At 27.3% G+C, this 144,179-nt stretch overlaps 14 protein-coding genes and 1 non-coding gene across 49 annotated transcripts; 7 read left to right on the top strand and 8 right to left on the bottom strand.

Annotated features, from left to right (window-relative positions):
- Positions 1-5,589: 5,589 nt before the first annotated feature.
- LOC114123236 (uncharacterized) lies at positions 5,590-21,143 on the bottom strand. 21 transcript variants are annotated; one of them, XM_050204499.1, is made up of 23 exons: positions 21,060-21,143; positions 20,048-20,125; positions 19,295-19,351; positions 17,893-17,949; positions 17,418-17,495; positions 16,760-16,828; positions 16,457-16,588; positions 15,350-15,382; positions 13,596-13,712; positions 13,064-13,180; positions 12,543-12,623; positions 11,825-11,851; positions 11,688-11,717; positions 11,498-11,530; positions 10,319-10,345; positions 9,247-9,267; positions 8,901-8,921; positions 8,556-8,576; positions 8,211-8,231; positions 7,869-7,889; positions 7,060-7,206; positions 6,699-6,795; positions 5,959-6,039 (listed from the first exon to the last, which is right to left on the bottom strand). In XM_050204499.1, the coding sequence occupies exons 3-22, from the start codon at positions 19,299-19,301 to the stop codon at positions 6,719-6,721; spliced, it is 1,137 nt and encodes a 378-aa protein (XP_050060456.1). In that variant the 5' UTR covers positions 19,302-19,351; positions 20,048-20,125; positions 21,060-21,143; the 3' UTR covers positions 5,959-6,039; positions 6,699-6,718. The 21 variants fall into 21 exon arrangements, with proteins under 21 accessions (XP_050060457.1, XP_050060456.1, XP_050060459.1 ...); XM_050204500.1 differs by lacking the exon at positions 6,699-6,795 and having other exon boundaries at positions 5,590-6,039; XM_050204502.1 differs by lacking the exon at positions 7,869-7,889.
- A 4,869-nt stretch (positions 21,144-26,012) lies between these two features.
- LOC114123425 (U4/U6.U5 tri-snRNP-associated protein 2-like) lies at positions 26,013-47,636 on the bottom strand. Of its 5 annotated transcripts, XR_003592354.2 has the most exons (12): positions 47,133-47,597; positions 46,811-46,937; positions 41,317-42,141; positions 33,656-33,805; positions 33,376-33,489; positions 30,967-31,368; positions 28,792-29,078; positions 28,545-28,673; positions 28,347-28,408; positions 27,567-27,789; positions 26,260-26,363; positions 26,013-26,154 (listed from the first exon to the last, which is right to left on the bottom strand). XR_003592354.2 is itself a non-coding variant. In XM_050202665.1 (11 exons), exons 2-11 carry the CDS (start codon positions 46,929-46,931, stop codon positions 26,337-26,339), a joined length of 2,340 nt encoding a protein of 779 aa, XP_050058622.1. In that variant the 5' UTR covers positions 46,932-46,937; positions 47,133-47,597; the 3' UTR covers positions 26,013-26,336. The 5 variants fall into 5 exon arrangements, 4 of the variants coding, with proteins under 4 accessions (XP_050058622.1, XP_027842196.2, XP_027842209.2 ...); XM_050202665.1 differs by having other exon boundaries at positions 26,013-26,363; XM_027986395.2 differs by lacking the exon at positions 26,013-26,154 and having other exon boundaries at positions 26,288-27,789; positions 47,133-47,599.
- Positions 47,637-48,660: 1,024 nt separating this feature from the next.
- Positions 48,661-51,937, top strand: LOC114123415 (zinc finger protein 585B-like). The gene is made up of 7 exons (XM_027986377.2): positions 48,661-49,075; positions 49,858-50,024; positions 50,114-50,202; positions 50,290-50,495; positions 50,610-50,776; positions 51,388-51,648; positions 51,716-51,937. Exons 1-7 carry the CDS (start codon positions 49,016-49,018, stop codon positions 51,732-51,734), a joined length of 969 nt encoding a protein of 322 aa, XP_027842178.1. The 5' UTR covers positions 48,661-49,015; the 3' UTR covers positions 51,735-51,937.
- A 908-nt stretch (positions 51,938-52,845) lies between these two features.
- On the bottom strand, positions 52,846-67,270 carry LOC114123276 (uncharacterized). 2 transcript variants are annotated; one of them, XM_027986187.2, is made up of 20 exons: positions 66,542-67,270; positions 65,841-65,992; positions 65,208-65,368; positions 65,065-65,147; positions 64,823-64,970; positions 64,634-64,757; positions 64,410-64,561; positions 63,937-64,345; positions 63,684-63,838; positions 60,381-62,794; positions 58,931-59,169; positions 58,489-58,797; positions 58,194-58,404; positions 56,286-56,637; positions 56,097-56,206; positions 55,019-55,777; positions 54,812-54,910; positions 54,523-54,696; positions 54,264-54,374; positions 52,846-53,494 (listed from the first exon to the last, which is right to left on the bottom strand). In XM_027986187.2, exons 2-20 carry the CDS (start codon positions 65,918-65,920, stop codon positions 53,417-53,419), a joined length of 6,168 nt encoding a protein of 2,055 aa, XP_027841988.2. In that variant the 5' UTR covers positions 65,921-65,992; positions 66,542-67,270; the 3' UTR covers positions 52,846-53,416. The 2 variants fall into 2 exon arrangements, with proteins under 2 accessions (XP_027841988.2, XP_027841996.2); XM_027986195.2 differs by having other exon boundaries at positions 65,841-65,967.
- A 6,567-nt stretch (positions 67,271-73,837) lies between these two features.
- Positions 73,838-76,102, top strand: LOC114123442 (zinc finger protein 253-like). Of its 7 annotated transcripts, none has more exons than XM_027986421.2 (4): positions 73,838-74,100; positions 74,942-75,109; positions 75,179-75,346; positions 75,404-76,102. In XM_027986421.2, the coding sequence occupies exons 2-4, from the start codon at positions 74,942-74,944 to the stop codon at positions 76,025-76,027; spliced, it is 960 nt and encodes a 319-aa protein (XP_027842222.2). In that variant the 5' UTR covers positions 73,838-74,100; the 3' UTR covers positions 76,028-76,102. The 7 variants fall into 7 exon arrangements, with proteins under 7 accessions (XP_027842222.2, XP_027842248.2, XP_027842240.2 ...); XM_027986447.2 differs by having other exon boundaries at positions 73,839-74,100; positions 75,179-75,325; XM_027986439.2 differs by lacking the exon at positions 73,838-74,100 and adding an exon at positions 74,118-74,176.
- A 2,230-nt stretch (positions 76,103-78,332) lies between these two features.
- On the top strand, positions 78,333-92,129 carry LOC114123357 (calcium-binding mitochondrial carrier protein SCaMC-2-like). Of its 2 annotated transcripts, XM_027986294.2 has the most exons (9): positions 78,333-78,767; positions 79,208-79,334; positions 86,591-86,678; positions 86,748-86,859; positions 88,590-88,748; positions 88,955-89,212; positions 89,271-89,438; positions 90,928-91,075; positions 91,134-92,129. In XM_027986294.2, exons 1-9 carry the CDS (start codon positions 78,567-78,569, stop codon positions 91,313-91,315), a joined length of 1,443 nt encoding a protein of 480 aa, XP_027842095.2. In that variant the 5' UTR covers positions 78,333-78,566; the 3' UTR covers positions 91,316-92,129. The 2 variants fall into 2 exon arrangements, with proteins under 2 accessions (XP_027842095.2, XP_027842102.2); XM_027986301.2 differs by lacking the exons at positions 78,333-78,767; positions 79,208-79,334; positions 86,591-86,678; positions 86,748-86,859 and adding an exon at positions 87,083-87,344.
- Positions 92,130-95,164: 3,035 nt separating this feature from the next.
- LOC114123394 (6-phosphogluconolactonase) lies at positions 95,165-96,484 on the bottom strand. Its single transcript, XM_027986345.2, has 4 exons — positions 96,148-96,484; positions 95,879-96,079; positions 95,520-95,803; positions 95,165-95,454 (listed from the first exon to the last, which is right to left on the bottom strand). The coding sequence occupies exons 1-4, from the start codon at positions 96,278-96,280 to the stop codon at positions 95,335-95,337; spliced, it is 738 nt and encodes a 245-aa protein (XP_027842146.1). The 5' UTR covers positions 96,281-96,484; the 3' UTR covers positions 95,165-95,334.
- A 703-nt stretch (positions 96,485-97,187) lies between these two features.
- LOC114123534 (small nucleolar RNA U3) lies at positions 97,188-97,394 on the top strand. The gene has a single exon (XR_003592361.1). It is a non-coding gene; the product is annotated as a small nucleolar RNA U3 (small nucleolar RNA).
- Positions 97,395-100,875: 3,481 nt separating this feature from the next.
- On the bottom strand, positions 100,876-112,808 carry LOC114123136 (nucleoporin NUP188-like). The gene is made up of 28 exons (XM_027986007.2): positions 112,079-112,808; positions 111,782-111,986; positions 111,500-111,706; positions 111,156-111,413; positions 109,761-109,894; positions 109,426-109,660; positions 109,027-109,314; positions 108,713-108,955; positions 108,488-108,642; positions 108,146-108,422; positions 107,796-108,075; positions 107,533-107,660; positions 107,335-107,472; positions 107,167-107,274; positions 106,937-107,101; positions 106,416-106,567; positions 105,143-105,278; positions 104,791-105,032; positions 103,778-103,959; positions 103,466-103,701; positions 103,266-103,403; positions 103,044-103,208; positions 102,820-102,963; positions 102,583-102,755; positions 102,269-102,485; positions 102,003-102,194; positions 101,125-101,276; positions 100,876-101,057 (listed from the first exon to the last, which is right to left on the bottom strand). The coding sequence occupies exons 1-28, from the start codon at positions 112,096-112,098 to the stop codon at positions 100,997-100,999; spliced, it is 5,031 nt and encodes a 1,676-aa protein (XP_027841808.2). The 5' UTR covers positions 112,099-112,808; the 3' UTR covers positions 100,876-100,996.
- A 5,309-nt stretch (positions 112,809-118,117) lies between these two features.
- LOC114123128 (protein lethal(2)essential for life) lies at positions 118,118-120,054 on the top strand. The gene is made up of 3 exons (XM_027985995.2): positions 118,118-118,273; positions 118,620-119,086; positions 119,813-120,054. The coding sequence occupies exons 2-3, from the start codon at positions 118,622-118,624 to the stop codon at positions 119,939-119,941; spliced, it is 594 nt and encodes a 197-aa protein (XP_027841796.2). The 5' UTR covers positions 118,118-118,273; positions 118,620-118,621; the 3' UTR covers positions 119,942-120,054.
- Positions 120,055-121,466: 1,412 nt separating this feature from the next.
- Positions 121,467-124,880, bottom strand: LOC114123470 (platelet-activating factor acetylhydrolase IB subunit alpha2-like). Of its 2 annotated transcripts, none has more exons than XM_027986477.2 (5): positions 124,683-124,880; positions 124,466-124,562; positions 124,191-124,397; positions 123,100-123,222; positions 121,467-122,321 (listed from the first exon to the last, which is right to left on the bottom strand). In XM_027986477.2, exons 2-5 carry the CDS (start codon positions 124,529-124,531, stop codon positions 122,037-122,039), a joined length of 681 nt encoding a protein of 226 aa, XP_027842278.1. In that variant the 5' UTR covers positions 124,532-124,562; positions 124,683-124,880; the 3' UTR covers positions 121,467-122,036. The 2 variants fall into 2 exon arrangements, with proteins under 2 accessions (XP_027842278.1, XP_050060540.1); XM_050204583.1 differs by having other exon boundaries at positions 124,710-124,880.
- A 135-nt stretch (positions 124,881-125,015) lies between these two features.
- Positions 125,016-127,228, top strand: LOC114123306 (alpha- and gamma-adaptin-binding protein p34-like). Its single transcript, XM_027986230.2, has 6 exons — positions 125,016-125,302; positions 126,117-126,304; positions 126,369-126,489; positions 126,554-126,688; positions 126,761-126,889; positions 126,953-127,228. Exons 1-6 carry the CDS (start codon positions 125,230-125,232, stop codon positions 127,114-127,116), a joined length of 810 nt encoding a protein of 269 aa, XP_027842031.1. The 5' UTR covers positions 125,016-125,229; the 3' UTR covers positions 127,117-127,228.
- LOC114123298 (phenylalanine--tRNA ligase alpha subunit) lies at positions 127,149-128,875 on the bottom strand. Its single transcript, XM_027986220.2, has 2 exons — positions 128,235-128,875; positions 127,149-128,170 (listed from the first exon to the last, which is right to left on the bottom strand). Exons 1-2 carry the CDS (start codon positions 128,731-128,733, stop codon positions 127,209-127,211), a joined length of 1,461 nt encoding a protein of 486 aa, XP_027842021.1. The 5' UTR covers positions 128,734-128,875; the 3' UTR covers positions 127,149-127,208.
- Positions 128,876-130,672: 1,797 nt separating this feature from the next.
- Positions 130,673-132,206, top strand: LOC114123347 (probable methyltransferase-like protein 15 homolog). The gene is made up of 2 exons (XM_027986283.2): positions 130,673-131,398; positions 131,637-132,206. Exons 1-2 carry the CDS (start codon positions 130,818-130,820, stop codon positions 132,109-132,111), a joined length of 1,056 nt encoding a protein of 351 aa, XP_027842084.2. The 5' UTR covers positions 130,673-130,817; the 3' UTR covers positions 132,112-132,206.
- Positions 132,207-133,879: 1,673 nt separating this feature from the next.
- Positions 133,880-139,806, bottom strand: LOC114123150 (C-1-tetrahydrofolate synthase, cytoplasmic). 2 transcript variants are annotated; one of them, XM_027986036.2, is made up of 17 exons: positions 139,543-139,806; positions 139,336-139,485; positions 139,074-139,272; positions 138,834-138,970; positions 138,258-138,350; positions 138,055-138,196; positions 137,714-137,825; positions 137,429-137,654; positions 137,181-137,354; positions 136,485-136,621; positions 136,068-136,400; positions 135,547-135,975; positions 135,306-135,451; positions 134,990-135,243; positions 134,781-134,907; positions 134,404-134,556; positions 133,880-134,332 (listed from the first exon to the last, which is right to left on the bottom strand). In XM_027986036.2, exons 2-17 carry the CDS (start codon positions 139,383-139,385, stop codon positions 134,243-134,245), a joined length of 2,802 nt encoding a protein of 933 aa, XP_027841837.1. In that variant the 5' UTR covers positions 139,386-139,485; positions 139,543-139,806; the 3' UTR covers positions 133,880-134,242. The 2 variants fall into 2 exon arrangements, with proteins under 2 accessions (XP_027841837.1, XP_027841846.1); XM_027986045.2 differs by having other exon boundaries at positions 139,546-139,806.
- Between the last annotated feature and the right edge of the window lie 4,373 nt (positions 139,807-144,179).

Genomic DNA, 144,179 nt, shown 5'->3' with positions numbered 1-144,179 from the left:
TAACAAAAATATAAAGACGCTAAAAATAAATTAATAATTACAACGAGACATTAGTTTTCATTATAAACAACATAAAGCTATGCTACACAAATATTTGAATTTGTATGATATTGTTTAAATAGGTTAAAATATTACATTATGTGTTTTTAATATGGTAGGAATATCATTTTTATTTTATTACACCGGTATACAATGATGTTGGTTTTTTTTTCATAATTAAAATACGAAATAATTATTATAATATCAATTTTTACGAAGTTTAGACTTACCTACCCGAAAAAATGAAACCCGTCTTATTCAACGATAGTATTATTATTACTATGACATTGTTAATTTTTGTCAATATGTAATTTTTTTTTTTTATAACCATTACCATTAAGTTGCATTTTAAGAAAAGTACCTGATCTTAATAAGTATTTGAATAAAACTTTGAAGAATACTTTTTAAATAAATTTAATCACGACTATTACGATCTAACAAATATTCATCTCCAAATAGTAGGTAAATGTAAAATGCAAACGTAAATCTATAAAAAATATGTAATATGTATACACAATCAAAATAAGGAATATTAAAGAAAATCACTCATAATGACCAAGGAGGATCAAAATTTATTGTTTTTGATACTAATAATCTGAGAAAAATATGCATAAAACTTCTAAAAGTGTTCTTCCTTCTAATTCTACTAATATTAATGAAGTGCATACAATTATTAACATGGAAAAAATAGTTACTATTATATTATCGGAAAGTCATTTTTATTAATTAATTATTTATATTGCTTCTATAGTATCGGAAACATACATTTCTTATTTTAACTAATAGTTTACTGATTTATTGTAGTAGTAATAATGACAGTGGCGTATTTTGGGTTTTTTTTTGGGAGGGGGGGTGTCCAAAATATGACCCAGTGAAGAAATATAATATATTTATTATATTTTGTTATTTTACGTTAAGACATATAGTTTTGACAACTTTTTTACTGTAAACGCTTACAAAAATAAAATTGGGTCTGTTATTTCAATATTTTTGAATTTCTTAAAGAACACGTATGTAAATGAGTATATTTAATAGATTTTTATTCTATGAAATTTGAAATATTTACACAAAATTATTTATAAAAATAAAGTATACAAATTTAATATGACACAATAGTTATTGTTGTATAGAAATATAGAACACGATGCATCATATAAACAAATATTATTTTATTAAAAACATTCAATAAACGTTTGATATATTATTTAAAGATTAGGTTACTAGGTTATTATAACAATTTATGTATACAAAATGAATCAGAGCACAATATTATTAATAGGTAAAAAAAGGTGTGAGAGAGTTAGACACTTCAGGTACCGCCATAAGTGCACGGGAAAACACGAGTTGCGTTTGGTAAAAAATGTATACACCAATTGCATCCCAAAACATCCAGGACGCAATTTGTGTATTTTAATCAGGGGTTCTTAAACAACAAACAAAAGTAAATAAATAAATGACAATTATAAATATAATAATTATTAGTCAAAATCAATATAGTCAATGATATAATACAATAAATAAACAAATAATAGTATTTTATATCTGATTAGTAAATCCAGAACATTGAAAAATTAAATGCTATATGCATTGAAATACAATAAAATGCGTGTTTTATCATTCATGATGACGATAAATGAATTTGTTTATTATTGCTAATCAATCAGGAATCAGTAAAAAAAATCCATCAACTATTGTCATTTATAATATTAAGCAAGTAATATAACATATCGAAACATAATATCAGAGCTCTGGTGTTCTTATAATTAATATACTACGGCGAACCCTTGAAAACAATTCAAAAATTCTAATACCCAACCAATATAGTGAGGCGGGGTGTAGCCTATTTTGCCCAAAAATGACTATCCCCATTTCGTCCGGGTACCCGTTTCGCCCAAATTTTGTTTTTATACGATTCCCGTTTCGCCCAGAATAATTTAGACCAATTTAAAATTAAGTTGGCAATAGTTCAGTCCAATATTATATTTTAGAGAATGTTAAAAACCTAAATACATCTGAAACTGTAACCTCAAAAAACGAACCAATTGTTTTAATAAATAATCCAGAAAAAAATGTTATTATTTTTTTTTTTGTAAGACTAATTTAACACTTTTAAGTACAGTGGACACAATTTATATAGATGGAACTTTTCTATATTGTGCGCGATTTTTTACACAAATGTTTACCATTAATGGTTTTCAAAATGGACATTATGTAGGTACCGTTAATTTTTTGTCTACTTCCCGATAAAAAGTATGAAACATACTTCTATACGCTTATTATTATACCTAACGCAATTATTGATAAATGTAAAGAAATTTGTTCACCTAAATATATAACTATTAACTTTGAACTGGCTATACACTCAACTGTTAATGAAATATGGCCTCCGTCAAAAAGGGTTGGATGTCGTTTTCATCTAACACAGGCGTGATATAGAAATATACACCTGCAGCATGGTTTAGCAACAGACTATAAAACAAATTCGGATATTAGCAAATGGACAAAATAGACTTTTGGTTTATTATATTTGGACCTCGATCTGATTGTTTCGTTGAAGATTTGATGCCAGAATGCCCAACTGATGAAAGAGCCACGAAATATTGTGATTATTTAGTAAAAAATTATATTTCTGAGGATAGTACATTTCTCTCCTTATTTATGAGCATGTAATTCAGCAAGTATTCTGATTACGACGAATGCGTGCGAGTCGTTTCATTCCCTCTTTAATGATCATTTTTATTCTAATTATCCATCTATATTAAGTTGGTTTAATGTTGTGAAAAATTTCGTCCAAACTGACACGTGTATAAAAATCAATAGTGTTTAAACATCAAAGACATCAAAAGATGCAAGTATAATTAAAAGGAAAGTACACAATCAAAAACAAATAACGAGGTACCGATCAAATGATATTACTCGTTATGAATGCATAAAAAGTATGTGTAATAATTTTAAAAATAAAGTGTAGGTATTCATAAATATATTTTGAACGATTAAAATCGATTTTATTATACGAGTATATGTAAATTTTTATTATGACGTAAATTTGATTTTTTTAATGATAAGTGTTTATAAATATTGTAGACTAAATTTTAAATTTGTTAAATTTACCTTTATTGTGAAAAAAAAATTTTTGGAAAACAAAGAGTATCGCCTCCTCGTGGTGTTTCTGGATAACGCTAAGTGATACTCAAATATTATAATCATTGCCAACTTAATTTTAAATTGGTCTTAACTACTCTGGGAGAAACGGGAATCATATAAAAATAAAATTTGAGCCAAACGGAGAGGGTCATTTTTGGGCAGTTCGTATAAATATCTTTTTTTACAGAACGTAACTAAGGTGCCCCGAAGCGCACTACCATCTATATCACTGGCTTTTATTAGCTTACCTTAACTCTAAAGTAAAATTTTAATAAATTTTAAAAACCTAACAAATAAAATATAATGTTTCAAAGCATTTTAAATGTACATCGTTATGCAATTATGTGTATAAAATAAATAAATGAATAAATAAAACAATAATAAAAAAAAGCGTGGTGAAGTGGGTAACGCTCTGCTGTACATGCAGTAGGTATCGAGTGGACATCAGACATAGAGTAGGTCATTTTAATGGGTGTGTTCAATTTGAATGCAATGATAAGTACCATTGTGAAATCAAATCTGAACGGAGATGATTAGTCAGCTTAGGATAAATATTTTCAACTTGGTAGTGAAAAAGTTAGTTTATGTTTAATGAATGACCTGAATACCCCAAAATTAAATCATGTAAAAAAATGGCAATTTAAAGAACAGGTGTATGTTTTAAGTTTCTACGACTTAGTAATTTTTAACTATAACAAAAATCTAAAATTATTTGATATACCTAGTAAATAGTTATTTTACTCATGATTTTTTGATTTCGTAAAAGTTAAAAATTTAGATAAATTTTATTTTATTGGCCAACATTCAACTTATTTTATAGGTAATTATTGTAAGCTATACTTATGGGAAATTTAGCAGTATTAGATTTTCAACTCTTATTTTAACTCTAACATTTTTTATAAATTTTATATAAAAAAGAATTTACAAATGGCTATAAATAGCCTAAAAAGCACCGAAATATTTTGAAAATTGAAATATATAAAGAAAATAGCAATCTAAACAACTGGTGGAAGTTTCAAGTATCTATAACTTATACTTTTTATTGAATAATAAAAAATATTTAAAATCCTTTGAGGATAAAACTTATAACATTTTTCTTATATAATGACGTTTGAGTCTTCTTTCTAGTTATTTGAAGGAAAACTTATGGAGAATTTTGTTTTGAAGTTAGGTATAAATAATAAAAATTTTATGAATTTTCGATACTTCGATTACATGAGAATAATTGCAATTTTGACTTTAAACAATTATAAAAAAAAATGTTTAAAGGTAATAAAAACAATTAATAAGAAATCTTATTCTAAATTTTTAAGTTTTTTTGGCCATTAAAATTTTTTTATCATTTCAAAAAAAAAAAATACTTAAAAAAAATCGAATATTTCAGTTGTCTATAAAAAACTTAAAAAAACCATATTTTTTTGAAAATTTAACCATGTATGGATATAAGATAATACTAATATAAAAATTTTGTGAACATTTCAAGTATTTACAGTGATTGATTCTTGAGTTTCAATAATATAAAAAAATCGGTTTTATCGAAATCTGCTTTTATATAAAAATTCCCATTTTTAAGTTAATTTTTTATGGTTTTACCCGATTTTTTGAAATTTTCTGGAAACTTCTTACGTTTGACCTCTATAATTCACCACGGATATTCAATTTGCCACCAAAAACCCCCCCGGAAGCTTTAAATTGAAGCATTATTTTCACAAGTTATGGTGTACACAGACACAAAAAAACACACATCATTGTAGAATCAATACATTCATTACTTCGTTCAGAATCAAAAATATGTATTATATACCTTAGATCATAGACGCGATGAACATTTAACAGCCTAAAATTTCTTCTACGAGTTTTCTAAAAAGTTTGTATATTTGCAAATGGTTTGTAAAAAATAAAATATATAATATTATATTAATATACATAATATTTATCTAATATGATTAACTAAGCATACAGAACCCCATTTTTTACTTTAATAATGTATTTATGTAATACTTTATTATTTAACTATATTTTCATTTATTTTGATTTATAATTACAAAACCATCGGGATAAATGATAATTTACAGTAATTAAGATTAGTGATTACTCATTAAAATAAAAAAGAATTTAGTATTGCCACCATGCATTTTTTATATAATACCTAATTAGTAAGACAAACCAGGTATTTGTTAAATTTGATAAACTGTCTTGCAGTATATTTGTCTTAAGCTGATTACCTATATACCTCATTGAAGAAAATTCTTTTAAGATCATTAAACAAAACATAATGAGTAGTATGATGAATGATGATTTATTTAATTGTTACTCAATTTAGTTAGATATTTAATCTAATAATCTAATAATTAATAGTTATAACAACACTTTTAAAGATTCTTACATTACATTTTTAACATAATAATATGATATATATTTTATTTTTATTCTATAATATATTAGACCGTAATGAAACAATCTATAATTAATAACCATACAAAATTCCGAAGACAATATTTTTTTAATAAATCTAAGTGCAGTGTACACAAATATGATATTATTTAATATAGGAAATATAAAGCTCATTATAACAGTGAGAAAACGTGGATGTGAGATCAGTAGGTATAGGTAACCTTACTGTCCTTACTTAACACAATATTACAATAGTTGAATGTACTATTTAGCATACAGAATAATGATATACTCCAGTAATCTGTTCGACTGGTAGTTTTACACTTTAATTACCTTTATTTAATTAAAATAACAATAATAATTATACAATAATATAAAATAGTCGAATGGTTATCATCATTTACAATTGTGGTAAAATATTTTTGAAGGTATTGCATCTAATAGGAGGTTTAACAATTTCATCTGAAAAAAAATATCAATAGATAATTAAGTTATATTAATGTTAAACAATATTTTAAAACACTTTTTTGTATCGATAAAGTAATCATTTAATAGTAGTTAGTAATAAGTACAAATTATCAAGACATGTAAAGATAACTTGTTTTTAAGATTTGATTATCACTTTCTACATTCATCCAAATTTAAACTTCAAATGTCTATTAAAATAAAAATCGCGCTTATTCTTTATCATTTTTAAATAACTAAAATAATCAACTTATTATATTGTGGCGAACCGATGCCACATGACCTCCCTCCGGCGTCGAGGTATCAGGGTAAGACGGTTGGTCATACTGCTTTCGCGGCGAGCGGCGGTCTCCACGTCGTGGAGGCGGCTGGTTTTTCCTCTCTACGTTTTTACCCGTCAACCGACGCGCACGCATTGTAATTTTGTAGCTAATTCTCCGACGACCGACGTCTTTCTTTCTTTTTTCTCACCGGTTTCGCACGCGAACGCGTATACCCCCCTTCGCACCCCAAAAAAGCCTCGTGACTGACCGTCCCCCTACGGATCGTCGATCAACCTTTTTTTTTTATTTCTGATATCTCGCCTTGTTCCCCCAAAATTGTAGCGCATCGCGCACCACATTATTTTGCTCAAACAATAAACTTACAATTCTTACCTATGTAAACGTCGTTTTTATTATTTCGTAGCGTAAGAATATCGGTTGGCCGCGACGAGTCTTAACACTCTTACTCCGCGCGCCACAATATTATAAGCTGCTTGATAATCAAAATATTTAACAATTAGGAGAGTAGATAGGTGCCTACATATTCAACATAATATAGACAATATATTACAAACATACTATAATGCCGGGTTGTATAAAACATTTATTAGTTTAATATTTTAATGGACATAGACTATCAGTCATCAAATCGTGTTTTAGTGATCATTAGCTTACTATTGATTCATTAAATGTTCATAATAATTTATGTAACCCAGCATAAATATTTACTGTTGCTATAAAAATGTATACATACTGTCTTCCATTTCAATAAAATTATTGAAAATCACGTTTATAACTAAACGCAAAACTTTAGCGTTCATTATATCCTTGAAATTTGGAAGTAGATCTTTCAAATCTGGATAAAATTTTTCGGGTAGTTTGACATATTCCTTACCAGAATCTAACAAACAATTTGAAAGGTTATCGTGAAAAATATTATTTATTAACCATGACTTAATATGATTTATTTAGATAACTGGGTCTTATAGTGATATTTAAAGATATCCATAATCAAAAATCGTAGATTTTTTTTATCGAAAGGAATAATAACATTTTTACAGTAATCTGATAATTTGTGTTTTGTTATTATTGGTTAATAGTTTGTAAAAGTTAAAAATACTTATGTTTATGGAAGTATTTATTTTTTATTTTTTAAAAATCAGCGTAAAATGAATACCTATTATATCACAAAAACAATACAATTCTGTAGCTTTGAATGTTAAAATATGACCGGTAAGATAAAATTTAATAAATTAATAAATAAAATATCTGATTTATTGAAAAGATATAGCAGTATAAGCTTAGACCCAGGCAATATTAATAACCAAATACAATACAGTTATAATCATTAATCATATTAGCCAAATTAACTACTATTGATACAATATGTTAGTATAGAAGAAATAATTTGCATATTGATTTTAAGTTTTAAGAATTTATAAATACAGACATTCAGGAGGTCTATAAATTAATATTATTTAAACTGTATACTTTTAAGTTTACTTGAATAATAAATTTCAATTAAATATCAAAATAAAAATTTTATAAGATCATTAAACATACCTGCAGAAGCATTATCTGTTGCTGTTATTAAATGAAATATCGTAAATGTATTAAATTATTGAAACATTAACATTAAATATAAGTTAGACCCAGGCAATATTAATAACCAAATACAATACAGTTATAATCATTAATCATATTAGCCAAATTAACTACTATTGATACAATATGTTAGTATAGAAGAAATAATTTGCATATTGATTTTAAGTTTTAAGAATTTATAAATACAGACATTCAGGAGGTCTATAAATTAATATTATTTAAACTTTATACTTCTAAGTTTACTTGAATAATAAATTTCAATTGAATATCAAAATAAAAATATAAGATCATTAAACATACCTGCAGAAGCATTATCTGTTGCTGTTATTAAATGAAATATCGTAAATGTATTAAATTATTGAAACATTAACATTAAATATAAGTTAGACCCAGGCAATATTAATAACCAAATACAATACAGTTATAATCATTAATCATATTAGCCAAATTAACTACTATTGATACAATATGTTAGTATAGAAGAAATAATTTGCATATTGATTTTAAGTTTTAAGAATTTATAAATACAGACATCCAGGAGGTCTATAAATTAATATTATTTAAACTGTATACTTCTAAGTTTACTTGAATAATAAATTTCTATTAAATATCAAAATAAAAATATTATAAGATCATTAAACATACCTGCAGAAACATTATCTGTTGCTGTTATTAAATGAAATATCGTAAATGTATTAAATTATTGAAACATTAACATTAAATATAAGTTAGACCCAGGCAATATTAATAACCAAATACAATACAGTTATAATCATTAATCATATTAGCCAAATTAACTACTATTGATACAATATGTTAGTATAGAAGAAATAATTTGCATATTGATTTTAAGTTTTAAGAATTTATAAATACAGACATTCAGGAGGTCTATAAATTAATATTATTTAAACTGTATACTTTTAAGTTTACTTGAATAATAAATTTCAATTAAATATCAAAATAAAAATTTTATAAGATCATTAAACATACCTGCAGAAACATTATCTGTTGCTGTTATTAAATGAAATATCGTAAATGTATTAAATTATTGAAACATTAACATTAAATATAAGTTAAACCCAGGCAATATTAATAACCAAATACAATACAGCTATAATCATTAATCATATTAGCCAAATTAACTACTATTGATACAATATGTTAGTATAAAAGAAATAATTTGCATATTGAATTTTAAGTTTTAAGAATTTATAAATATAGACATTCAGGAGGTCTATAAATTAATATTATTTAAACTTTATACTTCTAAGTTTACTTGAATAATAAATTTCAATTAAATATCAAAATAAAAATATTATAAGATCATTAAACATACCTGCAGAAGCATTATCTGTTGCTGTTATTAAATGAATTATTGTAAATGTATTAAATTATTGAAACATTAACATTAAATATAAGTATATATAATATAATATATAGAAAATATTTCATTACCAAGAAAATAGTCAGAAAACTCGGGACGATTCTCAAACTACTTGAGTACAGTATAAAGCCAAATATTGATTCATAAAAGTTAAGGGATTTTTTTATAGATTTATTTATTTTTAGTAATAAGTTTTAAAATTAAAATAGATAATTTTATCAAGTAACAAAGAACGTGAGTCTAAATTAGTTTCTATAACAATGTATCGAAATAAAACAACACTCTTAATAGCAAATTTGAACATAATAAAATTGATTTCGTGTTGTTAGGTTTAATATTAAAATGAATTTTCCAACTTTCAAATTAAATGAGACAACATTATTTATATGCGTAGCCGTTGGATTTTTTCAATAATTTGATTTTTATACGGGATATATGAGTATTATAAATATTATAAGTTTAAAATGCTCATATCTAGCTTAAAATTTAAAATATCGCAAAAAAGCCAACGGTTAAGCACAAATAATATTCTTATCCTTAACTTTTATTATAGAATAATTCACTCTAATATTTAAGCTAAAAACACAAAATTGGTTCTACTGAACGCAAATTCGTTATGTTGGTTATATGTTTATAAAACTGATTCCGACTGGCGACTGAGATATTACATGTAGGTATTGTAGTGTCCTATTAAGTATTAAGGGCTAAAATTAATTTTTTTTTTTATTCGCATACATACTAAATTATATAGAGAAAGTGTAATTTAAAAATGTTAAATATTAATAATTATTTACTAAAATTTATTTGGATAAAACAACGCCGTATATGCGATAAATTTATTAACATGCAATTCTGGTACTGAAAATTAAATCCATACTCTACCTAAGATTTTATGACGATTTAAATGTCTATAAATAGATATCCATATGTAAGTAAACTTTACTCTAAACTAATATATGTTGTTCTTAAAAATTAAAAGTTAAGGCGTAACTTGACGTAGTTAATATGTTTACGATAAACATACCTGCAGATGTTTTACTTTGATTATCACCTATAAAATAATACACCATTTAATATAGATATAGATAGATAGATAGATAGTATAGATCTATAAATAGATATTGAAAATAACAATAATAATAATTAATATGAATAAATAATTATAATATATAACAAAAATACAACATATTACCTACAGAATATTTAAAGTAATCCGGATGTTTTTTTTTTTTTTAATAATAATTTGAGATACTGCAGATGATACAGACATAGAGTACTGTTTGAATCGCGATACGTAATAGTGTAATATAAAGATCCGACAACCACGATAGACATTAGGAAGGGAATAGAATTGTTTTAAGTACCATAATTTACTGTTCAAATAAACATTAAAATAATAGAAATAGGATCGGCTATGGACTTATAGAGATTATCCGCTATTCTATATTAATTGTTTGTTAAAAACGAAAAAACACAGTTGTATTTTTTCATTATATAATATTATCTACTCGAGTTTTATCTAGTCCTTTTCCTTTTAAAAATAGATGTTTAATTTATGGATACAATTTTTCTGAAAATTTATTATTTAAGAATGAAATACAATCATTTAAAGTTATATAAGTTAAAAATACTATATGAACCCATGTTCTATGTTTTATAAAAACCGAAGAATTTAGCAAATATTAGACAAACTAATAGCTAGGTCTCGGATTTTAAAGCATATACTTCTTTTTTTATATATGAGATAGAGATCTAATTTTTATACATAAATTAGTTTCTCATCGTTATTCTGATTCCAAATAAACCAACTTTTTTTTCTTTTTTAAAATTATTCTAGCTATAGGATTGTTTATATGTTTATTACTTATACCATTTTAATAAAAACAAATGAATAAAGAAATGTTAAAATCCAGAATGAAAATTAAATAGTTATATTGGATTGTTATTGTTTTTGTTATTGGCTTGTTTATTAAATGTAGGTATAGATTATCGATTTACATATAGCCTGCAGTACATATACGGATAGTGTGCCTATAACATCGATATCGATCGTTTCAAACAATCATGAGCTTTTTTTGTTGCTTATTATTATGCTTTAAAATCCGAGCGCTACTATAATAACTATTAAGCTACAATCGCTATATATTTCCTACTTAATGAATAATTATTGATTAGCTGTTTATATTATTACAAAACAACATACTTTCATCAAACCCATATAATAAAAATTTTAAAGCTGAAAACGAATAATTTTACAATAAGATTAGAATATTATTGTGTTTTTTAAGTTAATATAGGAACTAAATCATTTAAAAAATTTACTGATTTAAATCAAATAATTATAATCCGTTCAAAAGCTACACATTATTTTGTTATTGTTCATAGGTACCTACCACCATGTCGATACAATTCAGGTAAGTCCTCTGAAAAATATAATACGATTTAATATTTTAAATAATTTATATTATAATTAATGCAAAATAGTAAACGATATTTTTCTAAATTCATACCTATTAAATGAAAAACTTACTTTCAATTTTTTCAGTTATGCCAATATCTGAAAAAAAAATTCTTAATTATTTAATATATATGATTCGTTGATCCATATGGATGGTAAAAAACAGGTTTGAATTTGAAATCATCATATATAGTGTTAATGTGTGAAATATAATATATTAACCTATTTTACTATAAATTTCTATTCAAAAAGAATACTACATTTTCCTCATGATGTATTACTTTCCATTTTAAATGGTAATAATATTATGTTTAGAAATCTGTAGCTAGCTAATAAATAGAAAATTCTTGTTTGAATACGATTCACTTCGTATTATATTTTTAATGTTAATCAAAAATTGTATTGGTTGTACAATAAAAAAATATGTTCTTTTTAATCAACACTTCTGAGGGTATTGGGTAGGTAGTAAAACGTTAAAAAGACACATGCAGCACTCCAAGATATTACGGTTGGTAATTATTAAACAATGCTAATAAGTGATTAGCATTTACTAAAGTAGTTTATTTTTAATTTCTTATTACTTTTCAAGAAAACAATAGGTAACAATAAAATGTCTTAAGACCTTTATATAACTGCCATTTGTATGAGATAAATAAAACCCTGCACCCACTTAGTAAAAATAGTATATAAATATTATTGACCTCTATAGAAATGAATAATAATATTTATTAATAGACGCATAGTTTTTTTTTTTTTGTAATACCTATGTTAATGTTATTATTTATATTACCTGATAAACATTTATTAAAATAATCTTTGAATTTTTTATTAAGTGCATTAAAATCTTTAGCAAAATTTGATACACTGTTCTCTGAAATCATTTCAAAATTGATTAATATTTATTTTAATCAAATTTATGGCGGGTCACAATATATTATATCCCAGTAGTTTTTAACAAGAATCATATTATGAATATATTCATAAATACAAATAACTGTTTTATTATGATACTGAGATGTTAGTGTTAAGAGTATTTTTCGAAATTCATGCATATGAAACTCTATAAAACATAAATTTATATGTTAAAAATGTTATAATTTCAAATAACCTAGTTTAAAACTTATGATTTTAATAATATAATGTTAAGAAAAAAACATTTTTATAATAAACTATTTCTTCTTAAAAGAATATAATATTCAGTGTTTTTTTTAAAAGTTTTTTAAACGATTTACTCAGTTGAGAATAATAATAATATTTTAACAGCTGTAGGTGTATAAAATTTTAAAAATAAAAAATAATTTAATTAATTACCTTCAAAAACGTTTTCATCAAATTGCTCAAACTTTGAGAGCAATAATAGTGTTTCTAAATACTCTTGAAATATTAATTTAATATATTCAATACGAGCATCTTCTTTGATATCTAAAACTAATTAAGAATATGAATTAGAATAGATGATTTATACTTCATTGATGTAACGATATACGTAATACATACAATATAGTTTAATATACCTACCTAATACCTATACATATTATTATTAAAAGTTTCTCGAGTATATTTCGATAATTTTATCGAAGTAGTATCAAAATAAAAGTATTGGACAAAAAATATATCAATCCTGTAGTTGGGTCTTTATTTTGGTTATAACTATAAATTAAGGTTAAAGTGATGATATTAATATTACCCTGATATGTTTTTTTTAGTCCATTTAATTAACCTCTTTATATACATAAATACTTAAATAATACAATATAATATATTATTAGGTAAATGGGTATTGCACAAAATAAAACAATTCATTGAGAAATAAAATTAGTTGGTTGTATTATACAACACTTACTAGATACTTTTTGAACTGCTGATATGAATTCTTTGTACGCCAACAATGTATTCTTAAAATATTCATTTACAAACGCATTGTTAATTTTGAGTTGATTTCCTTCACTATGAAAACTTTCTAAAAAAATTAATCGATAACTATTCTTAGTAATTGAATTCCAATAATAAAATTAATTAGCAAGATTAATTCTTAAATTTAAATTAAAAAATGTTTGTTTGCTTTATAGTAATCATTACTAATGTTTTAGGTAAAAAAAAAAAAAATAAAGGACAAAAACAAACACATACTGTCGACATATCACCTTAGTAGATTATTGTGATAATAAATTTAAACACAATTATGACTACCTACCTATCGGAATTCGAAAAACAATTGTTTTAAAACTCAACACTTGTTAGCATTTTTTCAATATGTTTTGACAGTTGTTATTTGTTGGTCATTTTTATTTATATAAAATTTATACGATTGGATATATTTAAGATGATACCTAGACTCCAGAAAATTTCTTAATTTTAAAAATGTACATGAAATTTTTTTATAATACTTTTGCCTAAAAAAGTGTCTTAAAAAGTCTTAAAATCTTCATTATCGGTCGTTACTATATCTACAGCGTCCACTTTTCCTACTAGTTATAGATTCATCACTCACAATTTCCACTGCTAAATATAGGATTGCTTTCATGGCCAAAAAAAAAAATAAATAATGATAAAATTTCATTCTATCTTAAGCATGTCACTAACTATGACATTTGACTCCTCTCCTCCAAATTTCACTTTGCGTTGTTTCTACCCTTGCAGAACTACAAATATGCTCTGTTTACCGATTATATTCTACCTAAAAGTCTCTATATAATCGTCTTTTAAATACTATACAATATATATTATACATAGAATTGGGTTATTCTATTGGTGTTTATTCTCATTCATAAATCGAACCGATCATATTATGCATATAATATCTACTTTATCCTTTTTCCTTCATTATTAAAGTTCAGCGATATAGTATACATAGGTAATAAGAATATATCTTATGTATAAATTCTAATCTATATTCTTATCCACTTTTAAGCATTTCCAACTCCTATGTCCTGTATTGAACCTTCATTGATGGTAGTTCTTTATTTTGTTCCTTATCACATGCGATGATTAACGCATTTTCTAAGTATTGGCTTAAGAATATTACAAACAAATTTGTTATTGTGGAATTTTCTATTATTAAGATGGTATTATCTATTTTTATCATTGTGGACCAAGGTTAGATAAAAAAGGTTAAAAAATATTCTTGTATTGTTATTTAATATTTATACTGCTATCAACAGTTAGTACCTACCCTTTTTTTTCATTATAAATCAATTTTATATGTCCAGATTATTATTTTTTTTCTTAAAATAAATTTAACAAAATTATTAATAATACTTTATCGGCAGTTAATTTTACTCTGTGTTATGTAATCCTAGAAACTATAAATATTAAAAATATAGTACTTTAAAGTTAAAACCTCTGAAAAAAGCGATGAAAACAAAATGTTGATGAGAAAAATATAATAAGAAGTATACACTGGCCTCGAAAGATACTATTCAGTTGATGGTAAATGTAATGAATATTCGTTCAATTTTCTATCCCTAGTTTTGTATTGGTAATTTATTGATGTATATATGTCTTTTTATTAGGTAGTAACTTGATTTTCCTACTAAGTGGTGCCATTACTTAACTTTTACAGTAACATTAAAAATATTATGAACTAAAAATACTTACTATAATCGGATATTGAAATAATTTCTGAACTGTCTATAAATGAAAAAAAAAGTATAACAATTTTTGAATACAAATAGTTATTTTAGTAAAATATATTATTACGAATATTCAACATTTCAAAATATATTTTATTTTTAACAATGTAATATAAATTATGGAATTTTTATATTATTTTTAAAATGTCATCTATTTCTAAATTACTTCAAATTATATTTATATTTCTTTTAAACATGTCAATGAATTTATTATTACATAATGCACATTAGTACACCATGCATAAGATTAAGTATGTAGTGTTAGTTTAAGCTTAAGTTTTCCTACTTTACCAATTATTTATTAAAATGCAATGCACCGATTTTTCTCATAAACAAAAATATTTTAGATAAAGTACCTCTCAGTGGCGGCTACAGTAAATTTACCCCTGTGTATCCAAATTTCTAAAATCTGTGTACACCCGCCCACCAACAATTATTATTAATTGTTATTTAATTATTATTTAATAATTTCCCCATAATCACCCAAAATCATGTGTATCCGTCGGATACACTTGATGTATAGGATAGCCGCCACTGGTACCTCTATATATAATATTGAAGTCTATTGATATTTATTGAAATTATGTTTTGTATTGGTATATTATTATTTATTGTATAATGTATACCAATATACCATACAGTAACGTAATTGTGAGGCGCGGGGGAAGATTTGAGCCCTGAAATTTTTGCGAAGAGACAAGCATATAAAATTTTGTCATCCCCTCACCATTAAGTATTAGATATACACCTAACTATTAGATACACATGGAAATAAAAAGATATTATCACCGGGGGGGGGGAGTCTATTTTTTACACAATTACGCCACTGGTGCCATACATATATAATAATAAAATAATTAAGTAGGTTTAAAATAAGGCAAACGTCAATTTAATTTTTTTAGCTATAACTATGTGTTCTTTAAATTAAACTTTATGACATAAAATGTTCTATATAATATTAGGTATAATTTATATTTTATATTTTTATTTTTTTATTTTATACTTCTAATTTAATATTTTTTTTTCCTACATACATTATGAATTATATAATAACTTTATTAACTATACTTACTAGAAGGTATAAATTTTGTAACCATTCTATACAAAACTACTAAACTTCTTATGTGAACAGTTAAATTTTCATCAAGTTCTATGTTTTCTAGTAATTGTATAAATTTTGATTGAAGTTCTTCATTTATAATCGCTAGTGTTAAAACAAACATCACATACATCAAATTACATAATTAAAGTGTTAAAAATTTAGATTTAAAAATATATTTATTTATTTTTATAGATGATTATCTAAAACAAATACATTGATACAACATTATGAAATATATAAATACATTGATATTTTTAGAAAATATATACTTACAATTTAGTAAAACATCACATTCTGAACTTAATTTATCCTTGTCTTCCCTTTTTTGAATCCGTTGAATTACTACACGTATAAAGCACAAAGAATTAATGTTTGTACTTGTTTTTATTTAAATCAATTAATTCTGATTACTTGGTTAACGTTGAAATTTGAATCATTTTATAAGGTAATTTATTGATTAAGACGATTGTAGTATGAAAATTAGTAATTTATATTGCAATAATTGCTATTATATTATATATTTATATAGATATCTGGTAATATAAATATTTTTTAAATTATATAACTTAAGTATCAACAATATTAATTGTTTTTATAGAAAGAAATGTAATAATTATTTTCAGGGATAAAAGCAATGATTTGCATAAATGCAACAACATATTGCTATTTTTGGAGTATTACTTGTAATTAGTTATAATTCATCATTTCATTGTGATCTACGTCCTAACTTTATCTCATTAAAATTCTGAAGGTCAACATCGTTCATTTTGAGTTAATCAATGAGTGAGAAAATGTATACTAAATACGCTTAGTATGAAATAAAAAGGTTAAGCTCTAAATATATACTTAAAAATACTTATCTTTAGCTAAGTTTTACATAAATCTAAATTACATATTTTATGATTAAATTTATCATAAGTATAGTTATTACTCATTTTTGAATTTGTGTGCGCTATTTCTTCATTGATTACTTCATTTATTCGAAATAGCGTTCCTTTTTCTTTGTATTCTTAAATTAAATAAAAATAAATATTCTATTACATGTCATCAATATTTTAGATGAGTACCTACTACCTATGGATTTTATAAATATATGAGTAACACCGGCTTATACATGTAATAATATAAAATATTTCAACTATGGTTCAGCATTATGTAACTAGTTACAGCTGGTGTATAGTTATACTTTATAGATGACTTATACGATGAAAAAAAAAGTACAAAATAGTAAATTGTTGTTTAATTTTTAAGTCAGGTCTATTTTAAATATGCATTTATCTCACATTATTACGTTAGGTATCTTGTAAAAAAATAAATGGTTGTTTATTTTTAAATAACATGTATACTAACTAATCCTTACTAATTTAATAAAAAGTTTTGTACTTAAAATTATAACAAAAAATTACCTTCTAATTCACCGTAAAAAAGTAACAATGAAGCATAATTCCTGTCAAAAAATTCAGCTGCAAATATAAATAATCTAATAAAATTTAAGTTATGAAAAAAAAATACAATACAACCATACACTTAATAATTGTTCCTATGATAATTAAATATTATATAATATTAGTTTCATATGTCTTAAAAATTAAAAACATAATTAAATAATATGTATAATAACAACAAAATATATATTTTTTAAAGTTGACAAATGGATACTACAATCTACTTTAAAGTAAGTTTCGAATGGATAACTATAATGGATATATGTTAAATTTGAATTCAATGTATCGTATATCATTTTTTACAGAAATGATTTTGAGCTTAGACGGTCTGTCAGCCTATATTACTATAACATTTTGTTGTACTAAGTACATTTTATATTTTAATAAATATTTAATAAATTATCAATTTTTAACTAAAAAATAATTTAGCAATTTAGCAATTTTAATAAAGTTTATCAAAATTTTAAGTTTAAACGCTAATAAAAATTATATGTGAATTTACACTTTTTATATTAATAGAAAATTATGAGAAACCTTGTACTAAATTTTCAAGATTTTTTATTGAAATTTATGTAGAATAAAAATGAAAAATCCAATTTTCCATGTAAGTTTACGTATAATACTACATATAGAAAATAATATATTAACACTTGGTGAAAATTTCAAATTTCTACGGTTATAACTTATAAGTTTCTCATTGAATTATAAAAAAATAAAGAAATCAATTTTTTTGAAAATTTTAATTTTAATAAAGATTTATTAAAAATAACAAGAAACTTTATTTTTCCCGATTATTAATAAAATATCTAATTTATACTTTTGATTCCCCAAAGTACCAACTAGATTAAATTTTGCAACCAGAAACCACCTAAATTTAAAATCAAAGATTTTTATACTCAGAAAATGTAAGTGATAACACAATCCGTGAGAAACAATATTTATAATCTACATATAATGTATTTTTCATTTATCTTAGTAACTTATGTAGAAGAAATATTTTACAATATTGTTTATTGATAAGGTTGTACCATTTACATATTAGTTCATTAATTAAAAGTAATTATTAGGTACACTCGTGAACTCAAGCTACTTCACCGACATTGTCCTATTCTTGTCTGATTTTCAGAAAAAAACTAAGAACGTGGACGAACAAATAATAAACCGAAATCCTTGTAGATATAATGCAGAAGTAGGATACAAAAGAAAACTTTAAAAACTTTTATATCGCCATGCTTTATATATTATGAAAGTTTTTGCCGTTTTTGGACCAGCTAAAATAATAAGAACATGGCATCCACCTAATAAATTAAGTTGATACATTTTTAAAAACAATTTTTATAATGGATTTTTAGTAGGTACTTACATCCCATAAACTGTAATGCAGTAGCTACGGTTTTTTTAAACTTTTGAATTTTTTCGTCTAAAATATAAAATATCAAAAAAATTTGTCTTGATAAACTATATTTAAAAATTATTGGACAATTAATTTTAAAATTTAATTTTTATTCATAATATACATTAAGTTCACCACGTAAGTTATCGTAACCTAACCTAACCTATAATATAATAATTTTCCATGAAACGCGTCTCATGTCAAAATAAATATTAAATATAATAAAATATAAATATCATTATATGTATTATTATATATTATACACGTATATTATATATATATATATATATATATATATATATCTGTACACATGCTTATTGTAAATGAAATATTATAAATCATTGGCGGAAGTATGGGGGGGTGGGGATTCAAACCCCCTCCAAAATGAATGAATGATTAATTTGAAATGCAGTTATTCTCACTTATGAATCTTTAAGAAATTCTAATTTTTTCAACCCCCCCCCCAAAGGTTTTCCTGCGTCCGCCCCTGTTACAAATTGTTTTAAAATAAAGTTCAAAAAAAAATTCATGTAAAAACCTATCAAACTTATGTAAGAAAATAGTATAAAGATGTGATAAATTAATATCTTTCCTTGCAACGACTTAAACCCTTTCTACAATTCCGAAATAAAAGTTTTATCATAGCGCTGTAGTAACCCATCTTAATGAAGTATAAAATAGTCAAGCGTGATAATTATAAGATACAATTAATATACAATATACCTGGTACTAGAGTTGAATTGATGATTTCGACTTGTGCGTTCAGTAGTTGTAGATAAATACAATATTCAATCGCACCACCTGTAAAATATTTTTATAACTGTTGCATACATATTATTCTAATGATTTAAACAAACTATAAATGTATACCTTTATAGATAATAAAAATGCATAAATTATTAACAATATTATAATAAATTATAGGTAATTAAAAAATAGTATATAATATATATACACGAAGTACAATTAAATATTAATGAACATATTATTAGATATACCTATGTTTAATAATAGTATTATACCTCACATTTTGGAATGTCAATTTTTCATTACCTATACACTTTATCATTATGATATAAGTAAGAATCGTCTAAATAAAAAGTACCCATTTAAAGCATATCTAACGACCTCGTTGGCTATTTGTCATAGCATTATAGATTAATCTTCCAAACAGAAAATCAAATATTGTAACAAATTATTTATTGATTTAATCATTACATCATGTCTAATTTGTTCTATAATGCAATCTATTATATTTCAAAATACGTCTGCTACAAGAAAATTAGCCTCGACAAAATGTCTCTAGAGGAGAGTGAAAATCACAGGATCTTTCCATCCTGTCTCCATTCTACTACAGTATAGTTCCGTAACCGTCGACGGGTATGGAATAAATTGCGTCCTTAGGTTGCGGATAGAGAAAAGTCTCACTTGTGAAATAGTTGAAAAATATTAAATATATACTTGCAAATAGATAGCATACAAGTAGATTTCGCATCTGGATTTGAAGGTCTTTTATCCAGGAGAAACGCCATCATCGTCTCGTCAAATGGTGGTTTTATGCGTTAAGGTCGGCAATGTGGACCACATACCGACCATCAAATGTCCACATTGTGTTCAATATAATATAGTGTAAAATATTTCCAACGACAGAGCAATACTTAATTTCCATAAAAATTATAAAATCTTAAACTAAATTATAGTTACCTATTATTACTTTGTAAAATAACTTTCTTACCGGCAAAATTTGGACCAGCAGATTTTGGTAATTTATTTAATAATTCATCTAACGTAACGCCACCTAATGTCAAGCATAATTAAATAATAAAGCATTAATATATGACCATAACGACACTATAGCCACGTTAGGAGGAAGAAGAAAACATAGACATTTCCTGTCTTTTATCTAGACGACTTAACACAATCGTAACCCACCCCAGTATTTCCCTTGTGACATCAATACAAATAATTAAATAAATTACTTTGTAAAACCTATAGTGATAAAACTATACTTTTATTAATAATAATACATATAAAAATAAATCGTAAGTTAAAATTTTTTTCTTGAAATATAAAATAAAATTAAAAACGCTCAAAATATTTTATTTTTTTTATAATACCATTTTTCCATTATAAATCTGTTTGCACCCCTTTTTATAACAATGAGTCTATTTACGGACCAGCGTGAGATTCTTGTATTAACAATAGCAGTGATTCATTTTTAAGAAATTAGTTAAGTAACGGTGTAAATATGTAGTTATATTATATGTCTAGGACCTAGGTATAAGTAACAAATAATTTTGCAATTTACATAAGTTATTCATATGTAAAGGGCTATGGATATGGAGTAGTGCAAACTATAAAGTGACTTGAAAAATATTGCATATAATACTATCACATGCTGTTCTACATATTGTTATTTCATTTGTGCAGTCAAAAAAATTTAGATCGATACAAAAAGTTGAAATAACGTCGAACAAAGTTTTATAACTGAGTTATAGTGATAAACTCAAAGTTATTTTCAAAAGGCCGATACAAAGTCTTGATGATCCGTTTTTATAGTGATTGTAATAGTCAATATACAATTGCTGTTGTAGTGATTTATTTTCTAAATTTGTATAAAATTAATAAATATGTAGTAAATACTAGTGACACTTATACAAGTATATGTATTGTACGGATAATTACACTTATTGGGTGGATCAAAATATTGCATTCCGTGAAACAATATTATTTTACGGTATAAAATACGTGAAAATTGCAAGTCGTGTCTACAAGACCAAAACACGTAAAATCCAGAACTTACCTTCAACATTATCTGAAAAAAAATATGATTAATATGATTCTATCATAATTTTAAGTCTTAATTCTAATTATAATGATATTATTGTTTAATATTGATACAGACTATAAATGATTTATGAATCATGTAAATAACAAAATATCACCAATCGGTTGACGAAATCTCTATCCTAACAGATGTTTGCAGAAAATGTAAATGTATCCATCATAAAAAAGTGTATAACTATGATGTTACTGGATGGGTGAAATGTAGTACCTAGTACTAAGTACATATTATGTACCTAAATAATATATCTTTAGGTATGTATATAATGTTTAATGTTTTAAAATATCCGTGATAGACTTTAATGCACTTGAGTGTATCTAAATATATGGATATAGTGCAAAACTAGTGATTTTTTTATAGAAAAGATAAAATTATTTAAAAAAAAAATTAAAACATATATGTATATCATATAATGTATAATCAATACATAGTATTTTATAAAATATTGTTCTATTTTCAATTCAAAAATATTTCAGATTTTTAAGTAACAATGAACTAATCAAGTTTTTTTTAATTTACTTAAATTTCAAAAAATTTCGCTAAAAAATCTCAAAAATTGAACTTTGAAAATTTATCAACTCCACTCAAAACAAATATCTTTTATGTTATACATTCTATAAGTAAAAATATTTACTTGAATAGCACACTAAGATAAGTAATATAAGACATAGACATTTGTTAATATTCATCTTTATTGAGTAAGATATTTATAAGTGTAAAACACTGACTTTCAAAAATAATAAGTATAATATTATATTCACTAATACAAGTTACATATGATTAATACTAGAACTTTTAAAAGTATATCTTCTGAATTGTTAGATGTGAAAAAGTTAAGTTTACACTCAATATTTATAGATAGTATTTAACCTATAATAGTAGGTATAGTAGGTACACATGTCATAGATACATAATTTATTGTAATAAGTACATCGTACATAATGTTTGAAATTTCAGTAAATATTAATTGACTATTGTATGAAAATGAGTCATTGAAAAATAATACAGGTAGGTGTCATAAGTAAAAATATATGCATTATACATAGACAACTATATAAATTATAGGTTTCATGGTTTAACAAATCTTTAACAGTATATTATTAATATTGATGTAAAATATGAATGTTTGTTGTATAACGATAAATATTATCGAACATGTGAAAAACATGTGAACTTTGAAAAGCAAAAACATTGAATCATATATAAGGACATATTTTATTCAACGACACTGTTTCTCTTAAACGAGCTTGAATTGGAGAAAAGCAAAAACTTTATTCATTATCATTGCATAGTTATTATTTAGTAATTAGTAGTTTGATGTTTAATTGTTATTATGTTCTAAGAATCTATTTAATATTTAAACCGCTGCCATATTAGTAACTCATATCTAATGTAATACATAATACATAACGGTCTAATAAGCTATAACTCGGATTTTAAAGCATAATAATTAATAAATACAAAAAAAAGCACACGATTGTTTAAAAAAAAAGCAAAAACCAAATTAACATAAACTAGTCATAAAACTGAATAAAAAAAATTGAAAAATTAATTTGAATATTAAAAAAGAATTAACTACCATGTATTTTCCTATATTTGCAGTAGTGAAACTGACTCTATTGTCCGACAGAAGCCTTAGACCTGAAGGCTGTCTGAAGGTCAATAATATACGTTTAATACATTTAATAATCAAGCCCATAACAAAAACAATAATAATCCAATACAACCATTCAGTCCGTATTTCGGAATTTTACATTTCTTATTAATTCAACTTTTTTATATATATATATATATATATATATATATATATATATATATATATATAGCATAATAAACAAAACAATTCTCCAGCTGGAATAACTGAAAAAAACATTTAAATAAAAAAAGCAAAACTATATTGGTTTATTTGAAATCAGAATGACGTGAAACGACTCTATGTATAAAAGTTAAATTTCTATCTCATATACAAAAAAAAAGAAGTAAATTCTTTAAAATCTGAGCCCTAAATAACAACTAACAAATCCACTAACAAAAATAATTTCCTTATGCATAGAATGTATTTTTCTTATTATCAAACTATATATGAATAAAGTATAAGTTTTTTTTTTTTTTTTGTGGGGGGATACTTATTAAAATACTATTAAGGCATTAAGCTATTGATAAAATAATACATTAGCCCTCCCCAACATCATTTCAAGATTTTAGAAATAGTTGCACTTCTACGGCTCTACCCATTTATAAACATGCAAAACCATTTTAATATTTAGTGTATTCAATCAATATCAAATATTATTTGTTCAACACAGGTAATACATGTTATTAATATGTTTTAAGTATAACTGATGTGATAATGTCAATAAATTTCAATTTATAGATGTTCTATATTTTGTTTTAGCATAATAAATTTAAAATGATATAAAAGCCCGACGGGGTAATAATTGGTATTTACTTGATCCAATTTTGCAACTATCATAAATCAAATGCATATTTACTGAAAATGAGAAACTATATGCAAAATATGTATAATATTAGTCTGTATCATAAATACCTATAATAAAGTGAAACTAAAAAAAGATTTGTAATATTGATATTTTATATTTATAAATAAAATCTCATAACGTCTAATTATAATATATTTAGTATTATTTAATAGTTAAGAGAATTCGATCCGGTATGTTATTGAATAATATAATGAAACGTAGAAGTATTGAACACTTTTTAAATACATTGGTATTGGCATAAATAAAAATATTAAAAGATATTTCAATTTTAAATGAAAATAATTTCTATTAAAATTAATTAAATGTTTTAAATGTTATTATAATAATACTTATTATATTAAAATCTACTGTTACTAACATATAGAATTAAACTTTCGTACATCTATAATTAATAATCCTTAAATGTTTTAAGTACATTTTTTATTACCGTAATGTTTATATTTAGATAATACCATGTACCCAGTATAACTGGAAATTTTTTCCGTGGTTATTCTTACATATACTCTACAGACAGTGAATACCAGCGTAGAGGAGGTTCCAGGAGATCGTTAATGGGCATTTAAGTGTTTACATCAAGTAATACATATTTTATTTATTAATAAGGCTTCAAGTAAAGTAAATTGTAGTTGCAATTATACCAATAATATTTGACAATTATTAATAGTTTCAATAGAAAATATATATTATAAGCCCTTCCACTTACTAGGGAACTATTGTAACTGATTCCATTCGATGCATGCAATTAATTTTTACACATATTTCATACTCTTCGGTATTTTTGCATTATTTTTTATCTCCATCGTACATCATTGACTAAGTCCTAAATACGCTACTGGAGCTATGTCCACTCGGCATACATAGATCGTAGTCCAACTGCAATTATTGTTGTATACGATTTTAAGAATTCATTCGTCGTACACTCGTACTCAATGTAATCAACATCTTTTATTAATTCAATTTACAGTAGTTATTTAAACCATTTGTATTTTCTTCTGTCCGCTTTACGTAGATACCTACAGGCTACAGTAGGCCCCTACACCATGCAAGTTGAATCTATTTCTTCGATGCTCGTCAGTTGTAGATCAACATTTAAACATACCGTATTATAATCAATATATATTATTAGTATTAAGAATCAGTAGATCATGGCAATTGGTAATTACTGTTTTAAAGTATAATGGGATAAAATATTATTTTTAAATTTTAATTTTTGTACATATTCATATTACACTATTACAGTATAATTCAGAATGTTCTTGTTATTAAAAATAGTAAAACAATTTAAGCAGAATATAAATCATAGGACTGTACGTATATAGATTTTAAGAATAAATCAAACAAATAATCGACTTAAAAAATTTTATTATTACAACTTCAATATTATACATAATATTCAGAACAAATACATTATGAGGCTAAGGTGTTGATGATTGATGAACTATTTGTTTTAATTATAATTTATTCTTCTATTACGATATAAAAAACTTTTGTTAGGTATGATTTCATGTTTAAACAAAACAAAAAAAAAAAAAAATGACAAAAATTAAAATTTGTATTACTTGTATACTAAAATCAAATATTTGACTTACCTATTTCTTAAACGATAAATAAAAACAATACAATTAAATTATTTTTATTAAAAATATCTTCAAGACAAATTGTACAGCTATCTATCAGTTCTGAGCTTGTAAATCTAAAAATATTAAACACAAGAATTAATAAATATTTTTTTTAAAACCTATTATTTAAAATATAAACGATTATAAACTAAAAATATTACTTAAAATATAAACTGTACCTTTTAATAACCATATATTATAGTAGGATTTTATAGTACACTTGAAATTTATTTTTACATGTAAAATAATTTTGATCTGTTTTTGTAAAAATATATAAATTGAGATACATTCGTATCTATATAATAACGGAAATATTCCTTCCAGGGATTCGCTTGAGTGCCATCCCTAATATTATATGAATGTTTATTGTTTTTATTATAATTATAATTTAATATTTCCAGATATTTAGGTTGAGATTTAATAATATGAATCATTGTCTAAATATAAATAAACAGTTGAAATTTAAAATAAATTTATAGTATTTGTATGAATTGTATGTGCATATTTTATCGATTTTATAACTTCCAAAAACTATAATTAATAATTATATATATATTTTATAGACATATAATATCATGTACGTATTGATTGTTCGCAATTTTCTACAATTGTTAAGAAAAAAATGCTTGAAGGTGCTTATAATCGTCGTTGTTGTTTATATATTCGGAATACCTATAGATTATAGTAGCACACTTATTATCTTTTACTGATCGACTCTTTAGTTCTAGGAAGAATTCTATTTAAAAAAATATAATTATTTTTCTAACATTGATGTCACGACGATTAATTTATAGTTTATTTATTTATTTACTTACTATATTAATCTATGTCATATTTTAATACAATTATGTCCATCAATGTATAGTAGTAGGTGAGGCGAGATTACCTAACGGTTCTATTTACATGTTCGTTTAACACATCGCCAAAATATTTTACTAACGATTTCTATTTTTAGAATGTTTTTAAGTATATAACACCGTTTAAATTTTTAAGTTATAGTGTCTTCATTTTAATTTATGATTTCTAAATAGCCATTTTGAAATAATAATCACTAAAAATACAATAATTGAATAGATTGAATTATTTAATTGGACTTTTTTTAGAACTTGATTTGTGGTCTTTTTTATAACATTTTTTTACCAGCATTGCTGTAGCGATAAAGCGAAATAAAAACAGTCATCGATGATTAGGTACACCGTTTCGTCAACATCATTATAAGTTATTACTATTATTACAAATCAGTTATCATTATTGTTATTCTTAATTATTATTGTTACCTGTATGTATGCTTCAGTCAGAGTAATCATCTGCGGGAGTATGTCGCTCACATGCAAATCTTGCATCTCGTACCACTTGCTGTTTCCTTGTTTCAACACATGTACGCGATACGTGCCTTTATTCGGTTCCCCGTCATGCACGATATTAGCAATCAAGTCGTAGGAAGTATTTTTGTGTGCTGCTTTCACCTCGGGAGTAAGTATGTCTCCAAAGTCCACGTTCCTTAAAAACGAAAAATTATATATACCTATTAGCAACGGTCATCATTAGATCTCGATATTCATAGAAGTTAATATTGAGAATGTGCGAATGAAAATTTAAAATATGCAAAACAATTTATTGAATATGCAAAAGTTATTCAAAATTCAAAACAAAAAATATTGAAATACCCATTATTAAGTAGTTATAAGCTAAACTACTAATTATTATACTAGTAGATACTAATAATTATATTATAAGAAAAAAAAATTATAATACTAATGATTGGAAAAAAATAATACCTAATGGCGTATGACAACGAAAACATGACATTATCAAAAAGTTTTGCTATAGTGGAAAAAAATTGTTTTGATATTTTTTACTAATTTTTAGCAAAAAAAAATGTCTATGTTAAATAGTCGACAATAAAATACTTATATTAATTAAAAACATTAAATATGTATATAGGTAAATAGAAAATACATAAAATCCAAGAAATGTGCACTTTTCAAATCAACTACTTGTATTAAATTTATCTGCGGTTTTGATGTATTTTATGTGTGTCTACTATATATACTCACTTTACAGGGAAGTTGACGATAGTGGGATTCTTTTCAACGAAAAATGTATTCTTCGTAAACCGCTAAAACAAGCGAACAAAATAGCCAGATTAGCATATTATGAAATAAATAATAATTAGTAATTACAAATAATTTATTTGACTGCGACGCGCGCCTGACCTACGGCAATCGCGTGCACACAATTTAAGTCGCACGAACCTTAATGTATAGAATCAAATACGGCGGAAGCTGAGTGATCTCGAAACGTTTCATGAAATTTTCCTTATAAGTCTTGTACTCTTTTTCCGATTCGTTGTTGAACTTGGTCAGCAGAGAATACAAACTCACCTATAAACACACAGTTCGATCGGTTACCACATGCATAGACCAACACATGCAAAATTCAATGTCGTCGACGCTTGGTCGCATATTATTATTATTATTATTATTATTTATTATTACATACTTGAGGTATAATGTTCTCCATGACTTCGTCTTTGAATAACGGCGGTGGTGGTAGATCGCAAGTCAAATAAAGAAACGGCGATTCAGACACGTGCTCAGCGTATTCATCCGTACACAGCAAGCTGTACCTTTGTTTTTCGTCCAACTCTACAGGTGGAATCTTGCGAGTCTTCACGCGCATACTGCCCATGAACGTTTTGTACACGATACTGGAATGGCGGCTCTTCTTCCCGTTCAGTGCTCTGTGCAAAGAGTTCAAGAACCACGACAAAAAGTCAATCGGATCGCCTATAAACACACGGTTCAACTGGTTATCACATGCACACAATAATATAGTATATATATTATATTAAAATTAATAGCGTGTTTAGAGAAGAAGAACGTGTCCAGACTCTGGGGAGGATACAGAATTTCTGCAGAACCAAAAACAAGAAAAGTTTACCACAGATACTGCAATATAAGCCGTGATATTTTGTAGATAAATTTATAGAAAAAACAGTACCCATTAGAAACAAATATAAACTAATATTAGTGTATTATACTGTATTATACTATTTATACTTATACTAGATATAAATATAATATAAAATATAGTTAGACAATATTACACTAAACAGTAAAACAATTTTGTATCTCATCCCTCTTCAAGAAAAATAATGAAAATACATAGTGCCAAGTGGTATATGCAATAGCCATCGATCGCACGTACCTATTACAATGCAGTCTAATTTATTGTAAGATATGATAAAATCGCTATGATAAGGGTACTTATAGCATCGAGAGTTCTAGAGCTCGCCCTGCGAATCTCATCGCTCCGATATCAGTAAACATTTCATACAAAATTGCCCCAAATAAAATAATGTTTTTATATTATTTTAATGTTCTAATACGTTAGAAAATATTAAAATATTTTTTATATATTTAAAGACCTATACTATAAATATTTATATTTTATAATATAAGATCTGTTTACAATTTATAGAAATAAACATACTGTAAAATCTGGGTTACATGAATTTAAAAAATTTAAGTCATCGCAAAAAAATTTTAATGCAAATTTATAAAAGTTATTTTCATCTACATTTGTTTTACCAATTTCATCTGTTTAATGTAAAAAAACTTCACTGTTACGCTACGCATAAAAACGTGGACTCGTGCCACAATGTGTCTAAGTACAAGACTATAAAATTTATCGATAATCCGTAATGAAAGAAATATTTTAGTTAACAACAAAATTATTTAAAACAAAATATACACTAATAATAAGCATACATTATTATCTTTACATTTAAAACGGAAAAATATCCGAAATATTATCATATTAAATAATTTTATATTTATAATTAAAAATAAACTTTGTTGCAAAATGTTACAAGCATGATTTGTAAAAATGCAGTTAGTTTATTTTGATTTATAGTCAAATATACACCAAACTTAATGAGGGTAATGATGATTTGACGAGTGTAAGGGACAAGGGTTCGGTTTCCACTACAATACATCGATCCTTCAGCACCCTTAAAACTTTTGGGCGATTACAACTGCCCCAGTTCCCCAATGATTATATATAGCTATAACGAGAAACAATAATTTCAAGCTCTTATTTTTAATATTTAAGTTTCACAAATGATTTTATGAAAAATGTTCATTAAAAATTGTAACCAATAAAAACGTGATAAAATATCAACATTGTGATCAATCAACAAAATATCACGATGGTGTTGTTACATGTAAATATGTTCCACTTCACTATACATAATTCAAAATGAAGAAATAATATTTTTTTTGCTGAACGTTATAAACTTATAACTATTAGTCATATAAAATTATTATTCACTCCTGGTATTAAGACATGATTATGTATAAAGTACAAAAATTACGAGAATAATGATTTTTGATAATTGCAGTTAATAACGATGAAGTGTAGGTATTTGTATTGAGTTGTACCTATAAGTAAAATATTATTTTCGAGGAAAAAGAAGAAAGCTTAAAATAAAACCAACAATTTCACATAGGGTGTACCCTCACTTTCTACCCACCAGCTAATAAATCTTAGCAATTATTCAAACATTACGATAACGATTATATATTATTATTATTATTATTTTTATTATTATTATACTGCAATACGATTGTGCAATGTAAAAAAACAAAATCCATGGCTGCGATTCTCACTTACCCTGCTCGGTGAACTGAAATTTCTTGCCACTCCACAAGACGACCGCCTGTAACATTTCGTGTGGCGACACGTGAGCCTTAAAGTTTCGCGGATTCCATAGCTTTCGCATGAGCTCGCCGAACCGCTGGACTAGAAGGAATACACTATCACCTGGTGGCCGTTTCACCTTTGCGTAATTCCTCTCGTCCAGAAAGTAGTCACGGAGCGGCGTGACATTGGACAGAGCCTGCAGGATAACGTTACAATAGTCGTTGGCCTTGATGTTGTTAAGGCCCACGATGCCAGGCAGGTACAGCGTGCCATCGATTGCCCGTGATCGTTTGTCGCACGTGTCTAACAGGCTGATGTGCTTAGGCGAAAAAGTCGGATTCAGCACGTACTTGATGTCATCCAGTGAAGAATCTAAGTGTGTTGTGTACAAGTTAACATTATATTAAATATAAATATTTCAACAGGATGACTTTGCATTTTATTAAATTTTTTTACTGCATAAAAGATTTCATATATTGCTAAGCAAAACAAATTTTTTTTTAAATTATATTCCTCCTTTTTTTTGAGTTCATATATAGGGTACAATATTTTTTCAATTCGTATTTATCATTTTTTTTTATTATTACTCTCATTAAATTTATGTTTGCATTGTATTATAGGTATTACAGTTTCATTTGAATCGTATATCCTTTAACTTTCTTTAATCAATAAATTTTCAAAATAAAAATTAACTTTATACCTACTTTACCTAGTTTATTAAAAAAAAAACTAATATAGTGTCAAATAAAAAATAAAAAAACAATGATTAAATTCAAAAAAATTTGTTTCAAAAATTTGCATAAAAATTTTTTTTAACATTTCAATTTTTCAAAAATAAATATATTTTTTTAATATTTTAAGAAATAAACACCAAATCAACTAGATAATCCCATTTAAACATATACATGGGTGATTCTTTTATCAAATAACACTCATTATTTTAAAATCTATTAACGTTTTTGGAAAAAAAATTTTATAACAACAACATACATTTTAAATTTCATATTATGAAGCAGTATATTTTTCGGAATATTTCGATTTTTATGTATCTTAATACTTTGAAAAATAACTTGCTTCGCAATAAGAAATTTAAAATGTATGTTATTATCCAAAAAAGTAAAAACTTAAAAAAATATAATGATAATAAATATAATTATTAAAAAATAATAACTTATAGATTTTAAAATATTGAGCGTTGTCCAATAAAAAATCGCCTTGTATAGGTATATTATCTAACGTTATTTATTTCAAGTGGTAAACTGCACATAAAGGTATTTGGTACATAGGAACGAGGTAGCAAAAAAAGTAATAATATTAACGTCATTAACTTTATAGTTATAGGTGATTGCATGCCGAATTCGGACTTGGAGTTACGATACACCAGGACAATAAATAGACAATCTCAAATGTTGCAGTATATTATATTATAATATAAACATAGTAACTGCAGTGGCAAATTTTATTAAAGAAGGGTCGGTTTTTGGAGGTTACATTCACCTCCTCCATTTCTACTAGTAAATTGTAATACAACATTTACTTTTGTAATAAAAATCAGCATACTGCCAAATGTACACACAGTATACCTACTGGTCAAATAGTGTCAAACATGTAGTAAATAATAAATATATAATAATATGAAATCCAACTTTATGTCCATCACTTTCGAATTTGGATATCTCAGAAAAAGATCGATTAAGAACGGCAAGATTAAAAGTGCAAACCAACGCAAACTATTAGAGTAAATTAAATTTATAAATTTCAAAGCGAGTAAAGAGGCGATATGTGTATCTGGATAATATTTGTCGACCATCTTTTCAAATTTAGAAATAGGTAAAGAAAGAGTCGATAACAATATCTCTATTTTATAGTGTCTGGTATTTTTAAGTCACCATTTTAGGTACACGTTTTTGTTATACATTTTTTTTACACATCAAAAAATACGTGTTCAAACGCATTTTTATCAGTGTATGCTGTATATTATAATACATTAAGAACTGTATAACGGCCAAACGTGTGTGAGGTAGTACTCCGCCAACACGAGATAGCCACAGCTGTTGGCGGAATCTATGAAAACCAATAGTATAATCTGTCATAATATTACCGCATTTTTTTTTTTTTTTTTGTCACATTCCAATAGACTGTAATGTTTATACTGAGTAAGAAAAAAAACATTTTTTTTTTTATTAAATGTGTGTTTGAAATTCACGCGCACTCAGCGTGAACATTACCCAAAACGTCAGGTTTCAATTGGCCGGCAGCGTTCGGAGGCGGAGTCACCAACCGCACATTCGTTTGGCTCCAACTCTAATAATATAATATAAATGCATAAACCCGACCCTGAAAAAATGCTGACGCTTTTTAATATAATAATATACTAACCGACTATTTCGTAGTTATCGGGCAGACAGTAAAACTTCAGGGTTTGCAGGTTCAAAAAGACGTGATGGCTCTCGGCGACGCTGTGAGTGTAGGCGTGGGTGTTGGTGCCGCGACCTGCAATGACGATCGAACGTAAACACAAAGACGACGATAATAAACAACCGCGGTAGATCGTCGTCGATTGGAACGAGTCCACGAAAAATACAGACACACATCGGTGTGTATACGGCCACGTTATTCGTCCCGTACGCAAAATAATAATATTATATCAATACTTTACCTTGGAAATATTTACCGCAGACCAAACAAGCGTAGACGTTGATCCGTGACAGCGATACGGAACACAATTTCTCGAAATCGAAGTCCAGCACCTGTCGGTTGATCGTGTCTAAATACGGACACAGGCGATGCACTTTTTTCATCCATTTGTCTACAACAGAAACGACGCTGCTGTATTTCGTTCGGGATTCTTTTCTAAACGAATCGTCAAGTGCATACAATAACGTAGTTATACGATTTAAAAATTATTGACAAGGTACCCTCCGTGTTCGATGCTGGCACAGATCAGAATAGCAGTGCCGTAGCTAAATGTTTTTTATGAGCCCCATAAAATGGCATTAACGCATGTATATATTTGGTAAAATCAAAAAGGCTTAAACGACAAAGGTCAAAAACCTAATATACATTAACTCAATAACTAAAAATAAAAATTAGTGCATATATATATACGTAGGCATTATAACATGTTTGGAAGGATTTTCAATTTTATGGTTTAAATTTATAGAACGGAAAAATATGCACACCCCTGCAGTGTTCTCTGCGTTCGGTGAAATAAAGGAAGGTTATTAACGATTTTGTGAGCATAATATTCGGGGACAGTTGATCACAATAAGCTCTATAGTCTATTGTGTTTCATCGCAAGTATCACGCACTGCGGTACTATATATAATAGTTCTTTGCTAATGAGGCAGGAATGGTTAGACAATAGTGACCTGTTAAATTATAATAATTATTTTGATACTATTATACGATGTTAAGTTTTTGTGGTACTAATCTATAGATATTAACAGCAACATTTATATTTTAGATTCTGAGATAATTGATGAATGCGTCGGTTTTACAATGTGTATTTTTTTCTGTTTCATCACCATTTATTGGAGCGGTATATAATTATTATATTCTTCAATTTTGAGGGCGGTTTCTTGTAACGAATTGAACCCATAGTTAGTGTTTTGAGTACGATTAAATGACACTTGGGTAGTTGGGTTAAATGAGTGAATAATACTCACGAATTTAATACAAATCCGTTAAATAATCACTACATTCAAAAATAGGTATAGGTATTTCTGATAAACGATTTATTCGAAATAACAGAAAACTATGATTTTATGACGAATAATAACTATAAGTTTTTTTTCATAAATCATTATATTTTATACTCGGTTATTATTTTCGATATTTTATCAACAACTTGATATTATTACAAAATATAGTACACAAGACAATTTTTTTTACAATTTATTAGGTATTTATACTGATAAAATATATATATTTTAAGTATAAACAGTAACTAGATAAAGTTACTAGTCAATAATTTTATTATAAAAGGAATTTAGAAAGTAACATACCTATTACATATTATGTACAGTTAGTATAAATTTATTTAAGTTTGGGTAACTTATCGTAAGCCAAGTGATTACAATTTTATAAATTGCTAAACTTTAGTTACTGTAGTGCTCATTAATTATATATTATTTATTTTATAAAACTTCACGACAATATAGTAAGTCAAAACACTACTAAAATATATTGTAATTCAAAAGTAAACAAAACATATATTTTATTACTTTAAACTTTGGTTACTTATTTTTTCTTTCTATTTTCAAGTTATTAAACATCGATTTTAAAAATTAAATAAGATAAAAAAAATATTTATAAAATAAACATTTTTTAATATTATAAAGCTGAAGAATATATACGTTTTTTTAAACAGGCTAATATCTTAATTATAGACCGACTTCAGTACAAGTTAATGGATTTTTGAGACTCGGATGGTGTTTTAAGATTATTCTTTCGACCCCTAAAGGTTAATATAAGTGGTTTACACATGAATATCGTATTAATTCATGAAAATCGAATAATTTTTAGTTTATGGTAAAGAGTTGCAACTGGTTACAGAAGTAAAATAAAAATAAAATAGAATATATAGACTAGCCGACCATACGTTACTTTAATTTAATAAATGAAAATAATATTATATTTAATGTTTGTCATTCAAATGTAGGTAAAATAAAATACAATGCCTTCACATAGGTGTAGCCAGGGGGTCCCAGGGTATGCCACTGTATAGGTACCCTGAAACTATAGATTAAATACACAATGTAGTTTTGGTAAATGGCAGTGTATTTTGTAATAATTGTAATTACTAATAACCCCGTGTTGAATTTTGTGAGTTAATGTTAATTTTGAGTTAGTGAGTCAGTAATATTATTGTATATTAGGCGAAGCCCCTCGCGGCTTACTGAGGTACACAGATTTCTTGCATGCCCTGAAAAAAAGGTCTGGCTACGAATATGTGTCCTCTTATTTGTGACGAAAGCGCTTCAAAGATTGTTCTTAGAGGTATCAGGGAAATTTAGAGATTTAAGTTGAACCAAATTCGAAAATATATCAAGCACAAAATCGAATACAGGTAGATTACCCAACTCGGTCGATTACGCCGATGCCTATTATACCGTCCCGCGGTGAAATGAGATATATACTAAAACCGAGATACATCGATATACAACCGTGCATTTTGTATTCGTTTATTTTTTTCCGAGCGAGTAAGAGATACACAGCTGGTCTAAATATAAAACTATAATTTAATAAAAATCAAATCACGATCAAAGCAAATTTGTTGTTATTTTACTATTTGTTATTATAGAAACGTATTTAAATACATAATACGCATTTATCGCCCAGGGCACAAACATATGGCATGGGATATGAAGTTATTTATATAAAAAAATTAATTATATTTATCATCTCACTAGTAATCTGGACAGATATATAAGTTAACATATTTTGTTAACTTTCAAGTATTTTAAAATGGATATTATTCCTTAAATAAAATATTAAAGAGGACTAAAAACAGGAGTATTATTTTAATCAAAAAACTAGACGAGATTGACTGTTATTAATTAGCAAAACGAACGGGTCGGTTTAATGATACTATTTAATAATATATTATACTTAGGACTTGAGTTTTCATTAACGATGTGAAACTAATTGTCGCATAGAAACGCAAAATAAACCAATTTAAACCATTATGTGTCATGATATATATTAACATATATTTTAAACAATATAAGTCTAATACCAAAAAATAACGTTAAACAGAATTAATTATACATGAATTAATGATGACAGAGAATAAATTGTTCCGTTATTACATTTTTTTTTTTTTTTTTGAAGTATTCGTAAACATCATGGCCCGGGTTAAGAAGCAACGTTTTATCAAAAAAAAAAAAAAAAATGCTTAGGAATACATAGCATTTACCCACCTTTTTATTAATCTCTTGTTACAAGTTTTTATAAACCATAAAATATTTGTTCGAGAAATAATATTTCATAATGATAACACAAGGACCATTTAATTTCATAAAAATAATCGTTCTATATCTTATAGGCATCGAATGAATCATAACTTTTATGTGTCATTTTAACAACTCAAAATGTATTACCAAAATAAACAGAAAAATCATAATTTTTATTTACGATAACTATTTATTAATAAATACTATCAAATTATCACCAATTTTTTTTTAAATCTTATCAATTTTACATATTATGTAAATTAAAAATATAGCTTTCGTTAATTTTAAATAAATACTCAATTAAAAAATAAGAAACATTGAACGATTAATAATGCCAATTAGTTTATACTACAGTTCTCAATATAATAAAAAATATAAATAAAAAATAATGCCTAATTTTTCTTTTACCTTAATATAGTTATACTTTTTTAATGAAGAAAACGTGATTACGCACTAACTAAAACATGGAGCAACCTCCCAAATCTCCATTTCTCAGCTCTGGTTAAATATGTGAAGCAACCACATCCCCTCGATGAACGAAGTATAATATGTCTAAATAGTTTAATCATAGGAAAGTTATTGAACTCTTCCTTTCAATTACAAAATAATTACTTTCCATTGCATTAAGTATTGAATTCATATAAATGTTTAACAATACTAATTTTAAAATAGATTTGACCTATGCATATAACTACGAAAATTTTACATTTTGCTTGTAAATACATATATCTAATTTTTATTATCATTAATTTAAAGATAATTAATACGTATAAAAAGATGAACATTTCAGTTTGACATTTTAGTTTATAAGAACTGTTTTAAGATTGAAAAGAAATTAATAAAGAACCAATTTATCAGCATTTAAATAACAGAGAGTATAAACATAAAAAGTGAAATAATATTTCCTAATACTAAATTAAAAAGGACAGTTTGAAGCAATATTGTCCTACGGCCTTACCAATATGCCTGATAGCATTTTATGATAATTTATTCTTAATATAACATATTAGTTTTTTTTTTTTTTTTAAGGATAAATTTATATTTGAATAATAACTGCTACTATAAGATCGGAGAGCTTTGCCAGTATTTAAGAAGTTTTATAACAACCAGACAAAAACAATAAAAATAGTAATAATTTAGTAAATAAATTAAATATGTATTTTTGGTCCACAAAAATATTCAACAACATAAAATATTCACAAATTCAGGTACTTACATTAATTAACATTATATTAACTTAGACTTTAAAATTGTAAACATCAAAATCACAAATATAATATAGTCTATTCTTCACTACAGTAGTTCTTAAGCACATTTTATTGAAACTATGATATTTTTCAAAGGAAATATCAAACCTGCTTAATTTTTTTAACAAAGCATTTCAATTTTACACTTCTTATTAAAATAAGTTTTTATCTTTTAAAAATCTTAAGAAAATGTTTATTAATTAATTAACACTTTAATTTAATGATAAAACTAACACATAATATATTACTATTGAATGAAAAAATGGAAATAACATTTACTCATGGTAATTATAATTAAAACCTTAATATATTAGTTTATTTAATAAGGCTTCAATATAAAAAAAAAAAAAAATTGAAAACCGTTGATGCATTATAATATTATTATAGGTATATAAATATTGATTTATAAATTATTTAATATTACCTACTGTAATACATTCATCGTTTTTCAAACACTTAATTTATAAAGTAAAATTTAGTTAAAAATGATAAATACTATAAAATAGAGTTTAGTTAATACTTTGTTCAAGCATTAAGAATATTAAATTCTAATAACTTAGGTATATATTATCATAAATTAATAGATTTAATAGTTCCAACTAAATAAATCATACAAATATTGGCATGAATAGTATTAATAATCAAATAAATTAAATGGACAGCACATTATGGCCAAATTTCTGGTGAACTTGGCTCTTGGTTATTAATGACCTTATCAAAAAAAGTTATAACTTGATTTAAGGACAATGAGTTGTGTAGTGTTTCTAAAGGTCTGATTGGTGGAACTCCATCGCAACCAATTATTGAACCAGCATAGCTAGAAGGACCGGTCATTAAATCATGTAAATCTGAAGTGCTAGAAGAGCCACTAATTACAGCAGTACTAAATAAACTACTAGTTGGTGGAGACGCAGAAAATAAATGTGAAAAAAAACAATGTCTCTTGGCTGTGGCATTTTGAGGCTGACAAAATTTAAACTTTGGTGGTCCATCACAAGTATCATCTTCGGAAAATATAGGCAGTTCAGATGATTCTTTTTTATCATCTTCAGTAATTGAAAAACGACTATGATCTTCTTCTTCTTCAATTTGCGGTTCTGTCACAGAAAATCGACTATGTCCTTCATCTTCATCTAATGAATCATCCTCTTCATAATCTTTCTGTTTTGTTTTAAAATTACTACCTGTTTGTGGTCGAAAACCAGGACCTGGTGGTAAATTTTTTCTAACACAACAATTAACACCAGGACTGAAATGTAGTTCTACATGGAATCTTTCGTCGGATTTTACATCTTTAGTGGGATCTTCATACAACATAATGACTATTTGTGTCATATAGTTGAGTTCTGAAACAATACTGACATATTCCATAGCTCGGCCCCATTGTTCGTCATTATTCACATCTAATAAGCCACCAAATCTCAAAATAGATAAAAGTGAATGGATATGGCTTTCACTAGTAAAATATAAACGAGATCTTACATGTCTTCTAGGACTTAATACACCGTATGAATATGTAGGATTTAAACGATTTACAGTTTCGTCTGCTTCTTCACATGGCTCTTCAACATTTCGTTGTAAGTCGGATTTAAGTTTTCTTAATAAAGGTGTGCAAATCCCTTGACTTATAGTGACTTTTTCATCTACATCTAACCCATACTCTTGTGGAATAACAATATCAGCCAAATATTTAGCATACGTATATAGTTCTTCAGCTTCTTCAAACTGCAAAGTGCGTTGATTGTGCTGTAAATCGTATTTAATGCAATCATATATATCAGGAATCTTGGATATATCAAACTTTTTATTTTTAGTATAAAAATCTTTTTCAATTTTTGACCACCGTTGACCCATAAGTTCCCACGTCTCTCCATGATATAATACAGTATCTGCTTTTTTAGGATCATCTTTTTTAGATTCTACAACAGCAACCAATTTCTGTATTAATTCTTGTACTATTTCACAACATTGAACAGGATTTTTTACATAATCTAATGCTTCATCTATACTAATAGCTCTACACGGATTTATCATTGCTCGATCTTCAGGAGTAAATATATGGTCATTCTGCATTAATTTGTGTAACTGTTCTTTTGTCATATTTTGTTGTTCACTGGAATCACGATCATTATCTAACAAACCATTTGTATTAGCACTTTTAACCATTTGTACAAGAATTGGCGTTAATTCTCCTTCGAGAGCCAATAATCCTTTTGCAAATGCAGCAGCCGTCATTTGTACTCTACCTTCATCACTAGCATAAATCTTTAAATCATGGCGAAATGTGGAGTGTAATCTAAGAAGCCCCAGTCCTTGAGTATCTGAATTTCTACCCTGGCCACCAGGATACATACATCTAAAAATTTGTCCTAATTTTTCAGCTTGAACTCTCCCTGCAGGAGTTAATTCACCTCCCCATTTTAGTATTAGAACAAGTGATGGGTCTTGTTTAAAATTTATACTTTGTTCTTTTCTTGGTCTTCCATGAGGTTGGTATTTCATTTGAACTTTACGATTTATTCCTGAAAAATGACCATACATTTCTAAAACACTTTTTAATTGTTCAAGTTTTCTTTTCTTCTCTTCAAGCTCTTGGTCAGCTTCATGGTGTTCAATTTCATCTAATAATGCTCTGGCAATATCTAAAACTTCTTGAAGTTGCTTAGGATGTTTCAACTTAACTTCTCCTTTCATTTTACCCCCATACCTTTCAAACACATCAAAAAATTTGGAATGTCTAACTTCAACTTTCATTTTTTGTTTAGGAGTACGATCTCCGTGTCTTATAACGGCCACAACACACCGTAATTCCATCATTTTCCCAACAGTTGTAGGAACAATTGGAGGGTCATCTAATTGAAAAGGAACTGACCAAGGTATATGAAGTGTAGGTGCTAATTCTCTAAGTATCATGTTTCCTAATATTTTGGCACAATCATCATAATATTTATTTGAATTTTTAACAAAACTAAATCCATTCACATCACAAACAAAAGATTTACCATTTGCTCGTAGTAGGTCAAAGCCACAAACAGTTTGCTTAAATGCTAAACATACCTTACGAGAAATCATTTTCTCAGAATTACTGAGGATAATAGGATATCGTATCTCCTTACCTTCAGAATCACGTTCAACTTTTCCATCAAGTGCAGGTGACTTACGAGCTTCCGCATGAGCATAATCTGGGCCAACAGTATATACTTTAACATCAGTTCCATCCGTAGGCATAAAATCTTCATAAATAAAAGAACCAGTTTTCCTAACTCTAGATTCTGGAGAATAAACACTACTCCGACTACCAATTTTACGAAACAGTCTTTGACTTCCACCTCCTGCTGAAGTAGGATAATAAATATAAATATTATGATCTTCAGCAGAAACTGGTTTTTCAACAAATGGTTTATTAAATACAACACCATTAATTTCCACATGGTCTTCAGACTCTACAAGCTCATGTAAATTTGGATCCTGAGACTCTCTATCTAAAACTGCATACCTTGGAATTAAAATTCCTTCAGATTCCAAAATTGAATATACCTGCCTCCTATCTTGAAGAGCAAACTGAGTTGGCAAATGATTAATAACCAGTGGATTCCTAAGCTCAGCATATCTAATAGCTTTTTCAAGAGGAAATCCTTTAGAATGAAAAGATATCAAACAATCACAAATGGGCCATTCTTCGATAGGTTTTAATAATAATTCTTCTTCGAAAACTATCATTTTTAAATATTCAAACTCAGCTAGCCTGTTAAGAATTTCTTTCATTGGTTTAGAAAAACTTTTTTTTTTCATGGCACATATGCCAACAATAACTTGTTTACGGTCTGTAGTTAAAGATGCTTCCATTAACTCTTCTTCTTCAAGTGGCTTCATCGGCTCGAAATCTTCAACAAGAATGGTTGGTTGAGTTTTGCAGAGTTCCTGGTAACCTTGCTCCATCTCTGTATGGAACCACCAAAACTTTTGTTAATGGCCAAGTAAAATATAATTACTAAGCCTAAGTAATAATAAATAATGGAATAAAAAAAAAAGCTTTACATTTTTAATTTGCATAACTGTGAAAATTATTTAATGAATGTTGAATTTGATAAGGTTTTAACATTTTATAAATGTTTAAAATTTAAAAAAAAAATAGTATAAAAATGTAAAACCAATTATTTTAGTATATTTATTTTTAAAACCATCATTCTAGTTATACCTAATATTTAAGTAAATTAAAACTAACATATTTTCTTATATTTTATTATAAATTTAGGTCTAAATCAGTTATCGCCCTATTACATGGCACCATGTATCATTACAATATAAAAATATAGAAATACTACATCCCTAGTGAAATTTGGATAAATCCTTATTGTTTAGATTAAAATATAAACTATATGAATTATTTAATAATTTTAATTAATCGACATATTATATCATATAGTACTATTGTATAATGTGTTACAATGTAAGTCTGCAGTTAGTGAATGTCAAAAAATACATCCTAAATTGGTAAAAGTTGAAAAATTAAAAAATGTGAACACTTACATGATGATTTTTGTCAATGTTATTATACACAATACAGTTTTGTTAATATATATAATATAGACCACAGATTATACATAAAATACAACAAATTTAATTTAATCAATTAGTTATTATTCCATAATAATAATAATAATAGTATATATATATATAATTAATTAAAATTATGTTTATTTTATTTTACCAAGTGTGTATAAGCTTGGCACATCAGCAATTAATATTAAATTTTATTCATGAACTGAAATCTGATGTCTAGTGTACAGTAAAAATGTTTAGTTATTATGCAAATCAATAGTACATAATGAATAACTGCGATAAATGACATCATAGCAAGCCCAAGCAAGGCAATTATCAAAATATAATATTATTAAGTTGTTGAGTAAGTTAATGAAATATTTTATCAAAATTATCAACTTGTATAATATCTAATATTGCCTACTTTATAATATTATTATTGTATATTATTTGAATAATTTCCCCTTATTATCCTCAGATTACATTTTAATAAAACAAAATTAACATTACCAACACTCGCCAATATGCCTATGTAAATTTTGACACTTACTAGTGAATATTTTACAAACAGTACAAGTTGTCAACTATCACCAATTTCAGACATTTACAGTAACATACATATTATAAATAAATATATCATAACTACATATTATAATAATAATAGCCAGAGGTAGGGTGATAACAGATCAATGCCTACAATTTTTAAATACCTATATCACATTTCTCAATATCAGAATTACTTAAAAAAAAGTAAAATTAATTAGGTATTTTAAACTTTATGTGCTTTAATTTTATCATTGTCCAATATTTTTAAATCAAATCAAACATAGGACAAAAAAATAATCAATAGTTAAATTATTTACTGTTTATTTTTAATAAACGCTAAAAACGCTTTTATTTATTTATTGTAATTGTTAAATTTTTATGGACATATACTTAATTAATTGTAATAATATTTAAAATAAATGTACAGTGTCTAATGATATTTTTTTTCTAGTATTCCAATATTAACTACTAAATGATTAATGAACTACAACTATTTAATTAAAAACTCACTTTTAAAACCATATTGCAAAAATATCAATAAAAACTCTCAGTTTTGAAACAACATAACTGATAAAAATATTGAAATCAAAATATATTATTTATTTCTACATTCCTAATTAATACAGTTCAATTTATAAGTGCAGATAGAGTATAAAAATAAATATTGATTTAGCGTAGATATGCAATTAATTTTACAGAACTGAAAAATGTATTGGCTAGGTAATGAAATGATTGAAAAAATAATAGAGCCATAGTAATATAAATTATTTTTTTTAACCAATTAGCAAACAATTAAACAAGTATAACTCAAGCATGCAATCATTAAAGAAAATGTATTATTAAGAAAAAAATTAAGATTGCATAATATACCAAAAATAAATGAGAAACCACTATACAGTGATATAAAGGAATAGTGACATTAGAATCTAAAATTACTTTTTACACGAATCTAATTATTCATATATATAAAAATAAACAAAATAAAATTTAAATTGCTGTTATATAACAAACAATATGATATGCATTAAACCATAAACTTAATTCAAATTTTAATTAATAAATTAAAATTTATAAATATTTCATCAAATTTAAAATGTTGTCTTCAACATATAATGTGTACGTCAATTACTAGAAAGCTTTTTTATTTTATGCAATCTAATTCATAAAACTCATTTTTTATACCATAATTTATTAATTATTGTTGATAACTTAGATAATTGAAAGAAAATTTTAATTTAAAATTTTGAAAAATAAATTAATTTTAAATAATTGAATTAAATTGAAATGTTTTATTTATATCTGTATTTTGATCAAATAAAGTATTTACCTTTTTAAAATTTATATTTATTAATAATTATTAATGTACTTTCTTTCCAAGCAAATAATTCTAGCAACATAATTTATTAATAAAAAATTAAAGAAAATAGGTAAAACATTTTAATTTAATTAAAAACAAAAGTAATTTAATTTAATTTAATCTTAAAATTTTATTAATCACTTACAAAAAGATCAAGAAAATTCAAATTTGAACAAAATAATTGACAACATTTTGTATAATTCCAATTAAGTTCCCAAAAAAAATTTTGAAACCCGTGCATAGTTTGATTTTGAGAACAATGGTGCAATTAGATTTTGGCTGATGGACTTATTTTTCAAGTTATAATATTTGAAGTATGTCGGTTTTATGGATGAAAAATCATATTGGAATCAAATTAATTTTTTCCAACATCATTTTCAACTCATAAAACTAAAATATTATACATTAACAAGTTTCTACAAGGTTATACCTATATAATGATTTAACTAAATCAATGATATACCAACAATCGAATTAAATTGAGAATAAAATATCTATTTATACCTACTCTTCAAAACAAACAATAGTTTATAACAGCATAAAATAAAAATTCAATATGATTTAACCAAGGCTAAATGGCAAAATTCTTAACTATTTTAAATTATGATACAAATACTTTAGAAATACTATGTGTATATGTATAAAACTACCTTACTAAAATTATTATTATTAAAGTAATATTACCTACAACTTAATTTAATTTAAATTCAATTTTAACATATTTTATACATTTGAACGAATTATACTTTGTTCAGGTTAAGAGTGCCCAAACTTGCGCATTCATACTGAGCCGTCAACAGCTGTCAGACCCCCCAGGCGACATTAGACGCCCTGTGATTGATCGACATTGTACGACATACACGACACATGCACAAACAGAACTAGTTTTTGTCTGAGCAACTGGGCACTTTTAACCTGAACAAAGTATAGTAATTCAATATATAAACTATTTAAAATAACTTAAAAAAGATATTTTAAATTTAGAATGTATAATTATTTCAACATTTCTGGGTTAGTATGAAAATATTATAAGTTTAATGCTAAATGCTGATATACTATTATACTATTAGGGACTATTTTTTTTTTTTATAGTACCTAATATTAATGAATTATGAAAGATAAAAAAAAATACTAAACATCAAGCTATAACAGTAAAATTACAAATGTACCTTCTAGAAATAAGTAATGTATAGAGAATTTTAAAACAAAAACAATGAAGACAACGTTTTTAATTAAACCTAAACTGTTTTAGAACAAACTAAACTCCACTTAGAATTAGATTTTTGAATGCAATTATTTGAATAATAAATTATTTTCTAATATCTTATATTAATTCTCACATATATTATAAGGAAATCAATTAATGCAATACATTTTCTTTATTACAAATTCTTGGTAGATAATAAAAGTATGTCAATGTAATACTAGATATACTTGAAATTTAATTAATAAAATATCAAATCTACAATATTATAGGTGTGATTGAATAATCTTTTAAGTACAAGACATTCATGCATTATTAATTTGTGTTTTATTTATGTACAAATTATCAATACTTACCAATGCATAGCTAATATTGTTAATAAGTAAAATTTTTTATATCTTTCTTAATCCACTTAGCACAGTATAACCACATAAAGAAATACTTTATAGACATAAGACATGTTTAATTTAAATAACAATGGTAGATCTTAACCACTTACAAGTTACAAGCCTATCACAACTAGTACATATACCTACTATATTCAAGATAATTAAAATAGTTTTCATAAAAAAAAAAAAAATAATAATAATTATAAAAATTCCTATTGATTCATTCATAATACATGCACATTCATTATGGAAAGGAAATATACATTCATAGTTCTCAATTTTAAAGTATCTTCTCTTAAATGCTGTCCAATATTTTTTTTTTTTTTGTCATTTTTATAGTAAAGTAAATTTTATTCAAAGTAGGTATTATTGGTTTTAATTTTTATGTAATTCTTAATACTTAAACCATTTTGTAAAAGTTACTCTTGCTGAATTATTTAAATAAGAATTTGTTATGAAAGGTATAGATAACGTATAATAAAATAATGGGCTCTCAGAGTCTCATAACAAATTATATGAATAAATTATCAACTTTTTATATCTAAACTGTTATTTAACAAAATTGTATTTACCAGTAGTTGAGTTGTCGTCCTCGTCGTCTTTAGAAATCCTTTCAATGTCCGAATGAGATTCATTCCATTTCCTCTTGCCATTCTGTTTATTTTCTTCAGTATTTTGGTTAAATGATGCCATTTACACCTACAATTATGTTAATAACAGAAAATTTATGAAAAAAAAAAAAAACAATTGTTCGAGTCGATTGAGTACACAGCATCCGTTTTTAAATTTTAATTGCATGCGCATCCCTTTAATCACAGACCGTGAGTAAACCGACTACAATAACAACGGCGTTTGACTGATAAAAATTAAAAACAAAATAATAATAATATACACCTATATTATATTGTGCGTTTAATGGACACTTTTATCAGCGAACTTCACAAATGTGAAAATAGAAACGCGACGTCCGGCGATCGATAAATGTTGTAGGTTGATTTCGGAGAGCCGCCCCGTTCGTTCCCGTGGTACGGTGCGGAGACAGTTTGCGCAATATAGTCGAAACGGTTTGGCGCCGAACTGTTCTCCAATAGTACGGTTCACCCGGTTCACCCGACAAATGACAAATTCGAACGACAAAACTTTAGAACCTCATTCGTAACAATAATAATTATGATGATGAATGTACTGTTAATTACAATAAAAATAGTTTGTAAGCATTGGGCAATTAATTATTAGTATTTTATATTCTCGTTAGAGACCAACTCGCCAAATAAGAAATAACTAATAAGTGTTGTACGCAACGAAAACGAACTATGTTTACAAATATTGTCGGCCGTCATTCGTTAATATATAATCTCTATACAACTGTAAAGCCCAATCAGCCCGTTAGCCCATATTAAATTGTACAAAATAAATTGATAACCGAGATTTGAGGTAAACAATTATTATTTGAGGTTAATCGATAATCATGTTGATAATAATATTATTACCCGGTTACGTCTTCTCAAAGCGGCTATGGGTTTAGTATACCGATATGACCGTAACCGTGCTGCTCAATGGTTACTAATTATCAGTTATTACTACACCGTGTGATAGATAACCACAACTATAGATAACTATAGCCTAAATCACGGCCTAAATACACTCAGACTTCTATGTTGTATTATATATATTATATATTATAATTCTGTGCCTAAATATGCCACTAACATTCCTAGTGGATTTCCATAGTATTTGTATTTTTATATTTTTTACAACCTTTTATAGTTTTATATAGATCAAAGATAATATTTGTGAATGACGTATAATATTTACTATATAGGGATATATTTATATTCTATGATGTAGTTGTAGATAGCCAGATAGGTGAAACAATTATCAAATACCTATAATATTGTACTGAAAAATAAAATATGCATAATAATTTTCGAACAAAATCCGACAAAAATTGGTTCTGTTAGTATGAACTTTTTGCAAATCTCTCAGACTTTTCGACAAATTAATGATCAGTGATCACACATTGGCTATTACAACGGACGTTAATCAGGGTACTATATAAGGAACACGATTCGTTTCTATGACTTGGGCCACGATGTAGAATCGTAGAGATTAGAAGAAATATTTTTTTTACATTGTGAACCCCAGCTTTTTACTGTTATGTCGTGACTGTTTTTCGTATATTTTAGTATAATATATAGGTAACAAAATTATGTTTAAGAGGTCATTGTCCATGTTTATGTACACAGATGTTCCCATTTGTATCGATATCAATAATATACCTTTTTACTGATAATACGTGCAGTTATCAAATAACTGTTGTGGATGAGATAAAAAGCCAGTGAACTCGTGCTGGAAATGCATTATTAAGTGCACGTAAATATTTATGTATATATAAATTATAAATGTATGTTATCAAATCTATATTATATTTTATGCCCTCCCCACCCACCATCAATGAAAAAAACGAACAATGACTTCATTTTTTTTATGAAAGTTGCTTTTTTTTATACTACACTTAGTTTTCTAGCTGGTATAATACCATTAATACCTATAATACCTACTACCTACTGTTCAACTGGTTTGTCTGAGCATGTCCTGTCGATGTACAATCTTGCATGGACATAACTTTTTCTATTTTTTCGTCATAATAAATTCGTGGAGACTCATTTTATTAGAATTTGACACTATATCTACTCCACTGCCTTTTTGATCTCACTTTTATTGAATAGTTATAGTGTGGTAAATAAAAAAAAATATATCAATTGACGATTACCCAAATGGCTACCTACAGCGATAATAGTTATGATTCACAAGTGTTAGAAGATTCAGTCTTGCAAGTAAATATGAATCATTGTTTTTTCCTTATTTTTCAAATTCTTTAAATTTTATATTTTGTGCGACTAATAATATTTTTATACTAAAAAATTAGAAAATTTTTAATTTAAATGTTGTTTTAAAAATAAACTTTTTGTTCAATTAATGTAAAAATAAATTTAGATAATTACCCCATTGTCATTGTAATATGTTTTTATTGTATCTTATAATATATGTCTATTCTGTCCTATATTGATTTATGATCCATTCATTGAATGCAATTTTATCAATTTATATAGTTAATATCATTTCTGGTTCAATTATCTTTCATTGTTTACTTGGGATGGTTGGGTTAATACAATTAGAGGATGAATCGTAAGGGTTGTAAATTGGAGTAGAGAAGTTTGTAGAAAGTTTTGGCTACATTTTTTATAATTAGAATAAAAAAGTGTGATTTGAGACGTAAAAGGTTGCTCTAAGAATATTAGGGAGACATTTTAATTGAAAGATTTAGATTTTGTTGTTGTTTAAGGAGTATGGAGTGATTAATCTAAAATCCTATCATTAAAAAATTGACTGTAAATACAAATATATAAATATATAATTAACAATGTATTGCTTAAATTATAATCATTAACCATTGTCACTACTTTACTACTTTGTGAGTAAATTTATTATAAATTCCCTACTTGATATTGTAAACTATAACATTGTATGCTTAATTTGTAAATACATAATATTGAACACTTGAAACTTGAATAGTGTCTACTTTGTATAATAATTTTTTTTTTTTTTTAAATTTTAGTGTAAACAGACTTTTGAAAATATCTTATGTGTTCAAACTACAGCGTTATTGAAAAAATCAACACTCGAAAAAATTTTTGTAGTATTACAGGAATTTATGTGTAAAATTAATGATAGTGAATCTACCATTCAAGAAGTGATACAGTCTGAAAACAACTTCAATAAAACGTATGAAAGTATATTTATTATGATCTATTGATCTGTGATGTCTGTGATGTATTTTGTTTGCCCTTGTTATTTATTATTTATTTTTTTAGAATCTGCAAAGAAGTAGAATTTAAAAGAAAATCAAATTGCAAGGCGTTTGATAACTTTAAAGCTTTATGTAGTGAAAATAAATCACCTTGTAAGACAATTTACATCATATTATAGTTTATCTAATTTTAATTTTTAACTTCTGTTTTATATATTATATTATGTTAATTTTGTTTAGCTGTAAAAAGACAAAATATCTACAAATGTGCAGATTGCAAGTACCAAACACCTAGAAAATCTGATTTGAAAAAACATCTAAAACGTCACATGGGTGTATGCGACTATTTCTGTAGTTATTGTGAGCGAAAATTTTTTGATAAATACAACTTAGAGAGGCATGTAAATGCCAGTCACACTAAAAAACAACAATATTCGTGTACATTGGTAATGTATAAATCATTCATTTCATACATTTATTTTTCATATTGAAAATAAACCTATTGACTAAAATATCTAATCTATTACTAATTATTAATAATTTGTTTGTTTGCAATATAGTGTACGTACACAACGTTTTTATATGATTCATTAAAACGTCACAAAAAATTAAAACATAGTGACCACATAGGAACAAAATATGTATGTTCCGTTTGTTACCATGTGAGTGCTACAAAACATGATTTAAATGTGCATTCATATAGTCACAATAAAGTTAAATCTTACATGTAAGTATTTCTTTCAATGACCAATTTATATGTGAACACAAATCTATTATGTTGTGTTTATACTATTATTGTGTCCTCTCATTGTTTTATAAGATACTATCTCACAATCAATGACCCAAAATTTAATTCTAAACTTGTCTAATCAAAATATGTTTCAACCAAGACTTAAAACACATAAATTGTTTTGTTATATTTTATTATTGAATCTTTGAAAAATGTATTTATAACTATTTTATTATACATCTATCTATTCAATGATTGAATTTTATTTCTTACTAGCTGAACCTGTGCACTTCGTAACCCGTTAAAAATCCTACCTTGTATATCTCAAACTGTGTTAAATTCATTGGATTTCTGTCTGTTTATAGTCCTTTATGCATTCCTAAAGGGCTAGATCGATTTTGATGACATTTAGTATAGAGATATATTAGACTTATAGGCAGAAGTTAGGCTAAGTTAAAAAGTGATAGGTCCAACCCGAGAGGTGCTCAAACAGACATATCAAAATGTTATTTCCATGGCAACAAACAAAGGACAGACAGGCGGGAATCCATTTTTATAAAATATATAGAAATAGATGAAGTAATACTTTTTTTTTTTGTAAATTGAAGGTGTGAAGAATGTGGTTCAATGTTTGCTATCAAAAGCCGATTGATAACACACCAGAACACTGTACACAATGAGCCTGTTCATCCATGTCAAATTTGTGACAAATCATTTAAAACACTGACGCTGCTTAAAAGACATACAGTCATACACTCACGTTTTAAACCTTATTGTTGTCCATTTTGCAACCATTCATCCAACAGCCAGAGCAACTTGACCAAACATGTACGCAAAATTCACTCTTTGGATGATTTTTCTTACCACAAGTCAGTATTACTTGCTAGAATCATCACAAAGATGCTTGACTTAAATAAATACATTTTTTGTTTTTAGATTTATTAATGGAAAATAATATTAGAATATGGCGGTACACATCCAATCATTATCACATCCACATCAGACCTGAATTTACTATAAGTAATTTACCAATCCAAAACATCAAGATTGATAATTTTATATGTATTTGTTAATGATTTTATTACACATTATTGTTCTATTGTTTTCATTGTTTGTATTTTATTATATTTAACGAAATAAATATAAATATAATTTTTATATTCCTATCCTCATTATATAAGTTTGAAGTTAGAGTTAGAGTTGGAATAATGCTTCCAGGGTATTTTCTGAGTGATAAATTGAATATCCATGGTGTATAGTATATTATAGAGGTCAAAAATAAGAAGTTTACTGAAGTTTTCAAAAAAATTATGGAAAATCATTTGAAAAGTGACAGGAAAAATGGAAATTTTTACGCAAAACCAGTTTTCAACAAAATTGTTTTTTTTTTTATATAATTGAAATTCTAAAATGAATCATTGTAAATACTTAAAATTTTCACCAAATGTTTGTAATACCGTTACACGGTTAAATTTTCAAAATATTTTGGCTTTTTTTAACTACTTATAGACAACTGAAATTTTCGATTTTTCTGAAGTATTTTTTTTTTAAACATCGATAAAGAAATTTTGGATGCACAAAACAACTCGAAAATTTAATACAATGTTAGATACTACATAGTCGTACAGTGATTCAACAATGATATAATGAGATTTAACTTAGATCAGTCAGAACTATGGACTAAGTATATTAAGCATACAGACATACAGTTCACTGGACACAGCCATAGTGTCTAGTGCCAACTACCAATGATCCTAAAAGAAAATAAATAATGAATCTATAAAAATATTAAATGTTATCACCGATATCGATAAACAGAGGTAGTTTTTTCCTTTAAATACTTTAATGGAAATTTAACGGTTCACTAAAATTTATTAAACCAACTAACCACTTAAAAACCAAACATGACTATAAAACATATTATTTCAAATAAGCTGGATGAGCATTATTTTGAAAGGGTATTATATACATATTTTATATTATGTGAAATATTGTACTCTTCAAAAAAACATGTATGGTCAAGTAGAGGAAAATTTTAGTTTAACTAAGGACGACAAGATAAATAGTTCAGTTTTCAATAATACTAATTGCATTTATTATTATTTTGTTTTTGTTTTTTACTAAACTCTTCAGACATAATTGATTTTTAAGAGTAACCAGTCAACATTTCTTTTGCAACACAATTAATTGTACACAAATAAAACTATTCGAGCACACAACACATAAGTTTGATAAAATACTATTATTAAATCTATTAAGTACAAAAATTTGCTAAACGGATAATTAACAAATTTCTGAGACCACATGAACACAATTTTTGTACAAATGTAAAAAATTAAAATAATATTGTAATAATAAATAATAATAATAAAAAAAAAAAATCAAATCACAAAATGTTGGAACATATGAGAAAATAAAAAAATAAAAATTAAGTCTTGAAATTTACTCTCTAGGAAGAGTATAATAATATGATCGAACACACTTAACGGCGACATAATTTGATATAATATCATTAGAAAAAGAGCTATAAGATATTTTAGTTTTATTTAGTTAATATTTGTAATTAATTTTTCTTTTTAATTTTCTTGTTATTTAAAATATACAGAAGCATATTCTTTGTACCTAGTCCAGGAATCATCAACTTTTGGTCGATGTTTTCTTTTTTTTTGAATCAATCCTTTCACGAAGTTTCACTAATATCATATCCAAATCAGTCTGAAAAATAAAAAAAATATATTTAAACAAATTATATTTATAATTAAGTAGTGCAATGTATTTTTTTAAAACTACTTATACTAATGTTTATTATGTTACAGTAGCAACATAGTTTATTTTGTGAACTAAAACTAATCTATAATACTATATTACTGCCCACCACTGTGGACCATACACTAATAAACTAATTTAGGAATAAAGTATAGATGATACTATAAATATTTTGATTATAATTTTTTTTTCTAAATCCTGTTTACCTACACACTTTAACCATCCAATCTAATGATTCAATAGGCAACCACAGGTATTGGAGTTAGTGTTATATTACGTTACTTATATGCTATATATTGGCATAAATAATAATTTTTGTTATATTAGTATATTTATTATTTATGATGAATATAAAAAAAATTTAAAGCAATTTGTGTAGGTTGATTTTGTTAATGAAAATGAGTTTAGTACATAACATGATATAATTCAACAATATGTTTATTATACTTTACAAAATATTTGATATTTGATTGTATTGATTATATTAGCTATAGTTTTTTTGTGTGATGCAATTAGATTTATACATACATTTTATGATATTTATTATTGACTCATTTACAAATACCACATAAAAAACAATAACATGAAAACAATTAAAATTATATCTCTTAAAAATTCTAGCTAAGTATACAAAAAGGTGTTTATTTTAAGGTTTTGAGAAATCATACTATATCTAGTAAGAAAGGTTATATCATAGTTAGGTCATATTGTTCCTCACCTCGTCAAAAGTGTATAAAAACTTGCAATACTTAAGTTGGTTATGTTTTTTCGATAAAATCTCAATGCCATGTCTAAGACAATAGTCACAGTCTTCATGCGAATTGTTTACCTGTATGGAAAAAAAAAATAAGCATTTTTAATATCTAACTATACAATTCTTATAATTTATTTTTATTTTAATTAAATACATTCATAGTTTAACAAAATATAAAAATATTTAATTGTAAGTATAATAATAATATTGCAGTTTTTGTTACCATTGATATGTAAAGAATTGAATGACACACATCACACTCATAATCATCATTATGCTCGTTTGATTTGGACGCTGTAGGCTTAATGCGTTCAGAAGCCTTTAGGCCTAAATCCTCTACCAGTTGACTACGGAGCGCCACTTCACAGTCTCTCATATTGCTTAACATATTTAGTAACTGTAAAACATATGAAAACAAATAAAGTTAAAAACAGAACCTAATTATAAGACAAGGTCACAAAATTAAACTATAAATAATTTAATATGATGTCCTGGTACACAAGTTGACTTACCTGTTTTAGTATATTTTGAGGTGTACGTGAATCCGTGGACATGTTAATCAATAACTTTTCAAACGAAAAGGCGGCTGGTTCACAATTTTTCTGTAGGTCCTGAAATCATAGAATATCAATCATCAGTTAAGTTTGGTACTAGCAATTGGAGCAATACTATCAGTGATCTAATCGATTGAGTACGATGATTTCTAAAAAAAATTATACCTGGAAAATCTTCTCGGCACCATCAAGCCAACCAGGCTGTGTGAAGTATACACTCTCGGATATAACATAACCAGTGGACACATTGCACGTATAAGCTCGCGGCATGACAATAAGAAATTGGCCTGGGTTCTGCACGGTTCTGGTAAGCGTGACACCATGCTCGAGCAAACGGCTAGGTGGCACCATACCACTGTCTGCAGCCAACCATGAGTGATGATTTTGACCTTCAGCTACAGCCCGCGGCAGCAAGCGCTTCATGGCTGCTCGAAACCGATCACTTTGGTCAGACGGCACGCCATACCACACCTTGTCGGCACCGGTATGTAGATACTCGATCCATGGCAGTCCGTGAGGGTCCTTGTACCAACAGCACGCTGAGAATACCATGCCCATGTGTATAGTGGGTACAGTCATGCCCATCACCGGGCCCAGAGACTTGAGCACAGATACCGGATTGTTAGTCAGCACCTTAAGATTCCACGGATGTTTAGTGAAAGTGGCTGTCTTGGTCGTTGGAAATCCATAACCCTCTGCACCCGAGTCAATTGACCCAGACAGCACACAAATGTGATTCTTCCTTTCCTGCACATTTTTCCAATAAAGCGACTCAACATCTTCAGCCCGGACAACTGCCGGGGCCGCAGCTGACGTTGAAGATGAATGGCCACCCGACGGATGCTGTTGCTGCTGTTCTTTGAACCACATGGCAATAGTGTTGCGTGCAACCCGATAATAAGCGCTCAATGGAATACTTCGACCCTTTAAATAAGAATAGTGAACAAAAAAATTATAAATATAATTTAAACATATTTATTAGGTTAAACATGGGTATTATTTTGTATTGTATTTAAAATTTTAATTTATTGTTCATAAAAGGTATTGATTATGAAGAGAATGATTTGGAGATATTATGAGTAACTTTTCAAATTAATGTAAAAGAAAAGAGAGAAAAAAGAGGTAAATAAATAGAATAGAAAATGAAACAAAAAAAGTTTGTGTGAGTAAATATGATGTAAGAGGGGGGGATATTATAGAGTCCTGTCATTTTCAAAGCAATATATTTTAAGTGTTATTATACCTTTGTTATACAATCATTGACATCTTCATACAGCTCGTCATCAGTGTCGCCTTTTTTGCATATCTGTTTCCACTCTTTATCCACTTCTGCTATCAATTTTTGTCGTTCATCTAAGAAAATTGAATAAAACCATTATTTTAGAGAATACAGTCAACTAATCATTTTGAGTGAATCTTGACGATAGTTTACCATGTGAGAGTGTGTCGTACGGCAATAGATATTTGCAGTAAATGTCGTCGAGTTTAGTGACGCGGTCTTGAGCACTCTTAGGGATCTTCATCAAGTCAGCAACACGACACCACTTGTCTAGCTCGATTACTTCTTTAAGTCCGCCGAGCTCCTGTACCGTATGGTATAGTTTGGGTAAATCCAATTCCATGCCACCAATCAGTGGTGGGTTGGACAAGACTATTGACTGTGTTTCTAGATACTTTTTCATTGCTATCATTTCGCGAACATTTGGACCCCATCGATTCATCATCTTATGCACATACTGGTTGTATGCCGTGAAACGCATGTCGTCGCTGACTTTGCATTCCGGCTATGGTTGAATATTTTTTATTATTGATTTAAATTACAGCAGTAAAATATTCGTTTAATAATTACAATTTGTACTCGTTTTAGGTTTAGTTATTTAAACTCAAAATACAAATATTGTTATAGATTAAGGAGGCATGAACGTATTAATTTTACAATGTTTTTTTGTATCTGTATGCACGTTCAGTAGTCAATAAAATACTTCGATTTTTCATTTAGAAAATAGTTTTGAATAGCAAATCGAATCTAGTTTGTACTAAAAAAAGATCAAAATTAAAAAATCGCCAATACTTTATTTTTAATCGGGAAAAACGGGAAATTATACGTTAAGCCAGTTCGTCTATCGATGTTTTTTAGTTTCTTATTAATAAATTTCGATAAAAAATGTATGAATAAGTACAAATGCTCAAAAATGTAATATAAAGATCCTAATAAGAATTCCATTTCCCAATTAAAAAATATAGAAAATGTATATAGTCACAACATTTTTTTATAAGCATTTTATTTGACAAATTTGTCAAAATCTCGAAAATTACCATCCATTATTGTAGTTATATTGTTGTAATACTATATTTTAGATAGAGATTTGTTCTATTTATATTTTAAGCTTGAAAATTCAATTCCAAGTTTTAAATTACGACTACGAATGATATTCATTCACACGTATAACATCTATTTGATATTTCTACCCATTTCCTAAACGATATTTGTTTTATGTTGTAGGTAATTCAAAAACGAACAACCGTAAATATTTAAAATGTACGATTTTGTTTTCTATAAAAGTCAAAAATACATATAGAATCTTTAATTTTTATATTTTATATATAAGGTTGGAAATGTAATATAATAATTCTCACGAACAGTATATTATACACTGGAACTAAGAAACTTATAAAATATACAAATACAATCATTTGTGTATTTTAAGTTCAAATTCGGACGTAAATAACATTTTTGATTTATTATAAAATATTATGAACCTATTTTTACTGTTTTTCGGTACTTGCAACAAGGTGTTTAACTCAAAAGTTAATAAAAATAATATAATTTTGTAAATATATATATATATACGTAATACGTATATAGGTATATTATAATCATTAAATACTAAAAATATATATAAAACTACATGACTTTAATAGCTATGTATATAAAAAAATAATTGAAATATACTAATAAGTGATATAATAGACTGACACTATACAATATACTGTCTCTGCTCAGATTTTTTTTTATGTATAACAACATAATAACATGTTGATATAATAAATGATATTATCGTTAAATTTAAATTTGACGCGTAATTTACAGCAGAGTTACCCCCCACTCGTCTAACTTTTTGTTTTTGTGTTTCTTGTAAAATTGTGATTGCGGGGAGAATAAAGGATATCATTTTTAAGTTAAATTATTATAATTAATATTGACTATCAAGTATTTAAAAAGTAATAACGTATATAACTTTAAAAGTTTTAAGCAGAATGCGAGTAAGCAAATGCCTATTGTAAATACAATGAAACACTAGGTTATATTATGTTAAATAATAGATATTATTATACTGACCTTAAAACTAGGTGGTGGCACGACTCTGCATATACCGTATTTTTGAGCAACGGGTTTTATGATTTCAAAATATTCTAAAGGATCCTTAAAGTCTTCTTCGGATGGATAAAACGTCGGAGCATCCAACATGTCAGAACATTCTTTTGCTGATTTCTTTTTCAAAGCAACTTTCTCGCTGGACTTCCTCTTATTGTTAACTTGTTTTTCAGTCCTTGAAATTCAAAACAGATTAATCACATAAGTATATTTGTACATACAATTAAAACCATGTGCCCCCCCCCATAACGTGTCCTACTTTTTTTGTTTCTTGTTGTTAGCAGCGGAAACGGAGGACGATTTTTTCGATTCCTTAGCAGAAGTAATGGCAGTAGTAGTAGAATTAGTAGTTGTAGTGATTTGTTGTAACCGTTTCTTATCGTCTTTCGTTTCCGAGATTTGCGGCTGCGGAGGTAATGGTAACGCTTGTTTTGAAGTTGAGGGGGTACATTTTGGGGGCTGAACAGTTCTAGTAGTTGGTTGCACAGTGCCGACAGGGGTGGTGCTGTTGGTAATTTTGGTCGTGCACAGCGGTTTGATTTTCCGCTCAGGTTTTGGTGATATGGAACTATGTACATATAAATTAAAAATTATAACCAACAAAAAATAATAGAAAAAATTTAAGTAGGATCACACATAAAATTAAGCATAACAATTTAAATATATTTTTATGGACGATATCCGCATAGCATTCTACACACCTGACTGGTATCGTAGATGCAGGGGGTTTGGTTACCAGCTTAGCGCTCATTACTAATTTTTTCTGTGGTCCTTCTGTACCCAGCTTGACTGTCACGCCTTGAATCATCGGCTGTGCCCGAACTCCGGCTGGTAACGGAATGTAAAAAAGCCGTCCTTCCTCGCTATCAACATCTGTTGTAGTTGATGACACGGTGGACTGATGAGATTTTTCTTCCATAGAATCATTTTCAATACTCACCTATGCCGAACGAACAAATGCATAAGTAATTTCAATTTTAACTTTTCTATCACAACATATTAGATTTTGAAAATTAATGTATTGATTTTACAAAATGTTTTCATTGTTATTTTTGTGTCCATGTATACAAAATCCGAGACTAATTAGCGAATATTGCGTGAGGTGGGTCATGCGAGTGATATTTGCTCATTGCTGATTTTGAATAATTAATATGATTATTTATTACGTAAAGACAAAAATTGTTTGACCTTCATTTTCGAAGATGGTTTTTGATAGCAAATTGGATGCATATGGTATTTAATGATGGTCAATAATGAACATTTTTAATCCTAACCTCGGGTTAACGAAAGAAAAAATAGAAAAAACAATTTTCAACAAATCCATTGTTTTTTTTTTGTAATTTACAAGTAAAGAATTGAGAATTTTTTATTAAATATTCATACTATAGCATTTACTTCAAATAATATAAAAAATAGGCTTTTATTGACTTATTGTGAGATGTATAGGAAGATACTAGAAATTCTCAAATTTTTCGATTTATAAATAGTAAAATGTTTGTGAGTAAAAAACTTAAAAGTTTAGTATAAGGTTCGTCGCAAGTTGTCCTTGCAGCAAATAATACATAGTCATAATTTTTTAAAGACATTTCAAGTTTAAATTTTGATGTAATTGAATAAACCTGAGTATATACAAAAATCAACATTTTATTTATTTGGGTATTTTCAAAATATAATTTTTTGAGGGTTAGAAACTTCGCTTCTATGTATATTATTACTTTTTAAATGTAATTAAATGTTCAAAATATTTAGATTATTTTAAACCTTTTATACGTAAGATGTATCATGAATATATATTTATCACATTATTCTTTAAAGATTGAACGGTGAATTAGTATTGGTTTCTAAGTTGATAAGAACTAGTATTATTATTAAATAAAATATAAATATTATATGAGATTTACTTAAAATTAAAATAAGTTGAATCTACCACGTCTTACTGTAATAGCAAAATAAATATGTAACAAAATATAGCCTAACGATCTACCCGCGTTAAAAATCATTTTGAATTGTACTCAAATATTTTATCACTGAATTAAAATGTAATACATATAATATATTACACAACTATTCAATGGTGAGATAACATAGGTTAACATCTTCAATACAGTAAAATGTTTCGTGGTTTTATTTACACAGTTATCGTGTACTTACAGCGATTGATGTGTTGGGCGAAACCGTCCTGGACTTGGCAGGCGATTGTGGTTTATTCCGACGAAAAGGAGTGCTGGCTACTGGCAAATCAGGCTGAAAAGCGTAAACACTCGTCTCGTTATCGGGTGAAAAAGCATCAGAACTATTTCCGCTACAAGACTGGGTGGTAGATAACCGCCGCTGATGGAATATCTTCTTTTCTGGACTCTGATCATCAGAAGACGACACGTCACCCATGACGTCTTTGCGAATTTGATGTTGTTTTTCTACACTGATAGGCGCTGCAGTGGTCGCTGTTGTAACCGAGGAAGAACGTTTTTCAAATTTCAAATCGTACTTCGTACTGTTAAGTATAGTCGTTTTGGCCAGATAGGCCGCATTGTTAGCGGCCGATATTGACACCGTCTTTTTGCCGTCCAACATTTCCATGGATTTAGTTTCGCCGCAACAAGTCTTTTGGCAGTTATATGAAGATTCAGATTTCTTTTCCGCGGTACCATTTACCAGTGATGACTGGAGAGTATTTTTCATCGAATTACTATTGGAAATTATTTCTTTTGTGCCACCATCTACAGCATCAGCGTATGTCTTTGATGGTGGTGCTTGATTGTCGTTTTGTTTCTTTTTTGTCCAAGCAATCAAGTTGCTACCGACCGAAACAGCGGCAGAGGTGATTCCATTTTTGGGCAATTTGACATTTTTGAACGCCCGTTTCCAAGATGCAGCTAAATCATTTTTGTCGTTTGTCTCAGACGAGCTGTTGCCGCGCGCCAAATTAACGATTTTGACGGTGCGGCTTTCAAATGACGGCGGCGTTGATGTCGACACCGGTGGCTTTTCGTCTTTCTTTTCATCTTCACCGACAGTTGGAGGAACGTACTTCACGAAACTGCTGTCCTCGGGTGCTGGCAGCTTATTCAATAACTGACTACTAGATACGAAAGGTTCATTAAATCTGGGCAAGGCACTACAAATCTCGGATAACACAGAAAGCCCATCATCTTCTTTAAACCTATTGTCCAACTGGAAATTTTTACCGGAGAAGTATTCAGGTATGGTGATCTTGATCTCTTTCTGCTGTCCCAAGAATAGGTCTTTAGCTATGGTTTGGAACACCATATTTTCCACTTTTTCTACTTTATTTAATGGCACTACCGTGGACTCAGTTTTCTCTGCCGTATCGATGGCTTTATCCACGTTTTCTACTTTTTCAGCAGTCACGATGACGTTTTCTTCTTTTGGCACTGCAACTATGCTTTCTGTTTTCGAAACTTTTTCTAGTTCTTGTTTGTTTTTTACCAATTTATTATTTACTGAATGCCCTTCGTTAGCTGTTTTTTTTTCTACCACGATACTACCACTCTCTACATTTTTTTCTACCACATTGCTTTCAACACATTTTTCCTTTGTATTATTTTGCGTATATTTTTTCGTAGTTGTGCTTTTGATGTTTTCCGCTATTGTTGTCAATATTACTTTATCGGCACCCCCATAAGCGGTAGGCGTGGCATCAAAATTTTTGGCCATACGTTCCAAAAGCTCTTCTTTTGTCTGACTAGTAATACCACTAAACATGGAAGACGACGAAGACGTCACTGACGATGACCGTTTTTTTTTATTGTTATTATTATACAAATCTAAATTAGACTTTTTCTTGTTCAAAGCGTTTTCATTTTTTGTTAACTGCTGCTTAGGCGGTGGCACTTTTTTTCCGGCATTTTTTGAACCATTGCCGGTAGTTTTTGGTTCTTTAGTAATTACTACAATTTCAGTCTTATTTTTTGACGATTTTTCATTTTTTTTATCGACAGCAGCATTTTTATTATTCTTGATTTCTAGCTCTTTGTCACGTTTTATTAAAATACTTTTTGACTTAGTTTCAGAAAGACTTTTTTTAACTTCGGAATCTTTATTCAAATCTTTTTTCAGTTTTAAGTCAGTCTTATTAGTTTTAAGATTTTTTTTAACAGATTCGTCAGTACTTAACTTACACTTTTGAGATTTTGAGTTCCCGGCCTCAATTGTAAATTTGTTCGACGGTATAGGAGCTTCACATTTTGTCAACTCTATAACAGGTTTACATTTCATGTCGTCCTCATCCGAATCAGTCATGATATAATCATCTAACATGGTAGAAGAGCGTCGAGGCCTCAGATTCCTTTTAAACGATGCTGTTCCACTGTTTTCAATTAAGCTAATCGACTCACTAACTTCTTTTGTCTTTTTCTTATCATGAGTATTATTCACCTCAATTTTTTTTTTCAACTTTTCTACCTTCTTTTTGTCAATTATTTTTGTCTTTTTGCTATCAGACAATGGTTTATCATCTTTTTTTTCAGATAACTTTTGTTCTTCTAGATGTTTTTCCATTTTGTTTTGCTTGGAAAACACTTTCAACTCACGTTCACGTTGTTCTGAAATAAATACCATTTTAATTATATTTTAAAAATATTTTTAAGAATTATGATTTATAAAATTACTGCAAGTAGTATGAACAACATACATATAAGAAACATCCAATAAACCATAAGAAAAAACCCCAAATTATTAACTTTATTACATCCAACTAACTATTAAACATAATGTTTGTGTATGCTATAGATCAGGAGAAGCCAAACAGTCGATTGCGGACAATTTCAAAGTCGATCATGTTAGATTTTATTTTTAGGGCCCTAAATGTTTCTTAATAATAATAGTTATTTTATAATAAAAAAAAATTTCTATGAAAGTCGATCCTCAAAGGTGAAGTATACATTAGTAGATCGTGACCAAAAAGTTTTGCCACCCTTGCTATAGATAAAGGCACAAAACATACACTTTATGTTTCTATTGACAAATTCAAGTACATTTAACAAACTATTATGTATATTCATCATTATGTTTAATTTATGCAATTGAACCTAAAATAATAAAAGAAATGTAGTCATATTACATAGTCCTTAATTAATCGGTAATATTTTTTAATTTTATAATAGATAATTATTATATTTAAAACTTTAAAACAAAATATTAATGAATTAAAAAATAAAAATAAAAAAAAATCTATATAATTAACTATTCACACTATAACATGTTAAATTGTAACTTCTTTAGTTATTGTAACTTTTTAGTTTGGTATCACAATCTACATATTCTCACAATCAAATTAACAACAATTAAAAATGCTTAACCTAAGATTGATGGTTATGCATATATTATCATAGCATATTACAAAAGTTCAAAATGATCACTTGAACACGATAAAAGTGTGCACTATGCATAGAAGAAAACTGATTAGAAAACAGGGTAAATATAACAACTTACCATTTATTCGTGTATTAGGAAGCTCCGGAAAACTCTCAACAGATGATGTATCATCTTCTTCTTGCTCATCAGGGCACCGCATGTCTTTTCGTAACATTTCCATAAATAGAGTAGCAGCTTCTTTAGTTCTTCTAGGGGGCCTTGAACGGGTTGAACTATAACAACAATAAATTAAAATTAAATATTGTATACACAATTTTAATTATTTTGTTTAACAATTTTTTTTAAACATTTCTTATGAACTAAGACGTACTTAATTATATCTTTGCTCTCGCGAGTTGTTTTCATATTATCTACCGAAGATGTTCTTCTTTTCACGTCTACTGTTGGTTTTGTTTCAATTAAACTGTTTGTTTTATTACTCTTCAATACAGTCTTCAAATTTTTATCACCCTTCTTATCAAGAACAACATAATTATCTTGGTCGCTGCTCTTAGATTTACTTGCTAAACTTCTAGTTTTTCTGTTATTTTTATTTGCCACTTTACATTTAACAATACTAGTCTTTCGTTTCATATTACCCAGACTATTACTTCTATGATCTAAATTGTTTGATGCAGTCTTTTTTCTCGATGGTCTTTCTTCTTCAACATCTTTTGAATCATCAGATGCTTTTGAAGAAGATTTACTACTATTCCCTTTACACCATTTTCCTTTATCATCTAAAATATTTAAATATTTACTGAACTAAGTCATGAACAACAGTACATTAATCAAATTTTTTACCTCGAAGTTGATTTACCGCAGGACAAAATATACTTGGTAAAGAATTTGATCGGGTTATACGGCCTTTCAACTTTTGTATTTGCTTACCGTCTAGTGATACTTGCTTTCCATTTTTCTCTGGTTTTTTTTTAATATTTTCTTTAGGTAAAGGTCTAAATACAATTATAACAATATAGTAAGTTTAATACATATTAAATAATTTATGGATAGTAAAATGTTCTTACTTAATAACTTTTGAGGTGGGTTTTTTTATTTTTGGAACATGACGAAGGGCTAATTGACGTAATGTAAGAGATTCTTGTCTAACAGTATACCTTGAACTGGATCTTACCAACTTTCGACCCATAACTAAATAACAAAATAAGCTGTATAAAAATGTTGACTATAAAATAAAAAAATGATATTCACTTTACCTTTCTGTCCTAGTTTAGATAATGGAAACTTGGTTTGTGATAACTGACTAATGTTTTTACGTTCAATTGGTTCATTATTTACACTATGTACATGATAGGGATTATTTGCATTAGTTACTGGCAGTATAGGAGTGCTTTTTCTTCTTTTCTGTAAATATAAAACAAAATAAAATGTAGTATATAATTGCATGCTATAAATAATCATAATAGGTAACTTAATAAAAAATTTATAATTTATATACTTTTCCAGCAGCAATCTCTTGTGCCGATAGAGAGCGTTGAGGTTTATTGAAGAAATCTAGTCGTGGAGGTAATAAACTAGTACCTGGTCAAAATAATCAATAATAAATTATTAAAATTAAAATTTTAAATATTATTAAATTACCTCTAAAACAAAGAAAGGTAAGAAAGTCTTCAGTATTTGGCCGTTTAATTGGCGGTTTTGTCACATTATTAGGCACCACTGGAGTTTGAATAGGTTTTTGTGCAGTGCTGGTGGGTAAAACAGCATTTTGGGCAAATTTACGCTGTGCTTGTACCTTGATTCTGCAATAATTCATACATAGTCTGGTTATTATAATATTAGGATTAACTGTTTAATAATGAACTATCAAAATATATAATTGACATAAGTAAAGATGAACACGTATGTGGTCTGTACTAGTGGTACAGCTATTTTGCAATCTTAACTATTATAACAAAGAAAACTGTATAAAAGGCTGTAAATGCCTTAACATTTTGTATTATAAATAAAATCAATCCGTAAGAAAAATATCTTTAATATTTTCTAAAAGATGCATAATATCCTGTAATAACATAATTTTAGATGGTATTCTAAATAAAAATATTTGATTCATGATGGTATTAGTGTCAATTAAAAACATTTTTATATGATCTAAATAAAAACAAATTTATTTGGTATAGTATTATAATAGGTGTCATATAACACCTCGTATAATACAGTACCTACCTATTTAAATAAATAAAATAATTATTAGTGATAAAATAATACACATACTTTTTAGTACTCGACTCAAGAATAGCTTCTTCATTGTTCAGCAGTTTGCGTTTCTTTGCATCCGACCCATTCGAAGACATGATACTGCAGTGGGTTTAGTACCTAATAGTCCAGCATGGTCATTTGACTAAACAAGCAATGGGGACAGGACTCTGGATTAGCAAATAAATAATACTTTTACAATTTTACACATATATAATCATATAATATGTATATTTTTCAGTTTTCTCTATCAATGAGAAATATAAATGGACTTATCTACTAATAGTAGGCTACTACTACAGTCAGTGGACTACAACTCGCTCGGAAAAAAAAAGAGGGTCTATAAAAAAAGGATGGCAACCAAACAAAAAAAAAAAAAATGTCTAACGAAAAATCACTCTTAAGTCTTTAAAGTATTGCCGCTACTAGGATACAATAAACTGTGTGTCGAGTAGTTAAGTATACGCGACGCGTGCGGTTTATTTAGTAATTTTCCGTCGAGAATCCGAAGACCCCCACAGACCGACGTCCTGTCCACGTGCGATGCGCCACGATCTCGAGCCCTGCGCAGAGAGCACTCGACTACACAACGGACGACGGTACGTCACGCACACCAATTACATTATCATCATAAATTCATAAATAACTGTGTGATAATCGAGTGCACAGTACGCAGAGATTAGAGTAGAATTTATATAATTACTTATATTTATAGGTACCTCTGGGGTTAGTGCGATTCGGACAAACGTGCAGCGGCGTCGTCGGCGGCAGCGACAACGACGACGACGGTCCGGGAGGCGTCCGATGCGACCACCGCCGTGCTGCTTGTGCTGCTGCTGCTAGACGAGATGGTACCGCTGTTACAATTGATATTATGGTAGTGGTAAAAGCGCATCGTGTTTCGTGTCCCCCGTACACGAGTGTATCGTGTCTGTTTACTCTCGGTTGTTATTATTATTCTTTTCTTCTTGTTCTTCTTCTTCTTATCCTAATCGCCGCCGTCCGAGTCCGTTGTTATCGAGATATTAATTTATATCTGTCCTCTACCTGTCTATATATATATATAATTTCGTCACATAAATATCACGTCTAAATCCGTACAACCTGATTATTATTTTTATCCACGAGCGTATTTTTCGAACAAACGTTTGACGATTTGTTTATCTCGTCGTGAACGATGATAATTATTATTTACTATTAGTCGGTTTTCGCGCAGCGCTGCGAGAATAGCTACTACTACTGCTACTTCTACTACTACTACAGACTGCTGCGGGTGACGCGCGTGTGAATGTTATAATTTTTTATCCCCAAAAATATCACGTTCGGCCACACACACCACACCGCGACTGCAGACGAGTGACGACGACGCTGCTGATCCTCCGCGCGACGACGACGACGACGACTCCGCAACAAAAACACGACTCGAGAGCGCACGCACACACACACACACACACACCTGGCACGTACGCCAACTCGTCGCAGGGCGCGCGCGCGCACAAGAGTAAAAAAAAAAAAAAAGTCGCGCGCACCCGCACGAGCGCACCGGATTTATGTATACGTATAATGTGTATTATTATTATTGTGATAAAAACGTTTTTGTGTTGTCCGCCGCCACCGCACGGAACGGCAACGCGGGAACGGGCCGCGTTGCCGGATTTGGCGACGAGTGTAAACACGAAAATCGTACGGCCGCCACCGCATGGTGATGGGACACGACATTGAAGAGGGGACGGTAGTGTGTTGTTGTTGCAATATATATGTACAATGCGCACATGTATAATATTATAGCGTAATAATAATAATAATGTGTGGTAGCCAATACGTTGTGGCGATGGGGGTGGAACGTTCAATGGGTCACACCGTCCACTAGCACACCCGCGAGGTATCATCATCTCACGCTCGCCCGTGTGTGTGTGTCATATCGCACTATATATTATTATTGTCATAATATTATTATATTGTATTGCGGTTCATCATACGAATTACCTATTTAAAAACTCGCGTATATGAGCTAACCGACTAAAAAATAATAATAATGACGACCAAAATAATGCGAAGCGTGTCCGGTCGGTCTCTGACGATTTTTGGGTCTATGAAAAAAAAAAAAAAAAAAAAGACAAAAATCAATACGATAGTGTGATACTGTGGTGTGTGAGTTCGTTCGGCTGCAAGACGCTTGTCGTGCGTATTAACACAAAGTGCGTGCGGGAGCCTTAATTTAAGTACATAAAGTGTTCTATGCGTAACGAGTTGTTGATAAATACAATAGAAGTACTGACGTACATTACTCAACCAAAACTGGGGGGGGGGCAATGGGGAGGCCAAGACCCCACTCGAAATAAAAATACCTATATTTGGAAAGATGCGTGTAGTCTTTCGGAATGGTAAAAATAAAAAAATACCTACATTTTAAATTACTTGTCAATTAAACCGTTTTATACCTATATATCTATACTATATATTATAATATTATGGTATTCTTTACCCACACTCGCTATCAAGCCACTTTTCGAGACCTCCCTTTTTAGTGCAGTATACTACCACTATTTCCCGACTATACTTAGCATAGAATTTAATAATTTACATTACCCTGAACTTTGTAGCCCGTACATTGAACCTAACATTAAAGGGAAAATATATATCATCAACCTAATATCACCTTACACCCCTTATCCTGTAGGGTGACATCGCCGATGGTTTCTTTTTTTCACCGTACCACTACAAATACCTCCTTTGGATTTCTATACTGCCCGTTTCGCACATGCGTTACATTATTAACTACTTACCTGCAATTGGCACTTTATTTTATACGCATCATCACAGAATAGAATAATGACAACATAATATATGTATATCGTGTATGTGTGTGCGTGTGTGTACATATTATATCGATGTCTCTAGGACTCTGACCTTTAGGATCGGTGTAGACTGTAGGAATACGTGTTGTGTATTTAGCCACTTAACAGACTTTGTACTTTATAATACCCCATTCGCCCTCTCTTCACCTAGTCCTGTATGAATGACGCGTATAGAAATTTTCAATGATCGACTTATTAATTCCATTTCACTACATTTCACTCGTCGACCTGACGGATAAAATGTGATGACGACGAGCCGTAGTGATAAACTCATACAGTGCGATACCTATACTCTATTTATATCTACTCCATTGCAAATTTGAAATAAATTGTAAGATTTTTAGTCATCTTTAATTTATAATTAATCATAATCATGAAGTCCGACTTAATATTATTAGCATAATCGCATAAATACGAAAAATAACCCATCAATTAAGAATAGTATATTGCAACTCTAAATAGCGGACGTCTCCAAATAACGGACATTTTAATTATTTTTATTGTAACCGTATAATACGCGTATCTTATTGCAATATATGTTTCTCATCATAAAAATATCATGACACTCCGCACAAATAAGGAATAAAAGGATACATTTTGGCAGGCGGCAGTAAAGAAAGACATATTACGCAAATCAAAAGTGCTTCTATTGAGATTTATATAAAATACTTCATTGACCATTGTTAAATTGTTCTCCGGCAGTACAGCTCGGTAGAATTATAAGATGATTTGATGTAATACGAATCAGGTGCGGATCCGAGGGAGGGGGGCCAAGAGGCCATGCTCCCGTCAATAGCGTATTTAAGGAGGCCAAGGGGGCTTGGGCACCGGGTGGTAAATTTTGGAAAGCATTTTGATATAATACGGTACTAGGTGATTTGGATGATAAAAAAATGTTATAACCTGGGGCGCAGAATTCCTAAATACGTCTCTGCCCCCCGTAGACTGCAGGTGAATCGAAAAAAATGTCTATTTTCGTCATTTTATAAAATGCATTGTTTAGCCGATATCGTTTTTTAGCGAAATTTTAATCAAGATGCCGTCCTCCCCCCGTAAATATGTTCTAGATCCGCGCCGTAAATTGAGTCGTAAGAAGGTTTAAGCCCAGATAATACACGAACGTTAAATATTTGATAGAAATGATAGAATAAATATTTGTTGATCAGCCAATAAACTATTTTGTATTATACAAAACTATGGACTATTATAATGTATACATATATATATATAGTGTTTTGCTTTAGACATTCCGTGGGTAGAGTGATTTCCAGTTCGCGTCGTCCGATTTAATATGGATAGTAGATAGGTATTCGTTAAAAAAAGTATCGTTATTATGGTACCGACAGAATTTCTTTGATCGAATCAAAAACAAAACGAATATACATTAATGTAGATAATATTATGACCACATGGCAAACGACAAATGCGCATTATTCGTATATTATCCATCATTTAGAAATTAGAGCTGACGTCATTGAACTCGTTGGCGTTTATTTTATTCATATAAATATAATATATTATTCCATAATCTTATTACTTTGTAGTTTGTTAGTGACTTGTACGAGAAATTAAACGGTTTTATTTTTAAATATGTTTAATCCGCGCGTTTTTGTAGATTATTCTCTATTTACCTGTGTAGTCGACGAGAAAATGTGTACATATTCAGTACGGTTATAGATAGAGTAAGTACAGGCAGGACTCCCACAAGGGGGGCTGATAGACCTTGAGTACAAGGGCTCGATTATTTTTAGGGCCCACGGACCTGTTGAAAGTTATTTGTAATTTTTTGAAATTTTAGTAGAAAGCTAGAAACACTTATTTAGTAAACATTATAACATTGTATACTATAATTTACTAGCTGACACGACTGATGTCGTCCTGTCTTAACAATTAATACTGAATTCTAATTGGTATAATTAAAAAACAAATATTATTCTAAAAATTGGAAGTTTTATAAAGGGCCTGGACAAACATTTAGTACATGCAGGGGCCTGAAATTATATGTGGGGGTCCTAGGTACAGTCCTTATTTTTTATATTAACTATAATTATTGCAATATTGCATAAATGCGTCTAAATAACACAATGTTTTACACTGCTATGTATTTTGCATACGAACAATTCGATAAAATAATAATAATATGATATTCATTATTCATATTTATGACGTACTATATAAATTAATAATAAATATATACATAGGTGCGAGTATGGTGTAAGCGTGACCTGATCGTACTAGTGGCAGTGGTGGCACAATGTTATCTGCTGGTACTCACTACGCCTCAATTTCTAGTGATCCAGACAAGAATATTATTATTTATGCACGCACGCGGACAACAGAGTCGTAAAATTTTTAAATATTTTATTGTATTGGTTAGTGAGATAGTAATATTATATAGTTAGACCGACTACACACAATTTATGTGAAAATGTAATACGACACAAAAACATTTAAACATTACACAGGTCTCTCCGATAACCCCAAACACTAAAGGCTAAATAGAAAATTTTAATATCTCACCAGAACTCACATTCGTTATCTATTTTTTTTTCATTTTTGTACCAAATGTATATAAAAAACATATGCATTAATACACACACGTGATAATATTCAATTATTATAATATAACCGATTAATATTCTTATTTTTTCCACACTTGGTCGATTATAGATAACGGACAATGGTGTATAGTTGATGTATATCAAAAACGTATTGTATTTTTTTTAGATAATGATGGTTAAGAATTACAATTTTCATTAATTATTATTGCTTAATTGTATGTTGGACACATTTTACAATTGAACAAAATGCCTAAATATCAAATTGTTTTACATTTTTATTTTTTATTGTTTATCATACAGGTGGTTTAATTTTGACGACTTCAAATATCAGTCAGGCCAAAACTATGTTTCCACAAATTCGGTAAAGGTGTTAATTTAAATTTTTTCTCGAATTCTATAGTTATTATAGCTACAATAATCAATAAAAATTAAAAATATATGAAGCATTCTGTTGCTACTCACTTGCGCACGTGTTCCAGATTTCCAGTCACTCGCCGAAACAGATACTGAGCATATAATATATCGTGATTGCAGACTATTGACTTATATAATATACGTACCTATTTTAACATACTACATAAGTTAATAGTGATACATTCATATTATTGTATTAACCTATTCAACATTAATAATATATTCACCAAATATATAATGAAGACGGCATTCAACATTTATTTATAACTAATTTTTATTTGATTTCACTAATATTGTCGGAAAACACTTGTAGATAGTAATGCAGTAAATAGTTTTATAGGTTATTTGAATATAAACGTGTACGATGTACTACATAATATGTAATATAAGTTATAACCGGTCACCGCATCGACTACATATGTCTTAATTAGTTTTAGTTAGCTATTAATCCAATTATCCATCGTCAATCCGTCAGATTTTCATCAGATTTCACTGTATAATTAACAGGTAGCGAAGGGTATTTGTGTTGTAAATGACTTATAACAATTAACAAGTATATAATAGTTAATAATAAAATCATCAGATTTTATTTAAAATTCTAAACGCTAAACGACCTAAACTTCCCTACAAGGCTACAACTACAATAACCAATATTTTAAATTGAAACGAGGTAGCAATTCTATTCTAACCACGAATAGGCGTAATGTAGGCAATATACGTTACACACTAACCCGCAAACATGCATTTTACGACGAGCGACGTATTTAAATAATTTAGGCGCGCGCTCAACATTAATGAACGGATGGTGCCTGTGTGGGGTCTGCCGAAAGGGGTTAAATCTCGTCGATATATTGATCGCGTTACTTGTGTTGGCAATATTGTTTGTAGGACAACGATACAAAATCGATCTCGAACAAAATCTTCATTCGAATCGCGAATTTGCCAGAATGTTATCGTTATGTATAGTGTAATTGTGTATACTACATTCAATATTGTCTATACTCTATATTACTATATAACACCTATATATTGATATTTTTATATTATTTAATTATAAAAAATAAATAAATGTATACATAGATCTATTTTTCATTGTAGTTTTACCTATCGGTTATCACTCATCACTCAGTGGAAAAGACCTTAAACCAATAAAGGAACGGCCAACGGGTGAAATCATTACACAGGCGCAAATAGGATCGAGCTCGAGGGGGGGCTTCCTGATTCCATCTAAGCCCCCCCCCCTCCCCCAATATAATCAAATGTTGTTTTCGACTGCTCCCTATGACTGTAAAAGTGTACAACATGGTCAATATACATTTTTTTTTACGTTTTAATTATAGAGTTAATTGATATTGATTTATGAAATATTGGGAACATAAATATCGCGCGGTATTTAGAAAATAGTAACGTGTATCATGACTTAACCGCGCGGTAAAAATGTCGTGCGTTAAAATAATGCCCGTGTGTTCGGAGATTGAAAACATAGATGAGATCACCAATGCTCCGAGAAAGATCAATAGTTTAGGGTTAATTAATATTGAAAAGGATATTTATATTGACACAGCATCAGTTTTAAATAACTGCCAAATTCAACAGGAGAATAAATTCAATACTGCATTTACTTATTATCTATAGTTAGTAATAAATATAAAATTTAGTTGGGGGGGCTTCCTATATGGATAACCTATCAATTCATCGCAGCCCATATTGTTCCACTTGGAAAGTAAGTAAAGCAATTGTATGCGTTCATTTGGAAGTGAAACGGTTCATGAGCTTGATCGTGAATGTGAGCACTATAAAGTATAAGCACGTAAGCATTCAACCGGAAGACCCTTAGATCTCAGTCCGTGGTCCGTGTAGAGACGTCTGGAGATCTCATGCTAGACCATGATAACATGAACAGTGGTATCAGAAAAAAACATTTTTTTTTGATTTATGGTAATTTTAGATGTGACTCAAGTGCTTGTATTTAAGAAGAAATTTAACAGCTGTAAACGTTTTAGAATACAAAATTATAAACGCCAATGGCCAATGTTTGAAAACTCGTTTAAATAGTTGCGGTATAATTTTAGAATGTTAACCGAGGTATAAGACATGAAGAATTACCAAATACCAAGTAGTACAATAGTTAAAACCCTGGTTATACGTTATGGTCCACCGTGATAGACGATGATAGTAAAACATTGATAATTATGGCGGTGGAATTATAAACAAATTCTACTATGAAGTATGAATTAATTTTTATTTTTAGGACCAAATACAGACTAAACAGTTCACAGTAGATACCTTTACAGTTAACAAAAGGCTTTAACACCTCATGTCTTTATTACGTCGTCCTCCGTGTTCGCAATCGCAAATGTATACTTCACAGTTTAGCAAACAGACATTTTGAATTTTTCTGTCATCAAATGTTTACTGCTATTAAATTTCCTATCTAATAAAATAGTAAGTAATAATTTCAGGTGTCTGGTACTACAAAAGTCCCAAGATTGGATTCTAATCTTTGATGTATAGGACATAGGTATAAAGTATAAAATGGTAACATTGTTATTGTATACTGCCTGTCTGCCAAGTAACTACAAAATTTGGTCAATCTAGCATCATAACTTTTTCATAAGATTATAATTTACGTTATTAGTTATCACGAAGCAGTGTGAACTTAAAAAAACTTCCTTCAAAGCTCTATTTAAGTTAGTATATTATCTTAAATCATATAGTGCTGTGAAGAAAATATTTATTGTTTTTATTGTTCTGTGGTAAATTTGTGACTATTAGAGAAACATTGTTTTTATTTATCTTCCCTTCAACTCGCTGAGTGCTGACAATTTCAGCAAAGTTCTGTATAATATTATTATCATGATATGAGTTATAACTTATAATTAACTAGTTATATGATGTATGATATATTATCTTAGTTACTACTATAACGTTATAGGTTTATTTGTATTTTATTTTAATAACAATTAAACATTTTGTTCATTCAGTTCTTAGACTAATTTTGGTGCCTACACTAAAACTTGATTATGTCGCTTATAGTGAGTACTCGTTACTCATTATTTATTATAAACCTTTTACTAAGCTATACTAATGAAATAAACTGAAATTTTAAAATAAGTTTATTTCTGTGGTCTATGATTTTTATATTCTACCTCTTAAATTATTAAGCGATTCAAATTAGAATAAAAGTATTATTTGTTACTCAAGTTTGTTAAATATCTGTTTATCAATTTTTGCCTTTAGATTTATCTAATTTTATGTTTAACAATTTAAAACGGAAAAATTTTAGATGTCGACCAGTGAAGAACAGACATCGTCTAAAAAAGGAAAGGGATCTAATCGACACACGACAGTTACTACTACCACAAGCAATGGATTTATATCTAAAGCAATGATAAAGTTCTTGCACTATCAATCATTAAAAGTTTCAAATACTAAGAATTTGAGTAACATCCAAGTTAGTAACACCTGTTACTATGAAATGTATTCCACAATTATAATAATTAATTAAACGAATAATTTTTAGATGATAGCTCAAAATAAAATTATATTGCCAAAAGCAGAAACAGGTCACTCAACTACTACCATGAACAATACATGTAAAACTGCAGTGGCTGATTTGCAATGTCAATCATTAAATAGTTCAAATAAAAATAATTCAATTGATACACTAGTCAGTACAAAATCACAAACGGTATTAAATCCATGCATCTAATGTATTGTTTTACAATTTGAAATAAATAATTTATAGATGGTGAGCCAAATAGAAAGTAAGGCGTTACTGAAAAAAAGGACAGCTACTATTGGTAACAAATTTACTGTCAAAAATACAGTTGTAAGTGGGAATTCTCTTGAAACTACTACTATAGCCATGGGTGACAATAATGAAAACATAGTTCATAGTATTGGAGGAAAAGTTGATTTGTATGTGTGCAAGATTTGCAATAGATCTTTTAAACATCCAAGTAACTTGAAAGAGCACAACAAAATACACAAACTAGCTGAAAACAAAATGCAACCAGATGTAATTCGGCCACATGTGTGCAATATCTGCGGATTAGCATTCAGGAAAGTGTCTACTCTAACTGTGCATCATAGAATCCATACTGGGGAGAAGCCGTTTGTGTGCAATGTTTGCGGTGACGTGTTCTCATGTTCGGCCAACCGGTCGGTGCACATGAGGACACATACAGGATACAGGCCATATGTTTGCAAATACTGTGGATTCGCTTTCAACCAATCACATGTGCTGACTGAACATGTGAGGCTACACACTGGCGAAAGGCCTTATGAGTGTGGTCTGTGCAAGATGGCATTTGTGTCTAGTGGCTTACTTAGAAAGCATACTATAAAAAAACACAATAAACATGCCTAACTTTTCTAAAATATATTTGTATTATGTTAATACAATTGTACAAAATAAAAAAAACAATACACTTTAAATACAAAAGTTTTCTGTATTCATCATTTTTTTTAAATCCTAAGTAATATAAATTATACTGTTTGCAGTTAATAATGAATTTCAAAACATTCAAGGTGATGATGGTTTACTATAATCAGAGATTAGACTTTATTGTTGCCCTAATAATCTTGAAAAAATAAAAAGTATACATTTAAATTTATGCCATTAATAAATAATAATACAAGCAGTAAGAACTTAAAAGAATGTCATACCGCATGTGTTGTCTCCGTCTTACACATGTTAGTAAATTTTTGTTCACCAGTTGCAATAGTGTGATGTTAGTTTTAAATGTTTTGATATAGTGAATTGACCTAATATAACATTTTAAGGTAAAATTATTATCTAAGACCCCACATAAACTTTTATTAATATTATTTTTAAGAAAATTATGATCATTTTAAAATGTACGGTTTCAAATGATCAAAAAACGGCTACGTGGGGCTATGGATAATAATCTAACTATTGAATTGTAAATTGTATAATAGGTAAATTCACTAATATCAAAACTTGAAAACTGACATTACACTGTTGAAACTGGTGAACAAAAATGTAATGTGTTGTAAGTGTGTAGGACAGAAATAACACATGCAGGTACGACATCGTCTTAACTGCTTATTTTATAGTATTGCTAGAATATTTGATAATATTAGTAAAAACAATTAGTATAAATATTTGTCTAGTTAAATTCATGGGTATTGGATAAATTTTTTTTTGCTTTATTTAAGGAGGTGTTTTTAAACTATTTTTACATGCATTTAAAAAAAAAAATTGAAAAATTGAAAATTAATTTTATATTGCGTTTATTATTAAAATATTATTGTATTTAAAATTTAACTTACTATAATTAATAATAATTTAAATAAATATTTAATATGTATTAAATATTATAAAATATGAAATTCAGAAATAGCAATAAACAATAGTACAGTACTACAATATATCTGTTCCAAATAAGAAGACTTCTTTATGCACGTTAGGCGTGCCAACAAGCCGCATTCCATATCAGCTGATCCACGGGCAGTAGTAGATGATCTACTCCGATAGGTCAAAAACATAATTAGGTTGTTTGTGCACAATTCTTTTTATTTGGAAATTTGGAATAGTCATAGAAAAGAGATTAAAAATGGAATAGAGTATAGACCAGTGTTTGTCAACCCGGAGGTCGCGATCACATTAACAAGGGAGTCACGTAGGTCAAAAATAATAAAACGATAGTTTACAAAATAAACATTTTTATTTAAATTTTTTATTGAATAAAAAAAATACTTATACCCGTAACAAGTTTAAATTAGGTACTACACATGGTATTTATAAATGGTATATTTCCTTTGGATAATTGATTAATAATATGATATTTTTATTGTTTAAATTTGCACTTAATATACATAGGGGGGTCGCGAAGCGATTTACCATATTTTATACCTATTTTGGGAATCGTGACACTAATAAGGTTTGCCTATACAGGGTTTGGGACTTATAGTAGGTAACCTAACCTATGGTTCTAAATATTCTAATAAATACTAAAATATTTTGTATAGGCCCCAAAAATTAATTTAAGCGCTAAAACGTAGAAATAATTAGAATATAAATTTTTTTAATACATCTACTGAGTACTGGCTAGTAATATTTTTTAAATATTTCGTAAACAATATATACCAATCATTACAAATATAACATTTTATAATAAATATATTGCCATATAGGATATAGCTGCTATCTATTAAAGTTATATTTATCGTTAATTATTATTTGCTTATTGATTTTAAATCAATATAAAAGAATATAATTTCTTCAGAATTCAAATAGTTATAATTTCCTAGTTCTCATCGTAGTATAAGGAATTCCTTATTTCTTATACTATGGTTTTCATAAAGTATAAAACTGTAGCTGATGATTTTTGAATTTCTGATCACAATTTAATATGGCGACCTTCATCAAGGTAAATTGGATAACTGTAAAAAAATAATTTTTTGGCTGCTAGTAAACTACACGACGTGCATTATAATAAATAAATAAGTTATATTAATATATTATATAATATTATGATTAATTAAAAATTTACCACATATTTAAAATTTAAAAAGGTGGACTTTTTATCAATGAATACCATATTGTGACGATCACGGATCAACGTAGTTCTTTGTATTAAATATGGTATATGGTAACAAAATTGATAAGAAAATTAAGTTGATACAAAATATTGATACGTCTTGATAATGATGATTTTGACTTGTGAGAGTTGGAGACTCGAGTTGTCCCAAATTTCTGAAATTTTCCTATAGAGGAAAACTAGTCAACTTTCTTTTAATTATTTATCGTTTAAAATTTCAAAGTTTAATTTTATATTTTTCTGATGTGAAATGTTAATGTATTTTTGACTTATTTGTTATGTATAATTCTAGTTAGAGTTTTAAAATACAATTGAAATTACATTTTATTTAACTAAGTTAGCATGGTGAACGCTATTAATCATCATGTGCCTGTTGGCCCTGGTAATACTGAAAGCGTAATGCCACCTCATTATCTACATGAACTTCCTAATGAAGATGAACTTCGTTTGGCTAAATTATTTGAATCGCTCGATATGGATAAGAATGGTAAAATCGATATACATGATCTGTCTATTGCATTGCATGATAAAGAATATGCTCAAGTAAGTAAATTACTTTTTTTTGAAAATGATATTTTATGTAGGGTGACCATATACATATATATATATATTTTGTATTTTAAATAACAATTTTGCATAACTCTTAAATAAAAGTACTCTGATAATATTGTGTTAATGAATTTTATATTTTATGAAAATGGGCCAAGTGTCTGTTAGGAAAGGTGATGATGTATGACATATGTATTCATAACTACACTGAGATATGACCTATCTCACTGACAATTGTTTTTTGGGATACCATATTAATTTCATGAAAATAATATGGAAATAATGAGATTAAAATGAGACCATAAGTTTGTCGGGAAAATAAAACACTATACTCAAAATTAAAAACAATTCCATTTTAAACGGAATTTATGGTCACCCTAAGTTAATATAATAAAAGTAGTTTATTTAATTTTACATTTATTTTTATTTTACAGAAGTTTTTAGAACTGTCTGATGCTACTAAAAGTGGTTCAATTACATTAGCTGAATTTATACATTATGTTAAAGAACATGAAAAATCATTAAGGCTAAGTTTTTCAAACATTGACAAAAACAAAGACGGTAAGAAGTAATTTAATAAATACTAACACATAAATTTCAAAAATTATGATTTATAAACTATAATGTTAAGTTAATTATGTATTGAACGGTAAACAATACTAGTACTATTATACTACTATATATTATATTTGTAGTTTGTAGGTATATTTAATAGATTTAAAAAATACATTTATACATTTTGAGTAAAAAAATAGGTTATATTACGAATTTCATCAGAAACTTGTAAGTAATAGCTAAGTCATTAAAATAATAGATATATAAATATACTTTCTTCTTTTTTAAAATTTGTAAATCAGTATTTTTATCATGAAATTTACTATAATTGAATATAATGTGTATTACAATTTACAGTATGTTCTGTTATTATCGCATTTACAGTTTAATTAATAGTTTTACATTCATGTTTTTAAAATTATATTCTTATTATATTTTTTACAATATATGCTTAATTCATGACTTCAAAACTAAATATATAAAACAAATGAAACAAAAATAAATAATTATAGCTTATAATAACTGGTTTTTATTGTTATTATTATTATTATTATTATTTTGAGCAATAATGTCAGAATAAGAACATGAGCAAAATATTCTAACTATTAGAATCTACATTATTAAAATATAATTTTATCTCATAGGTTTTTTTTATTATATTTAAATTAAATATCAATTAATAAATGAAGTTTTATTTGATTATGCATGATTTTAGTTGAGATGAAATAGTTTTATTTGTTATAAGGTTTAATATATTATAAGAGATATGTAATATGACTTATAATTTTTATAAAAATTATCTTATTAATACATCATATATTTTTTACACCTAAAATCTTGTTCAATAATAAGTATATACTTGGTTCAAAACAAGAAGCAGTGTTGGTAGCAGCCGACTTCTGTGCAGTTGGCGTGGAATAGTACTTAATCAAAACAAATAGTTTAGTATTGTAGGGTAAATATTATAGTGTGTGACCTGATTACCGTCGACACAAACTGGCTACCATCAAAGTTTTTTCTTATTTTGAATCAAGTATATATACTTAGAATAACAAGTAGAGTTAGCTGAAAATATATACAATAAAAATAATTAAGTATAGCATATCGAGAAATTTTTATATAATTTATTTGTTGTTTTAATAGTTTCTTGCAAATAGTTTTCACTATTTATTTGTGCATTTTAAATTTTTCATTAATTTAATATTTAATAAATTATTTAATTAAGTGATTACATTACAATAAAAATAAAATCAATAATAATTATGAATTTCTGATTAAAAATTAAAAATAAATTATTATATCTATAGGGAGAGGTATAGAAATCGCATATTATTTTATATTTAATTAAGTACGTCATTGTTGAAGTGCAATTAATTTATTTTATCATTATTTATATTTTATATTTTGTGTTTTGTTTTACCAAATATAATACTTAAAATATCCAAATATCTTTTGAAAAAATATTATGTTTTCATAACTATTATTTATTTATTTATTTTACTAATAATCGCCATACGAATTTTTAACAATATTGTACATATTAATAACATTATATAAGGTATCTGATAACTTACAATGTATAGTAATACACAATAAGACTAAATACAATATAAAAATAAACCCTTATGAGAGACCCATTATAGCTAGATTGATTGTTAAAACACATGGCTCTCCTTAAAGGGTTGTTATCTAAATAGTTTCTTGACACTGGAGCTGAGTAGTAAGAGTCTCGTGAGTAGGTTATTCCCTGAATGTATAAACCTATTCTGGATAACAAACAAGGTGAATCGATTACACCAGAAACTAAACCATTTAAAAATTTAATATCATCCTCATCTCTCCTTTTGTTTAGGGTAGATAAATTAAGTGTTATTAAAACGGGTGTATAGTCATGGGGCTTGTGATTGATGCCCATAGATAGAGAAATCATCTTCATAAAACAATGTTGGACACATTTAATTTGAGTTACCTATGTCACATTTTATCCTTTATGTTTTCAATGTGTTTTAAATTAGTAAATAATAATTATTATCAGACAAGAAAACTGCAAGTTTATGAATTTTATAACTAATTAATGTGTTGACCCCATTTTTATTTTTATAAATCATCATGTATATTTTTCTGCATAGATTTGTACATAATATAAAAAAACATTTCTGAATAGGGGCCCTAAAATATTCCTGTTTAATTGTTGGATAAAATAATGTAGCCAACATTTATTAAAAAATATGTACTTATAGAAATTGACTCTAAATATATAGATTGCTAGTCTTAAATTTAATTACAGTTTTAAATTCAAGTGAAACATATTGGTTTTTGGTAGTAAATGATACTTTTAGTGGACAAAAGTATTTTAGTAAAACAAAATTAAAGAAAAATGGTAAAATTTATGTAACTTTAGTTTTTGACAAAAATTAATTATGTTTTTATGTTAAGGTTCAAAATAAATTTTGAAACACATTCAATATTTATAATAGCATTTTCCAGATATCACATGATCAAAATATTTTAGCAATTTTTTCTGTTTTTCTGGTTTTACAACTTTTGTTTATTAATTAAAAATGTTAAAATTCAAAATAAGGTTCCTAAAAAATTGTTTGTATAGAAGTTAAAAGATATAAAAATACATATGTACCTACTAATATATTTTTAAAAAGGCATTTGTTGTTCACATTTTGACAAAATTAAAGTTATATAAAAAAAAAGTTATCAGTAGAATTCGAAAGTTTTTGCCATTACTCTAAATCTGACACATTGTTTCCAATCAAAATCATTTTTCATAATATTGGTTTATTATTGAATTTAAATTTAATAGTAGCAAGATAAACCTAAAGCTAAAATACAACACCGTGACTTCCTAGTTTTTTATTTTATATTTTTAATTTGTTTTAAACAAGGACTATTTTAGGTAGTTTAATAGTTTCAATAATGAGCCCTTCATTGTTTGTTCATGTATAGTTTGTGTAATAGCTACTTAAATAGTGAATTATTGTCATTTGCTATAGTATCTATGTACAATTGAAGAAAAAACAAACAGTTCTAATTTTAAAAAAATCCATTTTTAAGAAAATGTTTAGTTAAAATATTAATATAGAGTTAATTAGGTTTATTTGTCATTTTTATGAATACTTATATAAGTTTTAATTAAGAAAACATTTTTAAAAAGAAATAATTTTGTCATTCTATAAACAACTAATGTTGTCTAACGAGTAACGACATTCATTTGATAAATTTTATAAATACTAAAAAGATTAGGAATTTAATATGATTTTTATTTATGATTCTTGTGATATTTTAGATTTATCAGTTAAGTATAAAAATACAATATTTTAAATAATTTCATTTATATTTATTGGTAATTATACATTATGTATGTATAACACTTAGATAAATCTTAAGTGTTAATAGTTATGCTAAATAAATATCGTCAGGTTATTCTTTCAGAATGTTTATCTATTTTATTATCCATATTCTTGTTTGCATAAGTCATAAATTGAGTGCAATAAAAAACTTGTTAGGGAGCTAATATTTTAAAGTAGGAACCTTTAGGAGATGCTTTTTACATGCATGACATATTACAATACAATACATTTATGTTCATTCGAATTAATTTTTTTCCATTACTTTCAGTATAATATTATACCTAGCCCAATTAATTGAATTTATTAATTTATTATTAAATTTAAATCTAACACTATTGTCTAGAGCATTTTCAAGATTATATTTGTTGTTTAATTTTAATGTGAATAACGAGCATTTTAAAGTTTAAAACATTTTTTTTTAACTTAAAAATTTCTCTTTAAAATATTTTTTATCATTTTCATAACATTTAATGTATTTTAATTATAATTATTATTATTTGTTAATATTAAATGCCAGTTTGGCAATGTACAGAGGTTATTAGGTGTTATAATATAACAAGAAAAGAATATATAAAAATAAGAAGAAATGTTGAACCCAAGACCTAACTCACTTTACAATTAGGTAAAATATAAAATAAATTCAAAAATTCTATATGTGATTCCCTACATAATATTAATAAGAATTAAATTATATATTATAACTTTAATAATATTCTTTAGATTTATATTCGATAGTATTGAAACCAACTACAAAAAAAATGGTTTCATATTGTCATGTTATTGTAAGCATTTGTGTAAAACAATATCAATAATACGGCGTAAAAATGAGATATACTGTATATATGTATTAGACGTATGGATCCTCTTGTATTGTCACAGACAATTTTGTGATTTCGATGAATATTGTAAAATTATTAACTTAAAATGCATACAGAGGCGTTGCTAGGATTTTTTTATAGGGAGGGCTATACAACAAAAAAATTAATAAACACTTTAATATAATACTTTTTTAACTCAAAAATATTATATTGTACAACTAATAACAAGAAATATTATATTAATTAAATAATTAAAATTTGCAAGACAATTTCCATATTTAAATTTAAATATTTTAAAACAAAATAAAAAATAGGGCCAATGGGGTGGGGGTTATAGCTTTTCCCCCCTTGGTTATGCCATTGAATGCATATAAAACAATTTAAACCGATTTATGTTTAATATTTGAATACAAATTTAAGAACAACTAAGTGGAATTTATATTAAATTTTCAAAAATTTTAAACCAGTAAATACATTTTTATCATAATTTATTTAAAAAAAAATAATAATAAAATTGAAAATTTCAAGTGTATAAATAATTCAAAAAGAATCAAAATATTTTGGAAGTAATATTGTGTTTGGAAAATTTTAAAATTTACATTTTATGAACATTTTAAGTAGCTAAGGATATTCATTTTTAACACAAAACAAAATTGATTTTTTTTTAAAACTGATATATGAAATATTTTCCGTTTTTCCATAATTTTTGTTTATTTTTCTAGTTATTTTGATTAATGTAGAGAATTTTTAAATTTGTTTTCCAATTTTCTATCAAAAACTACCTTTGAAGTTAAAAATCGAAATATTTATTCGGTTTTTTATTGCATCTACATTCTGCACACAAAAAACACATTTTATATAATCAATATAATAATAATATACCTATTCATCACTCCTCTCATCAACTAAAAATTTATAAATAAAATTGGTTGGTTGTAAATATTATTGTTGTACCCGCATACAATTATTTGTTAATAGGTAATATGGTTATGTGTTTATATATAATATTAGCGTCATTCCATTCAAATGAAATAGAATACAATACAAAATAATATCTCTCATTTAAAAATAAATAGTACCTATTGTCAGGTATAATAATAATTAATATTTTTATATTAATTCACACACATACTACTTTAAATAAATATAAATAAATCTTATAAATCTTTTATACACGCAAAAGTATCTATATTTCGAACTCAAAAATCATTTATGTTTATTATTATTATGATAATAATTTAATTTCCTAATAACTACATGATATTAAATTTTTTTTAAAAGATAACACTTATGATATTTTTTAAAATCTAATTGGAGCTACTCTCTATTTTTCTCCCCGCTTTAAATATGACACCACTGACCTAATGCCATGATCAGATCTATTTTTTATACTTCTGGGTTTAATTACAAATCATTAATCAATCAGATCTATAAATCGTAAACTTAATACGTAATGAAGTGTATTATGTTTAAACGTATGTTTTGAGAAAATAAGTATGATGATGTATTGTAAAATTATATTACCTTAAAACTGAATGATAAATCGCATATAAGTATATATAGTTGTAGTAATTATGAGTTGAATTATGATTGTAATTACTTCTTTAATAGCTTATCAAAATTGAATTAATATAATAAACTTATAGGTTTGAATAATTTAATAAGTTTTAAATAGACACATATAGTTTATCCTTTACTATTAAAAACCGGACTCTATAATAAATTATAAATTATAATGATCTGTTTTGAAATTAGATCGTGTTTTAAGGTAAAGGTTAAGATTACCTATTTGTTATTTAAAAATTAAAAATAGGTACTGAGGTATATATTATCTTAATTTAAGTTGATTATTGGATTTTCTTTTTACATTAAATTCGTAATTTATAATACCTACTGTTTTTTAGCAAAACTTACAAATAAAAATATTCGACATTTAAAAATATGATTAAAATGAAATATGAGGAAATATTTTCTAGCATAATAATTGTCAGTTATTGGGATGATAGAATAGTTAATATACCTATTATGTAGTAGATAATAATATTGTCATATATCGTAAAATATATTTTAATAACTCAACCATGCGTCTAAATAAATATTGCATTAACACAACTAAATCGACTTGTGCACCCTTAAAAATAAAAATAAAATTCTATTAAAATGGGACTACTTTGAAGTAAATATTAATTTTGTACTATACGTCTATACTGTATATTTACAGTACTGTAAATATAATAATATAATATAATATAATAATATAATTTACTGTATATTTATCTTTGAGCTCTTCACTTTGTACATCCCTTTCCCCCGCTCAACATATCAAAAAAAAGAATATATTGGTTTAGTATTTATATGTCATATGGTCACGAAAGCTTCTAAAAAACAACTTAAAGCTTTAAGTTAACATTATAGTTAAATTTCATACCTCTTTTAAAAAAAAACTTTTTAGGTAAAAAATAGGTACATTTATTCGTATGAATTAATCTTTTTAAAGGCATTAAAGTTTAACGAATATGCATATTTAAAGATAAGGTTAATATTTCAGTTGATTGAATTTATTTTTCTTATATATTGTATTAATAAATAATATTTATGTTCGTGTAGAATATAATTTTTACTTTAAATTATGATTTATATAATACTGAATTGGCAATTTAAATTTAAAGCGAACAAGATATCATTTACATAATTATTATTTAATATTTAAGTAATTATGAATTTATTTTAATTAAAATTAAGATTTAATTAATAAAATTACAAATATAATTTATGTACTATTTATAGTTTATTCTGTGTGGTTGTATGTGTATTATAAATTTTCGATTTTTAAATTGTATAACTAATACGCGTTACGTATTCAGAACAGCGCATTGCGGACGTATTAATATGTTAAAGCAAGAGTAAAAATTGAACTATTTATTTCGATAATTGATTGTTTCTGAAATATCATATTTTATTAGTTTTACCACGTTTTCTAATTTATAATAAAAAATAAAAAATTATAACTTATGATTTATTTTTAAGTACCTATAACCAATATGAATTATTTTCCAAGTATATTTATTTATAATTTCTTTAGGGAAAATTGATCAATATGAGCTTATAAGAGCTTTTCAAGAATTAGGAATTGAAATTGACGATGCTGAAGCTATAAAACTTCTTAAAAGGTAAATTAATTCGGAGTTGATATTTTAAAATAAATAAATTAAAATATGTTTTTTTTATGTATACTTTAGGATGGATAAAGATGGTAGTTTAGAAATTAGCTTTGAAGAATGGAGAGATTTTTTACTATACTGCCCTTTTACAGATCTACACGACTTAATTAAATATTGGAGGCATTCAACTGTAAGTATGCATTTTTGATAATTATGGATTAAGTGTTTGCAATTAATTTTTTATCAAAACGATCAAATTTACATGTAAGCAATGTATGAAAAATAATAAAAATTTAAAATTGAGAAACACTAAATAGTTTTAACATTGCGAATGTTATGTAGTTCGATAATTATACGCTTGTATCACGTGTGTGACTGCCCCCGCCAATTGACATTCAGCGGCGTTCTGTTTTAGACCTGTGCAAAGAATTATTTTAGTAGACTGTCTATGTGATGTAGTAAATTTTATTCGCGTTTCTATAACTTTTATTATAACTTTTTGTTTTTTAATTTAACCTAACTATGGATACACATCATTATAAAATTTTAAAATACTCACTTGATCAAGACGAAATTGATGGTTTATGTAATTTTGACTATGAAGAAAATTGTCTCTCGTGCTGTGATATTTATAAATCGTATTTAGAACTTTATAAACAAATGGTTGCAAACAAAGTAAGTACTTGAAATAAACGCCTTCTAAAAAAATTATACATTACTATATTAAATTAATTTATATAATATAAAGATTAATTTTTCTTTTGCCAAAAAGTAACATATATTCGACTAAAAAGTAGCTCATATATTTTCATTATAATCTCACACAGTATTTTTTTTTTTTTAAGACAATAATGAATATGTATATTAATAATGTTTACTAATAAAATATTTTTCGTAATGAATTTGTAAACTAATCTTATTTACGCACATACTTTTAAATAAAAATATTGTAGTGCATTGTTAATTACATTATAGTTAAATAGCTTCTAGGGACTTTGGTCTACTGTTTAAATATGCAATTTTATCAAGAACTCTTCCTTGTTTATTTAATTGCTTTCAATCTTATCAGTCATAATAGATAAATTAATACATTGTATTAGTACCTACTTTTTAGCTTAATAATTTTCATGATAAAGTAAACTATTGTAAATTATTATTTAAAATAATGAATATTTAACTATTATATTTTACTAAGCCTACTAATTTAACATTTATTATTTTTAAAAAAGATTTTAAATTTTATTTTTTTATTGTTATATTTTATAATATTGATATTTTATAAAAAAAATTAATTATTTCAGTTAGTTTTGTAAAAAAATTACCTTAAAGGATTAATTTGAAATTTAAACAAGATTTTAATATATTGCTAATAATGTACTATGCACTTGGCAGGTATCTGTAGGTTGAGCTCACTTAATCCAAGGTCAAAATCGTTATTTGTTTGACACTATTAATAAAATACAATTAACAAATAACAAATCTTTTTAAGTAATTTGGGAAAATTCCAATTTTATAAAAATTTTACTGGATTTTTGTAAAAACTAATGTATATAACATAATTATGTAATATATTATTATTCAGTTCTAATAAAAGTAAATAATTCAATTCAGAGACGTCCTAAGGTGGAGGAAGGTTTGGGATAATTTGTTTTAGGTGATACCTCAGAATATAATTTTTTATAACACTATAGGCCCAAAATGTCATACAAATGTGCAAGGCCTAGTGAGCCCTTACCTAAGACCTGCTCCAATTCAGATTTAATTATAATTGAAATATATAATGATAAAGTTTAGTTGTTTAAACAAGCATTGTAAAAAAAAAAAAATTATATCCCACATAATTCTTAAACAGATTTGTATTATACCTATATTTCTTTGTCAGATATTTTTGATAATTAAAAGTTAAATTTCATTATTTAGTTTATAGACATTGGGGAAGATATGAATGTGCCAGATGATTTCACCCAAGCTGAAATGATAACAGGGATGTGGTGGCGTCATCTTGTATCTGGTGGTGTAGCTGGCGCCGTCTCAAGAACTTTTACTGCACCTTTGGATAGACTTAAAGTATTTTTACAAGTAAGGCAGTATAATTGATTAAAAAATAATCTATAACTTAATCTAAATTACTATGTTTACATGTATTATAATTTAATTTTAAATAAAACAATATATCCAACTTATTTTAATTTAAATGAACATGAAGTAGTATTTTTGAATATGTTTTAAGTAATTATTATAATAATTATTACTTGATCATAAAAATATCTTTTAATGTTTCTTAGGTATACGGCAATCAACATAGCAATATAACAACATGTTTCAAAAGCATGTTAAAAGAAGGAGGCAAACGAGGCATGTGGCGTGGAAATGGTATTAATGTACTTAAGATAGCTCCAGAGTCTGCGTTTAAATTTATGGCTTATGAACAAGCTAAACGCCTTATTCGAGGTTCGAGAACTAAAGACTTAACAATATTTGAAAGATTTATGGCAGGATCACTTGCAGGAGGTTTTAGTCAATCATTAATTTATCCCTTAGAAGTATGTTACACTTTTATTTTTATAATAATTAGAATTATATTTATGGTTTTTTTTTTAGGTTTTAAAAACAAGATTAGCCATTAGAAAAAGTAATCAATACAAGGGTATATTTGATTGTATCCAAAAAATGTATTACCGTGAAGGTATGCGCAGTTTTTATAGGGGTTATGTACCCAACCTTTTAGGTATACTTCCGTATGCTGGTATTGACCTTGCAGTTTATGAGGTGATTTTCTTTAAATTCACAAGGTAATCCATCCAAGTATCTACACTCATTATTTTTCATAAAATATTGAAGTTTTCGAATAACAACATACATTTTTAATTTAATATTCTGAAATAGAATGTTTTTCATTTTTATGACACCTTTTATTATTCTGCTAAGTAAAATGATATGATATAGTATAATATGTCCAATTAGCTTGATTCTTCTTATTTTTAAAATCTTCAGAAGCTTCTAGTTTCTTCTCAAACTCTTTGAATAACTTTTTAATTTTTTAACATGTTTCCTCAGATATGTATTTAAGATATCAGAGAACCAATAAGTAAAATTGTAAATATAATAGAAGAATTTAAATTCTAAATAAGTGAAGTAATAGTCAGTAGACCAACTATTCAATGTACTTCTATGAAACTCTTTCTCTGCTTATATAAACTTAAATTAATTAACTACTTATTTAAGATTTGTTGATTATATATTGAAGAGCTTTAAAAATATTTTGGTTTGGAGTATGAAATTAAAAATGTTATTCAAAAAAAAAAAAAAAAATTATAATAAAATAAAGGTTACAAGTAATGTAAACAAATATTTTTTAAGTTAAATTTTTTAAATAACGAGTGTTAGACATTGAAGTGGATCACCTAGTATATAACTTTGTATTAAAAAAATCTATCTTAAAGGATGTCAGGGTACTATTTGTTTTTTCTCTTTGGTCCAAGCGTAACAGAAAATTAATGATCAACAGAATTAATATTGTGTGATTAGTTTTGATATTAATGAATTTACCTATCATAAAACTTTAAGTTAATAATATTATATGATTTATTTTTACAATATTTCGTTTTTTATGCAAGTTAATAGTCTAAAACATTATTCTTTATAAATGTATTATATGTATATCAGATAATGTTATTAACATTAGGAATTCATTGTAAAAATGTGGTTCTCCGGAACGCATAATTTTGTGATTGTTACACGTGGGTCATAAAGATTTAAAAAATAGTGCGCTGAAATCTTCATTAACTATTAAATTTGATAGAATATCCTTAATCATATATCAGAAAAAAAACTTATTTATTTTAAAATGTGTTTTAAATTGTATAATGATTCAATAATATCTATTAGTTAATAATAAATATTATATAATTATTTATTTTAGTAATTCATTATTAATGTTTCAAATTTTGTTTGATGTTGAAATAACCATGAATTAATTTTTATAGGTATGGTCAATTTCTAATAATTTTTAGTTAATTAGTATTATAATATTTACTAACTAAAACAGGTAGTTAAAAATATTTATGGCCTTTATGGCTTATTGGGTTTTGGATGGAATATTAGACGTCCAAATATTAAGTTTATCACCTCACTGATGGTTGATTTACAATATTTTTACATGCTTAGAATTCAGATTTTGATTAATATGAGTTTAGTAGTCATCATTTTCATTAAAACTGCATTATTTTATTAATTGTATGATGTTATTATTTTTTAGACATTAAAAAATAACTATATTGCTTCACATAACAATGGTGAAAAACCTGGAATGCCATTATTGTTAGCGTGTGGTACTGTTTCTAGTACTTGTGGCCAGGTGTGTTCATACCCTTTAGCTCTTGTTCGTACACGTCTTCAGGCACCTCGTAAGTTATTACATTTATTTAATAAATTTAATTATTAATTTATTTATTATGGTTTCAGATTTAGAAGGTCCTGATACAAGGACAATGATGTCAGTATTTAGGGAAATTTGGGTAAAAGAAGGTATGGTTGGTTTGTATCGAGGCATCACTCCAAATTTCATGAAAGTAGCACCTGCTGTTAGTATAAGTTATGTCGTTTATGAACGATGCCGTGAAGCACTTGGGGTTACTATGTCATAACATATGTTATTTAAACTTCTTCATATTTATTTATCTCTTGACATTCAATATTTCTCCTTCATATTTTTAAAATATTATATTAAATATTACGAAAATTTATTGGTGGTTAAATTTTGGGCAATATGTCTTGATGAAAAGTGATCTGAAAGGGTAGAAATTTACATTACAGTCATGGTTACCATAGCCATAAGGATAGAAAAAATATTAAGTTTGATTATTACTTATGTTGAGAAGATGTCAAAAGCTAACATAAATAATATTTATATTATAATTAATAATTATCCTAATATTTAATTATGTATTATCACAATGCTTTTTAAAATACATCTTGATAATTTTACCAATCAAATTTAGGCTCAACATAATTTAATAGATTCTTTTAAACTTTTATTTATTTTTTTATCTCTAATACAAATGCTTTTTCTACCAACATTCCAGATGTAATATAATTTTTCCAAGATAAATTAACTAGGTTTTTATAAAATCCAACTAAAGGGTTTAAGTATTGTCTTTAATTTCTTTGTCTTGCCTGCTGTACACTTTGAATTGGTCATCAAATTATTAAAAGAATATTCTCATGGTTATTAGATATGTATTATAATTTTTAACCTAATTTTCTTTATAACAATTTAACCAATTTTAATTCAACCCCTTAAAAACTGCAATATATATATTTATTTTTTTTTTCAAAAAAATTGTTTAAGTTTGTTCCTAGTCATGCGTGACACTTTTGTTTTGTAAAATATTGTTGTTTGTAAAACCGTTTTTGTTCTCTTTGTTCAAAAATAAATGTTTTTCAATTTTGTAAACAAGATTTATCTTATCGGTTTTTTTTTTTTTTTTGAATAATTTTTATTCTTTATTTATGATGATACTTAAATTGTGTACATATTTTTTAGTTATAACTTAATAATATATATGGTGCTCAATTTAAATTAACTCATTTGCCAATTATTGAGCATGTGTCAAAAAAAAAAAAATTTTAATATCATAATTAAGATGCTACACACACATGTGTTGTCTTCATCTTACAAATTTAAAACATAGAAAAAACTATTTTTAAAAACTGTGAATGCTACAGTCATAACTAATAAACTAAATTTTCACCATTTTTTTTTTTCTTTGGTTGTGAAATATTTTTTTTGTGTTTTTTAAACTTGATTAACTATTTTGTAGTTCCGATATTAAAAAAATAAAAATGATATCTCACAACTAAAATTCTCCATTTTATCTGGTAAAAATTATTTTTTTTAGGACTAGCCTTTTCAGTTCTATCTTGTGGAAACTTTTTTATTATGTTTGACGTTTGTAAAAGTGAAACAACACATATGAGTGTAGTGTCTTCTTAAGTATATTATTTACATACTAATTTTTCTAATAATTTATTGATTTTTGTGCTGTTAACATTGAAGCATTTAAAATATTGCACTTTTCATAAATGTGAAAACTATCTATCATTTTAGTTAAAATTTAATAGACTCGTACATTATACATAAACATAATATATGTATATCATTCCATTATCATATAAATTTATAATAATTATGAAGAAGTTTTTAAACAATTATTTTAAGTGTTATACAAATTATAATTTATTTATTATCTATCTAATTCATAGATTACAAAATAATTATTTTTAATACTTATATTCATATAAAAATTACTAGGATTTATTAGGCATAAGTTCTAACTTCATTTATAAATTTAAATTTTCTTTATATTTTAGCTGATAAAATAAATTACTTGACGCGACAGTCAACAATACATCATAATAATATTATGTTACAATATGTATAGATAAGACTGATTTTATGAATTATTTATTAATTAAAGATTAATGTTTTCTAAAATTAGAATAATTATCACAAATATTTTCATTTATGGGCAAAATATTGTACATGCTAATAAATATACTTATCTCTGAATATTTTTATGTTAATTATAGTTGTTTATAATATATTTATATTATAGCTTACATTTACATGAACAAGTCTTACTTAAATATTGGATTATCAATATTAGCTTTTTTGCTTTATGCCTTTAATATTTTTTTGGTAATCCATGTAAGTTTATAATTTCTTTTAGGTACTCAATATTTAATTATTAAAAAAAATTAATTTATAATTTAATTAAGATAATAATATGATTATTTGTTTTACAAAATAAAAACTATGTACAATAACTTTAAATTTCACTTTAAAAATAAATAATTTTAATTTCTTTTTGCAATATCAAATTAAAACCTAGCATGTGTTGGAATTTTTCAATAAATATTTCAATTACAGTTATATATTTTTATACTTGTGTCTACGTTTTAGAGTTTCATAGGTGGCTCCTTCGTGTGTGTTAAGTATACTCTAATACACCCTGAACATCTACTGAAAAAATACTTTCAAATCGAAAAAAATACTTTAAAAATATAATATCTAATTAAAAATAAAAATTTTGTTTATTTTATGTCTCAAATTGATATTTCATAAAAATCTATTTTTATTAAAACTGCAAGGTGTATTTATAAAAAATTATCATTATAATTTAAATACATTTCTATAATTATACCTATGAATGTGTAATTAAGATAAATGTTGAAAAATGCAATAATTACAAATTATGTAATATGAAACATTTAAATTCCAAAATGTCAATTTTTAAAATATCAATCAACTTTAAGTTGCTTAGAAAAAAAATAAAACAATCTAAATTCACTTTCCAAAACAGTGGATCCTATTTGAGAAATTTTATTAACGGACAAAATAGTTAAAAATTAGAAATTATCGAATGCATGCATAGGTTAAGTTAGACCTCTGAGTATAAGGTCTATAGATACATGTGTATTTGTATGTCTTGAATGCAGTAAACAATTTTGAATCAAATTCAAGGCTATGCATTTGAAATATTTCCTGTTACCTTTAAAATTGGACCAACTGTATTCTGTCTACCATCATTAATGAGATAACCAATAATAATACATTGTAAAACATTTTATGCCCTAAAATATAGCAAAGTAAGTTCAGAAAATTTTATATTTTAATATTTTTTGAAATATTTGTTGTAATATGAACATCATTTTTTTTTTTAACATTTACGTTTTTGGTTTATGTACCTTTAGCCATAAGTTATAGTAAGCTCTCTAACCTCATTTTTAAGTATACCATTACAAATTTTTTTTTGGTGTTAATAATTTGTTTATTTTGTTAATTGATTTTATGTTTTATAATTTTATCTGATATACAGTGTACCCTAATGACTTTCATACACAGGTTTGGTTTGCTCATATTTATGAAATAACATACAAATATTTTATATTTCATAATTTGTTAGGTTATAATAAAATATACTTTAGTTCTTTCTATTAAAAAATCTATAATATGTATGCTTTTAAAATGTATGAAGTTCTAAACATTATAAAATAACATTTTATAAGTAGGTACCTAGTGAAAACTATGTATTGATTAATCTAAAAAACTAGTCCAATCTTAAAAATAAATGTATAATCTATACTATCATAGCAGGGCCAGATTAAGGTTTTTGCCACCCATAAGCTGAAATAAATTTACCACCTATTCGCATAGGTAAAATTTGCTATTTCGTTTCGATCGTTAAAATTTGCATCCCTAGGCTCTAGCCTAAACAGCCTAAGCGGTAATACGGTCCTGTATTATAGTTGAGGATCACCCAAAAATCTGTCTGGCTCTATGTATGTAAAGTTTCAGAAATAGAATGATTACAATGATAGTTACTTGATTATAATTTTCAAAAACCTTAGTAATTTGATAATAAAGGTCAAAAATAAAGTGCAAGTATTATGTAAAAGCTTTTACTCGCAGATAAAAAAACATTTCATAGATATAACTTATAAATCATTTACTTTTTGATAGATGTTTTCTTTCACACATAAAATAAAATAGATACAAATAGAGTATGAATTTTATCAGGATAAGATTTTTCAGACACCAAAATGTAAAAAATAAATTATTTCCATTCATAACCAATACCTTGTTTTAAGTAACATAAATAATTTACAAAGATGTTTCTTCTTGTAATAACTTAGCTGCTGCTTCATCTAATAACCATTGTACACTACCATTTACTGGTTGTACACAATTCGCTGGTAATTGTTCACCGTCTTTAAGAATACGCTAAAAAAATATATTACATGATGATCCTCGTGTAAGTAAAATTTAAATTCTGAATAAAATTGTACCTTTAAGATATCAGCTTTCGAGCTACCGGTTGCTATAAATGCACAATATCTGGCATTGTTGAGGATTGGAAATGTAAAAGTAATTCTGTTAGGAGGAGGCTTTGGTGAATCAGAAATTGGAGCTACCCATACTGATGTTTCTTCACATAATTTGTGTCCAGGAAACAAAGAACATGTATGTCCATCAGGACCGACACCCAATATCAATGCATCAAACCGAGGCAAATCATAAGGTGCAAAATAAACGGACATCTTTTGAATGTAATCTTTAGCTGCCTCATCAACTGTAATAAAAATTTCAATAATGTATTCATTCACATAATTATTTTTTAAAAACAAATCATGTGATTGGTATTTACCAGAAAGTTGAGGATTTATTTTAATGAATTGATCTTCACTGATGGGTAGGTTACTGATAAATTTGTCTCTGTACTGAGCAAATGTAGACTCTGGATCATTAAATTCCACCAGTCTTTCATCACAAAAAAAAAATCTCCACTTTGACCAATCGGTTTCAACTTTCGCTAAATGTTCGGATAAAAGTGATACGACTGATCCACCTTAAAACATTTTTGGTGTAATCTCATGCATTTCCCATACAATTAAAATAATACATAAATCATTATACCAGAAAGTCCAATTTTAAACACTGCATTTCCTCCTTCAGCTAGCACATCATTAGCAAGTTCCGAGAGATTTTTGGCCAATTCTGCACCCAACTTTTGTGTATTTTCGTACACCGAAATTACTTTTGAAGTCATTTTCAAATAGGTGCTTATAATTTGGTTCAAATACTACACCAAGAAGTGCAATTCCACCAATGAAGGTTACAGAGATGTGTTAAATGTTAAGGTGATAATAATAATATACCTATTACCTAATGTTCTAATTGAGCATTATTTTATCGGAAATGGAATTATTAGTTTAAGAATTAAAGATTATTATTGTAAAAATAAAAGTATTTAAATAATAAATAATTATCAATTGATTACTGATAAGACATATTTATTATCATGTAATGAAGTTCAATGGTTATTCTTTTCTGCGGTTAAAATAATACACAGATATATATACATATATACACATATATATCTGTGGTTATATAAGACAAATGCAAGTTACTTACCACTTACCAGTTACCTATTTTTTTTATTAAATATAATAAATATAGCATAATAATAAAGACGAGAAACATCTTAAATGTTTGACAAACAGCAAATACTATAGAGTATAGATTAAAATATGTAATATTTAGCATAGTACAATAGTACTATTTAGTATTTATTGTGCTCTGACAATTTTTATAAATATTATTACAATAATTTACATTTTTTTTACTGGATTAAGAAAAAAATAAAACCCAATTTATTCCTAGACGAATCAATACGTCCGGTAGATTGTGCTTTTATAAAATGTTTTTATATCTAATTATAATTCGTTATAAATCCGTGATTTTACCTCAATAATAATCGAGAACTAGAAGATATTTTACATTATTCAACCATAATTGTATATAGGTACATAATATTACATACCTAATATAACTAAGGAGTAAAATAGGCGACAGTATCATATTGGATATTAATTTTACGGATTGTATTAATATCCAACTGACGATTCGTAGTAATAGTTTTTTCTATAAGAGTGTGCGAATTTCAATTTTGAATTAAGATCATACTTTACAGGATCATTTCTATAGTATGCATCGTCCCCTCAAGGTGCAAATCTGGAGTCGTCATCAACCACGATGATGAGATAGGTCCATCCACCTGAGCGTGAGATCGCTGGTTATTTATCGTACCGCGATTATGATAATTATTCAGCAACGATGATCGCTTACGGTTCGCCGGATGGTGGGTGGACAGTCTGAGTGGTCCATTTTAAAATAAAATTAATATATAAGTAAATGTGTTAGGCAACTTAAGTGAATATGAATAATCTAATGCTACAGTAATTGCGTTGCGTAGGAAAATTTTTATAAATTCTGGCATTATCGTATCATTTTCGATAAGTTGTGTTTTGTTGTTTAAAGAGTCAACAGAGTTAACATTTTTAATTATAATGGACAAAAATATTACAATACATTTTTTTAGACAATTACCATTTTCCCAACACACGATTGAGGATGAAATCTCTATAATATCAAAAGAGTTAATGGCAAATGTTTTGTTGAGTTCAGATAAACAAAACCAAGGTGCGGAGACATGGAATTAACAAACAAAGGAGCGAAAAAAATTCAAACCAAACAAAAGCGAAGAAATAGATGGATCGAGAAGACATGGCGGCGTGTCAAACGCGCTGCCGTCTTCCTTGCTGCTGCATGAGATGTGTTTAAAATTAAAAGAATTGTTGGAAAAAAACTATCTTCCCAACTCCACCGGAAACATCGGAAAGGACAACGGCGACCGAGGTAGGGAGCGATACCACACGAAACGGAACAGAATGGGGAGGTGCAAAATAGCAGGGTAAAAGCGAATCGTTATAGGCCACCGCTGGTCGCCTCTGTGACGTATACTCGCAGCCGGTCGTGGGACGACAAGCGAAGGGCTCTTCTGCGGCTTCGGTCGAGCAGGAACGATGACGGAAGACTGTCGGGATGACGACCTATACGGCTAGCCGCAGTACCGTCCGCGGTCGACGATTCCGGCCCTGCGGTATCTGCACGACGGTGGCACGAGGTGGCGACTCGTTACAACGGTGACGGCGGAGACTTTACGGCACATTGCGCGGGCGAGTAACGCGATGTTTAATTTCGAGTCGAGAACGCGGGGAGGCGTCCAGCGGGATCTCCGCGAAAAGATCTCGTTCGCAGGGTCCGATGACTATAAGTAATACTGGTAACGTCGGAGACGCGATAGACGCGGTATACTGCGGCAGGAATGCCAGGGACGAGCGTCTGTCGTCTATCCCGGCGGTTGGCGACCCCCGCCAGACACTAATCGTTTACAGGAGTATAGAGGATTTCCATAGACGATAAAGAAGTGGATGGGCCATGCTCTAATTGTACTCATCGGTGACGGAAGAGAACTTTTGTTACCAATATGGTTAAATGTATAGTGAATATTGGTATCCAATATATCCACCTTGTTGGTATCATAGGTTTTATCAGCTCATCGCCATAAATATATGTAATAATATAATACCCAACCCGGCAACCACTACTGTTCCATCAGCCCTTCGCTTACCGTCTCTAACCTACGTCACAGAGGCGACCTGCGGCGGCCAATAACGATTCGCTTTTACCCTGCTATTTTGCACCTCCCCATTTTGTTCCGTCTCGTGTGGTATCGCTCTCTCACCTCGTGCCACCGTTGTCCTTACCGATGTTTCCGATGGAGTGTGGGTAAAGGAATTTTTTTCTTCCAACAATTCATTTTAATTTTAAGCACACTTCACACAGCAGAGGAAGGCTGCCGCGCGTTTCACTCGCCGCTATGTCTTCTTAATCTATCCACTTCGTCTCGGTTTGGTATGAATTTTTATCACTCCCGTGTTCGTTATTTTCACGTCGCCGGCACCTTGGTTTCTTTTAACTGTACTCGACAACACATTTGACATTATCTCTTGTCATATTACTGTAACTTCTTCTTTCTTCTTTTTCTTTTTTCTTTTTGCTTTCTTCAACTATATGTTTCGAAAAATCATTTCAATTTTCAAGGAGTTTTTTTTTTTTAAATACATACTATATTTAAAAAATAAATAAATGCTTTATAGTAAAATACGCGTCTTGAGTTATTTTCACCACGTTATATGTGGAATCTAATATATTAATATATAGGTGTAATGCTTTAAAAACAATAAATTTTATGTGCAGTGTATTGTTAGTTTTAATATTTATAATATTTGAGTGAATAGATCATATTTTTAGTTGGAGTATGAACAACTTATGTGAAACCTATTTCAATAAGGATTTATTACACAAAACAATAATATAATGCTAATATACTGCTTAAAGTACACTTTCTCTTTCAGATGATTTTAATCATTATTTTTTACAGTCGTGCATAATAATAATTAAACTGTCAAAACTTTTTGTCAATGTGTCTTTGATGGCTTGATGCAATCTACATTTCAGGTTTGTATAGGCTATTAGGATGTCATCTTATAATAGTTTTGTAATTTAAACAAATTAAACCTACTTTTTATTTTTGAAAATCAATTTATATTTATCTAGATCAGCGATTTTTAACCTGTGATTCGCTCCCTCCCCTGGGGGTCCGCGATACTCATGTCCGGGGTCTGCGGCAGCATTAATAAGTCGTAATTCGTATTCGAAAAAAATTAGTACCTAAGGGGGCCCGTGGAATCTAAAAAATGTTCATCAGGGATTCGTGATTTTCATTTTCAAAAAGTTAGAACCACTGATCTAGATTTTAGACTTACCTACCTAATTAAATATTAGGTAAGTTGTAAGTAGGTTTATAAAGATTATTTTTATTCATATTAAAATAACTAAGTAATAGATAATATTACAGTATGTAATTATGTACCTAAACACTTTTTTTTTAAATAATATGCGTGTAGTGTTTAGGCATACACTATGTCTACTCTTCAGTCTACGAAGGTACCTATAGGATTATTCTTTGTCTATTTCACAATTTGTTTAAAAAAGCTGAGCAACTCAGTGCAAGTAAATGATATTTTCTGTAAGATGTTTTATTTAATTTGTTATGTATTCAATATTTAATCTACAATACCCAAGGGTAATTGGGTACTGTATAAAATGATCAGGCAACATGAACTTATTCCAACTTTGCCTTTGGAAATCGAGCATTGTACACAGTGCCCGGTCATTGTGCACAATACCCGACTTTCTACTTAGCCCGTAACATGAATATCTGTATAATAATATGATGGAGAAGGAGAATGGCTTTATTAATTAATTTACTTCATTTTTTATCAGTAGTTGTTACCACAGAACAATACTTTTTTAAACAATAATTATACACTAGAGGTGTAGCCGGTAAGAATTTAAAAAAATAGAATAGGGGAAAAATCATGGCTAAATAGCCATGGGAAAAATGCACTAAAAACCCATTATTTTTCCAAGTATTTTTAAAGAAAGAAGTGAAAAACAAATGCTAATAACAACTATAAATTTGTAATATTTTTTAAATGTCATTGACTATCGAGTAGGTATAGAAAATCGTTATTTAAGAAACAGTGGAAATTTTCAAGTTTTAACAATTAATACGCTTTGAATTAAATTTTTTAAAATGGTTAAGGGAGGATTGAGGAGTAGATGATCACTGTGCAATAAAATGGGTGTCAAAATACAACAGTAAAAGTGATAGCTAAGAATATAATAATAAGTTATACAATAAACAGAAAATAGACATAACACAAAAATAAAAAATGATTACTGAAAATTTGTTTATTTTGTTACAAAATATGTTGTACACATAAATAATGGTAATAAATTAATGATATTAATGATATCAGTCTTGGTATAAATTGTACTTATTAGAAAGATATATTCATCTTAAAATTGAATATCCTGTAATTGATAAATCTTTTTTGGTTGAAATTGTGGAGCTCCTAAAAGTAATTGAAAATAATGTTGTTATATTTGAAAATAATATTTTAAAATTGTATAAAAAATAACCTGTGAATATCTTTAATAAATTCAAGTAATTTCATAAAACCAATTAATAAATCTTCTGTACCATCTCCATTTGATTGTTGAGATCTGATATCAAAGGATGTTATCCTCTTATCTTCAACGTCTTTACTTATTGTTCTATAAAGAAGCAAACTCTAAAAAATAAAAATAAATATTTTTATCAAAACTTGAAACAAGAACATTGAAATTTAATTTATAATTTAAAATCAAAAATTAGGTCTAGTTAATTCAATCTCTTTTTCCTTAAAAAGTGGTTTATTTAAAAGTTTACTTTATAAATTAAAAAACTTGATTTCACGTTATTTCTGTTACTAAACTATTATTTTTATACAATCCTAACTTCCAGTTAGTTTTACTATAGGCATTTAAAAGCTGGAGGGCAGGGAATGAACGATCAAAGGTTATGCATGGAAAAAAATATTTAAGATTTGGAATTCAACACTTATATCCAATAAATGGATTCACATGACTCTTATTAATTAATCTCATTAGTCAATGTACATATAGCGCTTGAACGGTGTAATTTTAAATTCTAATTAGAGGCACCTCAGTTTTAATATGATGAAACTTTAATGGAAACTTCAACGAGGAATTCTTTCTAGATATGTACATCTGACCAACTTAAATTCCATAAAAACTAATAACCAATTGTTTGGATGACAAAATTACTTTATAAATAAAAATATTTTTGTCACTATCTGAGAATTTAAAAATTCTATCAATTTGATGTCTGAATGATATAGGTACTTATTGGAGTATTAAATTTGATCAAAATTAATGATATACATTTCACATTATGTAATTCTTCTGCCTAAACATCTTCTTAAATGATGTTAATAATAATAATAATTAAAAGTTACCATATTTTTGGCAACCTCAGCAATTTCACATAATTGTTGGTTATTATCACTGTTCTGTGATACTTTCATTAAAAGTTGACTGGTGAATGTATACACACATAGTTCTAAGGCATCATTTAAACTGGCTAAATCTACATCAAGCACATATCTTTCATTAAGTGCTGATATCAATGAAGTGGAAACAGCTCCATGCTAAATTGTTAACAAAACATTGTTTTTGTTAAATTTTAAATAACTACAGACAAATAAAATATAATTTTACTCACTCTAGTGATTTTGTCAGACAGAAATACTATCATTTCAATTAATCCATCAACGGTAAAGAATGTACTGAACTTTTTATCAATAATTATTTCTTTGCTAACAATATTATTGAATACACTCGCATCACTTATACCCAATTGAAGTAATGATACAATTTCATATGGAGGTATCATGATTCGTACAAGAATTGAATTGCATGAATACAACATTTCAAAAAGTCTGAAAATTGTTAATGATAAAATTATTGTTATTAAAATAATAATGTTATAAAACACATAAATAAGTAAAAACATGATTAAGCAATGTATATTCTTACATTTTTCTTGTAGTATTAATTGTCATCAAATCTTTTTCTGTAAATAAATCTCCTCTTGTTTTCCAACCGGGTAAATTTAATTGTACTTTTTCATTTTTGAACATACTCATAATTAAAGCATCTGGATCATTCAATTGTAAGTATGAACCATAAGCGCAATCCCAAATACTTATCTAAATCCATATTATTTTTTTTGTCAATGATTGGTATAAAATAATACAATAATAAATTACTTACAATAATTTTTTCAAGTGCAATATAGCACGAACCACCAACTGACTGCCAATGATAATAATATTCTTTGGAAACAATTACGTTCATCAATTTAATAACTGCCTGTACCAGGTTTAAATGAGGAGTTGTAAGTTTCATATTCTTTGGCTAACAAGTAAAAACAAGGGTTAGTTTATTTATTTCACAATATATAAAAATAATTAATATTTATTATATTTAATACTTACAAAATTTAAAATTATTGATAGGTCCAAAAAAATTGAAGTTAATTGTTGTATTACTTCTCTCTTCACACAATGGTCACAAATATTTAAGAAGTTTACAAGCATTTTAAAATAATTTTTGTAGACACATAACCGTTTTGGATCATCAAATTTAATATCAAAGTCAGTCTAAAAAAAAATAAATAAGATATTTTCTGAAAAAAAAAGTTGATATGTTTTACTTACAAATTTTGTAGATAATACAGAGCATAAGTGCTTTATGATATATGGCTGAGTACCAAATTGTGAATGGAATTCCTTAAATGATGATAAATACAAAAGAAAATCAGTCACTTCTACAGTCACTGAATTAATTTGATTTTCCTAATAAAAAAATTAAAAAAAAATTCTATTATACAGTAGAGAGTTACTATAAGTAAATATACTTTATTGGATTTATCCACAAATTTAAGCAATTGACAAATAGTATTTGTTAAAAGATATGATTGGCGCCAATTGGAAGATGATCTAACAATTACAGGTATGATCTTATAAAATAATGAGTTAGTTAGTTTAACATTAGTAACAATAGATCGATATTCATGATCTGTTTCATTAATATTTTCCAATTGATTTTCAGCGAGTTCACAAATAGTGCTGTACATTTCATTACTAAAAACATCTAAAATAATAATAATAATAAAGTTAAAAACATGTTTAAAAAATATAAATCAATATTTATAATAAAAATTAAAAACCTTTTTGAACATTTTCAGTTATAGCTGCATCATTAAAAAATATAATATTTGCGATCTCATTTACCACAATTAATACTATAGTTTTTGATGTTTGACTTTTTGCCAACGATTCATTATCATTAAGCAGTTTCAATATTGTTTGTACATCATTAATAGTTGATTCAGAATTTGTAATACAGTTCCTATTAATAAAAAATTAAGACAAATGTTATAATAAAAAAATTGAAAAATGTATTCTAAAAATAGTATTGAGAGAAAGATAACATATAATTTAAATTGTTTTCTTTAAATATTGTTTTTAAGGGGATTGGAAGCATTGATTTTCTGTCTTTGTCTTACACACGTGGAATATAGGAAAAATAGCTATACGCGCCTGACAAAAATTAAGGTACTTCTAGTTGTTCGATTTAAAATATGTAAAGATGATTGAATTGGTATACAAGTTTACTTTGCATCGGTCGAAGCACTTTATTGATTGTTTTATTGTTTAAAATAAATATTTTGATGAGAATAATATTTTAAATTTAATAAATTTGTCAATTTTTATTATTAAATATATATTGAAAATATAAAAATATACTTCAACTGATGCAAAGTAAACTTGTATGCCAATTCAATCATCTTTACATATTTTAAATCAAACAACTAGAAGTACCTTAATTTTTGTCAGGCGCGTATAGCTATTTTTCCTATATTCCACGTGTGTAAGACAAAGACAGAAAATCAACGCTTCCAATCCCCTTAATAGTACTGAAGTTATATACACAATCTATATTCTATATCATACTGTAAAATATAATAACATAACATTAATTAAAACAATAATTGTTTTTATGATTAGGTACTTTGGACATAATTTCATTAAGCTATCTATTAATTGTACACAATGTTTTTAAAAATCAGATTTTTCAAGATTATAAAAAAATTTTTTTTTGGAGTGATATTACTTGATATTAATTATAACTAAATAATTAACAATATTAACTAAATATCTCAAAAAATAAAACACTTACTTCTTCCACATTTGTAACATGATCAATAACGACTCTCCCAAACTAACAATTGAACTTATATCATTGCTTTTCAACTCAATCATAAATAGTTTTAAAATATTATCAACTACTAGATGCTTATCGTTAACAACAGAATCACGGTGTTTTAAAATAAGAAGTGTAAAAAACTTCCATGAGTAAATTAATTTTCGTTTAATATCAATTAACGCATCACTATTGTCTTCAAAAAAATTTAAAAATCCCTGAAAATAAAATCAAATAATTAAAAATAAAAATATAATTGATCCATTAAACTTGGTATATTAATTTCAGAAGTCAGTTTTGAATTTCTGTTTATAGGTAAATTACTAACTTTTAACATGCTGTTTAATCTTGTTTTCAAAAAAATATCCAATTGTTCTGCAAATTCTTTATTGCTTTCAATTGGACAATAATGGGCTTGGAGCGACAAAATAGAAAATACTTCTGAATTTATTTCTGGTATCATTCTATAAATAATATATATATAAATATATATACATAAATATGTAATATATCAAAAATAATTTATAAATAATAATCATGAACTTAATTACTCAAATTAGGCAACTGGTCTACCTTAAAAAAAAGTAAGCGACTCTGTTTTACAGTGGAAGACAAGGACACAAAAGAGTATTTGGGTTTATAGCTAATGACTTAACAGAGTTAAAAAAAATATTAAATAGTTCAATAGTTCAATAGTGGTAAAATAGCAATTGAAGAACAGGATATTGCTAGAATGATTTTAATAAAAAAATTAATGAAAATAACTGAAAAGCTTTAACAATGAAAAGTAAAAAAGATAATAAAATCTAAAAAAAAACAACGGGAAAAGTCCTACACAGAAAATAGAAACATATTTAAATAACACATACAAATCTCATACATGAAATGAATGATATAAAAAAATTCATGCAAACTTAGAATGTCCATCTTGAAAAAGCAAGTTAGGTTACTAATTACAGATAAATGTGAAATAGCAGAAAATTTTCGAAGAATGTTTGAGAAAATTCTCTTTAGACCAATACAAGAAAAATTTATGGAACAACATATAATAACAGATAAATAAACCAATAATTAGATTAGATTAATTTAGATTGGGTTATCCCGTTGAAATACTGCATAAGAGTTTCTTTTCTTTGTAAACAATTTTAAAATCCAAACTAGTATAAATCTGATTCAAATTGTCCCTATACAATATAATGATTTTTTTCTCAGTTCTCATTTGTGTGAAATATGGACTACAATAAAAACCAAAGAAAAAAACTTAGCAAGATTTGAAAGGAAGGTATGGGAAGGAATAAACATTAGAGCCAAAATGAATAAAAAGACAATTGAATATGAAAAGCGAAAAAAATAATAAGTTATAAACATATTAAATAATTTAGACATAGAGGCAACAATGAAAAGCAAAAGAATAAGCTGGGCAGGATACATTTTCAATTAACCTTAATTATAAATATTAAATTATATACTTAAAGTATTTATGATCAACAGTTAAGGAATAAATGTAAAAAAACTAAATATACAAGAATTCGGTAAAATTAAAATATTTAAATAACCATAAAACAAAATGTATAATGAAGAATTAATATTATAATACTTACTTATTATGAAAAAGAGGTTTAAAAATTAACTTCCAAAAATTTTTATTTTGTTGTAAGTAATGCATAGCTAAATTAAATCTGTTGTACCACAAAGTATGAATAATCCCCAAGGTTTCAAGATAAATATTATTTTCTTGTTCTTGTTTAAAATCCTAAATAAATAATACAAAATAATACAAGAGTTTTACATTTATTAAAACTAAATTAGGCTTATTAGTTGGTAAATAGAATTACATTTTTCTTGTAAATTAAATAATAGAATAATAAAGCTAAAACCTATTTAAAATTACCCAAATTTAATAATACATTAGTTGAGTAAAAAAACAATATTGGTAAAAAAATAAAAATTTAAAAATGAAATTTCCCAATGAAATATCTCCACTGGGAGGCCTCTTTTTTCCGTCTTTCTGTCATTATATCACTGTTATGTATTATCACTTAAGCTTATTGTTTATAATATTGTAAGACATGGCATAATGTAAATTTTGAGAAAAATTAATAAGATATAAAATTTGACTTACATCGGTTTCAAGTTCAACTTCAATGAACCATAATATACTATCATCATTATATTCAATTTGTTTCTTATCTTTAATACAATTTTCAAGTAACTCCACATTTAAAATAATTTCAAACATCTTACATTGATAAGTAATAGCATTATGTAAGAATTTTAACATTTTTACCTATGTATAAATAAAATATTTTTGAAATATAAGTGAACTAAAACATAATTTTTATATATACGTACAATATTATTAGAATGCAGTCTATGCAATTTTAAATAAGATACCATTTCTTTTCTTGCTATTTTGTCATTGTCAAAACCCATTGAAAGGCTGAAGGAAACAAATCGTTTCTGCAAAAAGTAATTAATACATAAAATATTTAGAAAAATAAATAAATTTGTTCTACTCACTTCTGCAAGTGTCCCAAGAATAGTAAGAGATAATGTGCTTAATTTATTATGAAATACAGTCAAGCGATATGATAATAAAACTGCAAGCCTTCTTTCAGGATCAAATAATGCAGTATTAGATCCTTGTTTAACTAAAGACTGAAATGTTAAAAATAAATGAATAGTTAAATATAAACTCAATATAATTGATAAACTTACAAGTGATTTGATATCTATGATATAATTTAATAAGGACAATGCAAATATTAAACATTGTATATTTCTTTTCCCAATTCCACTTATCCAACTGTGGTAATTATGCATTATTTTAATAAAATCATTTTCTCCTAAAATTAGTAAAACAATAATTTAATTTTTTTATTTGAAATACAATTATTAAATATTTAAGCTAGTTTAATGTTCTATAAACAAGCAAAATATTTTAGTAAAATAATGGTAACTTTAAACAAATATAATTTTACCTATAGAAGCTATATTTAGAATCATTAATGAGGCAATTGATGTTGGACTAAAAGGTAAACACAAATCCAATACTTTTTTAATAACCATCATTGAATTTTCTTCTTCAGATTCTGGTTCTAACACAGAAACAACATACATTAAGCGCATACATGCCCAACCTAAATCCATTTTTTCTTTGGAGCCTATAAAAAAATCTGGTACAGCTAACAATGGCATTATAGTCTTGAACACGAACATCACACCAGCTGTAGCACACTGACATGTTAATACATGCCTAATCTGTAATTAATAATTTAAAAATAAAATATTTAAAACCAACTAAATAAAAAATGTTTTTAGTAAAACATACTTTTAAAGAAGCTTCGATTAATTTAACATATTGTGTTAAGACTGGATAAACCTCTGATCCATATTTTAGAATCATTAATGCAATAGAATTTTGAGAAAATGGATGTAAATTCACGACAGAATCTTCAAGACCACCCATTAGAAAAGGGAAAAAATTATTTGCATTGAAGTAACACATTGTTTGTTCAGGAAAATAAACAAGTATATACCTTGCTAATTTTAATATTTCAGACACAACTTCTGGATCACTCACATAATTTGAATCAATGTAAGATACACTAAAATAAATATATATAAAATTTAAAACATGTAAAAATATTATACTAATTTTAGAAGTTTATACCTAGGCACAAGTGTCAACAGAGTTTCACAAGTTCCCATAATATCATCATTTAAAGATGTTGCAACATGTGCAATAGACTGAATAATTTTAACAGAATTGATTAGCATTTGTTTTATACTAATATAAGAAGAAGTTTTACGATCCTCATCACGACACTAAAAAAAAAATTAATTAATTAAAACGCTAAAACAATAATATTATTAATAATGTTAATTAAAATTGTACCATTCTGAAGTTGTTAATTGCAGAGTTTAAAAAATAGAATAAAGGCACTTTGATATTGAAGCGGACCATATCTCCATTAAGAATAAATCGAGTGCTTTTAGGAATTTCAATGCTATAAATAGAGTCGTTTACATAATATTGATCAGTTAATAAAAAAGTGTCTGTTTCTTGTTCATAAATGTATTGTCCATCAGGTGGAGCAACAGCAGTAAATGAATTAATATTATTCATCAGATTCCACACCTAAATGTTTAAAAATAAAATAAATTACAATATAACAATAACAGAAAATATTTTTAAATATAAAGGTTTACTTTATTCAAACTTTGTGGTGCTCCTTTTATAATACCAGTAAAGAGTTCAAATAAACTGCATAAATTAACAGGATACATGTCTATAAATTTTTTTATGAACAAACCCACTCCACTTTCTAAGTTGTTTATAGTTTCTATTGATAATCTAGGATTTCTTTTTAATAAATAAGACAGTAGCTTAATAATAATTGGATCATAGTCAACCAATTCAAATATATCCAATTCAATACTTTCAATGATAAGGTTTTCACATAACACTCTTCCTAATTTGTCTATGATAGGATGATCCTAAAATTAATAAATTATTGTTACAGTTACTTAAAAAAAATTATTCTTTGTGTATAGGAATAAGCTAAAGAAAACATTTAAGCAATGTGATAAAAAAATAGTTTTATATACTTTAACAGCTGATGATTGACACATTCCTAATAATGATGGCCACATTTTTAATGTGCTCATGGCTTCTGTATAAACTTCTAGTTTTTGAGGAACTTTTATTCCAAATTTTCCTTTAAGGTGAAGTAGTGTCCAACCCATAAGCACAACACCGTATTCACTACTAGGTTGGATCATGCGAATAATTTTATCTGCTTCGTTAAATTCTATATTAGTGGACCATATATAATTCTCATGTCTGTGATAAAAAAAAAAAAAAAAAAGGTTAAACAAAAACAAAATTAAATCAAAATGATAATTGATACATTATTAATGTCTAATAATTACAAATTACTCACTCCCAAAACAATGCAATAATTTGTAATGAATGTAATGTCTCTAAACTTGAAATTTGACTCATAAAAGAAGAATATGCAGTTTGTAAGTTATTATAATCATACTCCAATGTTTGATTTTTTCCAAAGTTATTATCCTATAAATATCAAGTAAAATAAAATAATATATTACTCATTAGTCATTAATATTACCTGTTTTCAATTTTTCAGAAATGATAACTTTTTTAAATTATTATTTAAATGGGATAAAGTAAAAAATTTGTTTCACAAAATGTATTTCGTAATTAACATTGTTGGGACAGGATTTCATATCACTAAAAATTGAAAAGTAAACATAGATTTTTAATAAGATTTTAAATAAGTTGCACATTATTTTTTCTAGTAGTTCTATTGTATATTTTTAGATAATTATAAAATATTGGTATTCTTATTGTATGCGGTCTAACGCATACCTATCATCCGTCATACATCTACGAGTATATTCTATATATAATACGGTCATTCCCGATGATTCAACAGCAATTAGGTTTTACCTTAACTAGGACACTTCTAAAATAATAATTTAATACTATAATATAATCTAGGCCTAACATATGAGATAGGTTACAAACAGTTTAGTTTGTGCTATAATACGTGATACATTTTTCTTCACTCAACTAAAAGGTACATGCATAAAACCATCAACCATTCCTAATTTTTTGTCAATCTCACCAGTAGCGTATACACACAATGCGTCAAAAGTTTAATGTGAGGTTTAAAACTTTAAATAATTACATAAAAATGCATGGTACATCACCATCATTACTGCACTCATATTTGGTGGAACAATGGTGATGTCAAAATCAACAATGGTGAAGAATTATAACTAATAACTTAAAAGCAAATACCTTTTTTAAACAAAATCAAAGTAATTGCTAAAAGAGTTGGGTACCAATATATTTTCATGTGAAAGTGATAAATATTTTAAAAACAAATCTTTATTCAAGTGTGACATAGATTTAAGTTCAAGTCAGTTTTTTTAATTTAATTATAGTTTTTCTTTAAATTAAAAATTTAATTTTTAAAGTTTTGGAAGTTAACATGGGGAATTTACAAAATTGGCCAGAACAATCCAATGTCCACTTCATACTAAATTCAAATCTGTTTAAATATACATAATTTCACTGATTAGCGCAAAATATATGGTTTTTTTTATATAATATTTATGTTTGAAAGACAAAAATAACTATAATATTAGCACCTAACTGCCAACATAATTTAGATTTTTTAATTGTTAATTAAATTTTTTTTTTACATTAAATAAACATAAATTATCATTGATTAAAAGTAAACAACAATTTATAAATAAAATACTAAACATTTTTAATACATACACATAACTTGTTTTAAATTACTTACAATTAGATTGGTTATCCAAATATTAAAATCATCTTTTGTAATTTGGTCAACTCTGAGTGACGTTAATACCATCAATTGCAAAATTTCAATTTGTTGATTTAAAACAAATGTTAACAAATTTTTATGTATTATTTTTTGAAGAGGTTTATAAACGATTGTATCAAAAAAAGTTAATGAACGAACATGTGAAAGTTGTTCTCGTAGAGAAATATACCATTCTTTCCAATTTTGTTTACGGACAATTTTTTTACAAATAGCCTAAAAATTAAAATAAATAATTAGGTAATTATTAGAAACAAGTAAGAAAAAAAATGTTTGAATACTTATTGACTATTAATACTTACAGAATAATGACAATTTGGATTTTCTGCTGCAGTGAGAATAAATTTTAAAGAACGAAATAAAAATAATACTTCTTCATTGTAAAACTTCCATACATCTACACAAACATTATGTAATTCGTGTTCAGTCATAGCTGTATTCAATTCATTTTGACACACAAACTCATTGTATTTGTTGTAAACAATTTTTGCGTCTTGTTCATTAATAAACTAAATAAAAAAAATATATTAATAATTGACATATTATACTAGATTAAGATTGTAGATAATTATCATAGTTATTACAAGTAATTGGGATAGTAGGGGATATAAGTAATCTGTATCCGATTTATCATTCTTATAAAAAACCAATCTTGATGAAGCATGAAATTTAAATTTGAGTATTCCTTTTTTCATATCTTCTAAACTATCATATATCATAGATTCAATTGATTCATCTGTATAGTTGACATTCAATTTATTTAACTTATAGTAGAATTGTTTCCAGCAACTAAAAATAAAGTTGAAAAATTAACAATTATACATAATATTATATCTATCTATAAATTTATATGTAAAATAATGGTTATTTCTATAACTTACTTTGATTGTTTTGAATTCATTTTATAGATCAATTGATCGAATAAGAAAATAATAAAAGGTTAAAATTTATTTATTGGTATATAATAAAATCAATACTGTATATTAAGGTATGATTTATTGAATAATGAATTATAATTTGTTATTAGGTACAATTACTTAAAATAAATGAAAACAGAAATAAATCAACGAACTAAATTTTATGCAATAAAATAAAAATATTTAAATGTTAAATAATATCTTCATTATTTTTTTCATGACACCAAATTCGGAAAATTACAACTTCCAACAGTCAATACTTATAAATTCATCCAGTTCTCACTATCAAATTCTAATTTCTAACAACTTTTTAGTTTTTTACTGGCTTACCTTTAAATGTGCATAGTATTTTAGGTTATATTATTGTTTAATAGTTGATACCACTGAGAATTCAATAGTGATAACGCACTTTTTTCTATGCATTGAACTCTATAACATGATAACATATATTATAATATATTATAGTTCAATGTATGACGTATGTAAATTGTAAACACGACCTTAGACTATAGATATTATTAAGTTATAAGTAGGTATTATAATTTGTAAGTCTACAGTTTAGACTGTTTAGAGTAGTACGCTATTCTTACTCTAAGGCCTTACTCTATGATAAACGTTGGATATATTTGATAAGTAATAACGGAGAAATTGAACCATTTTTTTGCTTAACGGTGAAATAAACTTTTGCAAAATTCGTAAAAACCATAAATCGTTATTCAATGTTATAGCTATTTGGTTCCAATAAATAAAATTGTTGTCGATTTTGTTTAAACATTCACCGCCTTAATTAGAGGCACAGACTTAGATATATTATTTCACCAAATAAAAGCATTCTGTGTTTTTGTTCATTGCTTTAAATATATATATTTGTAATACACAAGTTTAAAAAAATATGAAACATATATTTTTATATGTTTTCGGATGTTGAGACCATTTTACTCATTTTTCCTCACAAACCGGAATTTCTGCAGATGAACTCTCCGTATACGATGTAATATCCAGTCGCATATTATATACTTTCCACGTCGTTTTTCAAACAGTTAAACATGGGTCAGCTTTTGAACAATATTTAGTATCGTAACAAATGAAAAACAATATAAATAGGTAATTTAAACAATGAAAACCAAAAAAACAAGTTTTATAAAAATAAGAAAAAAAGGGGGGGGGAAGTACATCGGCAGTGCAACACAATAAACTAACTAGGGGAACACGAGATACCGAATTGGTGCAAGATGCGAATGTACCATGGGTTACTGATCGCTAACGGCACGGGGCGAGCGAAGAAGATTTGAATCTGTGGAGTCGACAGCGGCCATCGGAGGCACTACACGGCCGGCTACGGGATCGTCTCGGACGAAAAATTGAGTTCGAAGAACCGCGGTCCTCTCCTGTAAGGGCTTGCCACTGAATTCCCGTAGACGGCCTCGTCTGTCGTCTGAAAACAGCTCGCGGAGTCACGCGGCGTTCGGACCACGGATACTCTACGCGTGACTGTGCTATCGGACGACAGAAAAGGCCGTCTATGCGGGAAGTCAGGGACGAAACCTTATACTAACTAACCATACTTAACTCTCTTTATCGACTAACCGCGTTCCTCTCCCGTAAGGTTTCGCCGCTGACTTCACGCAGGCGGCCTCGTCTGTCGTCCGGATAGCAGCTCGCGGAGTCACGCGGCGCTCGGACCACGGATACTCTACGCGTGACTGTGCTATCGGACGACAGAAAAGGCCGTCTATGCGGGAAGTCAGGGGCGAAACCTTATACTAAATTACTAACTAACCTTACTCGACTCTCTTTTCCGTCCAGAGACGATCCTTAGCCGGTCGTATCGTGTCTTCGGTGACCTCCATCAATTCCACAGTTTCAAATCTTCTTCGTTCATCTCGTGCCGTTTTAGTCTCCACCGCCCGTCGATGAATCGTCTTCCCGTGAGACCGGTCCAGAGAATGCTGCAGAGGTGATCAGTGACTCATAGCACATTCGCATCTTGCACCAATTCGCCATCTCGTATTCCCCTCGGTAGTTTACTGTGTTGCACTGCCGATGTACTTCCCCCCCTCCTTTTTCTTATTTTTATAAAACTTGTTTTTTTGGTTTTCATTGTTTAAATTACCTATTGTTCATTCTTTTTTTTTCGAAATTGTTTATGCGTTGAAAACGTACCTATTTATAATGTTTTTCATTTGTTACGATACTAGCTGTAGTAAATATTGTTCAAAGGCTGACCCATGTTTGACTGTTTGAAAAATGACGTGGAAAGTATATAATATGCGACTGGATATTACATCGTATACGGAGAGTTCATCTGCAGGAATTCCGGTTTGTGAGGAAAAATGAGTAAAATGGTCTCAACATCCGAAAACATATAAAAATATATGTTTCATATTTTTTTAAACTTGTGTATTACTAGCCAGTCTTGGGGAAAGGGGGGTAGTCCTGCGAACGCCGCCTAACGCACGCAGCACAATCGCAACGCAACACGCTTGATGCGTTTCCACGATAACCGCCATCCGCGCGGTTTTTTCGTTTGCGATGGTGCCGAGTACGTCTGGTCGGTTTCTGCTAGTTCTACCGCGATGTCGGGTTTTCCCGCGTCCTCCGCCGGCATCGAAACGTGTTCCGCGCCATCGTCCGGTACTGAGCACGAACGTTCTATGTGCGAGTGTGACGGGTCGCTTACGACGTCAGTAGTTGTAGTCGGTTGATCCATACCTTTCCCGAGGTCGATCGGCAACTCGCTCGTTGGAACCATCGCCGGAGCGTGGTCGGATTGGGTCGATTTGTCGACCATTTCGACGGTTGTCCTCGACGGTGACTGTTCATCGGCGTCGCCTATTCGTCGGCCAATACTCATCCCGAGTAACAGAATCTTGTGTAAAACTTGTTCCGCGGTCGCGACGTCTTCCGAACAGTCGGCGCCGCGTTCTACGACCGTCAAGATGTCGTCGATCGTCTCCTCCAACGCCTGAAGCTCGTCCGGGATGCCTCTATTCGCTATATACGACTCAATGATTTTGTCGTACAACGCTTTGAAGTCGGCACCGTCTTCCATGTTGTTGTTGTTAGTGAATTGTAACGCGAATGAAAAAAATATAACGAGTTGTTATGAATCGAACGAGATCTGAAACGCAAGTGAACTCAATTTATTAGTCAAACGATAGGTAACTATACAACGCGATTTTTGTATTACTAGCCAGCGAGTATTTACGTGCGTTTTATATCATTATAATCGGCCAACATCATAGAATTTATCAAACCCGTTTTTTATTTTTCCTAACGTCTTTATTATAATAATAATTAATGATATATACTATATGACCTATGCGTATAGATATAATATTTTATAATTGGATTTCGATTTTTTTATGTACCCGTTATGGTGTTCCGTAAAAATAAAAAGTTTAGTAACGCAATAAAAAAAAAGTTTGAAGAAAATTGTATTAAAATTTAATATTTTTAGGTTTTATCCATTTTAAAAATAATTATTATTATATTGTAGTTTTCGATATTAATTATATTGATAATATTTTGTATTCTATTTTTACATTTTTACATTAATACATTTTATTTTTTTATAGCGAGCGTATTATATATCATATTATTATATGATTTTGTACATTGACTAACAATAATATTAGTTCTTAAAATGTTATATTACGGAAACTCAAAAAAATACCTGCAATAGTAGATATTTTATCAATCTGTGATTAATTTTCATTTTAATATTAAGTACATCATCATAATTCACGTTATCGGAGGTCAATTCGCCAATTTTTGTAATATTATTTTTAAATATTTATAAATCAACCACCCGTGTAGTCTGTTTTGCATTGAGACGCCAAACTTTTTACATTATACTTTTTTTTATTCTATTATATAACTATATAAGTGATAATATAAGTAGGTATGTATATTTGTAAAGGTAAAGGCTATCACTATATTGACTGCAGACTGCGATCGCTCATTCTTTCGCCGGTTATCGTGTAATTAATGAGTGTCAACGAAGCACAAAACTTTACTTACACCACGGTACCTACCACGATATTCAATCATTACATTGCAATATTGCATTGGAACTTCATTGTGGTATGATATTACGATTTATATTGGGCAGGTTTAATTCGGCCGATTTTATTAAACAAAAATGTATTTAGAACTGTGTCTATAGTACGGTAAGCACAGCGGATATAAATAGTTTCGCGGTATAGTGTGTGTGTGTGTGTCGATTTTTATTTATTTGTCTACAGAACTCACATTTCGTGTCTACGATGGTCTAAGATGTGACAATAATATCAATTTAAAACGTCTACGTGTATATTATGCTCAAAATCTTATATGAAAACTGTAAAGTAGGTACCTAGTAAAAACGGTTTATCAGGTGTATACAGAATAATACAGAGAAAACGAAATATTATGCTTGTGTCGGTCAAAAGGCTGAGACTCGATATGAATGATATGGTACCATAGTCCATAGACCTATTACTTTTAGTTAATAGGTCTATGGATAATACTATAGTTGTCCCGACACGGCGACGGCGTTACCCGTGTATTAGTTTCTTTTTTGGCATTTTCGTAGGCCGTGTGTTAGTGTTTACTATAATATTAAAGACATGAAGTATCTATATTGAAATTCAAAAGTTATAATCATAAAATACTTAAGTATTACTCGGTCAATTTATTTAAATTATAAAATAAAAATGGATAAATATCTGTGATTAATATGGTTTTTAGACTTTATATGTTTAGGTCTCAATTCCAAATACATTAAAGACACTTGGAATTATATTGTTACTATAATTACTATAGCTACTATATATAGCTATATAAAGTCTATACAAACTTTAAAAAAAACCTTTTACCCCCTTAAAAGTCGACTTTTGAAAATTCTTAGTGCATCCCTATACATTGCTTAAGGAACCTCTGTACAAAATTTCAAGTCTCTAGATACAGTGGTTTGGTCTGAGCGTTGATAAGTGAATAGGGGCGGTCTCCTACATGTATAATGTATATTATATAAATTATAATACCTATTAATATGAATATAATATGATGTATATTATTTTAGATTTACGCATATTATACGATCATTACGAAGAAATATTGTCTTCTAGAAATCTGCGAACAATATACATTGATTATTCCCGGAAACCTTCTATGAGTCTTTCACAGTCATCTTCGGCCATCTTTGTACGCAGGTGACCTTGTCATGAACTCGGAATTTACGATCCGTTGCCGATTAAGGTCTGTAAATATGGATTGCCGTCTTTCATGGTGTGATAAGACGCACATGGCCTACCTATATACACTTGAAAATCTGGAACTTTATGAAACCTTCTGTCCGTCACGTACTCACGTATGACCACCAATATCGTCGATACCTAACTTAAGGTGGTCTCTGCGATCGCGATGGAGTGTGAATAATTTTAACACAATATTGGAGAATATTATCGCACCTGTATTATGTAATTAATTAAACGTACGTTTATTGAAAAATCGACTAAATTCAAAATAAATAGGTACCTATCTACTTAGTAAGATTAAATTATATGGTATTAGCTATAAAGGTGTTGCCTTCGAGTTCTGTGACACCGTGTGGCACGTATGACAGAAAACCACAAAACCCTTTCAGTCTGAGGCTTAAAAAGTCCATAAATGGTAGGTATGCGGTCGGTCAATTCTCACACATACATATATTTCAGCAAAATAATGTATAATATTCGAGAATATTCAACGTCTCATTATCATAATATGCAGTTGACCCATTTTTAAGACATTTGGCAAAAATAGCGAGTATGTGTATAGGTATACAATTATACAAATGTACGATACACATTGGACGGCTAGCATCTAAAATATTTGTAGCTATATGACTCATGACTTGGTAAGAACTAAGAATAATAAATAAACAAATTAAAGAATATTTTTGGAATCCTCCCACACAAATTTATTCCACAGTCAATAACAAAAGTTAACTAACAAACACTAATTTTAAATTTACAAAAATAAACTTATTACGATTGGTGAGTAATAAATACAGAACACTTGTGTATAAATACGACGAAAAACGTAATTCTCATAATAGTTAAACTTAAAAATCCACTGAAGTTACATCTTTATTTTTTATTGAGTACATTGCACAGGAAACCAAATTTTATTCTAGTAAGTATTGTTATACGTTAAATAATAAATAGATTATAAAAATACTTAGGTACATCGATACCTATACCTACACTAAAATATAATTTTATACCTAGTAATTAGGTTTTCATTAGGTTTTGATTTCATAAAAAATATTTTTTGTACAGTTTCTAGAACACTATTACATTACTAAAGTATATTAAAATTTAAAATTTAGTATAATAAATTAGTGTAAGCACTAGGTATGTAGCCATTGTGTATCTATTTTAAATGGATAACCATATTATCCGTATTTTATATATCTTTGTAATTATTATCAATACAGTTGTACTTTCATAATATGTTTTATAATGCATTTAATTTACAGAAATGTCTATGGTACCATTGTTTTTCCGAGATTGGTGGGAAGATTTTGAACGTGAACGATTACCAAGACGATTATTGGACCAACACTTTGGTCTGGGGTTGCATAGAGATGATTTGTCTAATTTAACTTCTACTCTTACTTCGCCTTCTCTAAGATCAGCTACATACTATAGACCATGGCAAGGTGTACTTAACAGGCAAAATAGTGGTACGTCCAACCTTAAGTTTGATGACAAACAAGTTCAAGTTATATTGGATGTCCAACAATTTGCACCCGGCGAGATTACAGTTAAAACATCAGAAGGAGCAGTGATTGTTGAAGGAAAACACGAAGAAAAACAAGACGAGCATGGTTTTATATCCAGGCAATTTAAAAGAAGATATTTATTACCTAAAGATGTGGATATTGAACAAATTGTTTCAAGCTTGTCTTCGGATGGAATACTTACAGTTAGCGTTCCTAAAAAGGTAAAAACTTTTAATTAACTTAACTAAATTAATATAAGTAGTATAACCATAACGTCCATAACCAGTTACTATAAACCATATTATTTTATTTATATCTATAAAATTCACTATTTATTGTTTAATATATTTAAAATTACCTACCTACCTACTTCAAAAAATTAAATAGTTATAGTATTTAGAAAGAATACAAATTACAAAGAATTATTTTATTTAATTCATAAGTTAATATAGTTAATATAGTATACAAATAACAAGTTCAAAAAAACATTCATTAAACAATTATTTATTTATATTGTTTAAACTTTAAATGATTATATACTTTTAAATGTCAATAAGCAGTCAGCAGGTACTAAAAAATAATAAACAATTAATGAATCGTGATCCCATTAATAAGATATAAGACATAATATAAGAACCTATAACCTTATACTACTTATATATAATATATATTACCTATATTAGAAATGTAAAAATAGCATCTGTAAGGAAAGTACTAAATATCAATACTATTACTATAACTAACATATTAAAAATTATAATAATATAATAATATATTTGTTATTATCACACAGTAATAATTTAAATTTATAATTAAAATGTGTTTTTAATTACAAAATATATGAACATCAACCAAAACTTTAAACTTGCAATTATAGGTTTTAAAATTAATTTAAACTATTCAAATAATTGCTCTCAAAAGTTTAATCCACGTATTTATTTTTATAGGAAAAGCAAGTAACAGGTGAACGTAGTGTACCAATTATTCAAACAGGAACACCAGCAGTGAGAGCAGCAGAACCTGTGAAAAACGATGAAACTCCTATAGTTACTGAGATTAAAGTTGAACATCAATAAATTTATTTATATTTTACTTACATACCTATTATACTAATAATGTACTATGAATAATGTTTTATTAAAAAAAAATCTTTTATAAATGGATTAAATGTGATTATTTATTTTGTTTATTTGAAAATTTATAATTTTTATTCAATACCTAACAAAGCCTTTACAAGTTATATCCAGTGGTTTATCCTAGAGGGGAGGTTAAAAATTATACTCCCCCCTTGACTTTTGACGACTTTCAGAAAACAATTTGTTAGATATTAAAGTACATATATATACACATTTATAAGCTATTTTTATCTTTAGATTTTTTAGCGATATATGATCAACAACTTTGTGAAACTGGTAGATTGAGGAGTGTTTTATTTTGTATCTGAATTGAGTCAGGAATAATTTTATTGTCTACAGAAATTTTTAAAATTCTGTTAAAGGGTAGTTTTTTGAATAATTAACCTATGAATGGGAGTAGGCTTATATAATTATATGTCAGTAAAAAAAAAGGAATTTCAAGGGCTTTGCATATAAGTATTATTTATGCATGTTTTCAGATAGATGACATGTAAGATACATAGATTGTACAGTTAAATATGTATGTTAATAATATTATTATTTTATGAAGCAGTTGTTTTAAGATTGATGCCATTATGTGATCATAACCAAGTGTTTCACAGTTAAAATACTTAATAATACTAGTACAATACTTTTTTTGGAAAAATGAGTAGCAGATATAGTGACTAGAAACTCATATGGTCTGTCAGAATGTTAGGAGTTTGAATATTATTTGGCTTGAATACTGTACCAAAGTGTTCAGCGAAAATGTTTCTATGTTGTTCATAATTTTGGAATTATCAAGACGACAGAATGGGGGAATATAAGTGACTTAAGAGACTAATTTTAGGGTCTTTTTAAAAGACAAGTCGCATCTCCAACCTACAATACTTACTTGAAACGAGTTACATAGTCTACTGGCTACTACCTACTATAGTTGATTAAAGTATATAAATATTAAAAACTAAAACTAAAAAAGATTGATATGACATATGATGTACCAAGTATTAACTTATATTAATATGTAAGCTACTAAACAGTTTTAAACGACATATTTTGTTCAAAATAAATCATACCAACTAAATAGTAATTATCTACTAACATTTTAAATTCATAGTTTAATTAAAATTATATTTCATATTATAATATGTATTTTAAATAAGTAATAGGTACATAAGATTATGCATTAATAAATTTAATTTTATGAGTATACAATTACTCGAATTCAAAACAAATTCATTAAAATATTAATGTAGTATAAAATATGGCAGGTTTCAACCACTTTTATAAATTTAAGAATTGACAAAATCAATAAGCATCATTCAAATAGCTGACTAAGTATATACATTTTTTTTACATAAAGGAACGTTAAGCAGAAATTGATAAATCCAGGATGATTATTTATTAGTCACCCATACCAAAATAATAATAATACAAAACATCAAAGTTAGAAATATACTTACTAGGTAAATTAAAAGTATAAGGATAAACATTTCATTGTTTTCAATTATATTTTATTATATGATAAAAATAAATTTATACATAAAAAAAAGGTTATGATTTGTGCAATGCATGAACGTAATTTGTAGTAATTATTAATGTATATGTTTACGTCACAAATAATTAAATACAATAAGCAAAATTTGTATAGTAATACAATATTATTATTTTATTAATATAATTATTAAAGCAAACATATTATTCATTTATATTTATATATATAAATGTATACAAAGAATTTGCAAAATTAGATTTAAAAAAAAAACTATTATACTAACTCCCAAATTAATTTAAAATAAAATAAATAATATCAGCTTTAAAGCAATATTGAAATATACCTATAATGATCATAGCTTATGATAAATCTAATACATATCGCTTAATCCCTCCCCCCTAAAAAAAAATACAGTCTATACAATTAATTAAATTAGGAACAAAATTTGAAAATATCAAGGCCCCATGAAATGATGAAAATCATAAATAATAAGAAAATATGAAACTAAAGAATCATAATACAAAATGCTTTTGCTTTCTTTATGCGAATACAAAACTATATTTACTGAGTTCCAACTAATTCTTTGTCAAGATCTTTGGCTTCTCCAAGAATTTGCAAGAGCAATTCATGTACAGGTTCAAATATTTTACGATAACATGTATCAGTTGGATGTAGATAATCAAGCATATCTTGAGCACTCAATGTATCATCTGATTGCAATAGACCTGTATTGACAGTAATTACTTCTAACCGAGAAATCGACTTTACTTTTTCATGTATAATTTCATTAACTTTAGAATTGCGAACACGTAATGGATTTGGTTTTGCTCCACGAGGTAATAAATCCTAAAATCATAAAATTAATGTATGAACTATTTTATACTAAACATCAATTCAAGATTTAAAATTAATATTCATCTTAAGAGACGCCAAACAATCATGTGTTGTCTTACAATAATATAATAATATACAAGCACATTATAGTTAAAAACTGTGCTGTGTGGAAAAATTTTACTCCCTCAATACTTATATCAGAATTACCAAAATTATAAATATTATTGGTAAGAATTTTATGTCATAGCATTTTAAATTTTTTGACAGTAGTAACCAACATTTTTGAAAAATAAAATTCTGTGACATAGATAAAATTCTTCCCAATATGGTTTATAATGTTGGTAATTCGGATATAAATATTGAGGGAGTAAAGTCATCCAGTACAGAACAGTTTTTAACTACATAATGCGTGTATAGGACAAAGACAATGCATGCAGATGTGGTGTTTTCTTAATATTATTTACTCATTAGTCATTAACAATTAGCCAATAAATCTAATATAGTAATATATTTTAGATTTTAAATATAGCAAAATAGCTACTGGTTTCCAAAATAATTGAAACTGAAATGTAAAAATTAATCAATAATTGGCAAAATATTATTAATATATTAAATATTTTAATACTGATTAACTTAAAATTTGCGCTTATTGATTCATTGTTGCTTTAAAATATTTAACTATATTTTATACATAGAAAATGGAATATAAAAGTTTAATTACTGCAGTAATTATTTATCTAGTTTAAAAGTAGCTTAAAACAAAATACAAATTACATCACAAAATAATTACCAATAGAATAATATAACACTCGGGCAGCTTGGATTTGATTTCTTTGATAATGGTTAAAATACCTTCTGATATTTCTTCAGGAGTATTACCAAAATTGTTTGTACCAACATGTAGAACACAAGCCTAAACAATAATATTATTAATAACATATTATGATTAATGAGGAACATTAGTATGAATATTTTAACTTTTGAATGTTCTATAATTGTTTAGGTTACAAGATATAAATATATTCTAAGTTGGTATTAGGGTGATAATTTAATTTAATTCTAATTTCAACTCTATATGATATTGCTATGAGTAACTGATTTTTGTGAGTGGAAAAGGAAATTAAATAATGATTGAGTTAAATTGTTATTTATTAATAATAATTTGAAACATTAAAGGAACCAGCAAAATAATAAAAAACAGCTAATTTAATAAATATTTCGTTCATATTATAGGTACTACATTTATAATTCTCAATCAGTTGTAGATATTATGTACTTAAACGTCTGTGTAATGGTCAATGAATAACTATTAATAGCTTTAAACATTTGCTTTATCATATAAAAACCACATAATAATGGATGAATTATAAAAAAGATTCATCATTAAATTAGCATTGGCAATTAATTTCTCTAAAATGAAATGTTTCAATTATTTATGACTTACATTATTTCTAATTTGAAAAAGTAGTTATACTTACTAACTACTACTAAGTAATAATTAGTACTATTTGATATTAGTAATTGCTAATTACTTGATAGGTAATAGGTACCTAAACCATTTAATTATTTACATTTTACAATAGAAAAAGGCTTTATAGAAAATTAGTTATAAAGTAACATACTTATATACAATAATTTATGATATTGTTAGCAACAATAGCATTAAGATAGGGTACTGATAACATTTTACCTATAATCTTATATTGAAGAATATAGTCAGGTATACAGCAATATGAACTGTGGAGAATAGTACACCTCTGTAAGTGTATTGTTTGCCAACTCCAGCTCAAATTAATTAAATAATATAATATAATAATAACATAATTCACACAAATATAATATATATTATATGTAAACATTAAAACATTTCTTATAACTTACTTTAGGTTTAATATTATCAAGAATCCCATTTTGGATTCTCCATAATACTCCTTGGGTAAGATCACCGCCAATTCCAAAATTTAAACAATGGAGAGGTTCAAATAAATCATCCCATATAGGACATGATTGTAACTTCTGAATAATAGAGTCTCCAATCATTATAACATCAGGTTCACGTTCTTTTGCTTCAGAAACATGACGTTCATGCTAACAAATGTATCAAGTATAACAACTATGTAAGTATTACAAAATAATTAAAATTTCAAATTATATACCTGGCTCATCCATCTGTTGTCTCCTTGTATATCAATGGGAATCTCAGGAATTATACAAGGATTCATTTTAATTCAAAATTAAATATTAAAATTAATTCTAAATAAAATTACAATAAAGATTAAGATTATTATCAAATATTCCAATTAATATTAAATCAAAATTAGGTAGTACAAAAATAATTTTTGTTGTTAATTATGACGTACAAGTTTAAAATACCTCAAATTATGTGCACCTCAAACCTACCGTAGTGTATTTGTAGTAAATACTAATACTAATGTGTAAATACTAAATTATTAATGTTGAATACGTTGATAAAACCATGTAAAAAAATTATATTTTAGATCATACAATCCGTTTAGTCTTTAGTGAGTACTGAGTAGTGACATAAATTTAACTACAAATAAGGATATAGAAAATAGGAATAAGGTAATATCAATTATTTCACTTTTATTGTAATAGTTCCACTTCAGCTGATAATTTCCAATTTTTATCAAAATAAAACAATATAATATTGATTAAGTTATCATTATGATATCAACCACTGGACTGTACAACAGTAAAGTTGTACTACACCACTAAACCCAAGATGCGAAATGCGATTGCAATCTATAAATTATTGAATAATATCATTTAATATTTATGTATTTAATTACAGTATTAAAATTTAAAATTACTTTGTTCCACGATTAAAAACCTAATCTTTAATTATTTAATAAGACATACATTTTGAATTTGTCACTTAAATAACTAACAATTTGTAATCATGTCAATAAGTGAACTCCCTTGTGTTTACATACATAGTTGTTGTGATGATGATCCATTGAAAATAATTAAATGTAAGCCTACATTTGTACTTATTATTATTTATTATTAAGTGAATAAAGATTATTAAAATAAAATATTAAATACAACCTGTTTAATAATGTTTAAAAATAATTTTTATACTACTATATAAAAATATTTGTAGAAGTAAATTTTAGTTAGCTTGGTGCTATATCTCATAAATAAAATTTAATGCTTTTGGAAGTTGTGTACTTTGTTTATGCATGTGAAATATCCTATTAGAACTACAAGTTAAAACTTCCAACAAGCAAATCTTACTGCCTTAAAGTTGGGTGTATTGTTATGGTACAGCTAATTTTATTAAAATATAAATTGCTTTCTAAAACTCATTTTAAACTCAAGTAAGGGGATCGGCTAAAAAATTCAATTCAAACAAAATTCAAAATTCTCTATTTACTTAACCTTCATTAGAGATCTAATGTAATATTCTAACACATATCCTGAACTAAATGTCACTAATGTGTGGCTCTGTAGTCACACATCACCAGTAGTGTTTTTATTCCCTATTTAACATGATGTACTTAATTGTTTAGACTAGATATCTTATTTTAAAAATAAGTACATTATATAGTAAGGTTGTTGTAGTTAAATAATATTCCTCCAAAAAATGTGTAAATTGGCTACTGTAAAAAGAAGTATAAGAATATTAAAGAATAAAAAACTATTTTTATTTCATATAACTAAAATTATATGTATTATACCATATTATAAGTAGTATAAGTTATTTTGTTCTACTCGTTTATGAATAATTAGTTAATAAATAATTCATTTTATGTAATCAATAATCAAGTGTTATGATTTTTACAGTAATAAGGAATGAAGAAAATATTGAAATTTGTAAAAATGAAGAAAATATTTCTTCAAATCGTTGGACAATTGACTGCAAATATTACACTGCTGATATAAATTTATGTACTTCCACTAGCTTAAAAAAACTATCTGATCAATTTGTACATGACATTAATGCTATAATTATTCTTTGCAACATTGATTACGTAAATTTTTTGATTATAATAATTTGTATTTGTTCAGTAAATAATATTCGTATAACTGTTTTAGAGCAATATTATGGAAACTATGAATGAATGCTTACCTTTAGTTGAGAAAAGTCAAGCAGAAGTTTTGATACTATTGAGTGAAAAAAACATAGATAGTGATGTGTCCAACAATGCTACTCACAGTAAAAATTAATTTTATTATAATAAAAAAAAAATGCTTTTATTTTTCTAAATTGTTTCTTTAAGTCTTTGAATGGTGTCGAAAAAATCATTTTGAATTAATTGTGCTTGAAGAAATTGCTGATGAAATGGATACAACAGGAATTGAACGTGTTAGACAAGCTCTTTATGCACATCATTGGCCAAATCTTAAAGCCAAATGTATATAATTTAAGATTACCTTTGTTAGCTAAATTATTAATTACGTACATAATATCATCTTATTGTGTTTAGGTCAAATAACAAATCCTAGTACAAAATCAATAATCGAGGATAGTGTAATTAATTCACAATTAAGTGGAGGATTATCAGATTTAAAAATGGACACAGAACAAGAAGCTGAATTGGATAGCGATTTATTTAGTAATTTTAATAATCATAATAAAATTAAAGTTGATTTACTATACATTTTTCACCTTATTTTAGCTGAGATGTTTGAAGGAGATTTTAATTTTTTCAAAACTATTGACAAGGTTAGAAAATTAAAAGAACAAATTTCTGCAATGCCGGATGAAGAAAGAAAAGATGCTGCTGAAAAGACATTGACAGAGTGTTGGAAAGCATTTTTTGGAGATGATGTAGACCTTTAAGTATTATTTATTACATAGTGAAGTAAAAAGTATTATATCAATTAAATAAACCATAATGTATATTATAGTATCATAAAAGTTTACAATATAATTTATTTGTCTAATCTACAAATAGGATTATCTTGAACCATTTGTAAATTAACCCTAGGTCCAACTAAATCTCTAATATTGTTAATACCATATTTAATCATAGTTGGTCTCTCTAATGATAAACCCCAAGCTATAACATTCACTTTTTCTGGTAAGCCCATTGGTAACAGCATTTCAGGACGAAACATTCCAGAGTTACCAATTTCAATCCATTTTTGTAGTCCTTGATGATAGCAAAATATTTCCATACTAGGTTCTGTGTATGGATTGTAAGCAGGTTTAAATTTGATTTCAGTCATTCCTAATCGTTCAAAAAATGTGTGAAGAACTCCAATCAAATCTCCCAATGTTAAATTGTAATCAGCTATAACTCCTTCTACTTGCTGAAACTCTGCTAAATGAGTAGCATCTAAAGTCTCATTACGGAATACTCTATCAATACTGAAGTACTTGGTTGGTTTGAAATCTTTAGCTAAACCATACAACATACGAGCACTTACTGCAGTTGTGTGAGTTCTCAAGACATTTTTCTTAGCTTCATCCAAAGACCAATCATAACCATATCCTTGAGAACCATAACCTCCTTTTGAATGTACTATTTTTACCTTGTTTAAATACTCTTGAGGAAAGTTTTCACTATTTTGAGGATCGTCCAAAAAAAAAGTATCATGTGAGTCTCTTGCTGGATGCTGTTGAGGTTGGAATAATGCATCGAAATTCCAAAATGAGCTTTCAACAAAATTGTTAGTTGGCATTTCAGTAAAACCCATTTCAAGAAATATTTGACGAAAATCTGTGCGAACTTTCAATAAAGGATGTAAGCAACCGGCTGATTGAGGTTGGCCTAAAGCTTCAAAATTGTAAGGCTTGAATGGAGTTGATTTCCATGAACCAGATAATATCATTTCTGTAGTTAGTTCAGTTTCTAGTTTTACAATAGAAGTTGTAAATTCTGGACCCTTACCTACAAAAATAAATATTATTAAGAAATATTGTAAAAAGTAATAAATTCAAAAAAATTTAACTACCTATTGTGAAACTTTTTATAACAACTTCACGGATAAGTTTTCGTTTTTTATAATCCAACTTGTCAGACTCAGAAATTTGATCACGAGATGCTTTTAATTCCATCAAATCTTCTTTAACCTTATCGACGACTGATTCAACTTTTTTCATTACTTTGTTTATTGATCGATCTATGACTATCCAACCTTTTGACATTGCCTGACTGAATCCAATTTTTGCATTTGGTATCGACATTAATTCTTTCTGTGGTATCCCATCAGATGGAACAGCATTATATAGGTTTACCTCATAACTACCATTCAATATAACTGATTCTCCTTCATCAGTAAGTTCCCAATATTTGCTTGTCACTGGATCAGCAGTAATAATATTTCCCAAAGCCAATATACTTTTAACAACACCAATAATCTTTTGGTGGTCAATATTGGTTTCTTTACTGAGGTCCCATGTGTTAAAGGAACCTTTGGTATCCAAAAATTTTAACAACTGCTCTGAATCCATAATAAAAGAGCGTTAAAAAATTGAGAATTGTTAAATACACAAGTACACGACAGTATAAGTGTACGACACGAAAAAACAATTACAATTTGGTAAATTATTATTAATCAATATTTTAAACATAAGCAAACATTCCACAATTCATTTCAATATTAAAATATTAGGTTATTATCAAAATTGAATGACAACATCAAGATTGTAGATAATATTATCATGAATACCATGAATACTATAGTAGGGTTGGAACACGTCCCGATTTGGCGGGACAATCCCGATTTTTTATATACTTGTCTCGCACTCCCGCATCTCGCTTGAATTCTTAGTGGGACGCGTATGTCTCGATTTTTTAAAATTTTTATCCAGTGTCCTATTTTAAAAGCGAGCGGCAAGACAAAGTACCGATTTTTATAACCACTTGGAACAAAATATTTGTAGCATCTAACATTAAATATTAACCTACCTAACTAATCTATTTATAATTTATTTAGTTTTTTTTTTTCTCGAATCCCGCTTTTCAATAAAGCAGGACGTCAATATCCAGATTTTTTTACATTTCAAAAAGTTATGTGTACCGTGGGTTAAAAAAAAATCTCAACTATACTAAACTATCTTGCAAGGTTGAAAAGTGGCAATAAAGTAAAAATCATAGAATAGATGAAATTTCATCTACTTTATCTGCCTAACAAACTCCAATAAAAAAAATCATAGATCCCATCCAAATAGATTCTCGTGATCTACAATCTAATTTCTAAATGACACTACGGGATCTAATTGACAGGGAATTTAAATAACCACATGGGGAACTAGTTGACAATATCCTAGTTGGGATCTAAATTACTCTTTTTGTGTTTAGATTCCCATTGGTCTACTAGATATCCCTATCTACCTAAGGTGGTTTTATATAACAAGTTGAGGGATAATTTCGAATTTTCGATTTTTTTGCCCCGACCACAGCGCAATGAACGAGTGGCAACCACGATGAGCATCACAGGAGATCTAATTTATTGCAGGGGATCAAGTAGGACGGGGATCTATGTGATACGTCACCACAACACAGAACCACAGAACATTTTTATCTTTAATCGTAATCGTGATAACCACAATCCCTCCACAATCCACATTGATATCCGAATATCCAATTTCCATTTCCCACCGGATCGTATTCACTTCACTACTTCAGTAGAAAATAGTAATTATTTTAAGTTTTACGCGGTGTTGTGCAAGTGTGACATACTGAAAAGTTTGAAGTTTAGTGATAAGACATTTTTGTAGTTAGTTCAGTAGTTAAGTTCGTTGATTGAAATACTAAAAACATCGGAAACTTAATAATACAAAGTATCGCTAACATCGTGAGTTACAACAAGTTCAGTCTCACAATAGGTAACTTTAATAGTTTTTATTTCATATTGCTCAAGCACAATATCTATGAACATAATCTATTTTGTCCATGATTGTTATTTGTCACCAACTGTTTTAACTGTTATAACCCTCGACAAAAATTAAAAAGAAAACGATGTAGGGACTTTCTGATTTAGCATCTCTCAATAATTAACGCATGTGCTGGGTGTAAACACTGGTTATTTATTAATTTATATGTATTCATCGTTTCAAACCTGCTTTTTGCACAGATTTCCCTTTAACAATACAAAAAGAAAACTGCATTAACTATTTTTTATTTCAGATGGCCAACCTTTATAAAAACTACTTGAAACTGTTGAAACAATGGCCGTTGGACCCCAGTAAAGCTGGCAGGTAGTTACATTTTTTTGTTGTTATTTTGAATATCATAATATGCACGTTTTATAATTGATGTCTGGTAAACATAGTATCAATGATTTTACTTATTATTATTAGAGATTTGGGTGAACACATACGCAAAGAAGTGGGAGCAGCTTTCAGCTCTGGTGATTCTTTCCGTGGTGATACCACTAAGTGCATGAAAAAATACGAGTCCCTCAAACGTCTTGCTGACAATCACTACTGTAATAAATACAAGCGTTCGATTCAATCATCAGCGTCCGGACTTACTGTTGAACATTGCACATCTGTATTATCAAAAGAATCTCTTGAGATTTTAAATAAGCAGAATGAAGGTATTTTTAAGACAACTTTTAACAAAATCAAGAATAAAATTAGTCCGCCAACTCAACAGCAGGCCTCACAAGCCAGTACTGCTGGAGGAAGCAATTAGTTATTTATCACCACAAAACGGCCACAACATCATAGATATGACATTCGGTGCAGGGGGACATACAGAAAGGATTCTTCAAGAAAATGATACAACAGTTGTTTATTGTTTGGACAGAGACCCAACAGCATGTGCTATAGCAAAACAACTTTCTGAACGTTATCCTAACAGAGTGGTACCTTTAAAAGGCAAATTTAGTGATTTACCAGTTCTGTTAAAAAATTTAGGATGCAAAATGAATAGCTTCGATGGTATTTTGTTTGATTTTGGTGCTTCATCTATGCAATTTGATACAGCTTCCAGAGGCTTTTCAATTAGTAAAAATGGCCCTTTGGATATGCGAATGGATCCTGAAGAACAGACAGTTACAGCAGCAGATGTGTTAGCTAAAGCTGATCAATCAGATCTATATAAAATATTTAAAGTATATGGCGAAGAAAAACAATCAAAAAAAATTGCAAATGCTGTTATTGAAGCAAGGTATGATTCCTAACTATTATCTCAAGTAGAATTAAGTTTTGATATTAGTAAATTTATGTTAATAAAAGTTTAAAATGTAGTTAAGTGTATTAAACAACACTAATATAAATATTTAAATTAATTTTTAAGTATTAATATACCTAATTTATTTAATTACAACAACAATTAACATAAAATATTTAAATGTTCTATTCTGGATTAGTAATTAATATTTTATCTACTTATTTTTGTACTTTAGGTATTTATTTAAGCCTCTAAAAACTACGCGTGATTTTTGTGAACTTGTACAAAACGTTTGCGACAATGAGATGAGAAGCGACATGTTGAACAGGCCATCTCATCCTGCAACAAAAGTTTTTCAAGCATTACGCATATTTGTCAACAATGAATTGAACGAAATTAACCACAGTATAGTTTTAGCAAGCCATTATTTGAAAATGGGCGGAGTTATGGTGACTGTTGCTTTTCATTCCCTTGAAGACACCATAGTAAAACGACATATTCAGGGTAATATCAATGAAAATATGGCTAACACTCTACCCTTGAAGTATATTAACCCAATGCAGGCCTACGATAAAGAGTTTATGAATGTTGTAAATGACACTTGTTGGCATCAAATTCACAAGCATGTGATTACTCCAAGTGTTGAAGAGGTTGAATCAAATCCTAGAAGCAGATCAGCACGTCTTAGGGCAGCCGTTCGAATCAAGTAGTTTCTATTATATCTAGTTTTTGTTAGATTGTCTTCTTATTTTTGTAGATTACCTATGTGTTATTTTTAAAATATAATTGTTTAATTTACATGCAAGTAATTGGTTAATATTACCCTAACAATTTTAATTATAAAATTAACAAGAAACAATATTCTTTAGCAAAACCAGTATCATGAAATTAAACGAGCTATTATTATAATTTAAAAATTATTTTTAACTTACAACAATGAAAACATATTTTCTTAAATAATTATCTATGAAAATAATGATGGTAAACTTCTTATTAATAATGTGTATAATTTACATTTAAAAGTAAAATTAATTAATAATATTTAATACATTTTAATTTAAAAAATTTTACTGATTCTGTTTATTAACAAATAATCAATCAAGACATTTTTAAAGATTAATTATTGGTTGGTAATTTATTATTTATTATAAGTAATGAATTCATTGATTAAAAATTAATTTTCAGTAATTTACTTAAATATTTCTCAAACTATTGAAATATAATATATGTTGAACTATCAAAATTCCTATTTATATTTTACATTCATTGTAAAACTTAGGTACTTATAATATAATATGTCTATACATTATTACAATCATTATTGATTGTAACAAGATAGTTAAAGCTTATAACAGTTATATCATTGAGAACGTCCTGAATTCACGGTTTGTTAATGTGCATATATTTTAAATTTTAATATAAAGCAACAAACTACGATTCAAAATTTGCAATTTAAACAATTATTAATATTGATTAGTTAGTTTTTACTTTGAACAGAACCTTAATAAAATTATTTATTTATTCAACTATAGTATTGAAATATTTATACTTGAGACTTAATAAATGTATTTTTAGTGTTTTATTTTGAATTATGAACACTAATATTAAATAGTCAATAGGAATGAAAATAAGTAACCAAACAAAGGGATCTAACGGAAAACATAAACAATGTATACGTAATGTAGAACTGAAAAATAGTTATTGTGTATCCAGAGGTATGGAGGGTAATTATAACCTTATTAGTTATTACAAACAATTGAAACTATGTACTAGTAGTTAACAGATGGATAGACACTAACTGAAATATAAGATGTTCTAAACATTAAAGTTCAAAATCTAAAATTAAGAACACTTTCAATATAATTCATGAATAAAGTGTGATTCCTACAGTATAGCCTATATTGTTTTTAATTGAATTTTAAATTATAAGATTAATTTACAATAGGTTTTTTTTGTTTTAATTTTAAAACGAGATAAGCTTTTTAAAAAGTAAAAACAAATTAATATTTTAAAAATTCAGCTTACTTTAAATAAAAATACTTAAAGAGATTAAGTAGATAATATATATACTAGATAATTAATATTCATACATTTAAAATTAATATGTCAATTCAATCTAAGATTACACATGATAGAGATAAATTTATTATTCGTATTGAAATCCAAATGATTTTATAGCATTTGTTAATTATTATGCATCAAGTAGTAAGTAAACTAAATATGAAATTTTCTTTTTGCTATTTTTTACACATTTGAAGTATTTTAAATTTAGCTATTTTTTAAGTCGTGATGCTATTTTTTTATTAACATGCCCAATATAACGCTTTATTTTGTATTTTTCTTAAATTTTGTTTACATTGAATGAAAAATAGAATTCATCTATGTAAATCAATTAAAAAATTCTCACATTTTCATTTCATATTAATAATTAGTAAATAATATAGATATCAATTCTAAAAATAAAAAAAAAACTGCCAGTAAAATAAAATAAATTTAATAAAATTTTGATTTACAATTTGGTATTTAAAAAAATAATGTACCTAACATTTGTTTTTATTAACTTAGCTTCATTTAAAAGTAAAAAATATAATATAAGTTCTTCAGCTATACAAAATTAAATTAAATTGTGTTATAAATTTATAATAAATAAAATATATGATGCAATGATGAAATAAATTGATAATTCCATAATATATTTATATTATATTTTTTAGTTATGATTAATGAAATACAAAAAAAAGATATTTAAACAATTAAAATGTAATAATTATAGGTACTTGTAATTCAACAGAATTTATATGGCACTATGTGTGTGGTTGTGGTAATGGTATAATGGCTGCACTAAGACAGACCGATGATTTCTCCTGTTTCGGTGTTTAAGTCTATATCGTAGATACTTGGACGAGTAGACAAGCTTGGCATTTTGGATATCTATATTTAAAATTAAATATTTTTATTATTATAATACTGTTCATTATCTTTGGTACAATATTGTGTATTACTTCTCCAGCTATTGTTACAACAAATCCAGCACCAACAGATACATATACATCCACTATTGGTAGTGTGAAGTTTGTAGGGACACCTTTTAGATTTGGATCTCCACTTAATGACAACGCTGTCTTAGCCACACAAACTGGTAACTTCCCATAACCCTGTAAGTATTTAATGGTATTTAAAACCCTTCTTTCTAACAATTAAAAAGTGTATAGAGTAGGTTTCAATATGTAATAGTCTTAATTTCATAAGGGTAAAAATCAAATACTTATAGAAAATTATAATGCATTTCATATTATAGAAAATGTGTTTTGATTTGCATAGTGTATATAAGAAATTATTAAATGTACATGACATGTGAAAGACAAAACCTAGATCTAACCTTAGATTCATATGTATTCAATTTGTTTAAAACATTTTCATTAAACTCCACAGATTTTGCACCATACATTTCTTTAGCAATAGTTTCGATTTTGAGTTGCAATGGCATATTTAGATCATACAAAAATCTGTTTTAAAACAACAATTTAATATTTCATGTTAAGACAATCAATAATATGTATAATAAAAAATAATGATATTGTAAACTACTTGAATTCCTGAGGTTGTTGACTAGCTGAAATGACAGCCTCGGCTAATTTAATAGCTCCAGACCCACCATTTTCCCAGTGGGTACTAACAACTGCATCTATTGCACCTGCCTGTAGACTCGCATCTCTAACAATTTTCCATTCATTTTCAGTATCGGCATTCATAGCATTTATGGCCACGACTACAGGAATACCATATTTCACACTATTGCTTATGTGCTTTTGCAAATTTTCTACGCCTTTACTTAATGCTTCCTGAAAGGAAAATTTAACATCATTAGACGATCTTACAAACAAATCAAACAAAATTCAATTACTTCTTTTTCTTCTGGTGTAACAGAGGTATTAGGATGGATAGCTCCACCACCATGCATTCTTAATGCTCTAATAGTACACACTAACACTATGGTACTTGGCAAAAGACCGGAATACCTGGTTTTGATGTTGAAAAATTTTTCCATTCCTATAACAATATATTGGCAATTTCAATTTTGTGAATTGTTAATAGTTACAGGATTTTCTCATCTATTTGTCTCTTTATTTTTATTTCATACTCACCAATATCTGATCCAAAACCGGCTTCAGTAACAACAAAGCCATCAGAACCAACTAGCTTAGAAGCTAGAAGATCTGCCACAATAGATGAGGCACCATGAGCAATATTAGCGAATGGGCCAGCATGCACCAGTACTGGTGTTCCTTCAAGAGTCTGCATTAACGTTGGGTTAATGGCATCTTTCAGAAGCACAGCCATTGCTCCAGTCATACCTAAGTCATCTGCAGTGACATTTTTACCATTGATATCCTGTGCAACTACTATGTTTGATAGTCTTTCTTTTAGATCTTTGACATCTTTGGCCAGAGCGAGAATAGCCATGATTTCACTTGCCACAGATATGTCAAAACATGTTTGACGAGTACGGTTTTTCTCAGTTGGTGACTGGCCAACCGTAATTTTACGCAAAAAGCGATCATTTGTATCCATTACTAAAAGTAGAAATATTATTCTTATGAGCATATTTAAGTTTACAGTAGTTTAAAATATAATACACCATATGCCAATATTATTTAATGTTTACCTCTATTCCATGTTATGGTATTTGGATCAATATTTAGTCTAGAAAAAGAAGCAATTTCTTCAGCAGTCAACTTTGATGGGTCGGTATGGTTAATTCCAAGCCTCTTTAATCTGTTCAGTTGTATGGGAGAAAACTTACGTACACCATTCACAGTTGGTACAAGACGATCATATAAAGCTTGGTCTTTTTGGGTGGCCTCGTGGAACATACGAGTATCAATTTGTGCAGCCATCAAATTGTTTGCAGCTGTAACTGCATGTATATCACCAGTCAGATGGAGGTTGAAATCTTCCATAGGTATCACTTGAGAGTAACCACCGCCAGCTGCACCACCTGATGAAAGTAATTTTAATAAACAAAATCGCTTTTAAATTTTAATCATAAATAAATTACTAAATTATTAAAATATTTACAAACCTTTAATTCCAAATGTTGGTCCTTGTGAAGGCTGTCTCAAACAGGCAATAGTATTTTTTTTGGAGTGTGCTGCTAAAGCTTGAACAAGACCTACTGTTGTTGTGCTCTTGCCTTCACCTAATGATGTTGGTGTGATACTGAAATATGTTTTTATATTAGAATATTTTACCATTAAAAATGTACCATATTAATATAGGTTCATTCTTAAAAGAGATTTGATCTTAAATATAATTTATAATTAGTTATTAAATGAATTAAAAATATTTATTTAATAAATTATTAATTGAAAGCAGGGGCGTGCTCAGCTTTTTCCAAAGGGGGGATGAGGGGATGAACTGTATTTTGTTTTGTTGATTGTCATAGACACAAAATGAATAAATGCATAAGAAAAAAAGTTCATGGGAGGGGATATGACACCCTCATCCCCCCTGTGAGCACACCCCTGATTGAAAGTTAAAGATAAGTGTTTAAATTTACTATTGAATATATTATTTATAATTCGTCTCATCTTTAAGTTTCCAAACATGTCTTGTTCTTAAACTATAATTACTGAGTAAGGACCAGAAAAAGTTATTAAAAAAAAAAATATCAAATTATATTAATTAATATATAAATTTAAAATTATGAACATAGATAAAGACATATTTAGTATGAACTAGAAATTTAAGCTGACAAATAAGAATTATATTTACATACCCAGTAATCACAACATATTTTCCGTTTTTTATATTCTTCAGGCGGTCTAAAGCGGACAAACAAATTTTAGCTTTTTTATTACCATATAATATCACTTCAGATTCTTGTAGACCTATTTCTTTAGCCAATACCATTATATTCTTTGGTTCTTGACTTCTAGCAATTTCAATATCACTGGAAACAAAAGAAAATAATATTTCTAATTTTGGTTTAAATAAGAGAACACATAATAATATCATCAACTTTACCTTGGCACTGGTCTTTGAAGTTTTAATGGAAGTATGCCTAAATTCCATTGGCTCTTGTAAATAATGTTTGCAACCTTTGTAGCTGCTTGTACAGTATTTGATAGCAACATAGCCACAGTCATAGGTCCAACACCACCAGGCACTGGTGTAATGGCAGACGCTATCTGAGATGCTGATGTGTAGTGAACATCTCCAACCAAACGATAACCAGACTTTTTTGAAGAATCTAAGTAAAAGATAAACATTTTACATAAATTAAATTATCTAACTTATAAGGATAATTACCTGGAAGAGAATTGATACCACAGTCTATAACTACAGCTCCTGGTTTTATCCACGACCCATGAACAAATTCTGGTTTGCCAATAGCAACCACTAAAATATCTGCTTTGGATACCTAAATACAAAATTATTTAATGGCTTTAGAAATTAAGAAAATTATTAAAATGTATATTAAACATAACTAATAATCTTTATTAGAACTCTAGCTAAAGTTGTTAGATAACATTTGGTTGGTTTAATTATACAAATATTAACATATTTAAAAGGACAAGACTGTAGTTCTCTTAATATGTATTCTCATAATTAATGTACTAATTATATTAGAGTTGTCTTTTTAATCATACCTCTTTTTCAATGTCCTTAGTTTTAGAATGACAAATTGTAACAGTAGCATTATGCCATAAAAGTAAACTAGCCACAGGTGCCCCAACAATTTTACTACGACCCAACACCACAGCTCTTGTTCCAGAAATTTCAATTCCACTTCTAGAATTATAATTAAACAATAATTTAATATTTTTATGATTTAAATGAAAGAAAAATGTACCTTTTTATTAGTTGAATAACACCATTTGGAGTGCAAGGGATTAGACCAGTTAAATCACCAATAGCTACTCGACCTTCATTAACAATGTTTAAACTATATACATAAACAAAATCCATACAATATTTAAAATATCTTTCAAATAGTTTTAAGGTTTAAGACAAGGGGTAGACTGACACTAAATTGTTTTAAATGGATGAAATCTAGTCAATAAATAGGCTTTTAATTTTTATTATTTAGTTGAATCCATCTAACAATAGTTATTTACTGGAAATAGTACAAATGTTAATGTATAGGTATGTACTATTTAGTCTATAATAAATTAATAATTGTTATTAATTATAATATTCAAGTATATGTGAGTATAATAAATTATAAATATTAAATATTATAGTAATATTGCATACACCTATGATATATAAATTATAAATTACAATTTTAGTTTCCTACTTTAAGGTTTTTTATTTTAATGGCCAACTTTAAAAACACAGTTTTCAAAAAAAAAGGCTCAGTTCAACAATCGCCACTTATGTCAGTCTGCCCCTGGCTTTAGATACAATATGTATTAAAAATATTAACCCGTCAACATCCTTCTCAGGGGAAACAGCATTGGTGATCAAATGTGAATCAATATTTTCTATACAGTCTAATGGCATTTGAACGATAATACCATGCACTGACGGATCAGTGTTATATTTATTGATTTCTGACAATAACTAGTTAACATAAAGAATTAAAATAATTATATTATGATGTCAATGGAAGTATAAATACAAATATTTGTACAATTTAATTTTAAAATCATAATAAAATGCACACCTCGGTTTGAGTGATTGTTTTGGGATACTGTATATGTGACGCTTTCACACCCACTTCGGCTGCAGACTTAATTTTTTGTCTTATATAAACATTAGAATCATCGCGTCCTCCTACTTGAACAATAACAAGGTGAACTTTAAACCCATTAAAATGTTCAGCAAGTGCATCCGTTTGTTTTTTTAGGCCGATTTTCGTTTCCCTATTACACAATGAGAAAGATATTATTAAAAATTGTATCACTAATCTTACATTTTCAACTTACTTGGACAATTCAGTACCAGACAGTACTTTTGCAACACTCGCTTCGGACATGATGATGAGTACTGGCGGTAAAATTAATGGGAAGCAAATACAACTAATACTAGAATACGACTTATTGAAGTAGGTGGTGTTAAACTAAGGCTTATAATTCCTAAAGAATAATTATAAACGAAATTCAAAGTTTTGAAAATAATTAATTCGGAATTACCACGGTCCACTCGGTCCAGTGTCCACCTGTTGCTCGTTATCAATAAAATGTTATGTGCGTTATATGTTCGCCGGTCGCCGGTTGGATGTCGATGTGTATTATTCTATTCTGTGGTATTATTGACTATTGTATAATAATTATTGTTTTGTACGAATTAAATGTAAATTTTAATGTATTTCCCAACTACTGCTAGCCGAACGTATAAATATAATTAACATTTATATCCTAATTCTGATGGTTAATAGTTATGGTTCAATAATCATTGTCTTGTTATAATATAGAACATAAATTGTTGTATAGGTCATTATTTCTAATCGCGTTAATGCCAATGCAAGTTTTATCTCTCAGAAATCGATGATTATAATATTCATCATTAATATGAAACTATAAGGCTAAGTTAATTAATAATTTCGTCATACCTACCTAATATTTAACCATGTAATCGAATTAGATACATAATTGAGTGAATGTAGTTCAATTACTTTGAGATAAGACAGATCTGTTATTAAAAATTGTTATAATATGTTATATTACTATTTAAAATTAAAATATAAAATTATAAAATTAATTATTATTTTAACTAATGAAAAATTCATTATTACCAATTTTCGCATCAAATTTACTTATTAAAAATAATGAACATTGTAATACAAATATTAAAATCAATCAAATTCTAATAGTGAAACTTTAAAATACCTAAATAGTTAATATGAGTTAAAAAAAAAATAGCATAATAATTTAAAGAAGGTCGTTAGATTTAAGAGAAGAAAATTGGAAAATAGAAAAAATAAAAACATGTTCAATGGTTAAATGCACGCAGCTATACACTCACATTTCTGAAAAACAATAACACCATAGTATTGACCATAAAAATGAAATAATTGAACATTTATAATATTAAATTATTAGTCATGATCAGGGTTGGGATTTTATAACATTTGTATATTTCTTATGAGATGCTTAAAATATAGCAGAGTAAACTAAAAATGTGATTCATGATACAGAGAACTCAAATTAAAAATTGTATTTTGCTTTTTTTTTTTTTTTTACATATTTTGTGATTTTTTTAACTTTTAGTGCTCTTTATTGGACTTTTTTTTTGCATTTTTACCTATTTTTGAATCAAAATCGGTCTTATATTATGAAATTATATTTTAGCAAAACGTGGTTTTAGATTTTTGTCAATCGAATTATCAAGCAAATTGTAAATTTACAGATTAAGTAAACAGGCCGATTACGCTGACGCAACGCCGTACAATTACCTCGATAATACTATATAGATTATAGATATAATATTACGATGATTACGAATTAGGTATTTGGTTCTAATTTTTATTATCTGCTGATTTTGTTGGGTTTTTACTTTTTTGCATATTTTGTTGTTTTAATTGCAAGTTTTTAGCTCATATTTATCAGTATTTAAGGTCAAGTTATTTTAGGCAGTTTGAAGTGAATAAAATCTCAACCCTGATCATGATTCACGATATTAATAAAAGTAGACCACTCAGATTATCCACACTCTACAGGTATGTAATATATCTAATATATACATAGGTACCAAGAAAATAATCATCAAGTCCAAATAATAAAAACAGTGTTACTGCAGTGGCGCAAATCTAGGGGAGCAGGGAGGGCAACTGCTCCCTTCATACTAATATCTCACAATCTAAATTATATTTTATATTTTTATTTGATACATTTTATTATTAATTTTTTTTTTAACAGGTGAGTATTGAATACTTTTGTTTTGCCTCTCCATAATTTGAATTAGTTTGCGCCCCTGAGTCCAATACAAATTAATAACCTACATATTTTACAGATTTTAAAAATGTATATTTCATATTGTTGTGTTACTACAACAAATTTTGTAGGATAAGAAAATATTATGATCAGTACTAATTCAGTAGTAAATTAAGTATAAAAAATGATCTAAAATTATATTTTAAAACCATAATTTTATATATACAATTCCATTATTACCTACTGGCTACTACATAATAATCATTCCATGTATAATATAAATTGTAAGCCTTAGATCATATACAATATATAATATATATTATATACTGTATATGATCATTATGATCTAAGTTGTTAACTAATTGATAGTTTTTCAAAAGCCATCCATAGATGGATCTGCCGTCAATCATTCATTGAAACACGGTATTGACGACGCTTTTTTTTAAAACGTTCGTCTCTTTTCTCGTGTCCTATCATCAAATAAACAGCACAATCAACAAAAATAGTTATTCAGGTGATATTCTAGTCAACGAGTTCAGTTCAAAATTCAAATAGTGCCAAAATTTGATGAACAAGTCTGTGAGCAGCTTGTGTTAAGCTATTGACGTCAATTTAAGTAGGTACATTTATTTATTCACATTTGTTTTATTTTTAGATAATTATTTATTATATTCACAAAGAAGGTAATTTTTCTACAGAACAAATTACTCTTATGAGGCTAACACTGTTTTTATTATTAAGTAGGTAGGTACTGTAATCATTGGTATGGTTATTGATAGTAGTTGTGACCAGGGACGTAAGCAAAAAACATTTTAGGGTTTTTTTTTGAAAATCAGTTATTGAAAACTAGAGCTTTTTTTTCAAATTCTTTTAGCCCATCACGTCAATATACAATAGGTATAATTTTATTGAATTCAGTATATATATAAAATATAAATCATGTTTAAGTGTTTTTATTTTTATTCAAATTATATTATTTTTTTTAATTTGTTAGTAATTAGTATTAAATTTTTATTGCAAAAACCAAATATTTCTGGGGGTGTTTGAACACCCACAACACCCTCCTGTGTAAATCTCTGGTTGTGGCACATAATGCATTAAATTAATCTATTCTGCAGTGGTTATGGTACAGTTAAATTACGTGCTCAGGTAATTATCAAACATTATACAATTAATTTGATTAATTATGAGTACTTTTCGATTATTGTGACTTGGTACATACTAATATTTTATACGTTATTGACTATTGTGTATTTGTGTATGTTTTTCCATGTAATTGATTGGAATGTTGAATGTAACATTTTCAAAATTCACATCATTGCTGTCTGCAAGTGTGTTAGCATTGTAGAGTGTTAAAAAAGTACTGCATTGTGTAAATGTTTTTTAATATTATATTCGTAATTCGTATTTATTATTGTGTTAAAATATATTTTATTTTTAAAAATAATGCAAATCTGTGATTTGCTAACAAACGAGAAAGTTGCTGTGACATTATTAAGAACTTGGTATTTTATAAAAAAACAAATTGTGTGAACTTGGTCATAAACCAAAATTATATTTTGTAAAATAATTTTTTTTTTCGGAAATTCAACAACAAATCCTGCCAAAAAAGGTTGACATTCGTGTTAGGAATTGGTTTGTTAGCAAGTGATAATCGTACTTTTTTTTTGTGTGCATTGCTCTTGTTGCGCTCTAACATTTGTTGAGCGTTCAACTGTCTTTTGCAACATGGTGTGAATAACAACTTAATAATTGTAATGAACTAATGACTAATGATAGGTACTGTAGTTATTAATTGTAGTCTTGTAAACTAGAATTATAACGTAGGTAAATTAAGTGTGTTAATAATCTAAATTTAACCTAATCAAATCGCGATAACCGAATAATGTTGGTGGTTGCGATAACTGATAAGTACCTTATTTTTTTAATACAAGTACTAAATTGTTTGTTTTTTAGTATGAGTAAAATTGGCATGGTTCATTAGAAAAAAATAAGTCGAACAATTACTTATGTATACCTACACGGTTACACACTTACGTTACACGGTGTTTCCTTTGAAAATACAATTCGTATTATAATCTATCTTGTTGTAAAATTAATAAAAAAAAAAAAAAAAAAAAATAGGAATATAATATTTATGACTATTTTGGTACAATGATCTACAATTATTGATGAACAAGAAGTTGTTTGGTTCATTTTTCAATCGCTCATAAACTTATCATTTCCTAACAAAATATTTTTTACAGTTCAACTTTTCTAAGAATTACTAAGAAAGAAATCACGGAATCTTCTTTTTTTACAATTAGTCAGTAAAATTATCTTTGATGGTTATTAATTACTAATTATTAAATTATTAATAATTATCAAATATAAATTATCGTAATTCGTAATAGAATATCGTGCTATTATGGTTCCTATTTCCTTAAATTTTTATTAATAATTATCAGTACCAAGATTAGCACATTTAAACTATATTGGCTACACTGTTGGTTGTCTTGTCAAATATTAATCATGTCTTATCAATCACCGTGAATGTTGTTATCAAAAATTGTGCATAATATGTAAATAATATCAGCTAAGGTCCATGCTTTAATTTTTGACTTTTTGAGTTTAGTGTTTTGTTTCATATTTTAAGCGCAATCCAATGTTCTATAATTTTTATTTCTGAGACTTCGTAGTTTGTGTACTAACTGTCGTGTGAAGTTCAAAGTAAACTGCTTATTCAAATTTACAAAGTACAAGTTATAAATTTACTATATTTTATTACAATTTTACAATTTTGGAAGTGTGAAGTGAAATGTTAATTCCTAGATATCAACTTTAATATTTAGTTTTTAAGTCATTGATTTGTTAGTAAATTAAATTTTTTTTTTGTGTTAAGCTACCTATTGCAACAA

The sequence above is a fragment of the Aphis gossypii genome, chromosome 3, assembly GCF_020184175.1.
Source record: "Aphis gossypii isolate Hap1 chromosome 3, ASM2018417v2, whole genome shotgun sequence".
NCBI classification, from domain to species: domain Eukaryota; kingdom Metazoa; phylum Arthropoda; class Insecta; order Hemiptera; family Aphididae; genus Aphis; species Aphis gossypii.
The sequence above is the reverse complement of the archived record's forward strand: the minus strand, read 5'-3'. Positions and strand labels throughout refer to the sequence as shown.

Coding starts and splice junctions, on each gene's coding strand:
- LOC114123236 (XM_050204499.1), bottom strand. Junction 16,829..17,417: donor GCACACAAATTCAAAAATGA/GTAATAACTATA, acceptor TTATACGTGTAG/TAATTCAACGGATTCAAAAA. Junction 8,922..9,246: donor AACAGATAATGCTTCTGCAG/GTATGTTTAATG, acceptor ATTTAATAACAG/CAACAGATAATGTTTCTGCA.
- LOC114123425 (XM_027986386.2), bottom strand. CDS start 46,931: ATGGCATCATTTAACCAAAATACTGAAGAAAATAAACAGAATGGCAAG. Junction 42,142..46,810: donor GGACGACAACTCAACTACTG/GTAAATACAATT, acceptor GGTTCCATACAG/AGATGGAGCAAGGTTACCAG.
- LOC114123415 (XM_027986377.2), top strand. CDS start 49,016: ATGGCTACCTACAGCGATAATAGTTATGATTCACAAGTGTTAGAAGAT. Junction 49,076..49,857: donor TAGAAGATTCAGTCTTGCAA/GTAAATATGAAT, acceptor TTTAAATTTTAG/TGTAAACAGACTTTTGAAAA. Junction 50,203..50,289: donor TAGTGAAAATAAATCACCTT/GTAAGACAATTT, acceptor AATTTTGTTTAG/CTGTAAAAAGACAAAATATC.
- LOC114123276 (XM_027986187.2), bottom strand. CDS start 65,920: ATGTCTTCGAATGGGTCGGATGCAAAGAAACGCAAACTGCTGAACAAT. Junction 64,758..64,822: donor ATCTAAACTAGGACAGAAAG/GTAAAGTGAATA, acceptor TTTGTTATTTAG/TTATGGGTCGAAAGTTGGTA. Junction 55,778..56,096: donor TCAATGATTGTATAACAAAG/GTATAATAACAC, acceptor TCTTATTTAAAG/GGTCGAAGTATTCCATTGAG.
- LOC114123442 (XM_050204043.1), top strand. Junction 75,110..75,178: donor AGAATTTGAGTAACATCCAA/GTTAGTAACACC, acceptor AATAATTTTTAG/ATGATAGCTCAAAATAAAAT. Junction 75,347..75,403: donor TCAGTACAAAATCACAAACG/GTATTAAATCCA, acceptor AATAATTTATAG/ATGGTGAGCCAAATAGAAAG.
- LOC114123357 (XM_027986294.2), top strand. CDS start 78,567: ATGGTGAACGCTATTAATCATCATGTGCCTGTTGGCCCTGGTAATACT. Junction 88,749..88,954: donor GACTTAAAGTATTTTTACAA/GTAAGGCAGTAT, acceptor AATGTTTCTTAG/GTATACGGCAATCAACATAG. Junction 89,213..89,270: donor CATTAATTTATCCCTTAGAA/GTATGTTACACT, acceptor TTTTTTTTTTAG/GTTTTAAAAACAAGATTAGC.
- LOC114123394 (XM_027986345.2), bottom strand. CDS start 96,280: ATGACTTCAAAAGTAATTTCGGTGTACGAAAATACACAAAAGTTGGGT. Junction 96,080..96,147: donor GTTTAAAATTGGACTTTCTG/GTATAATGATTT, acceptor AAATGTTTTAAG/GTGGATCAGTCGTATCACTT. Junction 95,804..95,878: donor AATAAATCCTCAACTTTCTG/GTAAATACCAAT, acceptor TTTTTATTACAG/TTGATGAGGCAGCTAAAGAT.
- LOC114123136 (XM_027986007.2), bottom strand. CDS start 112,098: ATGAATTCAAAACAATCAAA. Junction 108,643..108,712: donor CAATTAACAACTTCAGAATG/GTACAATTTTAA, acceptor TTTTTTTTTTAG/TGTCGTGATGAGGATCGTAA. Junction 108,423..108,487: donor CTGTTGACACTTGTGCCTAG/GTATAAACTTCT, acceptor TATTTATTTTAG/TGTATCTTACATTGATTCAA.
- LOC114123128 (XM_027985995.2), top strand. CDS start 118,622: ATGTCTATGGTACCATTGTTTTTCCGAGATTGGTGGGAAGATTTTGAA. Junction 119,087..119,812: donor CAGTTAGCGTTCCTAAAAAG/GTAAAAACTTTT, acceptor TTATTTTTATAG/GAAAAGCAAGTAACAGGTGA.
- LOC114123470 (XM_027986477.2), bottom strand. CDS start 124,531: ATGAATCCTTGTATAATTCCTGAGATTCCCATTGATATACAAGGAGAC. Junction 123,223..124,190: donor TTGATAATATTAAACCTAAA/GTAAGTTATAAG, acceptor ATTATTGTTTAG/GCTTGTGTTCTACATGTTGG. Junction 122,322..123,099: donor AGTGTTATATTATTCTATTG/GTAATTATTTTG, acceptor TTATGATTTTAG/GATTTATTACCTCGTGGAGC.
- LOC114123306 (XM_027986230.2), top strand. CDS start 125,230: ATGTCAATAAGTGAACTCCCTTGTGTTTACATACATAGTTGTTGTGAT. Junction 126,305..126,368: donor TTCTTTGCAACATTGATTAC/GTAAATTTTTTG, acceptor TAACTGTTTTAG/AGCAATATTATGGAAACTAT. Junction 126,890..126,952: donor ATTGGATAGCGATTTATTTA/GTAATTTTAATA, acceptor ACCTTATTTTAG/CTGAGATGTTTGAAGGAGAT.
- LOC114123298 (XM_027986220.2), bottom strand. CDS start 128,733: ATGGATTCAGAGCAGTTGTTAAAATTTTTGGATACCAAAGGTTCCTTT. Junction 128,171..128,234: donor TATAAAAAGTTTCACAATAG/GTAGTTAAATTT, acceptor TTATTTTTGTAG/GTAAGGGTCCAGAATTTACA.
- LOC114123347 (XM_027986283.2), top strand. CDS start 130,818: ATGAAGGTATTTTTAAGACAACTTTTAACAAAATCAAGAATAAAATTA. Junction 131,399..131,636: donor AATGCTGTTATTGAAGCAAG/GTATGATTCCTA, acceptor TTTGTACTTTAG/GTATTTATTTAAGCCTCTAA.
- LOC114123150 (XM_027986036.2), bottom strand. CDS start 139,385: ATGTCCGAAGCGAGTGTTGCAAAAGTACTGTCTGGTACTGAATTGTCC. Junction 135,452..135,546: donor CGGTTTTGGATCAGATATTG/GTGAGTATGAAA, acceptor ATATTGTTATAG/GAATGGAAAAATTTTTCAAC. Junction 134,557..134,780: donor TGAATACATATGAATCTAAG/GTTAGATCTAGG, acceptor AAATACTTACAG/GGTTATGGGAAGTTACCAGT.